The following is a 141,298-nucleotide window of genomic DNA, read 5'->3' on the forward strand; positions in this document are numbered from 1 at the left end:
GGGCCATGGCCATGTAATAAATGTTTGCCTTCTATGGTGACTTCAATCCATTAATACAAAATGTAGTGGGCAGTTGCATCAACACAATTATGCTTTGACTTTCTACTTCCAATTAAGTTAGAGCTAACATCTTTTTCAGCATAAAACAACTTCTTTTTTGGGCTTTAAAATTTTCACTTTTGTACTTGTGATTTAAATCTATATCTCATTTAGTGTTAATCACAAATAATTATATTTTTTAGTAAGTTTTTTTTTCTTTCAAAGATAGAGTACGACTCTTAGTTAGTTACGGAGTTAGAGAAATCGAATCCATGACCTATTGATACATTTAGAAACGCCTTAACCATTTAAATTAGGCCCACACTGACTATTTTTTAGTAAATAGTAGTAATTCTTTCCTGCTAAATTAATAGACATTATTTTAATTTTTTATTCTAAACTATAGGCATATAATTATTAAATATGTACTTAATTATAGGAAAGTGTTTTGGAAATAAAATAAAAAATAAAATATGGTTACCACTCATTAAATAAAAATAAATGTAGTATCTTTTTATAAGTTAAGTCTTGACAAAAAAAACTAGTTTTATCAATCTTCTAATATATGTGTACTTGTCCTAAACTATCTATTTATTTGGAATGAAAAAAGTATGAAATACTAGTACTATAGCCAGCTATAATATTTTGATTACTTTTCTACTTATGTTACTAGTGTTTTGAATCACAGGACTAGTAACTAGATGACAATAACTAAATTTAGAATTAATTGAATATTAATTTATTAATTTTTAAATTATACTTCATCAGTCTTAAATAATTGTTCACTTTTTTTTTTCAAATGTTTGTCCATTTTTTATAAATCATTATTTTTTAAATTCCCACATTATATTTTTAATTAAAATCTATTATTATCACGATTGTTTCTAGAAAGTGAATATATTATAAAATATGGAAGATTTCACGTATTAATTGTGCATTTAAAAACTATGTAAAAATGTCAGGGTGTGGATAATTATTTTTCAGATGGAGGGAGTAATTTTATTTTTAAAAAACTAAAAATTAAAGTCATTGTTAAGTATAATTAGAAATTAAGAAAAAAAAAATAGCTTAAAATTTCAAAGTACATTCTTACAAAATCAAAATAGAAATATATTCAACATCCCATATTAGCTATACGTACCAAAATCGAACACATAATACCAATTATACTATCGCATTCATATTTCACGGTTCGTTGAGCTGGTAGGCCATATCTCATTTACTCACCTTCTTCTAAATCCATATAAAACCAACCAACTAGCCAACTCTTATCATATAATGCATGTCATAAAGTTTCCGATCACCTCTCTTCAATAATGGAGATTCTAGATCTATTCATCTTCTCTCTATCCTTCATCTTCCTCGCCGTGTGGTGGCGCCGCTGTTTCTCCTCTTCCAAATCCACCACCCTCCCACCCGGACCGCCAGGATGGCCGCTTGTCGGAAATTTATTCCAGGTCCTCCTCCAGCGCCGTCACTTCATCTTTATAGTACGTGAATTACGTAAAAAATACGGTCCAATCTTCACCATGCAGATGGGTCAACGTACACTTGTTATAGTCACTAGCCCTGAGCTTATCCATGAAGCCCTAGTTCAAAAAGGTCCAGTTTTTGCCAGCCGGCCACCAGACTCACCGATCCGGTTGGTGTTCAGCGTTGGAAAGTGTGCAGTCAACTCAGCTGAATACGGTCCTCTCTGGCGAACGCTTCGCCGGAATTTCGTCACCGAGTTGATGAACCCGGTTAGGATCAGGCAATGCAGTTGGATAAGAGAGTGGGCGATGGAGAATCACATGAAGAGACTACAAAATGAAGCGTTAGAACAAGGGTGCGTTGATGTGATGGAGATCTGTAGATTCACTGTCTGTAGCATTCTTGTTTGCATTTGCTTCGGAGCTAAAATATCGGAGGATTGGATCAGAGAGATCGACAGTGTTACAAAAGATGTCATGCTTATAACCACACCGCAGTTACCGGATTTCTTGCCGATTCTGACGCCGTTGTTTCGCCGGCAAATGAAGATAGCTAAAGAGCTAAGGAAGAAGCAAGTAGACTGTATAATTCCTCTTATTAGGAACAGACGAGCTTATATAGAGAAGGGTGAAAATCCTGACTCGTTGATGGTGAGTCCAGTTGGTGCAGCTTATGTTGACTCGCTATTCGGGCTTGAGGCGCCGGGTCGTGGTCAGTTAGGAGACCAAGAGCTTGTAACACTCTGCACGGAGCTTTTTGTTGCCGGAATTGACACTAGTACGAGTGTTCTTCAATGGATTTTTCTTGAGTTGGTTTTAAATCAAGATATTCAAGAAAAAGTGTACATGGAAATTATTGATAGCGTAGGCAAAAATGGGCTGATCACTGAGGAAACTGTCGAGAAATGGCCTTATCTTAATGCGGTGGTTAAAGAATCTCTCCGGCTGCATTCTCCGGCGCATTTTACATTATCACATGCTGCCACGGAGGAGACTGAGCTCGGAGGGTACAAGATTCCGACGGATGTTAATGTTGAGTTTTACATTGAGTGGATGACTGAGGATCCGAATATGTGGAAAGACCCGGAAGTGTTCCGACCCGAGAGATTCTTGGAAGGTGATGGAGTTGATGTTGACCTGACCGGAACTAAGGGGACGGTGAAGATGCTGCCGTTTGGGGCTGGGAGGAGGACTTGCCCCGGGTTAGCTCTTGGTTTGTTGCATGTGAACTTGATGCTAGCTAAGATGGTTCAAGCTTTTAAGTGGGTACCAACTCCAAATGGTACACCCGACCCGAGTGAGACATTTGCATTTACGGTTGTAATGAAGAATCCACTTAAAGCAGTCATATTGCCTAGGTGAAAGAAATAAATGCACCGAACAGGTGGATGGATTATATTTGTAATTTAATTTGTGTGGTGAAGATTTTGAATTAATTAATATTTGCAATAAAAAGTATAGTTGCTTAATTAGTTGCATGACACGAAAGATGTTGATTATCAAATAGATTTTTGTTTAATTTAATGTTTGCAATTTGTAATGATATTTATATACTCTTTGAACTTTGTACAGTCGACCCTCTGATAATTAATATACATGGTGGATCAAAAATTTATTAATTATTAGAATTATTAATTTATTGAATTTATATAAAAACAATTATAAAAAATATTTTAAAGCATCTACATTAATAGATCTAATATTAATATTATATTATAAAAAAACTAACTAAATACACTTTACAATCACTCAATTTAAAATAAATAATTTTATATTCAATTTAAGAATATCAATTGATATCAAATTAAAAAATAATTATTAGGAAGTTGTATTCATAAAGTAAAATAATTTTTAATATTTTTTATAGTAGAGATAATTTACTTACTTTAATTTGTTTATCTAATAACTTCTTTTAAAATTTCTCAAAAGAATAAGAAAGTCATAATTTGATGGTATTTTAACTTCCACTTTATGAATTAAGGTTAGTATTGCCTCAAATAAATCATCAATTGTTATATATTTCTTTAAAAAAATATCTCTAATAATTAATATTCATATCAAATATATTTTAAATTTTATTAATTATTAAATAATAGAATTATTAATTATCCGACGTGAAACGAAGTTGGTTCTCTCAATTTCTATTAATTATTAGAATTATTAATTTATAGAATATTAACTATTAGAGGGTCGACTGTATTCCTTTTTTTATTAAAAGGAACTTTGCGTTCTTTATAGTTCAATTTTATTTGTCACTTTTTTTAATCTTTTGATGTTTAAAAAGGAAAATCATGCACTTTGGTTATGGATATATAGTTTTTCCTTTTATTCTTATTATAAATGGCTGACATATTGATTAAAATGTAGAATTTATAATTGTGGTAACTGGATTATATATTTAGTGTAAGATTTTAAATATTTTATCATGTATAAATATTGAAGTCTTTATATTTTAATAACCAAGAAATATAATAAGAGATATAAAAAATATATTATAATAATTAATGTACTTTTAATGTGAAAATAAAAAAAATGACAAAAAAATGGGATGAAGTGAGTATTTAATATTTTTTTGTGAATAAAATTTTACGTAGTATATATTCATCACTAGTGAACAAACACACTTAGACAATAGGCAATTTTTCAATTGAAGGTTTTTTTTATAAATTTTAAATTAATGAAATTTGAAAGTCGCGGATTGTACAAAATCCATAAATTTTGTTTCAAAATCTATCAATATAAATGATATCGATGCTTAGTATAAATTTTATAATATATTGATTGATAATATATTTTAATACTGATGGATAATGTGATGAAAAGAATTTAAATAGGCAATCAGTATTAAATTATGTATTGTTATTTTTTGAATTGAGAAAGTGAATATATATAAACATATACTGAATCAGGCATTAATTTTACGGCATAGGTCTTTAATTTAGGCACAACAATGAACTACCCTATTCTTTGTCGGCACCTGTACCAGACCTGGTTATTCTTATTTTATTTATTATGAACTTGTCTATTTAATTATGTGATATATGAAAAAATTAAAATTCAAGATTGTATTTCTCGACTCATGCCATTTATATATAGTTTCGTAGGCATTATATATGGTCTCCCTTGGACAATTTATCATTGAAATTTAAAGACATATTATCAATCACTTTCTAAAATTTTAAAATTCGCTAGTTATTTGTGTTCTCGTCTATTAAAAATCATTTACGATAGTCTTAAATATATTATAGATCTCTTTTTTAATATGTCAAAAGTTCAATGAGCCATAAGATATACTATTCATTTTTCACTTGACAAACTAAAGTGATCTATTAATTTTTTTAGTATAAATATATAATAATTTCCAAATTTTATCTGATCCATTGTCTATTTAGCTTTTGTTATAGATATATTAACGATCGGTTTAAAGCTGACATAGCATAATATTATATAACTGTACGAATAAACTTTGTGTTTTTTAATATATATATATATATATATATAACATCACGTTACGTCAGCTCGGAAATATTAAGAGCTGATATTTAGTTATAGCATGCCCTAAACCATCAAGGGTTGCTCTTTTGAAGTAATCACCGATTTGGTTGTTGGAAGACTTAAATGAAAACCAACCATAATATTTATTTCTGTTTATGTGCTTCCAAACTGATTTATGTTTCGGCTATTAAAAGTGGAGACATTTGGGAAGTTGCAGACAGAAAGCAGATGCCTAGAGAGATCACAACTGGCATCAACATTCAACATATTGCAAGATAAACTTTATTAATTTTTTTTGTCAAAGCTTAGTATGTTAGTACATTAAGAAAGTATAGATAAGAGTAAATTAAATTGCAAAAAAAAAAGAACATACTAAAAGATAAATCAAACAAATAATACAAAGATTATATGAGTATATTTTGACGGCTCAAAATAAATCGAGAAGATTCCAAACATTATGTACATTTATAGATAAGTCTTTAACTTGTTTTATTTGTGAATATACTTCAATTAAACTTCAAAGCATTATATTTAAAATTCGAACAATATCAGTGAAAAGTTTTTAACATTCAAGAATTTATACAAACAAACTCAAAAAAATTTAAAACACAAAAAATCCATGTAAAATTTCAAGATCATATATAGTATTTTATTCAAAAATAATAATAGAATACGAATAAATATAAATAGACTGGTGAGGAAATTATAAATCTCGGTCTAAAATTGCAAATCACATTTTATCAAAAAAATCAAAAGTAACAAATTGAACCTAACATTTAAACTACTAAAAGCTAAATAACACAAATAATATAGAGAATATATTGACGGCTCAAAATAAATCGAGCAGATTCTTAACACCATGTACATTCATAGATAAATCCTTAGCTTACTTTATCTGCGAATATATTTTAATTGAACTTTAAAGCCTTAAATTTAAAGTTCGAACCATCGTTAAAAATTCTTTAACAATTCATACAAACAAACTCAAAAATTTATAAAAACATAAAAATTCATACAAAACTTCAGGATCATAGTATTTTATTCAAAAATAAAAATAAAATATATATATAAACAAATCAGCAAATGTTTGGCCTAAAACTCGAATTGCAGATTTTTTTAGTGAAAAACTAAAAATTAAATTAAATTTTTAAACAGATAAAAAAGTTTAGAGAGAAGAAGAAGAAGAAATATGTTTTCCATAATATTTAATAATTAATTCACATCAAGATAATCTATATGGATATTTTTGGTAATTTGGGTCATTTAGGGTTGTCAGGCCCAATTCAGTATCCGTTATGAAGTCCACAAAAGAGTCCACCTAAGAAGAGAAAATCTCCATTCGAAAAGCCCAACCAACTTACTGGTCAGTGGTCAGTCAGTTCGAAAGCTGTGAGGATGAGGTGTTCGAGTTTAGCTTCGGTCTCCAATGGCGGTTGGCAAAGTTTTGGCGCGCCAGTTACCGTTGGTGCTGCCACCTTCTGCCACCCTTTAGCATCAACCATTACTTACTCTAATTCCATCAACAGCCACCGCACCAGAAGGGCTTTAATTGAAGTAGCTCGCACAACAGCTCCCGCTTCTCCTGTCAATGGGTACTTCTAATTTTCAATTATTTTTATTAATTTCGTGTTTAAGCGTTAATGTACTAGTTATGTTTATGAAATTAGTTTCTTCCAGTTGATGATGGTGTTTAATGCTTGGTCAATAGTGTTTCTAAATGAAATTAGTGGTTAGGTGATCTAACAATATATTTTTCCAAAAAAGATGATATATAACTTAAAAAGTGTATGCATTAAGTTAATGAAGATAATTAGTGTAGCCTTTGAATTGCTTTAAAAATTATGAACTTTAGCGTGTTCTGTAATTTTAACATGACTTTTCAATTTTGACTATTTAATATATGAACTATCATTATTTTACAATTTCAAATACCGAACAATTTTCTGTCAAAATATGCTGATGTGGACATTGGAAAGATCACCGTTCCGGCATCCATATTACCATTTGTTGGACGATAAATTGCTCGGTGTTTAAAATTATAAAAATTCGAAATTTGGTGTTGGACATTGTCAAAATTAAGAGTTTGTGTTGAAATTGCAAAACACGCTAAAGTTGGTGATTCTTTTAAGCCATTAAGCCTTGAACAAATGGAGTTATTTAACTTATTTATGTTTCAGATTTTCGGACTATGATCGCTTGCTTCCATGTCCTTCACAAACTAGACCACCAAGAGTTGAGCACTTGATTGTTTTAGAGGAAGGGTCTGTACTAGACTACATATGCAAAGCTCTGGATCTTCCTCCTTTGTAAGTGTTCTTTTTTAGTTGGCCTTTTCAAAATGTTGAGAGACGTTGATGAGTATGACACAATATAGTAATATGAATGGATATGATTGTTAATCAGGATTAGTAATGTATAGATAACTTCATCCTTTGAAGGTTTGTTGCAGACCTTATTCATTTTGGAGCTGTGCATTATGCCCTTGTAAGTCCACGTCCACCCCGCACCGCAACTCAAGAGCAGATAAGGTTATTTAAAGAGTTCACAGCTCCATCAATTCTGAGGAAGAGAGCTTCCATCAAAGGGAAAACACTACAAGAAGCACAAAAAACATTTCGTGTTACTCAAGTTGACCAGATTCTTGAAATTGGAACATATTTGCGGGTTTATGTACATCCAAAACGCTTCCCAAGGTAATCCACAGAGGTAGTAGGACGTTTAGTCGTTTACTATAAATTTCCATTTGCAGGTTACTTATTGATAGTTGGACGTTGTTCAGATGCTATGAAATCGATTGGAGATCAAGAATTATAGCCATGACTGAATCTTATGTTGTTCTGGACAAACCTGCTGGTACAACTGTATGTGATTGGTCTATCTATTTCTTAGTTTTGTAGATTTTTGTTGAGCAAACGTGTATTGCTGGTTTTCTTTCAACATCAAATGTCTGGCTCATGGTGTTATTTAGCTAGTTACTAACAGAATCCACAAAATTTGAATGTCTCCCAGGTAGGAGGAACTACAAATAATTTAGAAGAAACTTGTGTTACCTTTGCCACTCGGGCTTTGGGGCTGACGATCCCATTGAAGACTACCCATCAGATTGACAATTGCACAGAAGGCTGGTATATATGGAGTCTCATTAAATTTGTTATTTTTGTTTCAGTTATCCTTTCTAATTGGGATTTAACTACACTCCTTTCTTCATTTGCAGTGTGGTGTTAGCTAGGACTAATGAATACGCTCGAGTTTTCCATGAAAAATTCAGAGTAGGTGGGCGATGGTTGGCCTTGTTCAATTGATTTAGTTACGTCCAAGTTGTAGTACATATCAGCTGGATAGGACCTTAGATTTGGTATCATTGGCCATTGGGCGTACACTTTCAAAAATGAAATAAGCTATTTAAATCATAATACTGCAATAATACAGCTTAACCTGAATTCATATAATGTGTAATGGCCCTCAATTCTGTTTTTTTTTTTTTTTTTTTTTTTTATAATCAGGAGAACAAGGTGAAAAAGCTTTATCTTGCTCTCGTCTCATCTCCTGTGCCTGTCGGAATAATTGCACATTACATGCGTCCTGGTAATTATGCTCCAAGACTTGTTTCAGAAGGTAATCTCTAACAATGTCTATATTACTGTAAAATTTCAGTCTAGAAGTAGTATTGTGGTTGTACCTGAAGGTTCAATACTTACCGACGCGACTATTTGTGTTGCATATACGTTTTGTTGTATAAACTCAAAAACTATTATTACTGTATGCAGAATCTATAGAAAAATGGCACTTGTGTCAACTTGAGGTTTTGGAATGTAGAAAAGTTCCTTGGCCAGACTCTGCAACTGAACAGAAGTATTCTGTCGAAGACTCTGGGTGGCCTTCTAAAGATTTTGCTTACGAGTGTAAGATCGATCTTCTTACTGGTCGAACACATCAGGTTAGTCAGCCATTCTTGAGGGTTCACTATTCTTGGTAAACTTAATAAATTGGCATTGGCACCAAGAGGAAAATCTTTAGCTAGAAAGTATGATACCATTACCAGCTGTATCGTATTTTGCAGATTCGAGCTCAACTCGCTGCCTGTGGTGCACCGATAGTGGGCGACTCCATATACATGCCAGCTGCAATTGCGGAAATGGCCAATCCGGGACTCGATCCATTTGGCAAACATAAAAAACAATACACCAATGAACACGATGAATCGAAGGCTGTTACTGAGTGGGTGGCACAACACGGAAAGGAACCAAATGTTGCTATTGGACTCCAAGCTTGCCAAATTTCGTGGGATGACGGCGAGCACATTTACACAGCTGGACCTCCCTGGTGGAGGACATAAAGAATTGCTTAGGATTCTGTCATAGAGCAGAAACTTCACTGCATCAACCGCAGATGTCCGGTGCATATCAGCTCTCATCAGGATTAAAAAGGCCATGAGAGATTCTCTAATAAGGGGAGGGTTGTTTCTTGCCTCAATGTATTCAATTTTCATCATCCGGTGATCATGGTGATCAGTATTTCAGTTCAAGAAAAATGTATATTAATTTCAACAAAATTTATTTAATAATTTATAAAAAAATAAAGAATATAGTAATAATAGTTTTAATTAAAAAATATTTAATTTAGTAATATATAAGCAGTAAAAAAGAATATATATAAAAATATAGCAATAATGTTTATTAAAAATATTAATTGAAATCGAGTTAGTAGTTTACAAATAATAAGAATTAACACAAAATTACAATAAAAAATTTGTTTATTTAAATTTATTTGATAAATAATAATATTTTCTTAAAAAACATTAAGTACATAAATAACGGGACTTCACTATATTTTGACCAATTTAATTTGATATGACAAATTAACTGAAAAGTACTTCTTCTGGTCTATAATATTTTTCGCATTTGGTCATTTCACATAAATTAAAAAACTAATAAATATGTCTTGATTTAAATGTATTTTTACTAAGTTATTCAAATAAATCATGACTGGTTTTATATTTGACCAGATCTTTTAACCTTACTAAATAATTTATTGCTAGGGATAAATTTGAAAAAATAGCAACTAATGCTTTCTTAAAACTCTAATGTGACAAATATTATGTATCAAAAGAAATTTTCAAATGTGACAAATATTATAAATCGGACTCCGACGGACCTAGACATGTAATTTTGAGGGGACCAATTTTTTAGTTAAACTATTATTTATATTTTTAATATATTTAATAAAATAATTTTTTTTAAAATTCAAAAGTAAACAAGTAATATTAATTTATAAAACAAAACAAATAAAAACTATATTTTTAGAAAAACTATGGTAAAAATCAATTATCTTTGATGATTTTTTTTTCTTTTGATGAAATTATTTTTTTACATTGTTGTTGTAGTTTCAATAAGAGATCATTTTTAAAAGCTAAATTTATATTGAATGATCATAAAAAGAAATTCAAAAAACTAGATGAATCTATGTATAAAAAATAATAATAATACTCACATTATTATTTTATATAGAATTAATTGTTAATATCTCCATAAATTAAAGTTTGGATAACTTTTTTTTTTAATTTTGAAAAATCACTATTCTCTCATAACTATAAAATTTTATAGAATTAAAATCTTCTTATAATAGATTTTAGTTAAAGAAAATTAAAATATAAAGAGAAAATAATGATATTTTAAAATTTATAAAAAATAGCGGTTGGAATCCTTAACTAATGGGGAATATAATAATTAATTTTTATATAAATAAAATAAAAATTAACATACAATTAGGATAGAAAATTAGTGATATGATACAAGTAAAAGAAGTGAATGTTTTAAGTGGAAATTGACCCATAATATGCGTGTAATGTTTTTGATTTTGTTTCTTGAGGGGGCCATGGCATCTCCTGGTCCCTTAAAGGGTCCGTCCCTGAATCGGAGGAAGTATTTCTGAAATATACCGCCACACTAACCGTCATGTTAGAAGCCACTTTAAAATTACGATAACACAACATATATTTCAGTAGGTTAATTAAATTTGGTTGAAAAAGATTTTCAAATGAAATAAAGATAAAATATAGTATTTAAAAGATATAAAATAAATTATAGGTACTACTTTAAATATATCATAAAATTTAGGTACTACCCAAAGATTTAAACCATAAGCAGTTAAGCACCAGAACTATATATTCAAAAAAAAAATCCTCAATCCTCACCTCAGCGCTGGCCGGAATGAGCAGTCTTTAAAAAATGAGCTCCTTCAGTTTAGCAGCTTCAATCTTCACCGGCGGCTACCGGAGTTTCGGTGCCTCAGTCACCCTCTTGCGCACTTTAGCATCAACCCATGTTAATGTTCTCAATAAGCGCCGCACTTGTAATAATTCTGTAGCTTGGTTTTCGAGTTCACATAGGAGACAGTGTGGCTGTCAGTCCTCAAAACTAGAAGTTTCTTACACTTCTTCTGCTAATAGGTAACTCAATTTTATTATCTTTATCAGTTGTTTTCATTTTATTTAGTAATTTGATTGTTTAAAGCTTTTTACAAAGTTTGAATTTTTAAAATTTATGACTGGTAATTATTTGAACCGATGATTTCTGCTGAACTTTGCATTTTTCTGTTAATGTTGCAATTAGGAAGAGTTTAATTTGTTAATAAGGTAGCCCGGACCCGGACCCGGACCCGGAATCGGGACACTTGGACAGGGACACGGCAAAACCGTGTTATTTAAAGGTTTCCTGTGTAAAAAGCGAAGTTTCATGTCTGAAACATCAAGTGTCCAACATGTTTCGAAATGGGAGACGTTAATTGAATGAAGAGTCCGTGCTAGTACTTTTGACTATTTACCTTAAGTTACAAAGTAAATGATTGAATTATGACCAGTACTTTTGTTTGCTTGTTGGGAGAGTTCGTATTGCTGATGTTTGTGATAGGATATATCTGTGATCTTGACATGATGTTTTTTGTTTTGTTTCAGTTGCTCAGACTATGATCGGTTGCTTCCATGCCCCCCATACAGCAGACCACTAAGAATCGAACACTTAGTTGTTTCAGAGGAAGCTCGTGTGCTAGATTATATCTGCAAGTCTCTGGATCTTCCTCCTCTGTAAGCTTTTTCTTTGCTTATCCTTTAACTTTGTTTATTGGTGATATGGAACACACTATTATATGAGTTTTGTTATGAATCAGAATTGAGTGATGCGCGGAAAATTTCATTCTTTGAAGGTTTGTTGCAGACCTCATCCATTTTGGAGCTGTACATTATGCCCTTGTATGCCCGAAGCCACCTCCAACAGCAACTCCGGAGCAGGTTGCGTTATTTGAAAAGTTTACAGCCCCTTTGCTTCTCAAGAAGAGAGCTTCCATCAAAGGGAAAACTGTGCGAGAAGCACAAAAGACATTTCGGATTACTCATGGCGACCAGTTGCTTGAAGCTGGAACATATTTGCGAGTTCATGTACATCCAAAACGCTTCCCTAGGTAAAATACAATGTCAATAGATGTCTGGAATCATTAAATTGTTGGAACATGAATTCCACATCGGATAATTAATAAGAAGTTAAATGACTTATGAGTGGAGGTCCTAGCACAACCCAATTAGTTTTGTGTAAGATGTGTTCCCACCCTATCCAAGATTGGATTTATAATCCACAATAATGGGCATGGTATTTATAAATGTTAACTTTGTTCAGGTGCTATGAAGTTGATTGGAAATCAAGAATTATAGCTGTGACCGATTCTTATGTTATTCTGGACAAACCTTCTGGTACAACAGTATGTGCTTTTCTCATTACTTTTAATTAGAGATTATCAAATAGAGAGCTGCAGAGCTGTTTCTGGTTCACCTTTACTTTAATTTGTGTATTCAAATATTACCACGGAGCTACATATTTTAATTAATACTCACAGAATCCATAAATTTCAACTTCATTCAGGTAGGAGGAACTACAGATAACATTGAAGAAACTTGTGCAACCTTTGCCACTCGTGCCTTGGGATTTAAATTCCCCTTGAAAACAACACATCAGATCGACAATTGCACAGAGGGCTGGTATGGATCCTTAGTAGAATTATGTTATTTTGGAGTTATTTTTTTTATTTTGGTTTAGACTGAACCGTGGCCTTTCTTTATTTACAGTGTTGTTTTAGCCAGGGCCATTGAATACTGCTCAGAATTCCATGGGAAAATCAGAGTAAGTTGAATATGCGTTGTCTACTTGTACATTTGATTCAGTTAGTCCGGGTTGTAGAGGCGAGATTTGTTGTTACTGATGGTACTCTTTCATACAATAAATGGCTTTCTAAATCATAATTTTTTTATTAGCTTTTCCACAATTCATCTATTGTGTGATTGTAGTTCATCTCAACACCCTATGGCCTAGGCTCTGATTTATAATTTCTTTTGTGAATTCCTTTCTGTCATCAGGAGAAAAAGGTCAAGAAGCTTTATCTTGCTCTTGCTGCATCTCCTGTACCAGCGGGAATAATTACACATTACATGCGTCCTATTAATATTGCTCCAAGACTTGTCTCAGAAGGTAATTAAATTAATCTATTTAGCATTTCATGGATCATATCGGTTCTTATTTTTGATGATTTGTGGTAGCTGATAGAGTAGGGAGTTGCGTAGTTTTAGCGATCTTATTCCGGAATTGTCATCGATTTGATATTACTTTGTAGTTATTATCATGCTTACTACTTCATTAAAGATTTAGCATCTGCATTTTTTTGTTTAAAACCAAAGAAATTTTAAACAAACAAAAAAAAAGCTACCAGCAGCTCTTAATATCCGCAGCAGCAAACATTAAACAAACAAAACAAAACTATCCACTCCGTAGATGCCTATTAATTTGCAGCTAGTATTGAATAAGCAATTAAGTATATCTTTTGCCGTCTAAGTGAAATTTGTTGATGTAAGCAGAATCCAAAGAAAGGTGGCACTTGTGTCAACTTGAGGTCTTGGATTGCAGAAAGGTTCCTTGGCCAGATGCTGTAACTGAAGAAAAATATTCTGTTGAAAACTGCGGGTGGCCCTCAAAAGATTTTGCGTATGAGTGTAAGATTAATCTTTTGACTGGCCGAACACATCAGGTATTCAACTATGCTTCACTTTTTTCCTTTTTATTGTCATCAGTAGTAAAAACTGTTTTTTCAAGGGTAGACAATTTCAAGTATTGCTGCAAGGGACTTTTGTCATTGCTAATTATTTTGGCATTGCTGAGTTCATTATAATTTGACATCAACAAGAGACAGTAACTTAATTATATCATATGGTGCAGATTCGAGCTCAACTGGCTGCTATTGGGGCCCCATTAGTGGGCGACTCGATGTACATGCCAGCTGCAATTGCAAAAATGGCTAATCCTGAACTTGACCCATATGGGAAGTATAGAAAACAATACACTGACGAGAGTGATGAAGCAGTGGACGTTGCTGATTGGATTGCACGACATGGGAAGGAACCGACTATTGCTATAGGTCTTCAGGCCTGTGAAATTTCGTGGGATGACGGTAAGCAAAATTACAAAGCTGGATCTCCCTGGTGGAGATGTAGACTTGCTTAGAATAAGTATTGCATCAAAATTGATTTCATTTGTGAAATGCTTTATTTATGGCATGAGTAAATGGATACAGAACTGCGAGTTTTAGAGTAGCAACTCCTGTTTACATGTCATATTTTGGAGTTGTATATCCGATAGTTAGCGATGAATTTTCTGTACCAAGTTGCCGATAGTTTTGGAGTTCTCTTCAGTGTGGTGTAGTTAATATGGTGAAGTCCGAATCTGAGTCTGTACCCTTGAGTCCACTCAAAATCATCAAGCAACGACCATACAATATACCCTCTTACGTCTGCTCCTTTCCTAATCACATAGAAAAAGTATGTAAAATTCTCAGAAAAAACCAGACAGTGCAATTACATTGTGTAAACTTACTTCATGGCAGTCGATAATGCATCTAAATAACCAGACATGTATTCTATCCTTTCTGCGTCCTGAAGAACTTCTTCAATGCCGAGCTTTGGATTGTTCGGTTCTCCATAACCTACATGATCCATTAAACTTGCATGACAAGTCATTAACAATTTGTCATTATAAAGACTACAGTTTCTGTTCTTACCATTTTCCGTGACGATCATTGGTATATTATGGTATCTTTCTTTGAGATAGGTAACTATCTTTTCCATTCCTTGGGGATATACACATTGCCATTCGAAATCAGGCTGTATTTATCGGATCAGAATGATTCAACAGAAAGCATCATTAAAAATTGTCAAGGCTAATTCAGGTTAAAATTTTTGGGGTTACTGAACTAGACTTTTTACACTTCGGTTGCCATCGTTTCATTTTTTATATTTTAGTAACCAAACTTTCATTTTCTATAAATGGGAAGTTACTATAGCAATTCCGGCCATTAATGCTTATGTGGCAATGAAAAATTTGGGTGCCACATAATTTTCTGTCGGCCACATAATGAATTCACTATGTAACATGTCGTTGGAAAAATGAAAGTTGGGTTATCAAAATATAAAAAAAAAGAAACAACGGTGATCAAAGTATAAAAGGCCTAAAATTCAGTTACTGAAAAAAAAATTAACCCGTAAAATTCTTACACATTCACCAATGGAAACTCCATTTTTCTGTTGAGTCTGTTGATAAAAGCCTTCAGTTTTGGAGCCTCCTCTCCCAATTTCACAGACAGAAGAGATACAGTCTTGGATATAGTAACTGGTGTAATGGTTAATTCCAATGAAATCCAGTCCCTTACTCAGTTTTTCCTTGTCACTACTTGAAAATTCTGGTAAAGTAGACCCCAGAATTTGTGTCATCTCTTCAGGATATTTTCCAAATATTATTGGGTCCAAGAACCTGCAAGATTTATAAGCTTATGACTTATAAACATCTATATCTGTTACAGTAGTTTCAAATTAATTAAGAGAATAAAAAGGAAAGCAAGTAACCAGTTCATGAAAAAAGATTGAGCTCTTTCAGCAGCTAACTGGTCCGCGGTGGAATTGGTAATAGGTTCAAACCACGCACAATGCATGACTATTCCGATGCTGCCTCCTTGCTCTTTCTGGATTTAAACGAAATAAATTTCTGTTGTTTTTAAGTCAAAGACGATTATTTACGATGTGCTCATTGTAAGTACCTGGTATTTGGTTCTGTAAGTTTCAACTGCAGTTGCGTGTGACAAGATAATATTATGCGCTACCATAAAAGGTTCCTTTTCGGAGTCCCCTGCTGTACAATTCCCGAAAGGGCTTGAACAGCGAAATGGTGGGTACTCACCAGATCGGTAGCCTAAGATGGCTTGAAAATTTGGCTCATTGAAAGTTGCCCAGAACTTGACTCTGTCTCCAAAGTACTTGAAGCAAATGTCTGCATAATGTCCAAAATCCTTCCTGATAGAGAAAACAGACGAAATTTTGATTTATCCATTCAAATATACATATCCTGCACATTAAATTGTATAATCTTGCATTTGCTTACTGGGATTCTGGACTTAGAAAACTCCCATATCTCTCTTCGAGTTCTTGAGGCCAATCAAAATGAGTCAACGTCACAAACGGCTGAATCGCTGAAAAGATTGTCAGATGAAAAGATTAGGAACTAATCAACTGCTTCATAGTGATTTTTTCTCTTTGAATTCATCCAAGATTTTTGAACTTTACAGGAGATAGAGTCCATTAATATCAGAACTAACTAACCTTTAAGCAGAAGAGCATCAATGAGCTTGTTGTAGTAGCTAATACCAGCCAGATTGACATCTCCAAATCTCCCTTCTGTTTTCACGTAATAAGACATCTTATTTAAGCTTTATGTAGTATTACAAGAACTCTATAAGAAAATGCTTTTGAAGCTACCGTAAAACTTACTTGGAAGGATTCGCGCCCACGAAATAGAAAATCGATAGCTATTGATTCCTAAGGATTCCATTAGATCAATGTCATCCTGTTTGTATAAAGTAGACACATAGGCATTCAGTTAGGATCATGTATTTACATATTACTTGAATTCGTGATCATATTTCAAATGTTAAGATGTGATATGCACCATCCTCTGATGATGGAGTGAAAAATAAAATGGTGAAGAGCGAAATGTAGTGGCACTACCAGATACCGATGGTACTGGTCCACCGCAACGTCTCCATTGCTTCCATCAACTATTTTGCCTGCAACAGAATGGTAAAATGAATGTTTAATGCTTACTTATAGATGCTCAAAGCATATAATTTGCAACTATTTAGTTTATAATTTAGGTAGTTATTTGGATCGGGTCACCTATGACCATGGTTTTGCATTGAAAGGATGCAAACTATTGAACGGGAGTAGAAAAATACTCGAGACTTAAAAGATCAATTAAATTTGCGAAAGCTTCTTGAGATAAGTGTCTAGAATGATTCCAATTCATTTCCGTTTAAATAACAGTTTTCTTAATACTTATTCTGAGGTTTATTGCAAGTCCTTCACACCTGGTTTATGAGTACAAACATCCCAGTTGTTCAAACCTTTTCCATCACTCAAATAAGCACCTTCAACCTGAAAAATGAAATCCAAACGAAATAAAGCTTCGGTACTTACGTCTGAAATGACACTGACAAGGTTCAACTGCAATTAGTAATTACATATTGATCATAAACTGCAATTAGAAGAGACAAACCTGGTAAGAAGACGATGCAACTCCGAATATGAAGTCGGCAGGAAATGGAGACGGATCCAAGTTCTGTTGCAGAGAATTGAGGGCAGATGATACAGAAAACTGTAGCAATATTACCACTAAAAGAAGCACAACTCCCATGGTAGGTTATTAATGCTCTTATGGAATTGTTGTTTATTGGACAACTGCTATTGTGGTATCACTTATTGTATGAACATTATCTAGAAATACCAAGTTTTGTCAAGATTCTAAGACATTAAAAAGCATTACCGACATTTATGGTGATATGTAACACTCTGGGCCCTTTCAGCTTTTATAAATATCTCCAAAATAATTGCAAGTTGCAACAGACCTATATTGCTGGTCTACTTTTTTTTTTTTTTTTTTTGAAATTCTGGTCTACTTTTGATTATTTAAACTTAAAAATTACTATTTTCAGCATCCTAATGAGGTTAAAGTTAAAGAGAACAAAGCAGACTATAGCAAAGGAATACAGTTCCATGAGACAAAAGGCGATATCTAGAGATTGATATCACACAAAGACGAAGTATATTATTCAATTCATTAACAATGTTTCAGCAGTACATCCATTAGTAACGCAGTTATGAGCTAAGGCAAATGTTTGTGTTACTTTAGAACAAAAATTTCACAGATTCCTTGCAATTAAGCACAACTATGAAAAGCCTATTTAAATGGAGGACCGGTGCAGGAAACATAGCTGCTTTAGGGAATATATGCTATCAGATACAGCTTCTATGAGCCCTATGGTTGGAAATATAGTCCCTGTACCAAGTTGCTGATAGCTTCTGAGTTCTCTTTAGCGTGGAAAACTCAACATGGTAGAGCCCGAACCTTACTGTATATCCATCCATCCACTCAAAGTTGTCAAGCAATGACCACGCAAAATATCCTCGTACATCTGCTCCTTTCCTGATCATATGTTCGAACACGTTACAACATAGTTAGCTTTTATGAAGGAATTCCAATATCAAGGACTAACAGTACGGAGGCGTAGGTGACGAGCACTGATACTACCTTACAGCTATTGTCAAAGACTCCAAATAGCTGTTCATGTACTCTACTCTCTTGGCATCATTGAGTAAAACTTCCATAGTGGTATTGTGACTTTCCTTCTCGCCATATCCTACGAGAACAAAAAAGTTATGTAACTTCTGATGTCCAAAGAAAGAAAAACAAATACTTCACGGAAATACGATGACAGAATTAACATCACTTGCCATTTTCTGTAATGAACATTGGTGTGTTGTTGTATCTTTCTTTAATGTACATTACTATTTGTTCCATTCCTTTTGGATAAACATATAGCCAGTCAAGTGAGGTCTACATGAGCACAAATCCCAAGTTAATCATCAAGAAGGTAAATTGTCGATTGGAGACGAGCATTGGTCACGTACGGGCTCGCCAATGAAATGTCCATCTCTTACTGCAGTCCGGAAAGCAAATCCTTCAGTCTTTGAAGCTCCTGGACCTTGTTTGCAGGAAGAAAACATGCAGTCTTTAATGTAAAAACTGTTATAGTGATTTATGCCAATGAAGTCTAGTCCGCTTTTCAGCTTCTGCAGTTCATTGCTTGAAAATGAAGGCAAGTCATCTCCGAGAATTTCACGCATTTCTGATGGATATTTTCCAAATATTATTGGATCTAGGAACCTGAAGTAGATGTTTTCGATAGTAATGTGATCTAAAAACCATTCTTTCAAAGAAATTAGAAGGACACAGATGCTTACCAATTCGGGTTATTAGCCAAAATGGTACCCAACCTTTGCACCTTGTATCAAAATGGTACCTAACCTTTAATTTGTATCAAAATGGTACCCAACCTTCTAACGTTTGTATCAAAATGGTTTTTTAAACAATTTCCGGCCACTTTTGATAATGTGGCAACCGGAAAACTAATTTTTTTATATTTTTTTCACATCCCATGACAAATAAGATTTTATATAATTTAAAAAATTAAAACGAACTCTTATTTTACATTAATAAAAAAATTATTTTTCCGGTTGCCACGACATCAAAAGTGGCTGAAAAATGTTAAAAAAACCATTTTGAAACAAATGTTACAAGGTTGGGTACCATTTTGATACAAATTAAAGGTTGGGTACCATTTTGATACAAGGTGCGAAGGTTGGGTACCATTTTGGCTAATGACCCTACCAATTCATATAGAAAGCTCGAGCTCTTTCAACTGCTAGTTTGTCTTCCATGGAATTGCTGATAGGTTCATACCATAGAGTATTTATAACGATTCCTATCCTTCCACCTTGTTCTTTCTGAATACTTATTAAGAATGTCAGATGCCAAATGATTGATAGAAAAACTTAGTTCTATAAATTATTTGCTTTCAGATTGCACTAATGAGTTTCAGGTGTGCAGAAAAATTATTCAGTCATTCTGAACATCGATAAGCACCTGGTATTTAGTTCTGTAAACGTCGACAGCAGCTGCATGAGATAGGATCATGTTATGTGCTGCAATAAAAGGCTCCCTCTCTGAATCTCCATTGCTACAGTTCCCAAATGAGCTGGAGCAATGAGCTGGTGGAAAAATTCCTGTTCTATAACTACGAATTGCAGCGACATTGGGCTCATTGAAGGTGGTCCAGTGTTTAACTCTGTTGCCAAAGGATCTGAAACAGATATCTGCAAAATATTTGAAGTCTACCCTGAAAAGTAAAACTCACATCAATTAAACCCAAGTAAGAGGCAGACTGCATAAAAATACTGCCGAGTAAGAGATCGGAATCAGATACTTACTGCACTTCAGGACTTAGCCAAGACCCGTATTTATCTTCAAGTTCCTGAGGAATGTCAAAGTGAGTCAACGACACAAAGGGTTGGATCCCTGAAACCAGGACAAAAGCAATGTTGAAAGGAAAATATGACAAAAAAACTAATTTCTGTGCTTATTTTTACTTTGTTCTACACATAATATGAACCTTTATGAAGAAGACCGTCAATGAACATGTTATAATGGTTGATTCCGGCCTGGTTTACGTTTCCGAATCTTCCATCTTGTTTCAAGCAAGACAATGATAGTTAGAGATATAATTGGTGGAACTTAAACCTCAGAAATCCATTTTCTAATGAAGAAATTATAAGCTCACTAGGTAGGATTCTTGACCATGAGATGGAGAACCGATAACTATTGACTCCAATATCTACCATTAGATCCATGTCTTCCTGTTTTTTCAAGTTCATAACACATCAACTTAGTTAGTCAGCTTTTTTTCATGTCGTTAAAATACTTCATATCAAAAATTGAGAACAGCTTTCTATTGTAAAGGAACTCGTATCGAAAATTGACAAAAAGCTGCAATTTGCAAGATGAGAACCAGATATCTGTGATAATGATCCGTAGCAACGTCTCCATTACTTCCATCTAAGATATTACCTACCAAAGAACCACCATAGCTGTTGTTATAACCATAACAAAAAAGACAAAAATTCGTTACTTGTAGAAGTTTAAAGCATCTAACCCGGCTTATGAGTAAAATTGTCCCAATTGTTAAGTCCTTTACCATCACTCATGTAAGCTCCTTCATACTGCAGAACATGAAGAAACTTATAAACCCCAACAAAAACAAACAGGGGCAAATTTTGATCTGACCTATTAATCCAATCCGAAATGATAAGACTCAAACATTGATACCTCTACAGAGAACTTTAATATTAATGTTCTAGTAAATGAAGGCAACAAAACAAAAACCTGGTAAGAAGAGGATGCAGTTCCAAAGAGAAAGCTACTTGAAAACGGAGAAGAATCCGAATTCTCTTCTAGAGAAACCGAAGTACAAGATACCGTAAGAACCGAGACGAAAACTGTTAACAACAAGAAAGCATTACACATCATCAACCAGAACTCCATAACAAACTATGCAGCTCAAAAGCATAAAGAACAGAAATATATTATCAGAATGTGTAATAATAATGTTGAGTCATCATTGTTGAGAATTGTGCCTTTGAAGCTGCTGACTGTGTCAAAAGTGTCCAGCTGTGAAGACCAAGTCTTTAGAAGATATTGCTATTATTTTGCTCTTATCGTAGGAGAGTTGTTAGTCCAGATATTTTGCTGATTTATGTTTATCTTTTCCTATTTTTTCTCAAGTTTCAGTTATGAACTTCTGTATTTAAGCAAGCTAAGTTTGATGAAATAAAGTACAACTCTCAGTTAATTCTTCTTTCAATTATTATTTCAATTCTTCTTCTTTATTTCCAACAAATTGGTATCAAAGCTCTCTTCTTGAGGGACCTATAACTGAGAGGATCTATTCTGCTGCTATGGATTCAGAATCTCCTTTTACAGCACTTGCACCACCTATCTTTAGTGGTGAAGGCTATCACATCTGGGCTGCTAGAATGGAGGCACATCTTGAGGCAAATGATCTCTGGGAAGCGGTTGAGGAGGACTACGAAGTTCCTCCCTTGCCTGCAAATCCAACCATGGCACAACTTAAGAATCACAAGGAGAAGAAAACAAGAAAATCAAAGGCTAAAGCTGTGTTGTTCACTGCTGTTTCACCCGAAATTTTTGTCAGAATTATGACAATAAAATCGGCTTTTAAGGTCTGGGATTTTCTGAAAAAAGAATATGAAGGAGATGAAAGGATTAAAGGAAGGTTCTCAATTTGATTAGAGAATTTGAGCTTCAAAAGATGAAGGATTCAGACACCATCAAAGAGTATTCTGATAGATTACTCTCCATTGCCAACAAAGTAAGGTTACTTGGATCTGAATTTTCTGATTCTAGATTGGTTCAAAAAATTCTTGTAACTGTTCCTGAAATGTTTGAAGCAACCATTTCCTCTTTGGAAAATGCTAAGGATCTGTCAAAGATTACTTTGGCAGAATTATTGAATGCTTTGCAGGCACAAGAGCAGAGGAGAATCATGAGATCTGAAGGATCTATTGAAGGTGCTTTATTTGCAAAAGCACAAACAAACCAAGGAGGTAAATGGAAAAATGACAAGAAGGAAAATTCAGGTTTTGATTCTCTAAGAACTAACGCGGGAATCAGATCTGATTTTCCTCCTTGTAAGCATTGTGGAAAGAAGGGTCATCCCCCTTTCAAGTGCTGGAGAAGGCCAGATCAGCAGTGTGAGAAATGTCAAAAAATGGGACATCATCAAAGGATCTGCAGAACCAACACTCAGCCTCAAATTGAAGCTCAAGTTGCAAACCAACAAGATGAGGAGGAGGAGGAGCAGTTATTCGTAGCCACATGCTTTGCTAGCAGCAGTCCAAGTGAGAATTGGCTCATTGACAGTGGTTGTACAAATCACATGACTTATGATGAAAATCTTTTCAAAGACCTTGACAAGTCTAAAATGTCAAGTGTCAGAATTGGCAATGGTGATCATATAGCAGTCAAAGGAAGGGGAACGGTGGCAATTGAAACTTGCACAGGTACAAAATTAATTTCAGATGTTTATTTTGTACCTAAAATTGATCAAAATTTGTTAAGTGTTGGGCAGCTACTTGAGAAGGGTTTCAAAGTAATTTTTGAAAATAAGCAATGTTTAATTAAAGATGCAAGTGACCAGGAGATTTTTAAAATCAAGATGAGTGGCAAAAGTTTTTCTCTTGATCCGATGAAGAATGAGCAGACAGCTTATTCCACAATTGCTGGCATTACTGAAACCTGGCACAAAAGATTGGGTCATTTCCACCATGCTGCAGTTTTGAACTTGCAAAGAAAAGAACTTGCCCAAGGACTGCCTCAACTGGAATCAGAATTACAAGGTTGCAAAGCCTGTCAATATGGAAAGAAAGCAAGACTTCCATTTCAGAAATCTTCATGGAGAGCAACTGAAAAGCTGCAACTCATCCACACAGATCTCGCAGGACCTCAGAGAACTCCTTCACTTCAAGGGAGTAAATATTACATAATCTTTGTTGATGACTTCACTCGCATGTGTTGGATTTATTTTCTCAGGTTTAAATCTGAAGTTGCAGGCATCTTTTGGAGATTTAAGCAATGGATTGAAAATCAAAGTGGTTGTACCATTCAAATATTGAGATCTGACAATGGCAAAGAGTATACTTCAAATCAATTCAATCAATTTTGTGAGGAAGCAGGCATTGAGCATCAACTGACAGCCCCATACACTCCACAACAAAATGGAGTGAGCGAAAGGAAGAACAGAACCATCTTTGAAATGGCAAGATGTATGATGCATGAAAAGGAGTTGCCTAAGGAATATTAGGCAGAAGCAACAAACACAGCCGTGTTCTTATTAAACAGACTTCCTACAAAGGCTGTAAATGGGAAGACTCCTTTTGAGGCATGGTATGGGTTCAAACCTAATCTGAGAAATTTAAAAATATTTGGTTGTCTGTGTTTTACTCATGTGCCAAAGATCAAGAGAGACAAACTTGATAAAAAGGCTGAACCTGGCATTTTTATAGGCTATAGCAATTCCTCTAAAGCTTATAGAATTTTTCATGTGCAATCTAATAAAATTCTAATGAGCAGAGATGTAGTGTTCATGGAGGATGATAAGTGGGACTGGAATTTAGAAAATGAAGGAGGAAAAGCTTCAATCAATTTTCTGCCCAACGAAGATGATATTGATGACCCACCTGTCAAAGGAACCAGATCACTTGCAGACATATATGCAAGATGCAATGTAGCAGTATTAGAACCAGCTGGAGTTCAAGAAGCAATGCAAGACAAAAAATGGCTTTTAGCCATGAAAGAGGAGCTGAGCATGATTGAGAAGAATCACACATGGCAACTTGTTCAAAGACCTTCAAATAGAAAGGTCATTGGAGTCAAATGGGTTTTCAGAACAAAACTCAATGCTGATGGGTCGATAAACAAGCACAAGGCTAGGCTTGTTGTGAAGGGCTATGCACAAATCTATGGCGTAGATTTTTCAGAAACTTTTGCACCTGTGGCCAGACTTGATACTATCAGATTGCTTCTTGCGGTGGCAGCTCAAAAGGGCTGGAAAGTATTTCAGTTAGATGTAAAATCTGCCTTTTTAAATGGTTTCTTGAATGAAGAGATATTTGTAGAGCAACCTGATGGTTTTGTTGTGCAGAGCCAAGAAGACAAAGTTTATCTACTAAAGAAAGCTTTATATGGCCTTAAACAGGCTCCAAGAGCATGGTACAGCCGGATTGATGAGCACTTGGTCAATTTAGGCTTCATCAAAAGCTTAAGCGAGGCAACCTTGTATGTAAGGAGTGAAGGCACTAATATTATCATTGTTTCTGTTTATGTTGATGATTTGTTAATTACAGGAAATAATGAAGAACTCATTGTCGAATTTAAGTCTGAAATGCTCAAAGAATTTGAGATGACAGATTTGGGATTGATGACCTATTTTCTGGGTCTTGAAGTAAGGCAGTGATAGGAGTAGAATACTCCTAGTATTTAGATAGTTTTCGCATCGCTTTATTGCGTTTTGACATGTGTTTTTAGGTGTTTCGATACCTTATTATGTGTGTTGGCGTTTCAGGTGATTTGGAGTGTTTGCGGAACTATTTGGGCTAAAAAGAGTGAAGAATTAAAGAAATATCAAAGTCGGAAGCTAAAGCAAAGAGTGAAAGAGAAATCAAGTTTTTTAAAGCATGTCTTGGAAGAGAAGTTCATGAGCGAAAGAGAAGCTGAGAAGCAAAAGAAACATGTGTAATTTAACACATGTCTCGACCAAGACATGGTGCTTCTCGACCAAGACATGAAGGACCATTTTGCACGAAGGGTCATCAAAGGAGCTTCTCGATCGAGAAGCTCAACTTAAATGAGCTTCTCGACCAAGACATGAGGAAAGAGAAGCTGAGAAGCAAAAGAAACATGTGTAATTTAACACATGTCTCGACCAAGACATGGTGCTTCTCGACCAAGACATGAAGGACCATTTTGCACGAAGGGTCATCAAAGGAGCTTCTCGATCGAGAAGCTCAACTTAAATGAGCTTCTCGACCAAGACATGAGGAAAAAAGCTGAAGACGAAATTTGTTTGAAGAAAGAGCTTTAAGTGGCCCACTTCCCTTTTTAGTCCAACATCTCTTGTACTAGGGTGTTTTTATTTCCCTTTTTATCCAGACTATATAAGACACTTTATATTTTAGGTTAAGATTCATTCACTTTTGTAGACAACAATTGGAATCAATCAATTCTTTCCCTTTTTGCTCTCTATTTTGGATAGAATCTTCATAGTTCTTGGTGTTCTTCATTTAATTTCCAGATTTTGCTATATTGGGAAACTTATTAAATACAAGTATTGATCTTTTAATTCAAGCTTCATTATCTTGTTCATGTGTTTTAAGTTCAATTATTACTCCAAGGTATTTATTCTTTACTCTATGCCCAATCTTTACTATTGCTTAATTAGTTATGTCATGATGATGATTAGTAGCTAAACCCCTTGTTTGGGGGTTGTTATGATTGCCATGATTGATTAGATAGGTGATTAGGGTGAGGGTTTATGGGTGATGTTGGTTGTTGTGCTTCTTGAGCTTAATGCTTAGAATAGGTTGGCCTCTTATTCTTTGCTATGTGGTTTAATTAGGAGAACGAGAGTTAACTAATTAGACTATACCTAGGGGAGTACATGCTTTAGACCTAGATGCATTAGCATGATCTAGGGCTATTTTGGTTGTGGAGTTTGCTTGATTAGTTGGCTTTATTAACTCTCTTGAAATTTATGAGCACGAGAGTGGATTAGATTTCGGGATTGTTAATCAAGTTTCGACTCTTTCAATTCCGGCTCGAGAGAGCGGAATTGATTCCGTAGAATAGCTTGACCCGACCTTAGTTCCCATCACCTTAACCCAAACTACTTAGATATGACTTTGGCATGACTAGCAACCTCTAAACGCCTTTTTCCTATTGTTTTATCCCGTTTGTTAATTAAGTGCTTTAGTTTTTAATTGCTTAAAGTGTTAATTTCACTAGTTTAAAATTCCGTAGCCATTACTATAATTCTAATTGATCGTTGCTTTCCGAATTGAATTTCCAATTACGTGTTCGCTCACTTTAAACCTCTTGTCTTCGTGGGATCGATTCCGTATTTCCGGATTACTACAAGTTAGTATTTTTGCTAACAAGTGTGCGAAGCGTTTTTAAAATAGCTTCTCGATCGAGAAGCACTTTTAAGTGATGCTTCTCGATCGAGAAGCACACTGCTGGGGCAAAAAGGAACCTTTCAAAAACTGAATTATTTGTCACACTTTGGCACTTTTTCATAAGAATTAAGTTTTTGGGCATGACACCACTTTTATTTGAGCATGTTTTGAGCCTAATTGTCTTTTGTGAGTGTCCGTTGCATGCCTAATTCCTAGAACTTGCTCGGTGTCCGTTCGAGACTATATGGTTGAGTGTCGATAACTAGATGAGTATGGCATTAGGATTACCCCATTTTCTTAAAACCACTTAAAAGCCTACCCTTTACCATTAGATTACACCCTTTGAGCCTTAGCCAAATTGTTTATTGGTTTCACCACACTTTCACACATTGTATCCCTTCAACATTTTACCTCTAAAAACACCCCAATTTGACTTGATTAACTTAAAATTGAAAAAAAAAAAAAAAAAAAAATTGATTCTAGCTTGTTGAAAAAGAAAGAAAATGTGAACAAGTGCTTAAAAGAAAGAAAATGTGAACAAGTGCTTAAAAGAAAGAAAATGTGAACAAGTGCTTAAAAGAAAGAAAATGTGAAAACAAACTTAGATGCCAAGAAAAGAAAAGAAAAGAGAATAAGAAAAGCATGAAAAAGAAAACAAAGAAAATAAACAAAGGCATTCAAAGATTGAAAAGTTCACAAGTGCGGAAAATTTCGAGCTAGATCGAAAGTTAGTAGTGTTTTATAAGTAAGTTTTCAAGTCAAGTTGTAGCCATATTTATCCATTTTTTTTACCTACCCCTAACCCTTAGCCAAGTTACAACCCTTAACAAGTCCATATGATAGTTGTTGATTACCGAACTAAGTAGTGGAGTCCGGGACTAAGAGCAAGCCTATGGTGAATTTGCATATGTATTGAGCTTTACTTTCGCACCCGAAACACTTGAGTGTTAGAGTGATCCCTTGTGAGGAATGATGCCCTTACTTGATGCTTATGAACATAGTGCCATGATTTGCTAATTTTGATTAACCAATGTGTTGCATTTCCCGTAGATGATGGTAAGCTCGAGATTGTTTGACATAATGCCATATCATTAGTAGTCTCATTGTCATCGGGATATGTCATTATAATTGCATTCGTCATTTGTTTGCATCGCTTTTGGTTGATGATATTAGACGATTGCATTTGTAACTTCATTGATTGGGAATTCGTTGTTGACATTTGTTCATAATTGCCAAGGTTGTTGATTGTGTTAGTAGTAAGATTCATTTCTTGCTTGAGGACAAGCAAGGGTTTAGTGTGAGGAGGTTTGATAGGAGTAGAATACTCCTAGTATTTAGATAGTTTTCGCATCGCTTTATTGCGTTTTGACATGTGTTTTTAGGTGTTTCGATACCTTATTATGTGTGTTGGCGTTTCAGGTGATTTGGAGTGTTTGCGGAACTATTTGGGCTAAAAAGAGTGAAGAATTAAAGAAATATCAAAGTCGGAAGCTAAAGCAAAGAGTGAAAGAGAAATCAAGTTTTTTAAAGCATGTCTTGGAAGAGAAGTTCATGAGCGAAAGAGAAGCTGAGAAGCAAAAGAAACATGTGTAATTTAACACATGTCTCGACCAAGACATGGTGCTTCTCGACCAAGACATGAAGGACCATTTTGCACGAAGGGTCATCAAAGGAGCTTCTCGATCGAGAAGCTCAACTTAAATGAGCTTCTCGACCAAGACATGAGGAAAAAAGCTGAAGACGAAATTTGTTTGAAGAAAGAGCTTTAAGTGGCCCACTTCCCTTTTTAGCCCAACATCTCTTGTACTAGGGTGTTTTTATTTCCCTTTTTATCCAGACTATATAAGACACTTTATATTTTAGGTTAAGATTCATTCACTTTTGTAGACAACAATTGGAATCAATCAATTCTTTCCCTTTTTGCTCTCTATTTTGGATAGAATCTTCATAGTTCTTGGTGTTCTTCATTTAATTTCCAGATTTTGCTATATTGGGAAACTTATTAAATACAAGTATTGATCTTTTAATTCAAGCTTCATTATCTTGTTCATGTGTTTTAAGTTCAATTATTACTCCAAGGTATTTATTCTTTACTCTATGCCCAATCTTTACTATTGCTTAATTAGTTATGTCATGATGATGATTAGTAGCTAAACCCCTTGTTTGGGGGTTGTTATGATTGCCATGATTGATTAGATAGGTGATTAGGGTGAGGGTTTATGGGTGATGTTGGTTGTTGTGCTTCTTGAGCTTAATGCTTAGAATAGGTTGGCCTCTTATTCTTTGCTATGTGGTTTAATTAGGAGAACGAGAGTTAACTAATTAGACTATACCTAGGGGAGTACATGCTTTAGACCTAGATGCATTAGCATGATCTAGGGCTATTTTGGTTGTGGAGTTTGCTTGATTAGTTGGCTTTATTAACTCTCTTGAAATTTATGAGCACGAGAGTGGATTAGATTTCGGGATTGTTAATCAAATTTCGACTCTTTCAATTCCGGCTCGAGAGAGCGGAATTGATTCCGTAGAATAGCTTGACCCGACCTTAGTTCCCATCACCTTAACCCAAACTACTTAGATATGACTTTGGCATGACTAGCAACCTCTAAACGCCTTTTTCCTATTGTTTTATCCCGTTTGTTAATTAAGTGCTTTAGTTTTTAATTGCTTAAAGTGTTAATTTCACTAGTTTAAAATTCCGTAGCCATTACTATAATTCTAATTGATCGTTGCTTTCCGAATTGAATTTCCAATTACGTGTTCGCTCACTTTAAACCTCTTGTCTTCGTGGGATCGATTCCGTATTTCCGGATTACTACAAGTTAGTATTTTTGCTAACAGGCAGCAGAGGAATGAGATTTTTATCAGTCAGAGGAAATATGCCAAGGAAATCTTGAAGAAATTTCATATGGAAAATTGTAAGGCTACAGAAACTCCTATGCAAGCAAGAGTGAAGTTTTGCAAAGATGACGGGTCTGCTAAAGTGGATGAGAATCTTTACAGAAGCCTGATTGGTTGTCTCATGTACCTCGCAGCTTCGAGGCCTGACATAGTGCAAGCTGTAAGTCTTCTCTCTAGATTCATGCATTGTGCAAGTGAAGAACACATGCAGGCTGCTAAAAGAATTCTCAGATATGTGAAAGGGACTATTGATTATGGTATCAAGTATGCCAAAAGCGATCAATTTCAGCTAATTGGCTTTTCGGATAGTGATTGGGCAGGATCCATGGATGATATGAAGAGCACAACTGGTTTCTGTTTTAGTCTTGGTTCAGGTGTAATTAATTGGTGCTCAAAGAAACAAGAAATTGTTGCTCAAAGTACTGCAGAGGCTGAATTCATTGCTGCAACAGTTGCAGCAAATCAGGCCATTTGGTTGAGGAAAATACTTCATGATTTGAGTTTGAAACAACAAGAGCCTACACAAGTCTTTGTCGATAATCAGGCTGCAATCTCAATTTCTTCTAATCCAGTATTCCATGGCAAGACAAAGCATTTTAAGATCAAATTTTACTTTCTCAGAGAGATTCAAAAGGAAGGAGAAGTGTCATTGATTTATTGCAGATCAGAAGATCAAATTGCTGATGTGTTCACCAAAGCTTTACCTACAAGTAAGTTTGAAGAATTGAAGTTGAAGATGGGAGTATGCAGCTTCAATGGCAAGGAGGAGTGTTGAGAATTGTGCCTTTGAAGCTGCTGACTGTGTCAAAAGTGTCCAGCTGTGAAGACCAAGTCTTTAGAAGATATTGCTATTATTTTGCTCTTATCGTAGGAGAGTTGTTAGTCCAGATATTTTGCTGATTTATGTTTATGTTTTCCTATTTTTTCTCAAGTTTCAGTTATGAACTTCTGTATTTAAGCAAGCTAAGTTTGATGAAATAAAGTACAACTCTCAGTTAATTCTTCTTTCAATTCTTCTTCTTTATTTCCAACAATCATCACCACATATCTAATTGGACACTAATAATATAAAGTATGAACAAAAGAGGAAAAGGCAGTGATGTGACATTAATTATAAAGAAAAATATAAACAAAACAGAATATAAATGAGATGATCTAAGGTGGGGTTTCTATCTTCAAAAATTGACTAATAATTACATAGAAATCACATTCCTTAGATTTTGCATATCCTTTAGACTGTTTAATACAGCATTAAATTTCCCTCAAAAAAAAAACACAGCATTAAATTAAGGACAACTTTTGTAACAGAAATTGAATTAGAAAATTACCCAAGAAGGCCAAATTTGTAAGCTTTTACAGCAACCCATTAGCTGAAATAGAAAAAAGATGTCACCTTTGCTTTAAATTGTGTTTGGTTTCATTGGATCTTGATGATTGCGGCAGGAAAAGTTTCAATTTTTTTTTAGTAAAAGGTCAATATGGTTCCGGAACTTGTCACTTAGGGTCAATAATTCACTTCAACTATTTTGATCAATCAAGGGCAATACTTTTGATTTCTTGGGTCACTTAAGGATAATACTTTCTATTTTTAGGTTAATTAATGAATCCCTGAACTTGTTCTATTGTATAACTTTGTCTTTAATTGATCCAGAAATAGAGAGTATTGTCCAGAATGGTTGAAAATGAGTTATTTGATCTTGAGTCACAAGTTCGAGGATCGAATTGACTCTTTGCTCGTTCTTTTTTAACTGAGAACTAAATATAGTTTGAAAGATTTTATAAGGTTTAAAGGAAATTGCTGCTTATGTTTCAGGACCTTGTATAATCATAATTATAGTTTCATCATGATTAAGCAAATAGATGTATGCAAAAACTGAAATCATACACCAAGGAAAATTCAAAAAATCTGAAATCTTTTTTTATTGTAATTATGCATTAACATGATCTCCAATTTCTCTTTATTGACAGGCAAAATATAAACTTAATTAGCCCTCAGTAATTGTAGGATGATATATTAAGCATCACTTTTTCTCTTTATGACAAAAGAAACTCAGATGCAACTCTGTGTGACTGTCCAAATGCCATCATCAATAACCATTCCGGACAAACTGGTTCGTTCATTTCCGAACTCTTCTATCTTCTAATGTTTACAGTCAAAAATCTTCGGAGATATCCGACTCTTTCACTGCTTCGCCTGTTCAAATGTACATCAATATTTAATGTCAGACATGTTCAAACTCACTGGCCCTTGTTCTCTTTAATTTACACCGTCTCTAAGAAAATTGAAAGGCTATTTGTCTCTACACAGACAAGTTGGCAAGTTGTCCAAGCATGTTCAAAAGGCAATTTGGTCCCCCTCAAAGATAAAAATAAACCTCACGTTTCTAACAGTTTAATTTTACTTGCGAAAAGGATCATTCCGACTCTGGAATTTATGAGGCAGGCTCGTATAAATCAAACTTAGCATATTTTGATAATTTAATCCGTGAGTCTCCAAAATAAGTCATGTATTTTCAGAACAGGTGAAAAGAATTTCAACATGCTTATGCATAATTGAGCTTATTCTAGAGAATTACCAAGTTTGACTTATATGAACGCGGTCCACAAGTTCAAAGACCGGGATGACTCTATACTCAATTTAACTTGAGTAATGGGGATAATATATATACCTGTGAATACAAGAAAGTGCCAAGAATTGCAATGGCAGCTCCAAGGGCATTGACAGGTTGGACAGGGGTGTGGAAGATGATAATAGACGAGACTATAACCGATATCCGCTTCATCGTGTTTCCAATGCTAAATGTCAATGGAGAAATCTGATCAAGGGACATATACGAAACTTGATTGTATAAGTGATAGAATATGCTCTGAGCCGCCACCCACCTGCGTCAATTCCAAGCCACAAACATTTTTTGTTAATAAAATATCGAAATCTATCACATCGCTATCGATCTCCACTTTAATTCTGAGCAGAAAGGATCTAAAGAATCATCCCTTTTGTGAGACATGTGACTGGATGATAATGAGATCTTATAGATTTTGAATGACTGGTTCATATCACTTAAAGATCATAGGTGATATAGTTGTAGACACAACATTATGTCATCATATAGTTGTAGACACAACATTATGTCATCATCAGAGACTCGGAAACCAAGCTAAAAACAGCATAAAACAAAGCATTCCAGCTACCAAAAGGGAATAGCATGTATCCGAAACGGAAACGCTGAAATGGAAACCGCCGAAAGGCCCGAAACGGAAAATGTCGAAATGTAAGACTCAATAAGTTTCCGTTTAGCACGTAGGTTCTAGAAGAATGCTTATCATCGTGACATCCATAATCCGTGTTATGAAGTCATCACTAACAGCTTGATTATTGCTTCAATATCTCACAAGCAGGATGATTTAAAGCAACTTAGTTCATAATTTCTCTAATTAATTGTTAATTACCGACTTTGCAATGAAAGATTACAAACAAAAAAGTATGAGATAGTACTAATTACCAAACAAAATTAGGTCCAATTTGAGCAACAGCAGTTTGCCATCCAGCAGCCCACATCTGAGGACCCTCCATAGCAATTGCAAAAGGAGTAAGAATCAACAGAGACAACATAGACAGACAAGCATAGTAATTCATCCCACTAACAGACTTCCCATTCATCCCCTTCTTCGAGAAAATGTTGCGAAAAACAAACGCCAAGTTCGATATCATAGCCCCCATAAACCCTGAGAACACCAAAAAACAAACATAAATCAGACTTCGAACACTATAACTCACTTCAAAAACAACAAAGATTTCACAATGTTACAAAATAAACAGAGTATTCATACCAGTCATGTTGAAATTGAGCTCAGTGAAAGCTGATAAAGCACAACCTCCAATAATTGGAAGAAGTGACAAATAAACCGGTAAAGCAAACGTCTCGCCCAACAGAAACCTCGAAACCAAGACGCTAAAAGCCGGTTCGCCACTCTTGATAATATGTGTGAATGAAACCGCAACTTTAGACATACTTACAGTAGCAGCCACATGACCAATCGTATGAGCCACAGCAACCTAACAAAAAAACATAGATTCAATCAGAAGCAGCGGCGGACTCAAATTTTTTTTATAAGGTGGACAAGATTATATTGAAAGTTTATCAGACGGACGAAATTGACAAAACATATTTTTTAACACGATCGGTGCTATAAATTTTAAGACGGAAAAACTATACGTACAGGAAGCAGAGTTTTCCAGAATTCAGAGTCAGTTTCGGGAGCATCGGCAAGCCTTGTAGCCCAAGAAATGAGCATCATAAGAGACCCGCAAGCCAGGGAGAGAGTAGAAGTGAGCCATGGATAAGGAAAAGCATTCAAAACCTTCTTATTATAAATATTAAACACAACGTTCAAAGCCCACCAAGTCGCGAAGTAAACTCCCATTTTAATCTTCTGTTTCGCCTCTTCGTCGGGCAGCTCAATGTTAATGTCGAGCGGTCTTGACCTGTCAGCCTCGTAAGCATTGCAAACTGTTAACAAGTTTTTCTTTTCTCGGGTCGTTTTCTTGGAAAATGAGAAGTTTTCGAGTGAGGAAATGTGAAGTGGCTTTGGGGAGACAGTACTAGAAAACAACATTTTAGCGACGGATTTTAGTGACGGACCGTAGAATTGAGGTTTATGAAGTGGAGTTGTTTTGGGAAGGAAAAATGATGATGAAGTGAAGGAAGTGTGGGAGTGATCTAGTGAAGAGATCATGTTGTTCATGTTCAAGTTGTGAGAATTAAATAATGTGTGGACCGTTGTGTTGTTTTGATTGAAGAAAAATAAATGAAAGAATGAGAGATGTAATGGACGATTGATTCTTTGGAGAAGAAAGGTTATAGCAGAAGGGGTTTATATAGGGAGAGAAATTTGTAAGTTGAAAGGGTGGGATTGATTCCATACAAACAAAACGAATCAAATCTAAATTTTAGTATTTTTTTAATATTAAATCAAGTTTACAAAATATTTTAAACTAAATTTAATCAAACCAATCGGTTTGATTGGTTCTTAACTTGATTCGGTTTGAACTATAAACGAGCTGGTACTTTTATTTTTTAAAACATATTTGAGCCAAAACATCGAATTATTTTATAATGTCAAACTAAACTGAATTTATCAATTTGGTTCAGCTATTTAATTTCTATTCAGATTTGAGAAGGGATGAGTATGGTTTGGTCTTATTCGATTCGATTTGATAAAGTAAGTTATTTTAACTAAATCAAAATGAATTTTGGTTTGGACTTTTTTGGATAATTATTTAATTTAGTTTTTTTTTTTATTAATTACGGATTGTTCTTAAAAAAAAATTGGAACCACATTCTTTTGAGATTTGTGAGAGATTGTAGCAAAATCAATAATTTCAAATCTTGCTCATGAAACTCAATTTTCACATTTGAAATATGAGCAAAGGGTCAATCCGGTCTCTTAATTTGTAACTCAAGTTCATATAACTTATCTCAACCATTTTGATCAATTTATTGTTGAGTTAATTGAAGATTAAATTATTAAAATTAAGTTTAGGATTGAGATGACCTGATTTTGTCATTAACTAATCCAAATAAACTAACACTGTCTTTAACTGACCTAAAAACTTGAAAGAAAAAAAATATCTTTAATCGACCAAAATGGATAAAAAAAAATAGTTATTTAACTCTAAGTTGCAAATTCAGGGACCGAAATGACATTTTTCTCTCTCAAATGGTGTTGTATCAACTTGATAGAACGTGTCAAACTCGTTTAAATTTCAAAATAAAATACAAACAAATAATGAGAAATTAATCAACTGTTTCTTCCCACCAACTATTACAAATTGATTGATGGAATCTTTTTCCTAAAAATTGCTCTTTTTCCCCACAATTGATATTTTTTTCCACTTTAATTTCCCACAAACACAAGCTAACCGTCAATTGTTCTGAGCGCAAAATGCCATTTACAAAATTAGAATTGTATTATGGCATATGGGTCCAATAGCCATCTTCAATAATTCTAATAAATACAAATTTTAATCATCAATTTCCAAAAATATGTAAAATAAATTTCATGATATAAATGATTCACAGCCACCCTGGCTTACCAAATATATAAAATGTGTTCATTTCTAGAGTATATTGTATATTCTGCACCGTTAATTTAATTTCTCCAGCTAGCAATTTCTAAATCCAAGAAACTGAACAAGACAATAATTTGAATATCAAAGGTTCATCTTAATTTGGCACAAAATGTGAAATAAAAATAAACTCATGACTTCAAATTAAAATATCATAAATTTGGGAGTTTGTAGCCGGTTTTAGCGTTTTCCCTTGATTGATTAAAAAATACACTCATATTGGTCCGTTTAGCTCATTTTACCTCCTTTTACTGAGGTGGCAAAAGATTATTAGAGCTCAGAACTGAGGCGACAGTAAAACGAGCCATAATTTTAATGGCGGTTTTGTTTAAAACGTCTATTTTGAAGGTAATCTTGTTCAAAATCACGAATTAGAGCGGTAAACTAAACTTTTGTTGAATTGAGTTCATTGATTGATAATGGGGTAGCAGAAGATCAGAATGAAAATGACATGCACTTCTGAATTTTAATTTTGTGTAATATTATGTCCAATTTGGTGTTCTTTGAATTGCCTTATTTATGTGATTCATATTGTTTCCAATCTACTTCAATTTTGGACCGGTGAATTATCAAGAAAAATACAAAAGTGACCATGCTTTTTATTTGTACATTCGTACATTGATTGATTCTTTGGCTGAGTTGGTGTGTAAGTCGTGAAATTGAGTTGAAACTAGTTGTATTTTTATTTTCATTTATAATGGAGTGGGATAGATAAATATCTATACTAAAAAACTAAATGAATACTATACCAGTTAGACCACAATTTTAACTAATTAAATAAAAAATATACATATTTTATATCATATAATATATATACAAATTATCTAGAAGAAATCCACAAATATAAAATTTAAACATATACATATGATTAAATAATTTATAAAATTAATAAACAGATCATAACTCCACCGCCGGCCCTATTTCCGATGGAATTAGTAATAATAAAATGTAAGATGATATTTACGGTTTAACTAATTGAATGATTTTTTTATTTGTATAATGTTTTTAGAAATTGAACCACATTTTTATTGAACAAATAAATCAAACCGCATTTTCTCCTTCTTTTTAATTAAGGGTCCAATTTGATTTTTTTTTAGGGAAAAGTGGTATTAATTAGGAAAAGAGCTGATGATCAGCCATTACAAGTTATAGGTAAGATTGTAAGGCCAAATTTGTGAAATATGACCTTTGAAGCATGTGTAATGGTAGGGGCATGTATCTCCATACCTCTGCCCTCACATGTCCTTTTATGAAAAAACAATAAGAATAATTGCGAGCAATTTAACGAACATAATTTCATATAAACCAAGCACAACAAATCAATTGCATAAACAGTTCATCTTCAACACCGTGATATGAAAAAGTACCAAGGAACGGAAAGTAAAATACTCGTTGAGGTGGAAAGCCAAACAGGCTGAGCCAAGCCCAAGTGTGTTACATAAACTCGAGCTCTAATCGAATTGGATTACCAAATTTAAAGTCGAGCTCGATTTGAATTTTCCGAGTCGGTCTCAACTAATTAGCGAGTAGCTCAACTCGTTTAGTTGCTCGAGGGAAGTTTTTTTTTTCTTTTGAGCTTCAGAATAAGGAGAAAATGAAGCGAATAGCACCACATATCAGAAACAGAAACTAAACTACACAATATTAATTGCATTCTCTTAACAAGAAGAGAGGTTTTAGCAAAAAGAAGCCTACCATGTTAGTGATAGAATTTACAAACAAATCCGGGCGTTTCAGCCTCAAAATGGTTCTGTTTCTGAAATGAGAGTTTATTCTAAAAAGCAATTAACAAGTTACAGCTTTCTGACCCTTTTGGAAATCCCCTTAACTGTTCGGTCACCTTCCTTAGCAGGCGCCATGAATTCACAATGCAAATGATCGACATATTTTCCAATACTAATGCATTCTTCAACAAAAACTCCACCGCCTGCAATTCTTTCTTCTTTCCAGAAAAGTTGTTAACCTTAATGTTCTTCACCTCATTCAATAAACAGCGCGGCATTGGGTTCATTAGATCGTCATTTTCCGAGAAATCCGAGAGAAGACTTATTCCCTAGACAGCCACATAGTATATGCAATGTATCAGAAATAGAGAAAACAACATGTGGAAAAACAACGAAATGTTTGGACGCAATGCCTACAACATTACCTCATCAAAAACAAGGGTTTTGAGATAACGAGAGCAGTGCAGCCACATTAATAAAGGTTTACAATCTAAATTCACAGATGGAGTTTTGAACTGCAAATGAGCTAAACGCTGGAACGAAGGGAAATTGGGGAGGAGTTCTTCTGCATCAGAGAGAACCTATAGGAAAGATGTCAAGCACAAAAAAGAATTTATTGAACAAAAATTAGAAGTGAAAAATAAAGAATGCACGCTTGACTAAAAAGAATATAAACTGAAATCATGAAGGGAACAGTGAGCAAACACACCTCAAAGATATCACCTTTAAGAATTAGTTTCTCAGCATTAGCAAGTCTGTTCATGAGCTTATACGCTCTACGGGCAGCTTTTTTTCGATTTCCATCACTGTAAGAAACATACATGTGTGCAATTGCTGTCGAGTGTGAGTTATATATGCAGTACTCGTTTCCTACATCACCACAATGATTGAAGGACTTAAAGTTACAAGTTCCAAATTTTACAACCTGAGAACCATCTGAACTGCTTGAATTTGATCTAAACCATATTTCCTCAATAATTTCCAAGTGCTGGAGCATAGTGGCAGAAATACTGAAAGAAGTGAGCTTTAACCAACAGCATTCGCTAAAAATCAGCTCTTCAAGGACCGGACAACCCGACAGTAGATTGTGTAAAGAATTATCAGCTAAAAATAAAACACTATCAAGTTCCAAGAGCTTGAGAGCAGGCAAACAAATTGAAGTAGGAAGGCTCGAAGTGTCGCTTAAGTTCAAACACAACGATGTCAGTGTTGCACAAGTGAGCAAACAAGGAGGCAAGACAAGAACACCATCAAGTTTAATGCTGACCACCTGAACTCTCCTCTTTACCGCAGCACATATCCATGTCTTAATGTCGGAATCATCACGCCCGACTTTACAAGAGAGACGGAATTCATTTATGCTAGAGGATTCACCAATCGCAAAAGCTCTATCGACAATCGACCTGAAACTTCTCCGGTTGTTACATCCTTCCTCAAACGTAAAATCATATTTAGATGCCCAAAGACACTCCCATCTTTTCGACAGAACACTGGTTCGGATGGCTTCTTTCGTTTCGAGCCGGGATATAATGTGTACAAGAACAGCATCAGGTAAATTGCTTAAATTCATGATATTTTTCGATCCCTATAAAATACATAACATTAGTTCAGTTCCTAAGCCAAATTACTAAACCCTAAAACAGAAATACAAGTTCAATATGTAATCGTCTGAACCTAAACTACCAATAATCACACATTTTACATCAAAACCCTAACAATAATAAAAGAAGAGATAGCAAAAACAAATTCCTTATTATAAACTACTTATAAATAAAAAATAAGATGAACAAACAATGAATTACCTGGATAATCAGCTATACAAGCAAAGAGATATCCGAAACCTTATTCTGTTCTTCTTTGTCTAGTAAATTTTTTCTGTTAATAATGAAATCAATTGAAATTTAATCTCCATTAAAATAATGAAATCAAATGAAATTTGTGTTTTGTTACGTTTTTCAATAAAGAAATGAAGTGACATGCATAGGTCTACTGCATGCGTAGGACAAGATGTCTAGCAGTTGAGCTGTTTATATAATTTATTGTGTTTGAAAATTTGGCGGTGAAGCAGGATAAAATGGATTGACCAGAATTAAATAATTAAATAATTTAAAATAATTAATTTAATATGTTTTTGAATAGATAAATATATGATTTATCCATTTAAACATTTATATATCAATATAATAAGTGTGTGTGTATATGTACAATTGATATATATTAATTCAATTATAATATATAATAATTATCTAAATTTATATCAATCAAACCGAATTGAAATCAATGATAATTAAAGCTTGGTTAATTGAACCAAATTTTTTTATAAATATTTAGTGCGGTTTGTTTTTATTTTAGAGGAAATTTTCTACGATACACTATTTTATATTTTATTTACGATTTTATAGTTTTCAAAAATATTTACAAGGTGTACCTTTTTTATTTACTAAAAATACCTTCATTTAAAAAATACTCCTTTTCACCTTTTTACTGATTTATGCCTGCGTTATTTTTATCGTTTTTTGTTAGTGTAAAAACGGAGTTTCATTAGTGTATCTTTTGTGTTTTTGTAATGTATACCATAAAAACATTGCAAATACACCAAAAAAATATACATACGCTATAAAATCACCAGAAAAACATGATTAAACTAGAATAACACCAGAAATACACTATTAATACACCAGAAATACACTATAATATAAATACAGTATAAAAACACTGTAAATACACTATAAATAATTCGTTGTTTACAAAATCAATAGCATAAATATAAAAGAAGGAATCTATGAACAAAAACAAGACAAAATAATTACATGAATAATAGAAAAATTTTATAAACAAAAAAAATAACAAAAAAAAATAGACTTACTTACAAAATATTTAAATCATCATAAAAAATTTAAAAAATTATAAAAAAAACTGAAAAGGGTGTCGAAAAATCCATTGTGCGAATGGAAGAGACAAACAGAAAAGCGCGAACAGAAGAGAACGAAAAGAGACGAACGGAAAAGCAAACAGAATAAACGAACGGAAAAGCGACCAAATGATACGAACGGAAAAGAAAAAAAAAAGGAAAAAAGGATTTTGAGAGAAAGAGAGAGAAGAGAAAATGTGACTATATATAAAAGTTTAAGAGCAAATTATTCTAAGACCCCTCACGTTTGTCATAATTCACAATTTGGTACCCCTTATTTGAAAATCAAACGATTGGGTATCTCAGTTTTAATTTTGTAAACTATAGGGCCCTTCTCTCTGACACTTTCTAAGGATGAAGACGAGGAGCATCAACTCCTCGCTTTTCGACGGACGGTGGCTCCTTCGGTAGACGGAATGTAATTTTTTTTTTAAAATATCTCGTTTTTTATTCCGATAAACTCGCAGGAGTTACGGAGTGTAAATATTTTAAAAACGTTCTTTAATTTTTATTGGAAAAATAAAAATAATTTAAATTAGTGTTTAATTTAAGGGCTAATTTGGGCTTTGGGATAAATATTAGGGGCATAAACAACATGTGCTTAGGGGTACTAGCCATGTCATCATCCACTTAGGAAATAGATGACGAAAAATTTGAATTATTTAACCCGTTAAAAATAAGGGAAGAAATAGGCCAATTTTAAAACATCACGGGTGTATTTCAGCCAAAATCAAACATAAGGACAAATTCGGGTCTTGGGGTAAATTTAGGAGCATATAACAAACCTTTTTCCATTACTTGTATTACTCAAATCGACTGAAAAAAATTTTGAATTTAGGCACACCTATTGGATTCGAGAATTACAACAGAAAAAATTATCTCTAAAGCTTTTTTTAGCAACCTTGTGTGCTATTCAATTATAATTTTTTTTGACAAAACTAAATGAACACGGCGCTAAATCACGATAGAGCATTTGACAATTTTATCATAATTTCACAATTGCTATCTACCATTGAGCCTATCCTCATCACATATGATTCCTTTAGCATCTTCTTCAAAAATTGGATTTGATCATAACTTTAATCGATTAGCTAGCAGAATTGCTTCACAAAATGACAATGCTTCAACCATCGCTGGAGAGTTGATATTGAGAAAACGACGAACGATTGAACTTGGAACCTTGCATCGATGGTCTCTCACTACATACACAAGTCCCTACTCTCGCAGACCCACAGACTCTGTCGCACTGAAAGCCCCATCAAAATTTATTTTGTAGGAGTTTGCCAGATGTGTAATCCATTATAAGAATCTCCTCGATTTCAGATTTGTTGATTATTAGAGTTTTTTTGTCAATTTAAAGTATTAAATCGTTAACGAAATTAAAAATAAGTTACCAAATTATTTTATCATGTTTGGAAATTTGGATAGAAGATGCATTGCAATTGAGCTATTGGTATAATTAATCATGTTTGAATATTTGGCGGTGAAGTAGGAGAGAGTAGGGGGAACCAAAAATCAAACCAAATTATTGACAACTAATTTAAAAATTATTTTAATTTAATTAAAATTATTAAAATAGATTGATTTGGTTAAAAATTATAAAAAACTATGGTGTTTAGTGTTGGTTTGGTTGTTATTATCAATTAACCAAACTGACCACATATCAAATTTTAAAACAAAATCATTTTTATTAATAGATGTATGTGTAAAGATTTCTCTACATAAATATTTATATATAAATATAATAAGTTTGTGTATATATATATAAAATTAATATATGCATTAACTAATACTCCCTCTATTCTAAATTGATAGGCACTATTTTTAAGTTTTTTTGTCCCAAATTATAGACACTAGATATTTATTTTAACAAGTAATTGTCAAATATACCCTCATTAATTATAGGGAGTATCTTGGAAACACAACAAAAATCACAAAAGGACAAAAATTATCACTATATTAAATGAGGGCAAATATGTTATTTTTTCATATATTAACTCATTTTAACTAGAATTTATAAATTTCTTAATACCCGTATTTGTCCTAAACTGCCTATCAATTTGAGACGGAGGGAGTATACATATATACATATTAGTTCAGTTATTATATATAATTATTATCTAAATCTATATTAATCTTACCAAACCGAAACCACCTCTAAAGTCTGGTTAATTGAACCAAAATGTTATACAAATATTTGGTATAGTTTGATTTTATTTTTTTACTTAGAATATAATTTGGTTTTAAATTTTACTAAATCAAACCGGACCATACTCACTCCTAGCAAAGAAAGTGATGTGGAAAGATGGAGTGGATTGAACAACCAAACCAAAATTATAAGAATGACATGGTAATTGATAAAATTTAATTTAATTTTTTAGTGGAAACCCCCCTCTCCCCCCAACCACCCTGCCGCCGCAAACCGAAGCTCGAAATTACGATCAAATTTTGGAATATGTATTGTCCGCAAGCCCACATCTCTGGAAAATTCGAGCTATAACATTCCAGTTCTAGTTTCTCTATAATTGTTTTTTTTAAATAGTCGGATTGAAGCCGCGATCGTAACGTCTAGATTGTTGCATTTAATTCGATTTTTGTTATTATAAGTGTTTGACTTTTTATTCGATTTAAATAATTTAAAATAATTAAATAATAAATTTTATATAAATATATATACATGATGTTTTTCACAAAAGTAGAATTTAATTATATTAGTCTGGTTAGCTAGGTAGCACGGAAACGGAAACGGGAAACGGAAACGATACGAAACGGACACGGGGAAACTAATTTTTTTCAAAATGAAGGACACGAAACGTGGGAAAAACGTGTAAATAACAAAAATTTAGGGATATATTTATAAAAATATTATCTAAATATTTATGATAATTAACAAAATAATTCATTTTAATATACTAAATACTTAAAATTTTATAAATATATAAAAAATATAATATAATTCAACACAAATAAGTATATTTGATGCATTGTGGGCAATGCGAATGTAAAATTTATGGGCAACTAGTTAGATTTTTTTTATTTGTGTATAATTTTAATTTTTTTACAAATTTCTAATTTTTTTTATATACGGAAACGGCCCAAAACGTTTCGTACAGGTGTCCAAGAGTTTCCAGTTTCCGAAACGTTTCAGAAACGGGAAACGCAACTTTGTCGAAGTTTCCATACTTCTTAGCTGGTTAGTAATACTTTTCAAATTTTAAATCGGTCTTAAACTACTGGCTGCTCTGATTTTAAATTTATTCAAAACTTTTAAAAATTAAACAAAAATTATTTCAAAATTCCCTATATTCCGGTGGTTTAAAAATGAAGTTTAAAATTAAAAAAATGACAAATAAAGCATTGAGCCGAAAAATTAACAGCATTAAATTGGCTCAACTTTTTTTGAATGAAATTGCAATTATTATTTTTCCCAGAAATGAAAGAAATTGCAATTGATAATAACTTTAAATGCTTAAATTGATTTTAAAATGAAAATATTTTTTAAGAACATTCATACAAAGTATTTTTTAAAAATACTTTTTATGTCCCGTAAAACATAAAAAAATGACCATGTTTAATTAAAAAGTACTGAGGAACGGAAATTTGGTTGCTCATTGAGGAGCAAATGGGCTAAGCCGAAGCCGAATGTGTTATAAAAACTTGAATTCAAATTCGAATTGGTTTAAATTTTTAAGCTCGAGCTCGACTTAAAATTCGAATCGATCTCAACTAATTCGCGAGTAACCCAATTCGCTAAGTACCATGATATTAGAAACAGTCTCTAAACTACACAATACTAATTGCCTTCACTTAACAAAAAGACAGGTTTTAGCAAAAGAACTCTACCATGTTATTGATAGAAATTACAAGCAAACCCAGGCATTTCAGCCTCAAAATGGTTCTGTTTCTGAAATGAGAGATTATTCTACCATTCTTAAAGATCTAACGGATTTAATAAACGTCTGAATAAACGATTACCTTACAACTTTCTGACCCTTTTGGAAATCTCTTTGACAGTTTGGTCACCTTCCTATGCAGACGCCCTGAATTCGCAATGCAAGTGATGGTCATATTCTCCAACACTAATGCATTCTTCAACAAAAGCTCCACTGCCTGCAATGCTTTCTCATTTCCAGAGAATTTTTCAATCGTAATGCTCTTCACCTCATTCAATAGACAATGCGGCACTGGGTTCATTAGATCGTCATTTTTCGAGAAATCTGACAGAAGACTTATTCCCTACATAGCCACATAATATATGTAATGTTTCAGCAATAGAGAAAACAACATGTGGAAAGACAATAAAATGTTGGACGCAATGCCCATAACCTTACCTCATTAAAATCAAGGGTCTTGAGATAATGAGAGCATCGCAGCAACTTCAATAGAGGTTTACAATCTAAATTCACTGATCGAATTTCCAACTGCAAATGAGCTAAACGCTGGAACATAGGGATATAGGGAAGGAGTTCTTCTGCATCAGAGAGAATCTACAGGAAAAAGGTCAAGAACAAATAAAAATTTATAGACCGCAAATAAAAAATTATTGAACACAAATAAGAAGTGCAAAATAAAGAAAGCATGCTTGACTAAAGAGATTACAAATTGAATAGAAAACACACCTTCATGATTTCATCTATAAGAATTAGTTTCTCAGCATTAGCCAGTCCATTCATGAGCTTATATGCTTTATGGGCAAAAAAATTTCCTCTTCCACCATTGTAAGCAACATCTAGGTGAACATTTTCTATTGCGGGTGAGTTATAAATACAATACTCATTTTCTAGAGCACCACAATAAGTAAAGGACTTTAAGTTATTAGTTCCAAAAATTGCAACTTGACAACCATCTATATTGCTTGGATTTGATCCAAATCCAAAGAATGTATACTCGATAATTTCTAAGCTCTGGAGCATGGGGGCAGAGATGCTCAAAGAAGAGAGCTTTGTCCAATTGCATTCGCAAAATTCCAGCTTCTCCAGAACCGGACAACCGGACAATAGCTTCTGTATGGAATTATCAACTGAAAATTTAACACAGGCAAGATCCAAGAACTTGAGAGCAGACAAACAAACTGAAGTAGGAACACTCAAAGTGCTGCGTAAGTTTAAACATAATGATGTCAACGTCGCACAAGTGAGCAAGCAAGAAGGCAAGACAAGACCACTATTAAGTGTAATGTGGACCAAATGAACATTCCTCTTCACTGCAGCACATACCCATGTCTTAATGTGGGAACCATCACGCCTGACTTTACAAGAGAGACGGAATTCATTTATGCTAGAAGAATTATGAGACGCGAGAGCTCCGTCCACAATAGACTTGAAATATCTCTTGTCATTACATCCTTCCTTGAACTCAAAATCAGATTTGGATGTCCAAAGATATTCCCATCTTTTGGACAGAACACTAGTTCTGATGGCTTCTTTCATTTTGAGTCGGGATATAATGTCTACAAGAACATGATCAGGTAAATTGTTCAAGTTCTTCATGTTCGCATCTCCTTCATTTCCAGTTTCATCACTCTCCCTCGGCCTTTTAAATCTACTTGCCTCACTCATGATTTTTTCCCTAAAAATGCACAAGATTCAGTTCACAGGCCAAATATATTTTACATCAAAACCCTGACATTAAGAATAATTAGCAGAAATAACAAAAACAAATCCTGCAAAACCCCTAATTCATCAGTTCCTAAGAAAAATTACTAAACCCAAAAGCACCAAAACAAGACCAGATTACTAAACCCTAAAACCCTAACAATAAAAAGTAAAACACTAACAGAGTGCCAAATGAATTGAGGAGAAATAAAATGAGACAAAAACAATTAATTACCTGAATAATCAGCTATATAAGCAAAGAGAAGTCAGAAACCTAGTTTATAATCACAGATAAGCAAAAAGCGCAGGACAAGATGCGTTGCCGTTGAGCTGTAGATATAAATTACTAATTGATTGTGTTTGAAAATTTGGCGGTGAAGTAGCACAGGGGGTGTGAAAAAATAAAAATTATATAATCATTGTGCTGTGTCATTTTATAATGTGAAATTTTAATTATAAAAAATTTTAATTTTTTTATTGAGAATGTTTATTGGTTTGTTATAAAAATAACATGATACAATAATTATATCCCTTGTGAAAAAGTGGAGCCGATTAAACAAAAGACCAAATTAAAATTATAAAAATGATACTAATATTTTTAATATAAAATTAATATTATAATCAGTTTATTCTTTGCTTGTGTTAGGTATAATAAATTTTTTTATTTAATACAAACATTAATTGATATTTCAGTTATGGAAGTCAAATGGAAAATTTTAAATTACTTATTTATGATATATAATGAATTATGCTTTTTCAAAATTATAATTAAACAACATTTATAGTTATATCTATTTAAATTTAGTTAATTATTAAAATCTTAAATTTAGTTTTTTTCTTAATTATAACTAATGAATAAATTAAGAAATAATATTTAACAGAATGGTAACTGTGAGCAACATGTAATGAACGTAATTTCATGTAAACCAAGCACAATAAATCAATTGCATAAACAGTTCATCTTGTACATTGTGATATGAAAAAGTACCGAGGAACGGAAATTTGATTGCTCCTTGAGGTGCAAACAGGCTGAGCCAAACCCAAGAGTGTTACATAAACTCGAGCTCAAATCGAATTGGATTAAATTTTTAAGCTCTAGCTTGAATTTTTCGAATAATTCGCGAGTAGCTCAATTCGTATAGTTGCTCGAGGGAAGTTTCCTTTTCTTTTTCTCTTTTCCCTTTTCTTTTTCTTTTTCTTTTGAGCTTTGGAATAAGGAGAAAATGAAGAGAATGGCGCCATGATATCATAAACAGAAACTAAACTATACAATATTGATTGGCTTCTCTTAACAAGAAGAGAGGTCTTAGCAAAAGAAGGCTACCATGTTAGTGATAAAATCTACAAGCAAAGCCAGGCATATCAGCCTCAAAATGGTTCTGTTTCTGAAATGAGAGTTTATTCTACCATTCCTACATACCTATCAGATAGGATAAAGTGCTACCGTTAGAGGACTGACGAATGAACAATTACCTTACAACTTTCAGACCCTTTTGGAAATCTCTTTGACAGTTTGGTCACCTTCCCATGCAGGCGCCCTGAATTCGCAATGCAAATAATGGTCATATTTTTCAACACTAATGCATTCTTCAACAGAAACTCCACTGCCTGCAATGCTTTCTTATTTCCAGAAAACTTTTCAATCTTAATGCTCTTCACCTCATTCAATAAACAACATGGTGCTGGGTTCATTAGATTGTCATTTTCCGAGAAATCTGAGAGAAGACTTATTCCCTAGATAGCCACATAATAAATGTAATATATCAGCAATAGAGAAAATAGCATGTGGGAAAACAACAAAATGCATGATGCAACGCCTACAACATTACCTCGCAGAAATCAAGGGTTTTGAGATGATGAGAGCATCGCAGCAACTTCAATAGAGGTTTACAATCTAAATTCACTGATGGAATTTTCAACCGCAAATAAACTAAACGCTGGAACATAGGTAAATGGGGAAGGAGTTCTTCTGCATCAGAGAGAACCTGCAGAGAAGAGGCCAGTTACAAATAAGAATTTATTGAACACAAATAAGAAGAGTAGAATAAAGAAAGCATGCTTCACTAAAAAGAATACAAATTGAAATCATGAAGGGAACAACAAACACACCATCATGATTTCATCTTTAAGAAATAGTTTCTCAGCATTAGCAAGTCCATTCATGAGTTTATATGCTTTATGGGCAAAAAGATTTCCTCTTCCGCCATTGTAAGCAACATCTAGGTGTGCATTTTCTATAGCGGGTGAGTTATAAATACATTAGTCATTTTCTAGATCACCATAATAAGTAAAGGACTTCAAGTTATTAGTTCCAAAAATTGCAACTTGACAACCATCTGCATTGCTTGGATTTGATCCAACAAATCCAAAGAATGTATTCTCGATAATTACCAAGCTCTGGAGCATGGGGGCAGAGATGCTCAAAGAAGAGAGCTTTGTCCAACTGCATTCGCAAAAACACAGCTTTTTAAGGACCGGACAATAGCTTTTGTATGGAATTATTAACTGAAAATTTAATAGAAACAAGTTCCAAGGACTTCAGAGCTGACAAACAAATCAGCGTAGGAACACACAAACCGCGGGGCAAGCTTAAACTTAATGATGTCAATATTGCACAAGTGAGCAAGCAAGAAGGCAAGACAAAAACACCATCAAGTTTAATATCGGCGAAATGAACATTCCTCTTTACTGCAGCACATATCCATGTCTTAATGTGGGAATCATCATGCCCGACTTCACAAGAGAGACAGAATTCATTTATGCTAGAAGAATTACGAGACGCAAAAGCTCTATCCACAATACACATGAAATTTCTCCTGTCATTACATCCTTCCTCAAAGTCAAAATCAGATTTGGATGGCCAAAGATATTCCCATCTTTTGGACAGAACACTAGTTCTGATGGCTTCTTTTATATCGAGACGGGATATAATGTCTACAAGAACATCATCAAGTAAATTGTTCAAATTCTTCATGCTTGCATCTCCTTCATTTTGAGGTTCATTACTCTGCCTCTGCCTTTTATATATACTTAAGTCACTCATAATATTATATTTTCCCTACAAATACATAAGATTAATTCAGTTCATAGGCCAAATTACTAAACCCTAAAGCAGGAAAACAAGTTCAATATATAATCCTACATTTTTACATCAAAACCCTGACATCAAGAATAATTAGCAGAAATAACAAAAACAAATCCCTAATTTTAAACTATTTCTATATCAAAAATCATACTAAGAGAGTACCCAATGATTTGAGGAGAGCAAATGATCGCTATCCTCAAATGATTAGGGTTTTAGTAGTTTGGCTTAGGAACTGAATTAATCAATACATTCATTATATTTTCCCTTATAAATACAAAAGATTAATTCAGTTCCTAAACCAAATTACCAAACCCTAAAGCACCAAAACAAGTCCAAATTACTAAACCCTACGCACATTTAATCGACTATCAAAACCCTAGAGCATATTTAATCGACTATCAAAACCCTAAAGTATATTTAATCAACTATCAAAACCCTAATAATAATAATAAGTAACACACTAATAGAGTGCCAAATGAATTGAGGAGAGAAATAAAATGAGACAAAAAAAAAATTAATCACCAAACTCGGTTCTTCCTCAAGTGAACTCTTTCAGAATTCTGTTTGAAAATTTGACGGTGAAGTAGGAGAGGAAATTTAAATTATGGAAGTCAAATGGAAATTTTTAAATTTTTTATTTACGAAATATAATGAATAATTCTCTTTCAGAATTCCAATTAAACAATATTTACGATTTTATCTATTTATATTTAGTTGATATTTAAAATCTTAAATATAGGTTCTATTTCTTGATTATAACTAATAAATAAATTAGGAAATAATATTTAAGAGAAAAATATACTAATTATTTTATATTAAATATTTTTAGATAATGATTTTTAATGCTCAAGATATTTAAAAAAAAAATTAAAATCATACTTTTTACCGGGTTGATTATAAAGTTTGTTTTAATTTAATTTTTGTTTTAAACTATACTTATGTTTTGTTTAAAAATTTAAAATATTTCAATTTGGTCAGTTTAACCAATCAAAACAAACCAAATCGATGCAACTAAGCAACGGGTATACAACTTTTTTGCCGCTTAGGCTTTCAATATTTTTAAATATTGTAAAAATTATTTCAATTTTTGAAAAGAGCAATGAAATCTTTTCAATTTATTTTTTGAACATTTAGCCCTTCAAATTTTTAGTTATTTTTGTTGTATTTTTCAAGTGTGTGAGTTTATTTGTACAATTTAAAAACGTTAAGAACTTAAATAGCTCAAAAGAAAATTAATGTATTCTTTGGTTTTTTGTACAATGTGTTTTTGTACATCTTGCATTTTGTTTCTAATCAATTTATTCTTTAATTTTTTAAAAATAGCATTTTTATATTGAATACAAATATTAATTGATAATTTAATTATAGAAGTCAAATTAATCGATGAAATATAAAAGAATTGCTTTCTTCTAAAATTTGAATTAAACAACATTAATAACTTTATCTAATTTTTAATTAATCAATATTCACAATCATATACTACTATTTCAGTTTTCTATTTCTAATTATAGCAAATAAATAAATTAGTAAATAATATTTAGTAGAAAAGTATGTTGTAATTTTAATCTATTTTAAAATTAAAATGTTGTTTAAAATACAAAACCCTCTTATCAAATCAATTAAATAAAAAAATCAATTAAATAATTCAGACTGATTCGATTTCAATTTAAACTATACTTGTGTTCGCTTTGAAAATTTAAAATATTTCAATTGGTCGGTTTTGATCGATTTTAAACCAAACCGAATCGACCAATTCACTAACAATATCTTTTGTACACTTATAGCAAACCACTATGAAATTCCAGTTGGAACTAAAATATAAATGGATTTATCATACTCTTTCGGAAATTACATATTAAATAAAATGTAGTGTTAGTTCAAAAAAATGTTATATGCAGTGTTTTAAAACTGAGCCGCTTGCCAAATCTATCTATAATTCAACCGGTTCAATTACCGATTCAACCGTCCACTCACTTACTACCGACCGGTTCAATTCTGCTTTTCGTATGAGCTTCAGAATAAGAAGAATTTTAAGACAAACAGAAACTAAACTATACAATACTAATAGCCTTCTCTCAACAAGATAGGCAATGTTACAAAGGCCTTCTTTTAACAAACAGAGAAGTTTTAGCTAAAAAAAATCCCACCATTTCTACACATCTATCAGATAGGATAATAACATGTTAATGTTAGTGGTAGAATTTACAAGCAAAAGTAGGCAATTCAAGCCTCAAAATGGTTCTGCTTCTGGATAAAGTGTCACTGTTAGTGATATGATGAATAAACAATTACCTCACAGCTTTCAGACCCTTTAGGTAATTTCGTTAACTGTTCGATCGCCCTTCGGTGCTGGCCCCCTAATTTCTCAGAGCAAATAATGATGGTCATATTGTCCAGCACCAACGCATTCTTCAGCAAAAGCTTCACGGCATGCAATGATATGTTATTTCCAACAAAATTTCTGATCTTAATGCTCTTTACCTCATTCAATAAACAAGGTGGCACTGGATTCAATAGATCATCATCTTGCTTGAAAGGCGAGGAAAGACTTATTCCCTACATAGCCACATTATATATCAAATGGTTCAGCAATGGAGAAAACAGCACGTTAAAGAACTACAGAATGCTGGACACAACAACACCTACAACATTACCTCGTAGAATTCGATGGTTTTGAGATAATGAGAGCATCGCAGCAACTTCAATAGAGGTTTACAATCTAAATTCACAAATGGAATTTCCAACCGTAAATGAGCTAAACGCCGGAATATAGGGAACTGGGGAAGGAGTTCTTCTGCAGCAGAGAGAGCCTACAGGAAAGAGGTCAAGCTCAAATAAGAATTTATTAAACACAAATAAGAAGTGCAAAATAAAGAAAGCATGCTTGACTAAAGAGAATACAAACTGAAATCATGAAGGGAACAGAAAACACACCTTCATGATTTCATTTATAAGAATTAGTTTCTCAGCATTAGCAAGTCCGTTCATGAGTTTATGTGCTTTATAGGCAACCTTTTTTCCTCTTCCACCACTGTAATTAATGTCTATGTGTGCATTTTCTATCGAGGGTGAGTTATAAATGCAATACTCATTTTCCAGAGAACCACAATAAGTAAAGGACTTAAAGTTATTAGTTCCCAAAATTGCAACGTGACAACCATCTGAATTGCTTGGATGATCTAAACCATAAATTCTCGATAATTTCCAAGCTCTGGAGCATGGGGGCAGAGATGCTCAAAGAAGAGAGCTTTGTCCAATTGCATTCGCAAAATTCCAGCTTCTCCAGGACCGGACAACCGGACAATAGCTTCTGTATGGAATTATCAGCTGAAAATTTAACAGAATCCAGTACCAAAAACTTCAGAGCTGACAAACTAATCGGCGTAGGAACCCTCAAATCATAGGGCAAGCATAAACATAATGATGTCAATGTTGCACAAGTGAGCAGGCAAGAAGGCAAAACAAAAACACCATCAAGTATAATGTTGACCGCATGAACATTTCTCTTTACCGCAGCACATATCCATGTCTTAATGTGGGAATCATCATGCCCGACTTCACAAGAGAGACGGAATTCATTTATGCTAGAAGAATTACGAGACGCAAAAGCTCTATCCACAATACACATGAAATATCTCATGTCATTACATCCTTCCTCAAAGTCAAAATCAGATTTGGATGCCCAAAGATATTCCCATCTTTTGGACAGAACATTAGTTCTGATGGCCTCTTTTATATCGAGACGGGATATAATGTCTACAAGAACATCATCAAGTAAATTGTTCAAATTCTTCATGCTTGTATCTCCTTCATTTTGAGGTTCATTACTCTGCCTCTGCCTTTTATATATACTTAAGTCACTCATAATATTTATATCTTCCCTATAAATACATAACATTAATTCACTTCCTAAGCCAAATTACTAAACCCTAAAGCACCAAAACAAGTTCAATATGTAAGCCATCAACAATCCACATTTTACATCAAAACCCTAACATAAATAGAAGTAACAGAGTACCAAATGATTGCAGTAAACAAATAAAATGAGACAAAAACGATTAATTACCTGGATAATCAGCTATATAAGCAAAGAAAATTTACTCCGTTCTTTGTAGATTCTTGTTTATAGTCCAGGATAAATAAAGCTCAGTGTAAGGCAACAAATTTAATTAGTTTTAGAGGGAACTTTTTTCCATTAAAAAATAAATTAATCGTAATTTACAAAACAGGGTTAAGTACTTTTCAGGTTACGGAATTATCAATTGATTTCAAAAAGATTACTGAACTTTCATTTATTTTAAAAAGGTTATCAAATTTTCAATTTATTATAAAAAGGTTACCAAAGTTTGATTTATTTCAAAAAAGTTATCAAACTATCCATTTATTATAAAAAAATACCAACCATTATTTTGTTTTTAAAAGATTACCAAAAGTTAATATTTTCAATCATCCGAATCATATGAGGCAATTCTATAGTAATTACGCCATATAAACTACATGTGTATAAATCTTCAATTTAATTAAAAAACCTATCATTTATCAAAAAATATATTTGATAACCTTTTAAAAATAAATAAAAATTCGGTATCTTTTTTAAAATAAATTGATAATTTAATAGTCTTTTTGAAATAAATTAAAGTTTGATATCTTTTTTTAAGATAGATTGATAGTTCGGTAAGCTGACAAGTTTTTAACCCTTAGTTGAGACTGAGTTTTATATCTTAAATGTAGATTATGAGCAAATTACTCAAAAACTTCACACTTTTAATTCCTTCAATTTGAAAATCAAACGATATAATTCCTCATTTTTGTTTTCGTTAAAAGATTAATCTTTTATTGTGTTAATTAACTGAGTTAAAGAAATTAAGGGTAAATTAATTTTCTAACATAAGTGATAAAATCGTTAACAGAAATAAAGGTGGGAGACCACATCATCTTTTTGAATTTTTTTAATTTAGTGCATTGAGAGGTTGTGGTTGTAAATTCGAACCACGCCTCTGTAACTAACAACTAACAATTGAGATTCTAAAAAGTCGATTACCACCCTTAACAAAAAAAATGACGGAAACAAAAGTGAAAAACCATATTACAGTCGACCCTCTAATAGTTAATAATTCTAATAATTAATAGAAAATTGAGAGAACCAACTTCGTTCCACATCGGATAATTAGTAATTCTATTATTTAATAATTAATAAAATTTAAAATATATTCTACATGAATATTAATTATTAGAGATATTTTTAATAAAATATATAACAATTGATGATTTATTTAAGGCCATACTAACCTTAATTCATAAAGTGAAAGTTAAAATATCATCAAATTATGACTTTCTTATTCTTTTGAGAAATTTTAAAAGAAGTTATTAGATAAACAAATTAAAGTAAGTAAAATATCTCTAGTATAAAAAATATTAAAAATTATTTTATTTTATGAATACAACTTCTTAACAATTTATTGTTGGTTTGATATCAATTGATATTTTTTAAATTGAATATAAATTTTTTTCTTTTAAATTGAGTGATTGTAAAGTATATTTAATTAGTTTTTTTAGAATATAATATTAATATTAGGTCTATTAATGTAGATGCTTTAAAATATCTTTTATAATTTTTTTATACAAATTCAATAAATTAATAATTCTAATAATTAATAAAATTTTGATCCACCATGTGTATTAAGTATCAGAGGGTCGACAGTATGTGAATTATGACATATGTTATGTTTGATTCTCACCAAATAGAAAAACATGTTATTAATTATATATGAAAAACTGACAATAATTTTTAAGGCTTAAATAGATTTTAAAATAAAATAATTATTCATAAAATATAATCTTTTAACCGAATTGATTAACTTATTCGGATTAATTCAGCTTCAATTTTAAATATACTTGTATTTCCAATTGGTCGATTTTAAACCAAACTGAAATGGTCGTTTTAAACCAAATTGAACTGATAGATTAGCTAGCAATATCTTGTATACACTTGTGGGAAACCATTATTAATTCCATTTAGAACTAATATATTAATGTATTTAACTATTTCTCATACTCAGCTTCGGAAATTATATATCAAATAAAATGTAGTATGTTGTTATTTCATATCAATGTTAAAGGCAGTGTTTCAAAGCTGACCCGGTTGCCATATCTATACAATTTAACCGGTTCGGCCATCCACTCAACTACTGTCAGCATATTCAATTCTGCTTTTCGTATGAGCTTCAGAATAAGAAGAATTTTACGAGCAACTTATCGGTATGATATCACACACAGAGACTAAACTATACAATACTAATAGCCTTCTCTTAACGAGACAATCACATTCAGACTAGTCCTCACTCAAGCCGGGTAGATTGCTGGAGAGAAAACTCTGGTCCCAAATTATAAACGACTGCATATATGAATACGGTTTGCACCTACAATCTCACTTAAGCAAAAGAGCGTTTTACTTTTACCAACTCACCTATATTTTGAAGTTACAAAAGCCTTCTTTAACAAACAGAGAAGTTTTAGCAAAAAAAGTCCACCGTTCCTGCCCATCTATCACATAGGATAACATGTTAAAAATGGGTTATTTATCCTAATTTTCTCATTAATATTCACAATCATATTTTAGTTTAGTTGATTATTTCTTATTAAAGCAAATCAATAAATAATATTTAATAGACAAATATGTTATTAATTAGATAAAAAATATATAATAATTTTTAATACTTAAATTTATTTTATAGTAAAATATTACTTAGAAACAAAACCTTTTTATAGAATCGATTAAATAATTTAAATTGATTCAATCGAAATCTAAACTATACTTGTGTCGGGTTTGAAAATTTAAAATATTTCAATTTGGTCAGTTTGGTCGATTTTAAACTAAACATCGATTTCTTTTGTACACTTATAGCAAACCATGATTAATTCCAGCTAGAACTAAAATATCAATGTATTTATCGTACTCTGCATTCAGAAATTATATATAAACTATATTGTAGTATGTTAGTTCATAACAATTTGATATCCAAATCTATCTTTTTGATAGTTTCCATTAAAGCCTCTGCATCTAATGCTCTACAGTCCGCCTTTTGTGTCAAATACCGAGCATAATTGACACCGTTTTATTTCTGCTATCATTAGGGGTTTATATGAACCGTTTTGAAAACGTTAATTAGATCTTTTAACTAAAAACATCATGAGGGGCTGATATGTTCTTCAGCCTAAACATTAATGGTATATTTCAACCTTTTCCCCAAAATAAGTCTACCATTTGTACATTTTCTATCTGATGTAATAACATGTCAGTGATAAAATTTACAAGCAAAGATAGGCAATTCAAGCCTCAAAATGGTTCTGCTTCTGGAACGACGGTTTATGCTACCATTCCTACAGATCTATCAGATAGGATAAAGTGTTACGCTTAGTGTTCTGCTGAATAAACAATTACCTCACAAATTTCTGACCCGTTTGAAAATTGATTTAACAGTTCAGTCACCTTCTTTTGCAGCTTCTCTGAATTCTTATAGCAAATGATCGTCATCTTGTCCAACACTAATGCAGTCTTCAACAAATACATCACTGCATACAACGCTTTCATATGTACAGAAAATTCTTTAATCTTAATGCTCTTGACCTCATTCAATAGACAATGAGGCACTGGGTTCATTAGATCGTCATTTTCCGAGAAATCTGAGAGAAGACTTATCCCCTACATAGCCACATAATATATGTAATGTGTCAGCAATAGAGAAAACGGCATGTGGAAAAACAACAAAATGCTGGACGCAACGCCTACAACATTACCTCGTAGAAATCAAGGGTTTTGAGATGATGAGCGCATCGCAGCATGTAATATCCCGTAAAATTTTAAATTTATTTTGTTAATTTCCGACGTGGTTCCGGATGTGTTTTGAGGGGTATTTGAAGTTTCGTAGATTTTCGTGGTTCGATTCGTTTTGGTTCGGTTTTAAAAAAAATGATTTCTTCTTGGTTTGTGGTTCAACCGAAGTGGTTGAACCACTTCTGGTTAACTCAGGTCTCAAATCGAGACCTGAGTATTTATTTTTGGTTCTCGTTCGAGAATCCAAGGATTCTCGAACGAGAACCCATTTGCAGGCCTGGTCTCGTTCGAGACCAGGCCCTTTCTCGAACGGGAGCAGGCCAAAAAATGGCCATTCCCGTTCGGGAACAGGTCTTCCTTTTGGACCCCTTCGCCCAGCCCACTTCCGACCTATTTTCGACCTACTTCCTCTCGTTATATCAGTTCGACTTCTAAACAGAAAATCTTCACCACTCATCACTGAAACCCTAGCCGTTTTCCGCTTGTCATTTCGCTGAGTATCGAAGCTGTTATCATCTTCCAAAGATCGCTGTTCGGTAAGTTTTCTGATTCTTATGATTTCCAGATTTTGCTTATGAACGACATTACGTAATTTGGTTCGTTCTCTTTCGTTTCTAGATCGAAACTGATTCCGTTTGATCTCAGACGTTCTAGACTCATATACCTTCGTCTCCCCACCTCATTTTCGTTGAACGGTACGTGATCGACCTCGTTTCCATTCGCCGTACGGTTTCCGTTTTAAAGCTTTATATTTTCTGTTTTAGTTTTCTAGTTTTCTGCCGATTGGGTTTCTTTTCTTTGGCTTGATTCTTCATGATTGATTACGTAACATATTTGTTCAATGGGTTAACGGCTTTGTTGAGTGAGTTATTTCGATGTGTTGCTCATTGTACGGCTCGTCGTTGTTCTTCCCGTTCCTTGCTTTGGTGCCACTGTGATTGAGTTTTTAGTATATGATTAGGATTTTGGTTAATTCATGAATGATGTTCTTCTAGCTTAATTAAGATTTGTTAAAGAAGATTGGTGTTGTGTTTGTTGGTTTTGGAAATTATGTTTCTGTAATTGGAAATTTAAGAGAATGATGATTAAGGCATAGGCGGGTATCACCTGGGTTTAAACTTGAAGGAGATGGCTAAAATGCCATTGTGGCCATTAAATTATTTTGACTAAATCAAATAAATCCTTGAAGTTTAACTTTACCTAGTAAAATTGGATTTCGTTTTGAATTAAAACTCTTATGTTGTAAGCGATAGTTATTTATTAATTAAGTTTATATAATTACTCGGGTAATTATATTTGCCTACAAATGTCGTTTTGTCAAAATTTGGTTAAATTACAATTTAGCCCCTGAACTTATTTTATAACTTAATTAAGTGGATTTTTGGTTGATAACCTTATAGTTGGTTTTAATTATAAACAAAAGCAATTAAATTGATTTCGGATATCAAATTGACTAAAGTACAATTTAGTCCCTATTTGGCAAAAGTACAGTTTAGCCCCTAATTGGTTAAAGTACGATTTAGTCCCTAAACTTTTATTAACTTAAAATGTAAGTTTTTGATTTGTAACTTGGGTTACTTGGAATTGAAGTTATTGAGTTCCGCTTTTAAAATAGATTAATATTTTGTTAATTTGTTTTATAAATATAAACTCGGGTTTATATTTGATAAACGTTTTGAGTCGGATTAGACTTGGGTCATCCGACAAGTGAGGTTAGCTTGGTAGTTATTGGTAACTCGGCAAACCCACTATTTGTAATTTATTTATTATTTAAAGTTATTAAATAATATTTATAAATTGGATTTTAAGCGGGAACTCAATAGACTTATATTAATTGGGCTTTATTACCTTTTGGATGTATTTGTGTTACTTTGGATTGTTTATTACTACGTGTTAATTGTGCTAGTCTTATGTGGTGTCTAGTACTCTCTAGAGTTAGGGTCTGATTTTAATAATTATTTTATTGTCTAGACTCGTCTACTGTTCGTGCTTCAGAGGCGAACCAGAGTTAGTTGCTTGCCGGTATTTCACGTGGATTAGCAAGCAGTGAGTTTATATTTACTATTTACCGCTTTATTAAGTAAATTGTTATTTTAATATTAAATATATATACTGTACGTATATTTCGAACTGTTTTTATATTATGGCTTCTAGTTGGAACATGCTACCTAATGGGCATCATTAGGACTGCGTGCGCACCGGTATTGATCTGGGTAAGGTATATATGGGAATGTGGTAACTCGGTGTGAGCATAGCTCTCGGGACCAGGTAGAGTAACTCGGTGTAGCTCAGCTCTCGGGACTCTGGTATAAGTGTGGTCAGTGGTAACTCGGTGTAGCTCAGCTCTCGGGACCAGACCTATTGGATTATGATTATTATTTAGAATTGTGGATTAGGGTTCCAACTATTATCTGTAATATCGTTATTAAATGTTTTAAACGTTTTAAAGGTTTTCCACTTAATAAATGTAAATAGTGGTATGAACTCATCTCAGTATATCTGACCCCGTTGTTTTCCCAATTTTCCCAGGGTTATGATCTGAGAGAGTCAGGTGATCTCCGCATTTACTTTTCCTCGGAGGTTCCATTTATTTTGATAAACTGTCAAACTATTTTATTTTTAGACCGCAGTAGTTAACTAGACGTCTTTATTATTATTATTACAGTTGTTTGTCGGATTGGTTCGACTGGTTATGTTGCTTTGGCATGTTATATTATTTACATTGGTTTATGATAAATCTATTTTAGTTTCGGAATTGGATAAGCATGTTATATTAACCGTTGAATATTATAACTGCTAGATTTAGGTTGAAGTCTCGGTTGCCCCCGAGCATTGGTTTTCTGCAGGTTATGTGTTTATATTGTTAATTGAAAGGCTAGCTACGGGTTTTGGTACTACATTACCCATACCCTAGCGCCGGTCGCGATTCATGAAAATGGGTCGTGACACAGCAGCTTCAATAGAGGTTTACAGTCTAAATTCACTGATGGAATTTTCAACTGCAAATGAGCTAGACGCTGGAACATAGGGAAATGGGGAAGGAGTTGTTCTGCTTCTGCAGCAGAGAGAGCCTAAAGGAAAGAGGTCAAACACAAATAAGAATTTATTGATCACGAGTAAGAAGTGCAATATAAAGAAAGCATGCTTGACAAAAGAGAATACAAATTGAAATCATGAAGGGAACAGCAAACACACCTTAACGACATCATTTACAAAAACTAGTTTCTCAACATTAGCAAGTCCGTTCAGGAGTTTATATGCTTTATCGGCAACTTCTCTTCGTCTTCCATCATTGTAATTAACATGTATGCACGCATCTACTATTGAGGGTGAGTTAAAAATGATGCACTCATTTTCGAGACCCTCATAATAAATGAAGGACTCAAAGTGACTAGTTGCAAAAATTGCAAATTGACAACCATCACAATCTGAAAAGCTTGGAATTAATTTCGAATCAAAAATTTCCAAGCTCTTGAGCACGGGGACAGAGATGCTCAATGAAGAGAGATTTGTCCAAATGCATCCCCCAAAACATAGCTTCTCCAGGACCGGACAACTGGACAATAGCTTCTGTATGGAATTATCAGCTGAAAATTCAACAGAATTAAATATCAAACACTTCAGAGCTGGCAAACCAATTGGCGTAGGAATGCTGAAATCCGAGAGCAAACTTAAAGATAATGATGTCAATGTTGCACAGGTGAGCAAGCAAGAAGGCAACACAAAAACACCATCAAGTGTAAAGTTGGCCACACAAACATTCTTCTTTACGGCATCACATATCCATGTTTTAATACGGGAATCATCATGACACTCGACTTCACAAGAGAGACAGAATTCATTTATGCTGGAGGAATCACGAAGCATAAGTGCTCTATCCACAATACTCCTGAAATATCTCACATGCTTGCAATCCTCATCATTAAACGCAAGATCATATTTGGATGCCCAAAGATATTCCCATCTTTTCGACACAACACTAGTTCTTATGGCTTCTTTCATTTCGAGCCGGGATATAATATCAACAAGAACAACATCAGGTAAATTGTTCAAAATCTTCATGCTTGCATCTTCTTCATCTCGAGCTTCATTATTCTCCCTCTGCCTTTTATATCTACTTAACTCACTCATGATATTATATTTTCCCTAAAAATACATAAGCTTAATTCAGTTCACATGCCAAATTACTAAACCCTAAAGCAGGAAAACAAGTTCCCTAACATTAAGAATAATTAGCAGAAACTATTTCTATATTCAAAATTCACTCTAAGATTTGAGGAGAGCAAGCCCCTAATTCATCAGTTCCTAAGCAAAATTACTAAACCCTAAAGCACGAAAACACGTTCAAATTACTAAACCCTAAAGCATATTTAATCAAAACCCTAATAATAAGAAGTAACAGAATGCCAAATGAATTGAGGAGAGAAACAAAAACAATTAATTACCTAATTCGGTTCTTCGTCAACTGAACTCTTTTGTCTGAAATCTTGTTTATAATCACAAATAGGTTTTAAGACATAAGCAAAGAGCGTTTATAAATTGATTTTGTTTGAAAATTTGGCGGTGAAGTAGTAGAGGGGGTGTGAAAAAATGGAACCGAGCCGATTAAACCAAAAAAACCAAATCAAAATTATAAAAATGATACGTATATTATTATTAGTATAAAATTTAATGTATGATTAATGTTTTTTAAATATTTTGTTAGTAATCAGTTATTCTTTTATTATCTTACATATAATAATTTTTGTTGATTTTTTAAATCACTAATCTATAGTCGTTCACTTTTAAAATTTAAGACAATATTTTAGAATACTATAGTAACTTAACTATAATTAGCTAAATAATTTTTTAATAAACAGTAAGTTTTATTACAACACATCTTAACCATAGCACTAATTTAAGTAAACAACAATTTAATCAAAATAAATTTTAAAAAAATTAATCACCTTAAGCTTTTGGATAAATTACAATTCCAGTGTCTGAATTTTTCCAATTTTTTTATTTTAGTGTATGAACTTTATCTTTATACTGATGTTTAAATTTTTAAAAGTATACTACTAAGGTAAAAAAAATTGCTTATATGATTGACATTTTGATTCTACGTATATAAGTGTATCATCGCTTATAATAATTATCATTAATTTTACTAACATGATGTGCAAATTTAATGAACGGGAAATTATTTTTGTTTTGTCTTTTGACATTACCGATGACCGAAAAATGGATAGAAATACATTTTATAAAAAAAAACACTTATAGTATTAAACAACACCAAAATAAAAGATATTGAAAAGTGCACTGATGTATTTTTTATTAAATTTTTCACAACTGAAGTTTTAGAAAGACAATTGCTCTTGATGGAGTCTGCCTTCTGAACCGGTGAGTAAGACCTGCAAAACAGGGTAGAAGCTAACCGGACGGTGGTTGTCCGATTAACTCTCCGATGCCAAAGTCAGTTTAGAGCTTTGAGCAGCGTTTTGAGTATATGAATGTAATTGTGATTCTAGGCATACCTCGTGCTCCTTTTATAGTAGTCGAATATACCTAGTAGAGTTGTATTAGGCAGGTGAATCCTACTTTATAGGGATTCGGTAATATTGTAGAGATTCTCCTGATTTGTCGGGATCTACCTTAATCTGATAAGAGTCCTATTTAGGAACGTCTTCCTAAACAGTCTTATCTTCCTAAAGTAGAGCTTATCTTTCCATATGTAGTGTTTGTGTCCGAATAGGACAATATTTTCATACTTAGTTGATTACCCGAATTCCGGACCTGACGCGCTTTGGGCGGATCATATGGGATTCGGTCTTTATTGGCATATCACCGAATCTTGAGGGATTCGGCGTATCTTCCATATCTTCGGATCTTCAGGGAGAGTCCGGTATCATCTGAGAGTGGATCTCCTGTGGCTCGGCTCCATTATATTTACTGTAGGATTCGGTATCCATCATTAGCCCCCCCGCAAGTGAGCTGGAGTAATTGGTATTCATGCCTTAGTGGATTTTAGCTCTTTTGGAGCTGAGTCCTATTATATGGGCGAGTCACTTTATATTCCGGGCGAGTCGTTTCATATGTTTGTGGGTGACGTTTCTTCTTTAGTAAGATTCTGCGTTGCCACGTGTCGACACTTGGTGATTTAGCGATTAATGACTTATTCAAACACTTTTCGTATTTAATCTCTTTGCATTTCTTCTTTTCCCTCTTACTTGCTTTTCGAATTTGTTCTTATTTCTTGCAGCTATTTCTTTTTCATTCTTTGTCTGATTAATTGGTTCTTCGTGACTTTGTTTTATCCAGATTTTCAGGTATGTTCTCTTTTGTTACTTGGATGTTAATATGGTTTTCTTCCTTGTATATGTTCTTCATGATCATCGTTCTGGAAGTACCTTTTCTGTACTTGGTGTTCTTCGATGTGTTCTTCAACGTGTTCTTCAATATATTTCTTGTTTGATCTTTATGTTGTATTTATATCTGTGATTTCCTGTTCTAGGATGCCTCTTAGTCGAGTGGAAGATGCATGCGCTGCTATGGCTTTTACCAGATCAAAGCTTCGTAGGGATGAACTCTTAGATATTTATTTTAAGTATAGCTTTCCTTTCGATTATAGGGTAATATTACCCGGTGCCGATATGGCTGCTTCCGATTCTCCAGGATCTTCTTGTAGGGCGGTTCTCTTCGAAGAGCAATTTTCTGCTGGTCTTAGGTTTCCTTTAGATTCATTTTTAGTAGAAGTGTGTAGGGATTTAAAGGTTGCTCTGGGACAACTTTATCCCGGTACGATTAAAGTAGTGCTCGCCTTTTCGGAGGCGTGTAGACTTCGGGGTTGTGCCCCTTCTCTCAATGTGTTGTATCATTTTGTAGACTTTAGGAAGTGCGATGGTTGCTTCGTTTTCGCCCTTGGCAGAGAAGGGCGATCTCGTATTTATCTTCCTTGCCTAACCAGTCGCTGGCGAAGGCGTTTCTTTATTGTTTACCATAAATTTGCTTTTCTTCATTTTTCGGATGGTTTTTCTTCTCACCAAGTTTGGAGTTGTCCGTCTCCTTTAAGTTTATCCGAGTCAAAACTTGCTTTCGACATATCTTCCTGTGGTGCTATATCGCGTCCCGTTCTAGATGTCTTGGTCAATAGTCATCTTCGGCGTCGATGGTTTCCTTTGGAGGATCCTCCTCGAGACTTGGCGGATCTTTGCTACTCTTTTGTTCAAGGTATATTAATTTGCTTAAGTTCTTTTTGATGTTTCTTTTGTAGGATGTCTTCTTCTTCTGACGATTTCCTTTCCGGGTTTCAAGTAGATTTGGACGTTCCGATGGGTGGTCCTGACGTTCCTATCGCCAACATTATTCCTGGCGACGTTGACGTGGATGTGGCTCCTGCTGATATTCCCATAGCTCCCGTCGAGATAGCGTTGCCTGCGGGTGGTGAGGTTATTGTTGTAGATGATGATGATGACTTGGCTGATCCAGTAGGTGACGAGGCGGTTGCGTCGCTACTTCCCCCTCTAGCATCATTTATCGTCTCGGGGGGAGTTGGGGGTGTGCATTCAGAGGGGCTGGTTGTTGCTGATTCGGGAGAGATTTCTCTGGGTCGAGACCTGGATTCTCCGTCTAGGAAAAGACGTCGAGTTGGCGATGGTTCTCCATCGAGGGAGAGTTTTCCTGGAAACTCTTCTTCTGCTCCAGATTTGGTGCAGTGGGTCGAAGGTCAGGATCCCGCTAGTTTGCTGAATCCTAGAGTGCTAGCTGAATATATCCGAACTTTGGCGATTCCTAATGATGTCACGTGGTTTTGTGGTAGGCCGGGTCAGGAGCTTTCCGATCTGGCTTGTTTTCATGGTTTCTCTGTAAGTGCTTTCTTTCTTGAATATAATATATTTTTTGTATTCAGTTGTTTCCTTATTTGTTTGTTTCTGGTGTTTGTAGGCTCTTCAATCTGTTCTGGTATTGAACGACTGCCGACAGTGTGCCGAGGAGGAGGTTGAGCGTCTATCTTCTCTTTTGGCGACTTCCGAGTCTGAAAGGGCAAAATTGAAGGCCTCTTTGGAAGAGCATGATTCTCTTCTGGCGCAGCTTAAGGCGCATGATGCGATTAACGATTGTCAAGTTAAAGTGATCGAGAAGAAGACCGATGACTTGACTCAAGAGATTGAGGAGCTTATTAGAATCAATTCCCTTGTTGGTGGGGAGAGGGATAGGCTAAGATCGGAGGTTGAAGGTCTTCACATCCGTTTGCTAGATACGAAAGCTTTTTACTCTGCTTTGATAAGCGAGTATCGCCTTGCGATTGGGAGGAAACTTCTAGAGCAGAATCATAATATTGATCTTTCTGGAGTTAACGGGTTGGATCCCCAGGCCATCGCTCGTGACCTTCTTGTCAAGATGTCTAAAGACCGTGTCTAGTAGTTTTTCTTTTGATTGTATTTGCTAATGTACGAATTTTGCTTTTTGTAATTCGCAATTTATGAATATATTTTCTTCGTGTTTCTTCGAAAATGCGCTTTCGCCTTATATCAATTTTTATGTACTTGTCTTGCCTCGAGGGTTATTCTAAACCCTGTTCTTGGCGTTGCTTTTTTATAGAGTTAATCTAAACTCTTTTATTTTTGTTTTTATTTCGAGTTAATCTAAACTCTTTTTTGGCGATTTGCCGTTTCTGAGTTAATTTAAACTCATTTTCTTGGCTGTTAGCCTTTTGTGGCGATTTGCCTAGTTTGGCGATTTTGCCTTGAGTTAATTCAAACTCGTTTTCTTGGCTGTTAACCTTTTGTGGCGATTTGCCTAGTTTGGCGATTTGCCTTGAGTTAATTTAAACTCGTTTTCTTGGCTGTTAGCCTTTTGTGGCGATTTGCCTAATTTGGCGATTTGCCTTGAGTTAATTTAAACTCATTTTCTTGGCTTTTAGCCTTTTCGTGTTGATTCGCCCTGTTTGGTGATTTTGCCTTTCTTGAGTTTGATTTTTAATTTATTTTTTCTTCTTTCATCTTTGATTCAATCATTCGTGGTTGTTCTTGATTTTTATTTCTTTATTGGTTCGTCTGGCTAATCAGATAGTAGGAAATTGAACTTTTATTGATAAAAAGACGGCATACAAAATATTAAAGATAGATTTGACGCCATCTGGTAAGACATAAAGTCGTTACCGATGATGGGTCGTTTTCTGATCCTATTCTTCCTTCTTTTCGGTCTTGTTTTCTTGGAGATCCACCACTGACTCGTCATAGCACTTCTTGGCTATTCCTTGGTCTCCTCTCAGCGTCACTACTCCCTTTTCGGTTGGTACTTTCATTGCCAACGCTCTTATGCTGGTTACTGCTGCCGAATCATGGAGGAAAGGTCTTCCTAAGATGGCATTGTATGTCAATTCCATGTCCACTATGTTAAATAGTGACATGATTTTCTTGTTTATTCCTCTTTCTGGGCCGATTATTACTTCCAAGGTGACTGCTCCCAGTGGAGTGATGGAGGGGCCACCGAGTCCTGATAGTGGAATTGGGACTCGGCGTAGCCTTGACGCCGTTCCTCCAAGCATTTTGTATGCTGCGTTTGTCATGAGGTTTACCGCGCTTCCTTCGTCGATTAGGATTCGCTCCATGTTCCAATTTTCAATGATAGTAGTCACTACCAAAGCATCGTTGTGGGGTGCTTTGACGTGTTCATAGTCTTCTACATCGAAGATCACCGGTGGCATGTGAGTTTCTTGTATGTTCATTACTTCCTTCCTCTGCTTTCTCCTGATCGTGGAGCTGCTATGTCCTCCACCGTTAATCATGTGTATGGTTCCCAAAATTTTGGATGGGCGCTCGTCTTCTTTCTCTTTCGGCTTGTCTTCTCTGTTTCTTTTTTCTCCCTTGTCATTGCTCTTCTCTTTTCGGGCTACAAATTTCCTCAGCTCGCCTGTGTCGATCATTCTTTCGATCTCGACCTTTAAGTCTCTGCAGCTATCCGTTTCATGTCCGTAATCGTCGTGAAATTTGCAGTATTTTCTGGTGTCTCTTACCTCTGCTTTCATCTTTGGTGGCCATACCACGTTTTTGACGTTTTCTTTGATCCACATGAGGACATTAGTTCGGCTGGTGTTTAGCGGAGTGAAGTTATTCTCGTCATCTCTGGGATCATATCTCGATTCATATCTTGTCTGGGGGGCGAATCGTCTGTTCTCTTCGGGTCTTCCTCTCCTGTCATCAGGTTTGGACTTGGTTTTTTCTCTGGATCTTTCATTTGACTCTTTTCCTTTTGCTTCCTTTCCACGGATCGCCCTTCGCCCTTCGTCTAACTCGAAGTATTTCTGGGCTATGCCCATTAAGTTCGAGAAAGTTGTGGGCTTATTGACTAGTAGCTTGTCCACCAGTTTTCCGAATCGCGTCCCTTCTCGCAATGCCTCCGTCGCCATGTCGACGTTCAGGTTGTCTATCTTCATAGCTTGCTTGTTGAATCGTTCGATGTAGCTTCGCAGGGTTTCTCCTTCTTCTTGGATGCAGGCTCTCAGGATGCTGGTAGTGGTTTTAGCCGGGATGTTTGTGAGATATCTATTAAGGAACTCTGTTGAAAGCGAAGCGAAGCTTTTGATCGAGCCTGGTTTTAATTTGTTATACCATCTCTGGGCTGTGCCCGTGAGTGTGGTAGGGAAAACCCTGCAGAGAATGGCGTCTGATACGCTGAGTAGCCCCATGGTCGCTGTGAACCTAGAAGTATGGTCTCGGGGGTCTCCTTCCCCATTGAAAGTTGGCAGGATCGGTAGCTTCATGCTGTGTGGGATGGTTTCCTCCATGATCTCGGGCGAGAGGGGTGATCCTTTCAACCTGAGATCGTCTATATCCAATTCTTCAGATTTTAGTTTTTTGATTGCTTTGGCGATCTTCTCTTCCAAATCTTCTTCCACCACATATGTGGCCTTGCTTTTTTGGGGTGTCTCTGACGATTCGCCCTCTCCTTCTTGGTGTTTTTTCTTAGTTTGCTCTTTCCCTGCATCTCTTTCTTGTCGCTTGCTCCTTGGCGGGGCGTCTTCTTTTTCCTTCTCCCTCCGTTCGTCTCTCTTTGAATTCAAACCGCTCCGGGCGTCCTCCTGGTTGTGCTCATTTCTGGGTGTCTCTGGTGATTCCTCGTTAGATTTGTCTCTGTTCGGACTTTCCTCGTCGCTGGTTCTATTTTCTCGCTGGTTTCTTGCTTTGTTTCTTTCTCTGTTTCCTCTGGTTCGGGGTTCCTTGCTTTTATTGTTTTCTGTCCTTGTCTCTCGTCGGCCTGGGTTTGCGTTTTCTGTTCTTTCTCTTCTTCTGGGAGCTGTAGGGCTGAAATTTTCCCTTAGGATTTTCATAGTTTCTTCGTGCCTGTCGTTTGTTCTTTTGGCTTCGCTAGCCAATCTGTCAAGATTTGCTTGTACTGATTCTAATATCTTTTCAGTATTTCGTTGTGTGGATCTTGTGCTGCTACGTTTGGTGCTTGTTCTTCATTGTCCAGATTGAAAGCAATTGGGTTGCTTCCCCTCATCGGATTAGTTTGGTATTAGGGTGTTGAAAAAGAGGGCCCTCTGGTATTGCTTTTTTCCCCGGAGTTGTGAAGCCCGTCTTCCGTCACGTTGATTATCTCCGGAGTGCTTTTTGGGTCCATTGGTTGTTTGTCTTTCAGGTTTACTCTTTCAGAAGTCATCTTCTTCAATGAGATTTGTTTTTAAGTTCAGAAAAGCTCCTTCTTTTGAAGTTTAGTTAAGCTTTTCCCACAGACGGCGCCAATTGATGGAGTCTGCCTTCTGAACCGGTGAGTAAGACCTGCAAAACAAGGTAGAAGCTAACCGGACGGTGGTTGTCCGATTAACTCTCCGATGCCAAAGTCAGTTTTGAGTTTTGAGCAGCGTTTTGAGTATATGAATGTAATTGTGATTCTAGGCATACCTCGTGCTCCTTTTATAGTAGTCGAATATACCTAGTAGAGTTGTATTAGGCAGGTGAATCCTACTTTATAGGGATTCGGTAATATTGTAGAGATTCTCCTGATTTGTCGAGATCTACCTTAATCTGATAAGAGTCCTATTTAGGAACGTCTTCCTAAACAGTCTTATCTTCCTAAAGTAGAGCTTATCTTTCCATATGCAGTGTTTGTGTCCGAATAGGACAATATTTCCATACTTAGTTGATTACCCGAATCCCGGACCTGACGCGCTTTGGGCGGATCATATGGGATTCGGTCTTTATTGGCATATCACCGAATCTTGAGGGATTCGGCGTATCTTCCATATCTTCGGATCTTCAGGGAGAGTCCGGTATCATCTGAGAGTGGATCTCCTGTGGCTCGGCTCCATTATATTTACTGTAGGATTCGGTATCCATCAGCTCTATTCATGCCATCATTGCTATTACTTGCTTTTACACATTTGCAATTGGTTACATTAATTACTAGATGCATTCCCTCACAAATTCATTATTCTGTTGATTTTTTTTTAAAAAAAATCAGCCATCTTTTCCATTTTTCTTTGTTTGGGATTATTGAGAGGTAGGAAAAAAAACTCTTTATGTTGTAAATATAATCCATAAATTAAATCCATTTATCTTTTGCCTTTTTTTAAAATTATTCATATCATTTACCTTTTTTCTAGTGTTTCATTTACTACATAAAATGATTTAGTTACTTAAAATATGATATGGTAAGAGATTTTATTAATTAACAACCAACGAACATACTCACAATTTTCATTCACAAAAAAAAATTGATTGAATAAACAATCATTGTATAGAAATAAATAGAACAATGTGACGATAATCAAATAAATAAAAATCAAAATAATCTTGTATAATTTTTTTAAGACTCGTGTTTACTGCATATTAATTTGAAACGGACTGTTAAGTGAGTTTTAGCGAGTGTGAAGTGTTTTGATTTAGGAATTTTTTTTAATATAGAACCAATCTATGTTTTAGTCGAGAACTCTGATCAATTAATTGCTATTAAATCAATATTTAGTAAAAAAAGTACAATTATCTAATTATTAATGGATTGAATCTTTGAATAAAACATAGACTATAATTCTCTTGATTTAGTGAGTCATTATAATTTATAGTTCATATTAAAATTACAAATAGTGTTTCAAAAACCAAATGGCCGGCTGAATCAATTTACAATTCAACCAATTCATTCAGTTAAACAAAAAAAGTATTTAAATAAACCTATATATTTAAAATTTAAATAAATATATACAATTTGTTAATTCAAATGACTATTATGATTTAATCGTTATAATTATATCTGATTTTTGCAAAAAAAATAATAATTCAAAGAGATTAAATTATGTTTTTTTTTAATTTTCAGAAATCAATCAAAGTAGACTCACATATGATCCCAATTGAACCGGTTGAACTAACCGATCTGATTTGGTTTTTAGAACACTCTTTACCTCCTTAAAATTCATGACCTAATCTTTTGAGCTTCAAAATAAAGAGATGTCACAAATAATAGTATCTCGCAACTCTCTGACCCTTTTGGATATTCCTTTAGCAGTTTGGTCACCTTTGTCTGCAAGTCCCCTGTATCCTCAGCGCAAAAGATTGTCATATTGTCCAACACTAATACATTAGGGAAAAGGGGCATTTATGCCCCTAACGTTTATGGTAAAGCTCAAGTAGACCCTTTAACTATTTCAGGGACCAAATGAACCCCTACCGTTTTTAAAGTAGACCATTCATGCCCTTCAGTTAAACAGCGTTAGCTGAGCGCTCCGTCCCGTTAGTTTTTGCTTACCTGTTAATTCCACGTAATTATTTTTTCAGATAATTAATTCCACGTGGACTCATTAAATAACCCACCCACCAAACCTCTAAAACTAAAATCCCTCTTTCCCAATCACCCGAACCCTAATTTCTCTCCTCTCTCATTTTCTCTTCCAATCCTCTCTACCAAATGACCGATGCCACTGATTTAGGAAAAAATTGACCCCGATTTTAACGTCTACAACGAACGACAAGTAAGTAACTTTAATTTTGGGCAACTAATATCTTTTGTTTGTGTTGTTGTCTGTTTTAGGGTTTGACGTGAACTGTATTGTTTGTCTCTTTGCTATGTTTGATGTGTGGTATGCTATTTTATACTGGGTAAAGGGGTAGAGCATGTGGGTGATTGTGGTCCAAAAGTATGTGGGGACTGATTATTTATGGTTCTTTAATGTTCATGTGGGGTCTGATAGTATATGGGTGTTATAAATGCATGTGGGGACTGTTTGCTGAGAGTGGTAGCAAAATATGCATTTTAGGGGTGTTTAATATGCTTGTGGGGACTGATTGCTGTCCTTTTTTGTTAAAAAAATAGTATGGCCCTTTTGTGAATTTAATATTCTGCTATTCTCCTAAAAAATTTGTCACTTACTTGAATTTTTATTTCTACTGCAGTATGGATTCTTGTCTTATTGATGTCTACTTTCATTATGGGGGTACATGGGTTTTCAATCCTGATTTTGACTATGTGGGTGATGAAATAGAGATATGTTCAGGTTTTGATCCAGACTATTTAAATTATAGGAAATTAGCTGTGTTTTATGAGAAAGAGTTGGACCTTGGAAATGTAGGATCTATTTTCTTACTTGAACCTGGTAGAACATTGGGTGATGGATTATTTCTGTTAGAGAATAAGGAGAGTGTTGTAAGAGTATTAAACCATATAAGGAGAAATTCTTGGATAGGACAACTTCATGTTTATGCCAACCATGATGTTAACATTCCTGTTTATGCAACTAATAAAACCCCTTTGCCCATTGATTACCCTGTACCTGCAATCCATGAGGTAGTTGACATTAATGAAGGCAGTACAAATGTTGGGGAGACTAGTGAGAGGAGGACATTAATTGATGACATAATAGAAGATATTGACTGGCAATGTAGTGACATAAGGGACAATGTAGTTAATGATGATGGAGCAAATGATGCTGATGGTTCTAGTGATAGTGAGAGTGAGAGTGGATGTGAAAATGGTAGTGAGGGAGGGCATGAGAATGATATAGAGGAGGATAATGAGAGAGGGGAAGACAGTCATGACAGTGGTAGTGAGTACAATGCAAGTGCTGAAAGTGACACTAGTGATGGGGAGGATGAAGCTGAGGATAGTGATAGTGATGTGGGGGCTGATGTGCCAACTGAAAGGGTGAGGTATGATGAGGATGGTGTGCCTCATTTTAGGTTAGGAATGACATACAGAAATGCTACTGAGGCAAGGGAAGCAATTGCCAAATATGCAGTTTCTAAAGGTAGGAAACTGAAAATCAAACCTAATGAACCACATAGAATTAGGGCCAAATGTGTGACTGAGGCAGGATGTGGTTTTTTAGTTTTTATCTCCAAAGAAGGAAACAATCCAGGGCTGGTAGTTAAGACCTTTTCTCCAGAACATACATGTTATAGGACCTTTAAAAATCCACTAGCATCAGCAAAATTTTTATCCCAGTATTTTAGGAAGTTGATTATTAGAAATCCAGAAACCAAAGTGAAGGACATGAAGACTATGGCTGAGGTTCAGTTGAAGGTGAGGGTCTCAATTTACATTTGCAAGAGGGCAAAGAGGATGGTGAAGCAGGAACTAGAGGGCAGTTACACAAGGGAATTTGAATACTTAGAGGCTTATGTTGCAGCTCTAATAAGGTCAAATCCTGGAACAAGTGCTGAGATTCAACTTTGCCATGTGGCTAGAAGAGAAGGCAAGAGAGTTTTTAAAAGACTATATATCTGCTTTGCAGCATGCAAAGAAGGGTGGAAGGCAGGGTGTAGGCCCATCATTGGCCTTGATGGGTGCTTCTTGAAAAGTGCATGCAAAGGTCAATTGCTTGCAGCCATTGGCAAAGATGGCAATGAACAAATGTATCCCATTGCATGGGCAGTGGTTGATAAGGAGAACAAGAGAAATTGGGAATGGTTTATGAAGCATTTGGCCAGAGATTTGCTTTTAGACGAAGGGTCAGCAGTAACTCTAATTTCAGATATGCAGAAGGTAATAAATCTCTATGCAGTTGTGTTGGTTTTCATTGTGTTTTTTGTACTTAGTGTCTTATGTTTTATTTGCAGGGTCTAATTAAAGCTGCCAAGCTAGTGTTGCCTGGTGCTGAGCACAGGTGGTGTGCAAGGCACATATGGGCCAACTGGTCTAAGAAATGGAGTGGAGGGGAGTTTCAAAAAAATTTCTGGGTATGTGCTTGGAGCACATTTGAAGAGGAGTTCATTGACAATTTGAAGAAGCTGGGGGAGCTAAGTAAAACAGCAGCTGAGGACTTGGTTTATTATCCACCCAACAACTGGTGTAGAGCCTATTTTAGCAACAGATCCAAGTCAGACATGGTTGACAACAACATCACAGAGTCTTTCAATTCCTGGATTAAAAATGCCCGTTACAAGCCTATCATCAGCATGCTAGAGGAGATCAGATTACTGGTTATGAACAGACTGGCTGAAAAGAAAGCATCATTGACTAGTTGGGTAAATGAATGGAGTCCAGCATCAATGGCAATTTTTCAAGATAACAAAGAGTTTGCTATGGGGTGCAAGGTTGAGTTCAATGGAGACAATGGATTTGAAATAGGTGAGGGTGATGACAAGCACACAGTGTTTATTAACATGAAGGCCTGCACCTGTAGATCATGGGATCTGACAGGCATACCGTGTAACCATGCAGTGTGTGCAATCAATCATTTGAGAAAAGAACCAATTGCAGAAATGTCCAAGTACTACCACAAGGACCACTTTGCAGCTACATATAACCATCTAATGCAACCAGTTCCAGGGAAGAGATTCATGAGATGTGAAGAGTATCTACCAATTGAGCCACCAGAAGTCACCAGACAACCTGGGAGGCCAAGAAAGAAGCGAATCAGATCAGCCAATGAACCAAATCCAACCTCAGGCAAACTTTCCAGACAGGGACAGAAACAGAAGTGCAAGAAATGCAACCAGGAGGGCCACAATAGAGCAACTTGCAAGAATTTAGTAAGTGTTGTTTTATTTTTGTTGTTTGATTTTTGTTTGGTTGTTGTTTGATTGTTTTTTATTATTGTTTTGCAGCCCCAAAGCTCTCAGGCTAGTAGCAGCAACCCTGGTGCAGCTCAACATCAATTTATCTCCTCACAAGCATCAGCTGTTGGGTCTGGCCCTACATCAGGTGTTGAGTCTGGCCCTGCATTAGGTCCTGTGTCTGCACAGGCTTCTCAGACTTCTCAAAGGCCCATGCAAATACCACCAAGGCGTTCACAGGGCTACAAAAGAAAATTAGCTCAAAGAATGAGTCGTACTCAAAGTGCTAGCAGACTTTCTACAAGCACAGGTGTTGGGACACGTATAAACGAAGAAACTGGGGACACTGTATGGAATGTAAGTCACTGTCATTTCTTGTTTGATTATGTGTTTTACATTTCAATTATAGACATATTTGATTTTTTTTCTTTCTTGGCAGCCTGGAATGGCAGGACAAGCACCCGTAGATTTCTCTGTAGGAAGTCTGGATTCTGCTGCAAATGTGAGACTTGTTTGCTTTCAGTGGTAGAGTTGTTTGATTGTTGTTTAAAGTCTTAATTTGATCCTGTTTTTCATTATTGGCAGCCTGGAATGGTAGGTGAAACACCAATGGATGTAGGAGGTGGGAACTCTGATGTAAATGTGAGATTTGCTATACCAAATGAAAGACAGATTCAAAAGGAGAAAGTTGGACCTTCTACTGTCTCTGCTGAAAACAAAAGGGTTGTCAGATTTCTTGGGACTGCACCAGATGTTAGGTATGCAACAGACTTGCCATTTAAACCTAGAGGGGGTTTGAAATGGAAAGGTGCACCTGCAATCAGAACTCAAGATCTTGAAAGGGAGGCAGCAACAGGAAGTCAACAGAGAGCAAGGAGATCTAGTGAAACAGATTTAGGGACTGCATAGCATGTATAGTTGCATGAAATTTTTGTTAGGAAGTATGCTTCCATAGTGGTCAAACTATTTTGTAATGGCATATTTGCTTACATTACTTATGACTTTTTTGGTTTGTTGGATCAGAAGTTCCTTAGGAACTACTACTCTTTTGGTTAGCTTGTAGTTCATCAGGAACTTTTTAGGCAAGCACTTTTTTGTAATGGCAACTAATAGCCAAAAATTGATGAAGTTAAATGGAGTATATTCAGGTTATATATCAATGTTTGCAGCTCTATTTTCTCCAATGTTTGCAGCTTCTTATATGCTTTATAATTGTGAGTTAGAGAAAATATGCAAGTCATTAACAGAACAAGCAATACAAAAGCTAATCAACTAACACACTCAAAATGCAAAATTAAGTCATTTAATTTAACTCCAAAATGTCATACAATGGAACCAGTACACACTACATCTGTGTTTTGTGCTACAATACAAACATACACAGAATAACAAAGCATGAAAATGCAGAAAACATGTATGCCCATTTCAGCTTTCTTTTAGCAACCATCAATTCATAATCTCCATATTGCTCTTTCTTCTTCAATATCTTCACTTCATGCCATAACATTTCTAATTCAGCTTCAATATTCTCTGGTCCAACCTTCATGATTTGCTCCCTTTTTTCAATTAGAGCATTCATCACATCTTTTTCCCTCTCACTCATCGGCCCATCATGCCATTCAAAAAAATTACAGCCACCTTCATCCTAATAAACACAAACACAACAGATTGCTCTAAATTATAAACATTTACAGAAATTATTTACATTTCTAAAAACGTGATACATACCTTGTAATCCACACAGCCATAAAACCTCCTGCAAGGGTTATTCGGTGTCCAAGAGATGAACCTTGGTGCTGGTCGATTTCTAATACCTCCAATTATACAGTTGCAGTATTTTCTTCCTTCATAGGTGTATTCGGCTCTTCTTCTTCTAAGTTTACAAGATGAAGAAGATGAGGAAGCCATAATCTGACGAGGACTACCAAGAATTGGAAGAGAAAATGAGAGAGGAGAGAAATTAGGGTTCGGGTAATTGGGAAAGAGGGATTTTAGTTTTAGATGTTTGGTGGGTGGGTTATTTAATGAGTCCACGTGGAATTAATTATCTGAAAAAATAATTACGTGGAATTAACAGGTAAGCAAAAACTAACGGGACGGAGCGCTCAGCTAACGCTGTTTAACTGAAGGGCATGAATGGTCTACTTTAAAAACGGTAGGGGTTCATTTGGTCCCTGAAATAGTTAAAGGGTCTACTTGAGCTTTACCATAAACGTTAGGGGCATAAATGCCCCTTTTCCCAATACATTATTCAACAAAAGCTTTACGGCATCAAATTCTTATTTATTTCCCCAAAACTCTCCAATTGAAATTCTCTTGACTTTAATACCCCGTAAGTTGTTAAGATATTTTTAAAAATAATTGAATATAATTGAATATATATTAAATATCAATCGTAGAATTTTACACGTCTTTGTTTATATAATAATAAAAGTTAGAAGTCTACTTAGGTATGAAAATATATTAACAAAGCTTAATCACACCATCTTTTCACCTTTTAGCCCCTTTCAGTTTCACTCCAACGGTGTAATTTTGTCCAATTTATCTAAATTTGCACATTTTAGTTTCAATTCTATCCTCAAATATTAAATTGATCTCTTATTTATTCGAAAAAAAAGTTCAAATAAATCATTCATTTTTAACTTTTTAAGCGGAAAAGATTTCAAATAAGTACTTTACAAGGATTTTTATGAATTTTTCCAAGTGAAAAAGAGTCCAATTTAGTTTTGAGAGTGAAATTGGAGATCAAAGATGTGAATTTAGATGTATTGGGCAAAATTATAACGTCAGAATGCAACTGAAAAAGCACTGAAAATAGAGGATGTTTTTTATAATTAAACCTTAAAATAATTATATTAACTAGTTCGATATACGTATATGAGTTCTATAAAATTGAAATTTGCATATAAGAGTATTGTTCTGAGGAGATTTTTCTTCACTAAGCTATAAAAAAATTTGGATATTTTGGAGGGGCAAGTGCCATGGCATGCCCCTCCCTATCTTCGTCCTTGACTAGGACGTGCCACTTGTCCGAAATTAAGAAAGTTAGGATATGAAAGACGGGAATAATAATCAAGATAAGAAGTGTTATCGGAGTAAGTATATCGATTGGACCATAAAATAATAAATTTAAGCGAAAAATATTATTCATAGCGATTATTAGCGGAACTAAGGGGAAGATAAAGTAATTAAAATAAAATAAAGTATAAGTTTCGGGCTAAAACAATTCACGCCAAGGTTCGTGATATATTTTTAAGAAATTATTGGAAAATTTTTCATAATTTTTGGATATCGTTTAGATAAGCACGACGGTTAATTGAGAAGTTGAGTTAAAGTGCAAATTAGCCACTTTAAGGACTAAATTGGACTTTTAACCACAAACTTCCGAAGGAAGTTGTGTTTTAATCTATTTTCTTAAGATAAGAAAAATAATATCGATAAAATGATTACCGGTAATCATTCAAATGAAATATTGGACGAAAAAGTGCAAGTTAGCTCAAAATGGAAATTTGAGCATTTTTGCCAAAAATTGCCAAACTAAATTATTGGAGAGTGAAATTATAAGATATGAGATTAATATTATTTATTTGAAAATAAATAATATGGAGTTAGTAAGACCTAAAAGATCTAGTGTTCGACAGACTAAATTGGACGAAAGAAAAGTTATGGATTTAAAAGTAAGAAGGTGGCAACTTCAAGGATTAAAATGGACTTAATCCAAAACTTACTAAAGAAGATGTTGAATTCCTGATTTCTCATATCTCATATTCCTTCATTATTCATTTTCATTAGAGAAAGGGAGAGAAAGCTTGAGAAATGAGAGAAAAGAGGAGAATGGACGTTTTTGGTAAAATCGAGTTACAGAGCTCGTTTCTCGACCAAATTCGATGATTTTGGTGGCTATGGATTCGGGACTCAATCCTATACTCATGGTAAGCATCAATTCAAAATTTTGTTGACTGAATTTTGGACGAAATTGATGAATATAGGGCTGTTTTGTCCCAGTAAATTTGATGAACTCGTGATTGATGAATTAAGTGTTTTGATGAATGAATTGTGAATAAGTAAGGCTAAGATATTGAGGAAAGGTCATGGATGAAATTTTCGAACTTGAATGATTAAAAATGAATTTAGAAATGGTTAGCAATTTTGAGATATTAAAGTGAATTAATGGTGTGTATATATTTGGTGATTCTTGATGATTTTGAATTATTGATTAGGTGTTATAATGGCTGATTATGGTGTCTGGGTTATGATAAGATAAAATAAAAATGATAGATAGAGTTTATGGTAGTAGGGTTGTTTGAAATGAGTTGACGATTGATGTGTTTCCGAAGTAAAATAGCAAATCGTGTGCGATGATTTGTGTGTGCGTTTTGCTTCCTAGGTTCGGAAGGCCTTCGACCAGCCACACCCTAACCCTAGTAGGCAGAGGTATGAAGGTCATAGGGGCTGTGTGGTAAGTCCTTACGCGACGAGAGCGGAAGCATTCATCATTAGTTTAAACTCGACGAGCAACGGGTCGAGGTAAGCTTAAGGAATATAGTTCGACGTCTCGAGTTAAGTATTGATTGAAGTTTGAAATGGTTAATGTTCAAGGCATTTGGCCCCTAGGCTAAGATAATGGTGTATGATTAATTTCTATGGTGTTAGGTTCCGATAAGTTATAAGTTACGAGATAAGTTTACACAAACTAGTAGGACGTTTTGCAGAAAACTGTTCTGCAAAACAGTCTTGTTGTGAAGGCCGTATCTTAAGCTATATAACTCCAAATTATGTTCCATTTGTTGGTACGGAAACTTAAGGATGTTATCTAAATATGTCTAAGTATAAGTTTCTGCAAATTCGGAACTTAAGATGTTCATTTTGGACTGAATATTTTATTATGCAGTCTGCCCTGCACTCATAATCAGCTTTATGGAAATAACTTCAGGACTAATTTCCGAGACCTTCGGGTGCTAATCTCAGTCCGAGACTTAAACAAATGTTTTAGGAGACATTTTAAACTTTAAGAATGTTAAGTTTTTTTAGAGGTCGGACTGTTTTAAATGAGCGATTTTGATAGCTGAATTTGGCTAGAAATTATGTTTTGGATATTTAGCATATAGTTAGAATGTTAATAATTTAGGTTATTATCGAATTTTTGTGGACTCGCCGATGCGAATACTAACGGAACACGGAACGTGACAAACGATATTACTTTATTAGTTCTAGAAGATTTTGGATAGCAAGTGGTGAGTTTACAGTCTACTTTTGTGTGTTATTAATAAAAGTTATTCATTTTGTTTATTATTATTATAAATGCATAGCATGAAATGTTATTATTATAATGATTATTATTTTATTAAATGTTTATTCTTTATGAAATAAAACTAGTATAGTGATCCGAGGAAACGAGCTATCTATTGGGCGTCAATAGGCTGTGTGATCACCAGTGTTCGAGTCAGTCATAGAATTAGTGTCGATAGATGTTAATGTTTAAAAATGTTTGATATGAGCTCGTTACATGATGATCATGTTTGTGATTATGAAATGGAAGGAGGATTATGTTTTGTAGATACTAGATAACTCGGTGGATCTGGGATCTCGGGACCTGTATCTAGTGAGTAACTCGGTTGAACTATCTCGGGACTCAGACCTTGGGATTAAATAGTGGCATGAGTAACTCGGTTGAACTATCTCGGGACTATGCCACGTGGTAGCAGTAACTCGGTCGAACTATCTCAGAATCGTACCACTCGGATTAAAATGATTTGATATAATAATAAAGGATACAATATGAGTAAGATATAGATAGAAAATAGTATGAATTTAAGATTAAGTTTTCAATCGGATCTAATACTTGATATATACTACGTTCATCTATATATATTTTCTTTTAGATTGATATGCATATTTTATATAGGATTTTTTCAAGTATTTGATACAGTATTATTGCATATTTTGAGGATATTATGCTTGGAAAGGTGTTTATTTTATAGGTTTATGCGTATGGAGTGAAGCGAATCAATTTGGAGCAAATTGGAGAAAAGCTGGAAAAAGTGCCTAGTTCCTCAAAGTGCCTCCAGACACTATTGAGGAACTGGCCCGGATTACAATCTGCGAATTCTTTGTGGCCAATTCCTCAAAAGTGCCTCCAGACACTATTGAGGAACTGGCCCGGATGTACCTGCGAACTTAAAACGTGAAAATCCTTTTTCAACGCGGATTTGGATCCGATTTCAACTACAACTCTTGCAACACATCAAGGACTCCTCCATATATAAAGACATCTGAAGATCATGTATTCTATCTAGTTTTTCATTATTTTCTTTTCTACAAACAATTTGTCTTAGGTTAATTTCATTTTAGTCCTTAGTTTTATTTCAAGACTTAAATCTTCGAAGTTTTGATTCGAAGACTTGTGTTCCGAATTATTCCAGGTTTTTATTCAAGTATTTTTATTTTCAATCTATTGTTTTAATTATGTTCATTATTATTAATTGCTTAGTTAATTCAATTATGTCTAGCTAAATTTCTTGACTTGGAATATTGTGAGTAGTATGGATGCTAGATTTAAATTCTGAAAACTAAATTCTATATCTTTCTTTGTTAATGCAATCCTTCATTATTGAGAGTAATGCTTGTGATTAATTGGCCAATAATTGCATGAACTTAGATTAAATTGTGAGGAGGGGACTTAAGCAATTTAATTGGAAAAGGGTAACCAAGGCATAATTACAAAACATGAGTCCGACCACCATATTTGCGTTATGTGGTCTATGTGGATAACTAATCGATAATGCGTTGTTTATAAATTGCCGTTTATCTTCTATCGTTCTGTAAGCCGTGACAGTAAGGGTGATTCGGGATAACGGGTTATAACCAATAGGCTAGCAATAATATAGGAATATTGAGCTAGTATCTTCGATCTATCCTCCATTGCATGTAACAATTAAAATTGATTGATATAAGTTAGATTTGTAAGGCATCGATAATCCATACGAAAGCAATATTCTGAGTTATTTGTCGTTATTGTTTAATCTTAGGTTATTATTTTCTGTTTTATTAGTTTTAATTAAAATCTCACAAACCTTATCTTTGTTAGTTCAAATAATTCTTAATTAACTATTTTGGTACTAAATTCAATTCCTCGTGGGTTCGACTTTTACTTATCATTATATTACTTGATTTATCGACATCGTACACTTGCGATTTTGTGTATCAAGTTTTTGGCGCCGTTGCCGGGGAATTGTTATTTATATCAATACAACTTAATTAATTATTGCTTTGAACACTTTTTATTTTCTGGTTTTTATTTATTTATGTTGTTTATAAGTTTTCATCATGAATTTTGGTGAATCAACTTATCCATATGAGAGCTTTAATGCACAATACTCTAATATGATGGATTATAATATGCAATATTATCAATTTCAAGTTTGTGAATGGTGTCAAGGAAATCATGATTGGGCATATTGTCCATATTATTCACCAACACTACCTTCACCCGATTATTCTTATTGTGTTAATGATTCCTTTAACCCGTTTTCTAGTTTTGGTGATACTAAAATTCAGGCTGTGGTTGATGATCAAAAGGATAAATCAATATATGGGCAAGCTTTAGAGTGGGCTCGTAACAACAACCTTGAACATCTTAGTCATCCATGCTTAGAAGAAGACGATTCGGCTACTTGGAATTCAAGAATCAATGAGCACATAACTTTAATCAAAAAACATGTGTTTGCACAACTTTCAAAAGATGATGATTGCTTATCGATCGAGGATGAGATCGAGTCTAACCCATCATCTCTTTCTTGTGATTATAACTCATGTTTTGTAGGTGAAATTGAAATTGAAGGGAAAACACAACCACTCCATAGTAAAAATATTGAACAATTTGAAGAATATATGGAGGAATCGTGTTATTTGGAAGTTTACCCTATATCTTCAAGTGAGAGTAGGAAAGATTTAGAGGATGAACAACCAACTATAAATGTTGCATATGAGGATGATTCATCTTATAAAGATAATGTGAAAGAGAGCATATTGTCTGAGAACCCACAAGAAGAACCTTATATTCTTAAATTTATTATTGATCCAAAGATGATTCAAGTGGAATATGCTCTCTACTACCAAGTTAAAAGGGGGCCGACAAGAGAAAAGAGGGAAAAGATGTTGCCAAGAACACTCCCTCACGTTCGAATGTATTCTTAATGAATATTTGCGAAGAGTCTAGCTATGGACTCTAACTAAAGCGCTACTTGGGAGGCACCCCAAGACATATCCTTTTTATTTAGTATTTTTTTCTATTTTTTTTATTTTACATATTCCCTTCACATTATTATCATGGAGTTTTTGATGTCTATTTTATAGGTCACTAAAGTTGGAATGCAATGATGACTATTGTAACAATGAAGATCAAAGTCATCAAATTTAGAAGTTACATCAACTAGGGTGCACACTAGGTAAGTAATCTTGTTTTCTCTTATTTGATTTCTTATATTTATACATTGAGGACAATGTGATATTTAAGTGTGGGGGTATTATTTATTGTACATTAGGATTTTTTTTCTTTTTTTTTTCTTTTTTAGTAGAATATTGAATTTTGAGAAAACTTTAATTTTTGAACTTAGTTTTTGATTGTCCAAAAGTAGGATAGTTCATTAAATTGATCAAATGAAACTTGAGAAGCATGTTTAGATATCCCCGTGTCAAGTTGAAATTATGATATCCTTAAGTTTGTTGAAAGTATTTGATTGAAATCATGAGCTTGGTTTTGTTTTAATGATTTTTATTAACTTTTGAGCATAACATTTAAGCACAAAATTCTCTATTACTTGTGATTTAAAGATAGTCAAAATTTCAACTCTTATCAAAGTTAATTTTGCTTAGGTTTTAATTAAGTTTCTTGAGAATTTTTGAAGTACTAACCACATGATGCTTTTTACAAACTACACTTAAAAATGTGAGATTTTTGAGCCTAAAGTATCAATATTTTTTCTTGAGTGTGCTACTTGGTATTTATTTGCTAGAACTTGCAATTCTAAATCAATTTGAGGCCATATGAAATAGGTGATGACATGAGTGTGATTTGGGCATTTAGAAAATTCTTTCTTTTCCCACTTAAAAAGACTACCAATTTCTCATTAGGATTAACCAAATTTGAGCCTAGCCTTTTCTTGTTATTATACACATGTTTACACCTTTTATCCTTCTTTTATTTCCGTCTTTTGATAACCCAATGAGTTAAAATTTTGAGCAAAAGAATTGAAAGAAAAAGACATATGTTTCACTAAGTATAGTTGACAAGAAATTTAAAGATGAGCGAAAAGAGAAAAGAACCAAAGAGAAATTGAAAAAAAAAAAAAGAAGCTTCTAAAAAGAAAAAAAACAAATATAGAGCAAAGAAAAAGAAAAAAAAATTGTTTGAAAAAAATTAGCAATTGAATTCTTGTTTTGAGCTTCATGAGAAAAATTAGTGATTGTTATTGTCTTGAGATTGATAAAGAAATATTGTTTGAATTTTTAACTCATTTAACCTCATTTAAGCCTTAAATCCTACCTTGAACCTTAGCCCCATTACAACCAAAATTAAAGACCCATTGTTTCATGTTGTCATTTATTTTCAAGTGGTAGAATTTTGTTTGAATTACAAGCCTATGGTTCAATTTATATCATGATAGCAAGGAGTGAATTCATACCCCAAATACATGAGCGTATTGAGAGAAATCTTGTGAGGAAAAAGGTTTGTTTTAAAGTTTGAGTGTGGTTGGAAATTTAAAGTTCTTATGATGCTTTTTAACTCTTAGGTACTAATTGGTAATGATAGAGTTGAGTTTTGTGTTTGATATTAAGTTATGCGAAATATTGATTTTTGTGAATAAATGTTTAGCTTGAGTTAATACACTTCATCAATCAAAGTCAAGGTCATTCGATTTCATGATATATTTCAACTTGTTATTAATCGCTTAATGTCAATCTTGTTCGGGGAAGTTTATTATGCTAGGATTTTGAAGTTTGATTTAATTAAGGTGCTAATTTACTTGAGGACAAGTAAAGAACTAAGTGTGGGGGAGTTTGATACGCATATTTTATATAGGATTTTTCCAAGTATTTGATATAGTATTATTGCATATTTTGAGGATATTATGCTTGGAAAGGTGTTTATTTTATAGGTTTATGCGTATGGAGTGAAGCGGATCAATTTGGAGCAAATTGGAGAAAAGCTGGAAAAAGTGCCTAGTTCCTCAAAAGTGCCTCCAGACACTATTGAGGAACTGGCCCGGATTACAATCTGCGAATCCTTTGTGGCCAATTCCTTAAAAGTGCCTCCAGACACTATTGAGGAACTGGCCCGGATGTACCTGCGAACTTAAAACGTGAAAATCCTTTTTCAACGCGGATTTGGATCCGATTTCAACTACAACTCTTGTAACACATCAAGGACTCCTCCACTATATAAAGACATCTCAAGATCATGTATTCTATCTAGTTTTTCATTATTTTCTTTTCTACAAACAATTTGTCTTAGGTTAATTTCGTTTTAGTCCTTAGTTTTATTTCAAGACTTAAATCTTCGAAGTTTTGATTCGAAGACTTGTATTCCGAATTATTCCAGGTTTTTATTCAAGTATTTTTATTTTCAATCTATTGTTTTAATTATGTTCATTATTATTAATTGCTTAGTTAATTCAATTATGTCTAGCTAAATTTCTTGACTTGGAATATTGTGAGTAGTATGGATGCTAGATTTAAATTCTGAAAACTAAATTCTATATCTTTCTTTGTTAATGCAATCCTTCATTATTGAGAGTAATGCTTGTGATTAATTGGCCAATAATTGCATGAACTTAGATTAAATTATGAGGAGGGGACTTAAGCAATTTAATTGGAAAAGGGTAACCAAGACATAATTACAAAACATGAGTCAGACCACCATGTTTGCGTTATGTGGTCTATGTGGATAACTAATCGATAATGCGTTGTTTATAAATTGCCGCTTATCTTCTATCGTTCTGTAAGCCGTGACAGTAAGGGTGATTCGGGATAACGGGTTATAACCAATAGGTTAGCAATAATATAGGAATATTGAGCTAGTATCTTCGATCTATCCTCCATTGCATGTAACAATTAAAATTGATTGATATAAGTTAGATTTGTAAGGCATCGATAATCCATACGAAAGCAATATTCTGAGTTATTTGTCGTTATTGTTTAATCTTAGGTTATTATTTTCTGTTTTATTAGTTTTAATTAAAATCACACAAACCTTATCTTTGTTAGTTCAAATAATTCTTAATTAACTATTTTGGTACTAAATTCAATTCCTCGTGGGTTCGACTTTTACTTATCATCATATTACTTGATTTATCGACATCGTACACTTTCGATTTTATGTATCATAGATGCGATGCTATTTTACATAACACCATTAGTACACGTAAACTCACTCAGTACTTAAAAAAATCCGCAATTATTATTTTTAGCACTTAATTTTCCGCACATTATTTTCACTTTTATCAAACACCACCTTAGTAGTTAATTAGGATTAGTAAAAAAATTTAATAATTTAATAGTGAAATTCCATAAGTTATGTAGAGGGTATTTTTATCCATAAATGGAAGTGTTCCCTCTAATACACATTTATATATGTTACAGATAGATTGAAGGCTAAACTCATCTAAAGACTCTTATACTATATAATTTTTCTTCAGAAAGTCCTTATACTATTTTTTGTTCTTTCGGTCTCTCTACTTACTTAATTTCCGTTTTTCAGGTCCTTTTTTAATTTTTTAGTCCCTTCACTTAAATTTTTTTTGTTCCTCCATCCCTCAAAGGGATATGAAAATCGTAATTTGCCAAATATAGAGATCCGAACGTGAACAATTTTGGAATAAGGGCCTCTCGGACAAAATTAATAAAGTATAGAAGGGTTTTCGTATGAATTTTCCCTAGACTGAACTCAATAGAACATTACTTAATGATCAACTAAACCCCTTTTGCCCCAAAACCGCCCCAAAGACCCACTCCAATCACCCTTTTTCTCAAAAATGACCAAAATACCTTTACAGTCAATAACAAAACCAAATCAACTAAATCTGATCGAAACTTAAAGTCATTCATCTAATCAATTCAAACATAATCCATCCATTCAACCAAATCTAACATAAATCACCAATCCATCCAACGAAATTAAACTTCTCAACCGGAAAATGCCATCCACCGCCTTCCTCCATCCATCGCCGAAAAAAATCCGTTGAAAATTAAATAAATAATTAATTTTTTTTACAACTAAATAATTAAATAAATTATTGTTTATATAAATTTTGGTTGTAGGATTTTTTTTAATAATTATTTATTAGTATCGTATTCTCATATTATAATAATTTTTTTATAGGTTCAACATCTCAAGCATTCAGAGATACATAAGGATATTGAAAAATGGACGAATGGCAAAACTTCACAAGTGAACATTCCTGGTTCAACTGCTATATTTCAGTAGTTGATGTTTATTATCATTTTAAATTATAGATAGAAATAGCTTCTAATAATTTATTATCTTTATATATTACGTTATATCTCTAATATATCTCTGATATAATATGTAAAAAGTGAATCTATTTTATATTTTTATAATGGCTGAATACATAGTTTGACTCTTGAATTTATTTTTTTTACCCATCTAACTCGTAAATTTAATATCTCACCTATCAAATCTCTAAATTTGTTAGTAAATAATATGATTTGACCTATGAACTTGATAAATACGTAAACATTAAACCCCTCCGTACACGATTTTTTCAAGAATGTTTCAAGTGTAAGGTGGATACAGAGGGATTCAATGTTTACATATTTATCAAATTCAGGGGTCAATCACATTATTTGACAAATTTAGAGTTTTAATAGGTTAGACATTAAGTTTAGAGATTAGATTGGTCAAAGATTATAAGTTCAAGGGTCAAACTGCATATTATTTATAATATTTTTAGATATTAAATGTAATTTTTTTTTCTTTTTTTGAATTTTATTGTAATTTTTATTTTCACGTACACAGCGGCAATTAAAAATTGTAAAAGCGTTATACCAATATCCACGTGGATATTTAGTCAAATTCTCAAAGAATCTAAACATTATCACGCATCTCGATAATAACAGTCTCCAATCTCACGAGAAAAGTACCTAAACAGTTTTTTTTCTTCAATTTTTATTTATAAAATCCCAATTTTCAGTAATATTGTCTCTCTAAATTCAATTCAAAACCCTAATCGAAAAATTGAAAAGAATTTATCCCCCTCTCATGGTTCTTCTCCAAAACCCTAATCCTCACTCATTACTATTATTTCTCTTACTATTTTTGAATGGAATCAGAGAAATTTTTGAGGTTTAATACTAATAATAATAATACTAAGCCTATCATGCCAACCAATGACCTGTCTCAGAAGCAACCGCCGTCTTTGCTCGACAGATTTAGGGTTTTGTTGAAGCAAAAAGAAGCGGAAGCTAGGGTTTCTGCTGATGACGATGATGACGTGGCTGGTGGTCCTAGCGACGGCGAAATCGTGCATCTATATGAGCTCGTGCTTGATGAATTGATATTTAATTCGAAACCTATCATTACCGATTTGACTATTATTGCCGGCGAGCTTAGGGAGCACGGTGCCGGCATTGCTGACTCTATTTGTGCCCGTATTGTTGAGGTCCGATGGGGGCAATTTAGACATTTTTGTAGTTTATTTTATGTTTTTTGGGTTTACAATTTGGTTTTTTGTAGATACAAATTTAAACAATTAGCAATTCAGATATAATACAATCATTTTGCTGCTTCTTATTTTTAGTGTTATTTTTTTTAATGTTTAGTTGTGCATATGTAGCTAAATGGCTATGTTTTACTTTGTTAACTTTACGACAGGTCCCGGTGGATCAAAAACTACCCTCACTTTATCTATTGGATAGCATTGTAAAGAACATTGGCCGTGATTATGTCAGACATTTCTCTTCCCGTTTACCCGAGGTGAGAGAATATAACCGCGCTTGCATAATTGCATTTCAAATTGTGTTGTATGAATGGACTTAATTGCAATGTTATCATCGCTTTTGCTAGGTTTTCTGTGAGGCTTATAGTCAAGTTCATCCTAGCCAGCATCCTTCGTTGCGCCACCTTTTTAGAACATGGTCCACTGTGTTCCCGCCGTCTGTGCTTGGCAAGATTGAGAATCAGTTGCAGTTTTCTTCGCAAGTTGGTAGTAATCAATCCTCTGGCTTGTCTTCATTGAAGGCATCTGACTCCCCAAGGACAACCAATGTTATTCATGTTAATCCTAAATATGTGCGTATGGAACCTTCACCTTCAGAAAATGTAAGTTTTTAATGATATATCTCTCTTGTATGTGAGTGTATTTGATTAAAATTTAGGATCTTCATATGAGACCTTTATACTGCAATTTACATGTTGCATGCTGTACTTGCTATTTTGTTCGACTATTACTAGCATTCGAATTAATGAAACCTTGCTTTACTAGAGGCTATGAGTATCTACATGCCATTTTTTTTAATATTTAATATTTTGACATATCTGAGTGCCTGTCAAATAAACGTTTAAATAGGCTCTCAGATAGGCTAAAATATCCTAAATAAATGTTTGAAAATCCATATATACGATTGTGTATCGAAAGTAACATTTTTATGAAGCCTTTTAGGATGGTAGGGAGTTTCCCCCAATTCATAAGTGTAGTTCTTATAGTTGTGGCCCTCTAAAGAAAACGTTATGCAGTTGACTCTGTTTCTATGAAATAAGCATGTTTGTACGTGAGTATGCATACAAGGAAGGCATAAAATGCATGTCCTGTTTTCTAAGGGAAGACATAAAATGTATGTCCTGTTCTCTGTCCTTTGCAGAATTCTCAGCATGTAAGAGGAGCTTCTACAATTTTAAAATCATTTAGTCAAAAACCTTCCATTGGATATGATGAGAATGACTCCGACCATGTGGAGGTTGCACCCTCGCAGCTTGGTGCCCAAAGATTAAATACAATGGGGAATTTTGGCCCTTCGTCCTTTGGAATTGGGACTCATAAGCTGCATCCTTCTTCGAGTTCCAGGCTTACAAAACGCTTGTCGCCGTCAAGAATTGGAGCTGAGCGGCCTTTGCCTTCTCAACATGATGACTTTACAACAGGAAATTCTGCTCGAACATTTGTTGATGGGGCTTCTCCATCTCATTCTGTTATTGATTATGGACCTCTTAGACCCATTGGTAGAGATGAAGAGACAACTGAATGGAGAAGAAAGCACTTTTCTGAAGAGAACTCTAATAGGTTTGAAGCTTCTACTGTATATAGTCTTTCTAATGGACATGAACATAAAGGTCCCCGAGCTTTAATAGATGCTTATGGAGAAGACAAAAGGAATAGAATTACAAGTAGTAAACCCTTGCAAATTGAACGTTTAGATGTAGATGGCAAATCCAATAAAGTAGGTCCAAGGTCATGGCAGAACACTGAAGAGGAGGAATTTGATTGGGAAGACATGAGCCCTACATTGATTGACCGCAGCAGGAGCAATGATTTATTACTATCTGTTCCACCTTTTAGAGGGGCTGGGGCCAGGCCTGGCTTTGGAAAAAGAACTGCTTCACAATTGGATTCTGCTATTAGGAGCAACTGGCCTAGTCAAGCTCAGGTGCCTTTGGCAGATGATTCCTCTAATGTTGCTGATGATTCAATTTCCATTATTGGTGTAAGTTTCCTCAACTGTTTGCGGTCTTTCTTTGCATAAGCATAACATTTAATTGATATATACCATGACATGGTTTTCATAGGTCTTAAGCTCTCAGCTATAATGGGTATGGGTAAAAGAAGTCCAAGAAGACTTTCGATTTGAGTAATAATAATACCTATCCTGCCTGATTAATTTGCTGCCAATACCATTTGGATTCATCTGTTGGATTGCTCTCTAGTGTCTATGATGGCAGAGAATGCGTTATTTGTATTTTCATTTCTTCTTGAGTGTTCTTTTTTTCTCAGTAAATTCCTTTTAGTGCCATCTCCACTTGGATTATTTATGGGGTTGTCTTTCTTCGTTATTGCTGTGCTTCATTTGTTTGTTAGAAAATAAATCATATCTATTTTTCTTTTTTGAAAATTTGCTTTTGAACATGTAATTTTGAATACAAAGGCCAACTTCAACCTTTTGTCTTACACAAACATGTGTTTGTTTACTGCAGCCTGGCCGTGGAGGGACAATGCCTGCATTCCAAACCGATAGAAATCAAATTATGGGTTCTCACTATCCTCGAGAGGTTTTGAAGTTGCCACATCACTTCCCTCAGTCGACAGATCTCATGAATGCCAAGGGAAGAGGTAGAGATTTTCAGATGCCCTTTTCTGGAAGTGGTATATCCTCTTTGGGAAGTGAGATTTTGGGTCCTCCTGTGGATAAACTTCCCGATAATGATGCCCATATTGGCAATCATCCAACTCTTCCATCAAGAATGGGTTCTACTGCTGCACCATCATTAACAGGAGTATGGCCGCTTCCCAATATGCATAAATCTCATCCACTTCCTCTGCACCCTATTTTCTCATCTCAGACGCAGAGTAGAAGTCAGCTTGATCCTAGAAATGCAAGTAATAACCAGCTAAGTCAGGGTTTACAAAAATCTTCTTTTTTGTCTGAGCAACAATTCAATGGTCTTGAAAGCAAAGAACACAGTTTCATAAAGCAGCCACTATTACCAGGCCAACACGCTGCCCTCAATCAGCTACACCAGGCACAACTTAATCATTTTCGGCCACAGTTTCTTCTATCAAATGAAGTACGAGAAAATTTTCCACCATCTTTGGCTCCAGTGCCACCTCATCCTATGGCGCGACCTTTTGATCATAGATATGTTCCCCAAGGGGCTGCGATAAGTATGGGTGCTTCAAATCTCGGGCCTCCGATGCAACTGCATTTACCTGCCAACATCACAAACACTATGCATTTACAGGTAGGGGTCCGGCCACCTCTACCCCCTGGCCGTCCTCCTACTTCTCATATGATACCCATCCCTCAAAGTGCGGGTGCAGGTGTATCTAACCAACCAGCAGGCGGTGCTTTTTCAGGGCTGATTAATTCACTTATGGCTCAAGGTTTGATATCAATGAATCAAGCACCTGTACAGGTATTAATTTGAATATCATATTTCTCCCCCTCTACTCCCCCAACTGTGAACAAATGCATATTAAGTTTGCATCTCAACCATGTGCACAATCTGTAGGATTCTGTGGGACTTGAATTTGATGCTGACCTTCTGAAGGTGCGACATGAGACTTCAATAAGTGCTTTATATGCTGATCTTCCTCGACAGTGCACAACATGTGGCCTTAGATTTAAGTGTCAAGAAGAACATAGTAGTCACATGGACTGGCATGTTACTAAAAACCGAATGTCAAAGAACCGTAAGCAGAAAGCTTCCCGCAAGTGGTTTGTTTGTGCAAGTATGTGGCTTAGTGGGGCAGAGGCACTGGGAATTGATGCAGTTCCTGGATTCTTACCTACTGAAGCTGTTCTCGAGAAAAAGGATGATGAAGAAATGGCTGTTCCTGCTGATGAAGAGCAGAATGCATGCGCATTGTGTGGAGAGCCTTTTGATGATTTCTACAGTGATGAAACTGAGGAATGGATGTATAAAGGAGCTGTTTACTTAAATGCAATCGATGGTTCAGCTGTGGGTATGGATAGGTCCCAGTTAGGCCCTATAGTACATGCTAAATGCAGGTCTGAGTCAAGTACGGTTCCACCAGACGATAGTAGATCTGATGAAGTGGTATGCATATATCCATTGAATTCCTTTATGCTTGTGTAGTTTAGGCATTCTGTTGTTGTTATTGTTATTTTCATCGTACTGTTTATTTTAGTTAGCCGTGTCAGTTTGAAATATTTGATATGAAAGCATCTGATGGTATTGGTCTATGAAGCAGCAGAATATGAATTTAGATACACACCACCATGCTGCTGACATGCATACCTTGTGGTTGCAGATTTTTTCTTGTCTATACATATTGAAATTGCTAATGACTACATATGTTACTTTAAAGCATGTTTTATAGGATCTGATTATTGGGTCTTTTATTTGGTTACTTTAAAGCATGTATTTGTTTGGTTGTGTAGCATTCAGTTCAATTAAGAATGTTTACATATCTCGATATGTGCTTCTTTTTATAAGCGTTCTCCCATGTTGGCCTATGCCAATTACTAATTTAATATTCTGGTTGAAGTATCTACATTTACTCTTGATTGCCTTTCGTTTGTGATATTTATGGATGAGTAGAGATGTATTTTGCCTATTTCTAATTTCTTTTATTGCCTGCAGGCCAACGACGAAGAAGCTAGTCACAGAAAACGAATGCGGAGTTGAGTAATTATGGTTTCTGAGTTTTCTCTAACTTAGTATGAGTTTTTAGTCATGTTAGTATGCTCTGCCTTATTTATAGTAGTGCTCAAGCTTCCAATACGTGGCTTGGTGCCCGAAACATGTACATTTATAGTTTGCTCCTGTACCATGCATATCCTCTTGCAGCAAAAGGTTACAAAATTCTCTCTTTTTCTCGTACTTTTGCAATCTTTTTATGTCAAAACATCTCGAAGGATTTCAGGAATTTTTTTGTTTTTAAAGAAAGGGGAGTATATTTTAGTTAAAAGATCTTAGGTTCTTCAATTTGGTTAAAGAGAAAAAAAGAGAGTGAGATGGTGAATGCTAGCTTTATATTTGTGAAGACATTTGATGTAATTTTACTCCATAAAGGAGTTTCTGTTATGTGTATTGCTCCTTGTTTTGACATTCTGCAGGGAAGTTTAAGAGTTTCTATGAGCAGCAGATCCCGTTTGAGGATTTACAGACCGATTTTTATCTAGGCCGATGGATCCGCAAAGCAGCATCGAGAACATTTTCCCCTTTTAATCAATTTTTTAGATTCTTGTTTTGGTGATGTAAACCCAGTATGTTCTTTAAGTTCCTATATTTGCCGTCAATAAACATTACAAAGAATGTCTTTTATTTAATTCTAAGCTGCATTTCATGATTGAGAATTTTTAATGTAGAGTTATTTATTTCCATGATTGAGTGAATTTTCTTTTGACCTCATATGGTATTTAAGTGCACTGGCTGGAAGACATAGCTTTTCTTTTTTTCATTCTAGATAAAAAAATATTGGGGAAAATTCCATTTAGCCAGAAACTCATTGGATACAACCAATGAATTTGCATTAATTATTAAAAGATGATGTCAATTTTGCATGCTGAAATTTGTTAATTGTTTCTTCGAGCCTTTTATCTTCTCAACGTCCTATAGCTTTAAAAAATGATGGGCAAAATAGTATTATTTAAACCATCATCAAATTAGATTTAAATTTCACTTTAAACTTAATATTTATAATATTTCTATTTGGACCCTAATGTTACAAATAAAATCAAATTAGACCTTTTTTTAATAAGTTTTATTTTACTGTTACTCGTGATTATGTGGACAATGTATCATTTACATAATACTTTATTCAATTTAGACATGAATAATTATTTAAAATCTAATATTACAATAAAAATACAAACCAGACTTAATAAACGATATTCTTTTAAAAAATTAACAAATAATTATTAACTATTAACCGTTATTTTGTTTTTAAGATGAGATACAAATTTTACTAGACGTTATTTATGATATTTTAGTATTTATTAAAATTAGTCATATTCAATATTGATAAAGCAATTTGTTATATAAAATTATATAGGTTAATCCATCTTTAAAATCTAAATATTTATGTCTTTTATTAAATATTGTGGTATTTTTATTTACAATTATATCCAAATTTAAAGGTCTATTGCAATTGTATTTAAAATTTTGCATCTTACTTTTTAAATTCAAACTTTTGCATCCTTTATCAATTTCGACCAAATCATAAATATTTAATTAAAAATCATTTGAAATTTTTTTAAGGATTTTTTTATCTAATTTTATCCATAAAATAATAATATTTTATTACCCAATCCACTTATCAATTAGATAATTTAATACTCTTTGTTAGTTGATAAAACAATTCTCAAAATTTTAAGATGTCACATATGTGATTTATTAATTACCTATTTAATTTCAAAACCGTACATTTATAACTTTTTTCACGAGCAGCGAGTAATGTGATAAGGATTTGTACTGTCAAATATATCTATAAATATTTTTGATATGCACGTATATATAGTTTGTATTTTATTCTTAAATTGAAATTTTAGATTAGTTTATGCGCCCTTCAAAATTTAATATTTAATTTTGACAAGATTTATTATTGTTATGAAATGTTTCACAATTCTTTTTAGTTTTTCATAATTATTTATAATTTATAAATTAATAAAATAAGGTTACACATTTTGTATAAAATAAAATAAAATAAGTTTTCGGGCCAAACAGCACGAATAATAATTAATTTGATTTTCAGGTCTAAACCCTAGTCCTATTAGTAATTGGAAAAAGGTCGGTGGACTGGGGTATAACTATAAAAAGGAGTCATTCCTTTTTCGAAATTCTGCCCAGTGTAACACCTTCTTTCTGGTAGAAACCTCTCTAGCTTTAGCCCTAACCACCGTCACTAGCGATCCTCCCCATCCCAGTAACTTACTCCAACAAGAAAAATGTACAACTCTCATCCCATCTCCATGCAACCTCTTTCTTTGCCACCATCACTACCAATGAAACGCGGTCGAACCCTGTTCGAATGCACAAACCCTAACCCTAACCCTAACCCTAATCCTGTTTTCTCGACCAAAGTTCAAAAGAACGCTTTCTCCTACTTTTCACACCAACAACATAAACCTTGCGCCTCAAGTCAACCTATTTCGTTTAATTACTCCGAACACCATGTCAATGTTGATACATATCAACCAATTAAAGATCAATTTCAATATTTTCCACCGCCTATGAATCAAGGCTTCTCTAGACAACAAGATCAAATAGTGCGCGATTTTTTACCCGTCAAGAACGTTTCATCCTGTATTGTTGGTGCACAGCAATCTTCTTTTCCGATACAGATTGCAGCCAATGTTTCGAGTTCTTATCGAACAGTTGTGACACAAATAGAGCCTACTGCTCTTGGTTTGCTTTCTTCTCTAGTAAATTCAGGGTTGATCACACTGCCAAAAGAAAGTACAAGTACTCCTCCTATACAAGATCCCATCGGAACAGAGTTCGATCCAGCCAAGCTTAAGATTCGTCACGAGTCTGTCATAAATGCATTATACAGCGATCTCCCAATACAATGTAGAACCTGCGGACAAAGATTCAAGACTCGAGAAGAGTACAGTCGCCATATAGATATGCATGCGGAAAAGAGCCGAATCACGAAGCAACAGAATCTGAAGAAGACATGGCATCCCAATTCCCGGAATTGGTTTCCGAGTTCAGAGTCGAAAAACAAAGGTCCGGCGTCCTGGAACATGAAGGCAACGACGGAGATGAACGAAGATTATACAGAGCCGGATGTTCATGCTGATGAAAATCAGAAAGTTTGTTTGTTATGTCATGAGGCATTTGAGGAATATTATTGTCATAAAGCTGATGATTGGTTGTACAAAGAAGCTGCGTACTTGAATAAGCCCAAGAATGAATCACTAGAAGGTGTTGACAAGTTTTCTCAATTAGGTCCAATAGTTCATGCCAAATGTAGACCTGAGAAAAACAAGTAGTTAGTTTTCTTTCCTGTAAGACTCTTAGATAACTTAAAGTATTTCTCAAAATGTTCTTTTAATGTAATGATACACATAAAGTTCCATATTAATGTAATGGCTTTGAGTTTTAATATATTCTGATTGTATCTAAAATTTCTGATGATCTTGCATTCCGATATTTTAAGGTTATTTAAAGTAATTATGATGGTCAGGGGGGAACCATATGCACGTTCGGGTAGGCTCTAGTCGGAATTGTTATCGGAGAAGGCGGTTAAATTCTAACAGGTGGACTAGACGATCACCTGTCATTTAGCCCGAATTAGAACCCACCTTTGGTGGTTTCTGATTGTTGTGATTTTTTTGATATATAAAATTCATGAGTTTTTCTGAAAGTATCTCAACTATGAGACGATATTTTTAAGTCTTTCATATTCGGACTAATTTCTATTCGAGCCGTGCCCTTACGGGAGGCAAACTCTGCCTCTAAATTTTTAACGGCTGCATATATGAGTACCGCAACCTCATTTAAGTCAGAAGAGCGTCTTACTAATTCATCTGCGCCTGGGATTAATGATTGTTGTGATTTTAACTTGCTTTTTAATAGTTTCCATTATGTTGGGATATGCGTAATTCTCTAAATTCTTTCTTGTAATACTAATTTAGCCAGCTAAATTTTGATATTTTCTTTCGGTGATACTATTTGCCGCACCCGAAATACAATGTAATCCAATCGGATTTCTGAAAGCATCAATATCTAAATATGGGAAATTCATATTACTACATTTGTAAAAAAATACAATTTTAATGAAACAACCAAATATAATTTTTTTAAGGTATAGAAAAATACGTCTATATATAGTTACCCTTTTAAATCTCTCAAGCTAGAAGATGTCAAAGAGTCATCCAAAGCTAATTACTATGTTCCATGTCATGAATTAACAAACTCCATTGATTTTTGGGTAGATGCTAATTAATGCACCATTTCAATTCTGATATTCTTTTTTTTTTTTTTCCCAATAATTCTGATATTCTTTTAATAATATACAAAATTTTCAAAATTGGTGTAAATGTACATGTGAGTTTTTTTGTTTTCTTGGTAAGCTCATCCGGTTTTTAAGGCTTCGCCTTGACTAACGTGTCGCGCACCTGGCATGGTGGGTGAGTCTTTCAGTGGAAATTTTCTGCATTCACAAGGCATGTGAGTTTGAGTGAGGTGGGTGTGTGACGTGCACAAGGTGACATGGAGGATTTATTAATAAAGAAATGATGTGGGCAAGTTGATGTGGCCAGTATGCTTATAATATCTTAATTACCGGTTCCACATCAGCATATTTTGCTCAAGAATTCATCAAATAACCAATTTGTGACAAAAAATGACGTTAAAGAAATAAATCAATCTTTAGTTTAAAATAAAGTCAAAATTCAGTAACCCACTAACCCCTAATATTTTTTAACGGACAAATATGCAAATCTTTATAAATTCCAGATATTTATTATACATCAATCCCTAACTAGACTATATTTTATTAGTATTATATATCTTGCAATCACCAACTACACTTTAATTAGTAACCAATTATTTAATTACATATATTAGTATGTTAATATCATGTAAGCTATTTTAGCTATAATCTAATACTCGTCATCCATTTAATTCTCACTAGTAATTTAAGACTGTGGCGGCATCTTTATCTCCACGACCACTGCAGCTGACAACAACCTTGGTGCCATCTGGTAAATTAGGGCAAAGTTTCTCCAGAAATGCCAATGCATGAGATGCCTCTAATGCTGGAAATATACCTTCTAATCTGCATAGCCTTTTGTATGCTGCATGAAACACAAATTGGCCAATTTAGATTTTACTGTGTAATTTTGATTTTCTTTGAATTAATTGATTTTATACTAATGTCAATCAATTAAGGCATTATCATTCAAAAATATTCAACTTTCCGATTTTTTTTATTTAACCTTTTAAAAATGTATTTTTTTATATAATTTTGATATATATATTTTAATTGTAGCCAACTAAACTATTAATAAAAAGAATTTTTTTTTAGTTTTTCTATTTAATTTCAAATCTAACATTATTCAATCGAAAAGTAGTTATTAAAAAAATGAAACAAAATGATAAGGTTTGGTCGTTAAAAAAACAAAAATGTGTTTGTTTTTCTTGTGAAAAATTTAATAATCATCTATAACTAAAATATATATTTTGAAAATTAGGCAAAAATCAATTTTTTTAATAGATTGGATCATAAATAAAAATAATAATAGAAAAGATTGGTTGTTTTTTTTAGTAATTAGACTAATAATTAATGTGTAAAATCGTACCATCTACGGCTTCTTTATCTGTGGCAGAATAAAATTCTGCACGTCCTGTTTCTTTAAGAAAACTCAGTTCCGGGCTTACTCCTGGATATTCTAGTCTGCAAAAAATTGATAAATAAATTAACGACTACATATGATGTTTGTGCTAATAAATCAATATTTTCACATGATTGATGGGGCTTTATTATGATTTTTTTTATAGTTATTTGTATAACGTGATAATTGAAATATTACTTTCATCTCCAAATTGTACGTTAGTATGTATTTTCCTGACTTCATTTAAATATCACGGCCTGAAATGTAAATTATATTTACCATTTTTATGTATTAGTTGAATTATTGGTATTAAATATTACTAATACTATAGCTTAAACGAGTGAAATTTGTCAAAATTTAAATGAATATATTAACACGTTTATGATACAATAGTACAATAATGAGCCCTAACTATATAAGTTGGTACCACGCTAGCTAATAACACTAATTTTTAGCACATGTCCCTGTGAATGTGATAGGCAAGCAAAATTTGCCTAAAAGTTGGTCCATAAATTCTGTTACGCTGTCCAATTATGTTACGTAGCTATCATAAATTTTGGTTCACATATTAATATATGAATACAAGATAGCCATGGCTCATGATAAACATCCTATGTTTTGCAAGCAAACACGGTTTTCGTACTATGCATTTTGTATTTGTTTGATCTTTCAAAATCAATCATTATCACACTATGTATTTTTTTTGTTCAATTACTAATATCTTATCTTAAGAAAAAAAATAAGAAATTACAGCCATATGACAGTTAACGTTCATAATTTATATATCGCAGCAAAAGAATAATTTACATCTCAACAAAGATCAAGTTAACGTATAATTCCTCAATTAAATCATACTTGAAATTGATTTTTGATGTTGTAATTTTTCTACAGCTAATTATGTTAAGATAAGAACTTGTTAGTTAAAAAAATAATTAAGGACCGAAACTTGAGAAATTCTAATGGATTACTTTTAAAGATTACAAAATATAAGCATAATAAATATGTATATCAATAATTTTAACTCTTTTAATAGATATATTTTAAAAAAAATGAACAGTCTGATCCGTTAATTTAACAAGATGAAATAATTATATGCAAATTCAATCAATCTTATAAAGTTTCTTTTTTAACTGAACCAACTCAGTGAATCTGTATAATAAATAGTTTACGTCAAATCAAACACGTTCTGAATTTTATTCCACAAAATTTATGAACCATATCATGTGTATTTTTCTTTATCGAAATACCTCTGTCAAATCCGCAAATAATAAATATATAAATTTATCTTATTGAAAATATAGTATATTATATTATTATAAGAACTTTAAGATGAGTTGGGGACACTTACCCGACACCAATAGAGTGGGGACATACAATTTGGCCTTGATCATCTTGCAATAAATACGTGATAGCTCCATGATATGCGCCCACTTCACCCATGGCTAGAGTCGCCGAGTGTTTTCCGCTATCTAAGCCGAATCCGGCGGCCTCAACTCCGATCAACCTCACATCATTATCATTAATAAATTCACTGAACAACCCTAATGCATTTGACCCACTTCCGACACATGCCACTAGAACATCTGGCTTGCCACCCCATTTCTCCATTGCTTGTCTTCTCGTTTCCTTTCCGATGACCGATTGAAACTCCCGGACCATGCTTGGGCATGGGTGAGGTCCGACGACTGTTCCGGTCAAGTAGTAGCTTGTCTCTAATTTACCCACCCATTGTCTTATAGCTTCCGAGCTCGCATCTTTGAAATTTCCTTCCACTGGTTTAACCTAAGAAAAGAGATTAAACAATCTAAAATTTATAAGGATATAATTTTTTCAAACCAAATATAATTAGTCAATTCATTTAATCTAATTATGTGGTTTATACTAGAATTTAAGTGAAATTATTCTATGTTCAAAATTCAATTAATTTGATTTTTATTAAATTTTTTTGACAAACTAAACATAATTTTTATTGTTAAACTAGCAAATAAATTTATCTATACAAAATTATAATTCATCTACCAAATATCTCTAAATTTTATCGATTTCATCCATTATTCATTTGATTTTTATTAAATATATTTTACAACTCATTTTATGCTGATGTGCGATTATGTTATATGTCCTTATAAATAATACAGTATTTATTTTGACATATAATATTGAACCAAATATTTACCTGCCAAATGTAGATATAAATTTATTTGGCTTAGATTAAAAAATTAATAAACTGAATTAAAAATTTATAAATTATAGTAGTATATTTATCAAATAACTTATAGTTATTGATAGCTATATTCATTCTAAAAAGTGTAAAAAGATAAAGTGTCTTTGGATGTTGACGTAAGCATTTAATGCAAGAATTCACAGCCGTAGGTGAACGAACTCAATAGACCCACGCAGTTTGATAAGATCCAAAATTGTGCTTTGTGCTAAAAGGACAATTAAAAATAGCGTTTTTTTTTCTAAATATATTTGTCCATAATTATTTGTACATACTTTTAAAATTTTAAAATAATGGCACTATTTTATTTGTTATTTTTTTACACATTTAAATAGTAATATTATAATAGTGTCACTATTTTAATAATGTGTCATTATATGATAAGTTTAGTATACGGATGGCGTGGTCGACTAAATTTACATAAAAATTTCTCATATAAAGCAATAAAGTTTATGTGGACTGTTTGAGAATTGTTTTTTTGAAAAGTTTAAATTTATAGTTTTAACATTTATTTATTCACAAAAGATAAATTGTGGTTTCTACCCTCACCTCCTTAAACAACCTAAAGGCTTGGACCCGTCCCGAACGCTGGCGGAATTGCTTAACACATGAAAATCGGACATGAAGTTCCCTAAATTTATAAATTTTTAATTTGTTACTCTTTTAATATGGTGTCAGTTTGATGGTTAAGGGTATGAATTGGTCCAAAATTGACACATTAACTTTTTCTTCAAAACCCTAATTTCTTTATCTTTCATTTTAAAACGGTCAAAAAGAACCTTTATTCATGATGTAAATTCTGCAAGTAAAATGTGTACCTCAGCTCCTAAGAGATTCATTAACCGTACGTTGGAGGATTGTTTTTGCATGTCTGAAGTACCCATGAAAACAGTACACTTCAGAGAAAGCTTAGCACACGCAGCAGCCGTCGCAACACCATGGTGGCCAGCTCCGGTGGCCGCCACTACATTTTTAAAGCCCAAGCGTTTGGCAATCATGGCCTGAGCAATTGAGTTATTCATCTTGTGAGCTCCACAATGGTTCAGATCTTCTCTTTTCAAGTAAATTTCAGGCCCTTCTCCGACTTCATTCTTGTAATGGTTCGTCAGCCGCTCCGCAAAATATAATGGAGTCTCTCTCCCTACATAGTCTCTTAGAGCCACCGCAAGCTCCTCCTGTATAGGAGAAATTCTTGTGTGAACCTAGTTCGCCACGTAGGATTATGAACTATCCATTAAATGCATGACACGTGGCGTAATTAAATATTATAGGCCTAATCACTCAAAAAACCCTCACCTTTAAACTTTTTTTCAATTCCACCCCGACGTTGAAAATTTGTCAATTTTACCCACTTTTGAATTTTCCATTTTCAATTGTACCCCAATATTTTAATATTTGTTAATTTTTTTACTTAAATGATAAAATCATTCAATTAATTAAGTCTAAACATGAAATTAAATTCTTTTTTATTCAAAAAAGTACAAATAAGTCCTTTATTTTTTAAAAATAACTAAAAATCATAATCAAATTAACACTAATTTAAATTCTTAATTAATTTAACTAAATTTAAATAAATTTTAAAAATATACAATCAATATATGTGAGACATGGAGAATGTTTTAAACAAATTTCCAAACGCAAAAGACGTTAATTAAATTTTTCAGGGTACAATTGAAACACAAAAAAGCAAAATAGGGTAAAATTGACAAATTTTCAACGTCAGGGTATGATTGAAAAGGGGCTAAAAGGTCGGGGTTTTTTAAGACATTATGCCAATATTATAACCAATCAATAAATAGAACATTAATTAGTGATCTTTTAATTAGAATTAAATGCTATTTATTGATTAGTTATGACATTTAATTACGTCACTTGTCATGCATTTAATGGATAGTTCATAATCCTATGTGGCGAACTAGGTTCACATAAGAATTTCTCCCTGTATAGATGTTTCCAAAAAGATTGGAACTTAATTAGTATTCATTTTATAAAATTATTATAGTTTAATATATAATCGTAAAAAAATTTAACTGACAATTAAGTGATAATAGTTATGTTGTATCAAAATATTATCCAGTTTTATACTTTAGAAACGCTTTGAAATCTTTTAAACTCTACATTTATACTTTATTTTAATAAAAATACATCGATTTTGCCCGAGTTAAATATTTTTTTTGGCTACCGCTATCTGTAAAAGTTTATAAAATGGTTACTGAAGTACTGTTTTTTTACAAAACGATTACTAGATTATAGATGCGGACAAAACAAAGTGTTAATACCACACAACAAACTGACAACCATTTGGTAAAAAAATCATTCGTTGACCGTTTTGTAAACGAAATATAGTTTAATTGTTGAGTGTTTTATAAAACATTAATATTAACCGTTTTATAACTATTTTTATAATTCGATAACCATTTTATAAAAAGACTTTCGGTAACTGCAAAAAGTATGTAACCCGGTTTTACCCCTTCTTCTTTTTCAGTGCTTTTACTTCCTTGCTACACAAGTTACAACATCTAGGGAACAGATATGAAAAAATATGTATTAACAAACCTGAAACTCACGGTCATGTAAAACCGTGTTAAATACAGCTTCAAGCTCATTCAAGCATGCAATAAGAGTCTCAGGGACATATTTGCCACCAAATCTCCCAAATTTTCCCGGAACGAGTTGCGGCATGTGAGTCGTAACTCGGTTCTTCATCACGGCCGGTATTACTACCTCAATTTTGCCGGAGTTAGGATTATCCCTCGTCAAAGTTTTAGCACAAACAATTTCAGTTCTTCTATAAGCGGTCGTATGGCTAATTGCTGGCCGTAGATTTTGAATTTTCCCGTTGAAGATGTTGCAACTCATATCTGTATATGAATAACTGTGACAAATATAAATTTAAGGTTTGAAATTGTTTTTAGAAGAAAGGGTTAGTTTCTGATGATTTTCCTCAGATATTGGATGATGTATATATAGAGAGGATAGAACTAAAAGTGGCAATCGTTTATCACGTTTATTATTAAGGAAAGCAAGTGTTAAAGTAATGAATATATTTGGATGGCAAAATGATGGATGGGTGTGCGCACCGCAGTTTTTATCAAGGATAATCTACATATATAAAAAAAAACGCATCTTTCATTTTTATAGCGATTTAAATATAAATTTTAATATATATAAAAATAATATAATCTTTTAATTCTTAATATTTATGGCCCAAAAATATCATTTAGTGTCGTTACGTTACATTCATTAAAAATTGTCAAAAATAATATTATTTGGTGAAAGAAAAATATTTTATGATAAAATGTCAAGAAATAAAATATTAAATATTATTTGGTCATTTTAAAAAGACGTGTAGTGAATAATGTCTTTTCGACAATTACTCTTATTACTAATACATAAAACTAATATAGCTCATAGACGATTCAATTTTGTTGTTGAAAGATCTTCAATTTATCTTCGCTTCTTGGTATTTGAATTACGCTTCGTTTATAGATTTTAATTCATCAAGAAAACATGAAAAAAAATCGTTATTTATTATTTTCAATGAAATTAAAATAATATAAATAAAGGGATGACTACCGTTAACAAAAAAATCACATCATTTACGACAGCTGGAGAAAAAATAAAATAAAAAACTTTTGGTGGCTACGGTTTGTTTAGAAAGAAAAAAAACTTTTTTTAAGAGAGCATAATAATATTAAATATATCTAAATTAGCACTATTCTTTTACTATTTGGATATATTGTTCATTGAAAACAAAATATTTCATCAAACCATTAACATTAAAGAGATTATAACTGTATCCAACAATTCTAATTCTAACAAAGTATAATTGGCTCGAAACATGTTGGTCTTTGATTTCAGGCTAACTTTAAGAAAAATTATTAAAAAAATAAAAAAATACTCCATTTTTAATTTTATTTACAATTTCTTTTTGATAATTAGGGAAAGGGAGTGTTTGTGCTCGAATATGAACCCACGGCCTAACATTTTACTTTATAGCGTTTATACTATTTGAGCTATAACTCATTGGAGTTTTTGAATTTTTTTATTCTTCTTTTTATATTTTTGTTTGTACTCTTTAAATTTTTAAAGTATTATTTTCACCATTATCGGATCTTTTATAACTACCGTTATCACATTGTTAGATAATTCTTTTTACCGTTGTCGTCGCTGCCGTTTCGAGGCCACCCGCCGTCTTTACCATCTTTTTTTTTCAAATCTGAAATTATTATCGTGTTTGCGATAATTGTTATTTTTTTCTTGCTTTTTAAGATATAAATGCCTCTTATCAGTATCGTCTTTGTTCGTCATCGCTGTCACCGTTTGTCGACGTCGTTCATTTTCTTCCTTTTTTTTATATATTTTTGTAGCAATGTTTTTCACATGCAAGTGTATAAAAAATCATTTTTAATATATTATACTGTTTTTCATTTTACATTAATAAATTTTGTGAATTTTTGGAGTTATTTTGAGTTGCTTTTGCATTTTTATCGTGTTTTGTGTTTATTAATTTTGAAACGCGGTTTGCTGATAATGGTGAATTGTTGAATAATTACAATGTCAATTTATATTGAGATATAATACATATACATTACTCTTTGGTTGATTTTATTAGAATTGACTAATAAGACGGCAATGTATTAAAAAAATGATAATATTGGTGAAGAAAATTAAAAATAGAATATTGGTACATAATAAATGTAGAAAAATTATGAACAATAAATAAATAAAAATACTCAAAAAATATTGAAAAATAAAAGTTAGTATAAAATATATAAATAAAACTTAAATTATTCAGTTTATTATATTTTTTATTTATCTTTAGCCGATCTTAATAACAAAAAAATGACATTGCACTTGAGAAAATAAAAAAAGATAAAAAAAAATCTAAAAATTTAAACAATCAAAATAAATAAATATTTGATATATAATATATAAGTAAGAAAAATATGAAGAAAAAAAGAATAATTAGAAAAAAAATTGTAAAAAAAAAACCGTTAGTATAAAAAATTAAAAAATTTGGCCTACAAAATAATAATAATTATGAAATGTAAATATTTTTAAAAGATAATAAAAAACGGCTTTTTATATGAAATATTATTTTTTCTCCAACATTTATTTTTTTACTATCCCTTCTATATATTTTTATTTCATATCAACTTTATCTTCTTTTATACTACTTTTTGAAAAAACTTTACTTTTTATATTAACTTCAACATTTCCTTTCATCATTTTTGATTATTGATGTTTTTCGTCAGTTTTAATATCAATATGAAATCAACACAAAATCAACATATGTAATAAACTAACTAATTCAAATTTTTTTCAATCTTTTTACACTAATTTTTATTTATTCAACATTTTTTCAATTTAATTTCAATTCTTTTATTTTATTTTATATATAATGTTTTCTTTTTCATTAATGTTAAAATTAACTAAATATCAACACAATATCAACATAAGATCAACATTACAATAATTTAGTATCATTATTTTCTTCTTCACCAATGTTAAAATCAACAAAATATCAACTGAAAATCAACAAAATTTCAACACTGTAATATTACAATAATTCAACTTCATTATTTGTCTTCTTCCCCGATACTACTATATCATTATCTACTCTCAATTTAATTTAATTTAAATTTTTTAGTTTATTTCACATACAATATTATCTTATTTGCCAATGTTAAAATATAAAAAAATCAGTTGATATCAACAAAATGTCAACATAAAATCAGCAACGCTGTGACACTATAATAATTCAGCAATCAATTATCATCAAGACATCAACAAATCGTTCTGCAGAATTAAAAAAACGCAGAAACACAAAAAAAATACAGAATTAACAGAATTTTATTCCAACTAAAGCAAGCAATAAGAAATCAAAAGAAATCATGTGGAAATTAACTAACGTTGCTCAATGTCTCAAATCTAATAATTGAATTCATTCACTTGCTAGAAATTGTTCTCTTCTTTCTCTCTGGAAATAAGTCTTTCTTTTTTACATCTTCTTAAAGAAGAGAGAATATGATTTTTTCTGTTAAACGGAAAATCATCTTTTCTCCACCTATAATACTATTTATTATAAATCTATTATTTTTGTTTCTATAAGTTTCTAAAGATGTTTTTTTTCTTTTGATCTAGATTTTATTAAGTCTTATTATATTTGTTGGTTTCTTTTATTTTGATGGTCGAAGGTATGTTGAAGATGAAAGTTTATCTTTTCAGAATCTCTTTAAAGACAAAGATCGGAAAACGTGAAATTTCAACGGATCTAACGATTTAAAAATAACTTTTGAAAATATATTGAAGATGAGATTTGAAAAGTATGAAACTTCAAAAATCAAGCAGTTTTCAATATTGTAGTCTCAATATTTGAACCATCTATGTATTTGGGTAACCTTTTGATGGTTGAAAAAGCCCTATTCAGTGGCTATATTAAAACAGCTCTCATCATTATTTTAGAATAGCTTCTTTCAAGTTGATGAAGAACTATTCGTTTATATAATTTTTATTATAATTAATGGAAATTATTCGTTTATATAATTTTCATTATAATTAATGGAAATTTTAGCCTTTGAAAAAAAAATTCAATCCTAACATATGTGTATATTATATACACAATTAGTAGAGGAAATTAGATTTTTTTTATAATATGAATAAATTTATAAAATAATAATTATTCTATTTTACTTCACCAATATGAATGATGAAAAAATTGTGTTGTGTTATGAAAAATATTATTAAAATTTTAAAAAATAAAAGGGATAAGGTACAAAAATGACCCTAATGTTTACTCTATGTTCATCTGATGTAATAACCCAGAAATTTAAGGAATAAAATATTGGCAAGTGTCTAATATTTTATTAGACGGGAGTAGGTAAATTAAATTTAAAGATAAATTTAATTTACAAGTGTCTCTAAATTTATATTGTGGCTATATGATTCCAAATTTAAATGTTTAGAATTTAAATTTGATTAACTATATAGTTAACGGGGATAATATAAACTTATGAATTGGGTGCAAAATAATTCATAAGTCCCTAGCGAATATTTTTGGTGCCAATATTCGCGAAATATTTAAAAAGGTTATCGTGAAAATTTGAAAAGATTGGGAAGTAGAAATTTTATCAAGCGCAGTCAATGCGGACTTAATAAATCGAAAATGATTTATTAAAAATAAAATATAAGTCGGATGAAAATAAAAGTTATATTTTTATTCTTTTTATATTTTATTTGATTTTTGGATAAATTTTTACGAAATTCGAAAGTCGTTTATGTTTGGGCTACGGACGACTACTTTAAAAGTTGGTTTAAAGTAGACATGTTCATGGGCTTGGGTGTCCGGCCCGGCCCGCCCAGGCCCGTCCTCTTAGGGCCGAGTTTGGACACCAATTTTTGGTCCCAAGCCCGGCTCGAGCCCGAAAAAAGTCCGATTTTTTATGGGCGGGATTGGGCTTCTAATATTATAAAAAACAACGTAAGCCCGACCAAGCCCAGCCCGAGCCCGTAAAAATAGTGAATTAGGGCCGGGTTTGGGTAGTATATTTAAAGTCCGAACCGGTCTTGGGCGGGCTTTGGGCTTGCTTTTAAAAAAGTCAAGCCCGCCTAATCCCGGCCCATGAACATGTCTAGTTTAAAGTGCATGATTGATCTAGTACTAAAGAGTACTTTAACCATTACCTATTTAAATGAATTGAATCTGTTGGACCCTTGTCCTCTCAAACTCCTTTGTTTTGACTTTGACAATCAACTATGAGTGTTCTAATCTTCTGTATTAGTGTATAGAACCTCATAGGAACATCGAAAGTCGGTTTGGAGCCTTCTAACAAAAATCGAGTTTTTCAATCTCAAGCTGTCCACTAGCATATCGCGGGCGCTACACCTTCTGCATCACGGGCGAGATTCATGTGTCGCCGGCGCGACATATCATATCACGGGCGCGACATTCATATCTTATGAAACCTTAGATGACCGTTGAAGGTATCACGGGTGCGACACATGTGACCGTTGGTTGCCCATCGGATAGATTTGAGTTGTCCCAGTCAGAAGCTGCCATGTGTCAAAAGCCGTTGAAGATCTGCTGATCTGGCAAGCATCGCGGGTGCGACATCCCTATCATATGCGCGACCGAGCTGATTTCTGCAAAAGTTATTTTGTTTGTTTTGGCTTTTGTTGGGGATTGCTTTGGATATAAATATGAACCCATTTGCAATGTTTCAAGGTTAATGATTTCCAAACTTTGAAACAACAAACACATAACTTTAAATCATATTTGTTTTGTTGTAGTTTTGGAGTAAGCTTATAAACTCTTAAATCATTGTGAGTTCGTAATTAGCCTTAGAAAATCAAGTGTGACTCAGAGTTTAGTTTTGAGAAAGCTCAACCCTTGTAAGTTAGAGATTAGCTTTGGAAAATCTTATAGTTGATGTTTAGCTATAAAGCACTAAAATTGAAGTTAGCTTAGAAAACTTTTTGTGAATCTCTTTTAGTGTATTCTAAATTTCAATCTTTGATTGAGTAAGTAGGATCGATTTGTGATCAGAACCACTATAAATCTCTTGTGTCAATCCTCTAACCTCTTTTAAATTCTTATTTCTGCTTTAAAGAATTTTAATCTTCCGATTTTACAACTCAAAATCCGGTTTTCCATACCCTATAGGGTCTTTCAAAATCAGATGAAATAAGCCCATAAGCTCATTTCATTAGTTTTCAAACCTAAAAAGAGCAGCTTGCTCTCTTTGACGAAGCCGAACCTAGGATTTCGATTGATTTCGTCAGTTTCTCATTTTTAGCTCAATTTCTTCAAAGATTACTCAAGTAATCGAGGTATTATACACGTACTTGATATATTTCAAATATATAATCGTTTATTAACAATAACCGTATCGAATCGAACGTATACGTATTGTTTTTACGTTCCGAATGTGAATTTGGATAGATTAGATTTTGTATACGTGTTAGGAGTGGAAAAATGGAGTTAGAGCACGTCGGAAAGCATGGAAAATCGAGTTTCCCGGGACTGTGCACTCGGGTGCACGAACGTGCACCATTTGGAGGTGCATGAACGTGCACCATCTGAGTGCACGAATGTGCACCAATAGTGCACGATCGTGCACTAGCCAGGGGTGCACGATCATGCACCCAAGGTGCATGATCGTGCACCATGCCGACTTACCGAAGGTTGGGGACTTTTCAGGGCTTTTTGCCCTAAGAACTTGACGTAGTTTCGTTTATTCGAAAACGTTTAAAAGTGATAATTTCTTTTAAAGTAAAGTGAAAAGAGTTTAAAAACCTAAACATAAAGACTTTTAAAAGGAGATTTTAAAAGTAAAGTTAAACGTTTATAACAGACTTTAAAAGAGTTAAAGTCGACGTTTAAACGGTTTTAAAGATTTAGCAATCGGTTTTGCTAAATACTTAGTAATGACTAAGAAGTGTTTTGACAATTAAGTCTATACTATAAATAGTTTTCTTTAGGTATCGTTATACCTAAAATAATTTCTTGAGAGAAGTTTGAACGTTTTCTCAAAATGAGAAGTTATAAGAGGTTTTTAAAAGAAAAAGAGACCATAAATTTTATGTGTTTACATGATTATATGTTCTACCTGGAACTAGGTTTTTGAACCTAGAAATTATACAGGAAACATTTATTGCTGTTTTTATCCTATTTGCTTTGTGTATTTAGTCCGACCAACTAGCCAGCAGTCAGACCATGACCACATGAAGTCTAATACACATACCTCAAGAAGAAGTATCAGACCTAGCGGTGTTGTGAGTTCATTTGTTTACTTTTGAATATTAGTATTCAATTGTTTTTAAATCCAGAAATTGCACTAAGTATGAAAAGTAGCCAAGGAAGATCCACTGAAACGTGCTATCTATTGGGCAACAATTGGACTGTGTGATCACCGGTGATAATGAACTAGAGTGAGAGGTAAACAACATTATCATATACATATCGAGGTTTGGTTATGAAGCCAGATGCTGGCAAAACGGCTTAAACCTAACGGGTAGTCCTAAGGCGGTAGTGACTTAAGTTCTAGCCCAACAATCCAATACAGAGTTAAGATGGCTGTGATACATAAGTATACAGCTCATCCTGTGTTAAACAAGAGTTGAGCATATGCATTATTAATGATAGCATTATAAATTAATAGGACTAGGGTTTCATTTGGATCGAGGGCTGGTAATATTTTTATATACCGATATTTTATCTATATGCGATTTTGGTATTTAATTTTAAACTTGTTTACTCACTCGAATATTTATATTTCTGACTCCGTTGTGATTTATCATTTTCAGGTACTTATCTTCGGGTCTGGTTGAACTTCCACCCTTCTCTATCAGGGAAGCTTTCTCTTTGTAATATGTACATAATACTTTGAACTCTTAGTTGCTGCAGTAGTGTGTATAGGAGTGCTATGCCAGTAGCCATGTCAGTGTTCCTTTGTTGACATACTATGACAGGAACCTGATTGTGTTTATATCTACTAGGTGGCTACTTACTTGACATATGATATTTAGTTTCTGTCCCTCTACGGGTAGGTCAGGCTTTGTGTCTTTGATTTGCAAAGGCACTGTGTATAGTCCTGCCAGCCTTATATTTGTATACCTGCTGTGTGAGTTTTTAGTATGTTTAATATAACGCTTTTGAAATATAAAGTGTTTGAGATATTTTACTAAACATATTATTCGGTCGCGTGGTTTGAGATAAGGCTGTCTATGAGGTAAGGCATATGATCTAAGTCCCTTGGTTTCAGTACAACCACACCGGCTGTTAGAAATAGATGTGGGTTAAAATAACTAGAGTTATTCAACCAGCATTTCTGAAAGCGCAATTCGCTTGTATGAATTTTTTCAGAATCGTCTTTACGTTAAATGAGAAAATATTTGAACAGTGTTTTCTGAAAACGGGTCGTATGCGAGATACGATTTAGATTTATATTTGCGAAATATTTATTGAGGTTTTAAACTTACTACCGGTTTCGGAACAACCATTCCCATTCCCTAGCGTCAGTTTCGGTTCGAATTTCGGGGTGGAATCGGGTCGTGACACATGACCCCCAAATATTTTTCGTGTTTAAAAAATGACCACAACCACTACTAGAAAACAACATTTTAGTAGCCGATTTTTTCGTTGATAAAAGGCTGAAATCCGTCGGTAAATTTTTACTGTCGGTAAACGGCTGAAATCCGTCTCTAAATCAGAATTTTCTGTCGGTAATTCGTTGTTTTCACCAAAGTGGAACAAATATAGGCTCTGCTGTTGGATGGAAGGTATATTTGTTCTATTTTGATAATGTTAAGGTCATTTTTAAAACTCAAAAACATTAGGGCAACGGCTAATTGTATGTCACATCAGCCTCAAACACGCTACCGTTAAATGGAGGATGTATTCCACTTTGATAACGTTAGTCATTTTTAAGACTCGAAAAATATTAGAGAGTCAGATGAACCACAAATTAAATATTAAAGTCATTTTTATACGTTAATCCAAAATAAAATTGATAATTATTCATCATATATATCTTATAGAGATCCCGTGTTTTTTTTTATCAGAGATAGACCTATTCTAAGGTTAGTTGTTAGCGGGGGTTAGCAGGAATTAATATGCATTTTTTAAAAGTTAAAACAGGCAAATCACGGCCTGAGCGAAAGTCGGGGTTCGAACCCCCGACCTCGCAGTGCACTTATAAGGACCTGGCCATTAGGCCAGGTCCTTATGTGCGAGATCCCGTTCATATATACAATATAATCAATAAAATTAACATTTATCTTCAAGTGAAAATTAATTTTCTGAATTTTAAATTAGCATTCTATTTTAAAAATAAAAAAAACCTAATTAAATGATCATCTAATGAAATTTTATTAATTTTATATGACAAACTCCATATTTCGGTATATGTCATTGGAAAGCAACCTAGTCGGATATAAATAGTAATCGTGGCGGTTCCCATCTTTGCCTACTTTCCATCCAATTGTGTACCTGGTTATTAATTGATAGCAAGTTTGGTTTCACAATTGACCTTGATGCATATTGATATCATAATGTAGGAATAATCTATTTTTATACCCTAATTCAAAATAAAATTGATAATTATTCATCATATATATCTTATAGAGTTTTTTTTTTTAAAAAGTCAAACCATCCCCGCTAGATTAGTCCCACAATTTCAAACCATTTTAATGCCCCGCTCGGTTACAAGCTCATGCTACTGAGCCCGGCATCTTATAGAGATCCGTTCATATATACAATATAATTAATACAAATGATATAGAAATAAATAAAAAAAACTAGTGGGCCTTTATCTTCAAGTGAAAATTAATTTTCTAAATTTTAAATTAGCATTCTATTTTAAGAATAAAAAAACCTAACAAAATGACCATCTAATGAAATTTTATTAATTTATATGACAAGCTTCATATTTCGGTATATGTCATTGAAAAGCAACCTAGTCGGATATAAGTAATAATTGTGGCGGTTCCCATCTTTGCCTACTTTCCATCCAATTTGTGTACGATTTACCTGGTTATTAATTTATAGCAAGTTTGGTTTCATAATTGACCTTGATGTATATAATGTACACTACTTTTATAACATTATATCCGATAGATAGGTACGTAGCAAATGAAACCGCTACGTAATTACTCATAACCTAAAAAGCACGGAAATTTCGACAAAGTTGCGTTTTCCGAATCATCCAGAATCATCCAGAATCATTCTATCAGTTTCTTTCTCTTTCTTCGTTTCAAACGGCGATCGATTACGGTTCGTCGCGCGGTTTCCGTTTCTCGTCCGTTTCTGACGTTCTATAACTCAAAACGATCGTATTTCGACGGATAATCACGGTAAACTTGATGTTTTATCGTTTAAACGAATATATTTTGAGTTATATCGATTCAAAGTTTTAAGCCATGAAACGATTTTATCGTTTTATCGATTATAGGATTGATATATAGCGTTTTGAGCTTAGAATACGCGTTTTGGTTGAGTTTGGAGCGTTTTTACGTATGTAGCAGGTCGGAAACCCCGAAAATCGATTCCGGGGGATCGTGCACGTACGGTGCACGAACGTGCATCATCAATGGTGCACGAACGTGCACCACCAAGGTGCACTATCGTGCACCCCCCTGCACGAACGTGCACCCCCGATCCTCGCACCCCAATCTTCGTACCTCGATTGAATTAGTTGTATACGCGTGTCGAGGTTGGAAATCGATTGAAAACGATTAGGTATCGATTAACATGAATAGTTAACCTAATGAGGTTAAACGAGAATTGAATTAGAAAAGATATACAATCCGTAAACGAGTTAGATATCGTTTAACGGGATATGCGTGAGAAGCACGACGGTTAATGAAAATATAAAGTATCGTGTCTTGAGTCTAGAGTCAATCTTAGAATAGGATTCTGATATGAATCAAATGTTTTAAAATTGTTTTAGATACGGCAAGGCAAGAAGCAGCTGGACCAGTAGTTCGGGAAGCTTGACGTTCCTAAGCCCCGACGTATTTTTGGATAAGCGTTTTCTGTGAGTTTATACGATTTGCTTTTAAAGTATTTATTCAAACAATTATTTTATATTGCTTTATGTTTGAATTAGATGTTTTATATGCGAAGTTTTTATATGAATTGCGCATACGCTTGATTTGAAACCAGTATTGATCCGATGGAACGTGCTACCTATTGAGCGGCAATAGGACTGTGTGATCACCAGTTTTGATTTGATACAGCTATGAGCTGATTATGATTATGAAATTTGAGATTTGAGGTATAGTTCGATACGAGCGAGCACTCGGTTACGGTGTAACCTGGAGTCCCCGTATCTAGTGGGTTAGACCCACCAGTGAGTTGGACTCACAATTTGATATTAATGATTGGGTTGCTTGATTGATAATTAGTATGTTTGAGGATTAAGGTTTCAATCGGATCTCGTACTTGGCTGCATACGATTGAATATCGTTTTATGATTTATTTGAATACTTATTAGTAAATGTATGAACTCACTCAGTATATTCCCATATATTGACCCCTCACAGATTTTCTTTCAGGTTAAAGACGCTATTGACGTAACGAACTTCTATCCTACTTCCAAAAGTCTGTATTTTTGAAAGTATGTAAAGAAACAGTACTTTACTCTTAGAGCTGCAGTAGATAAGTGTTTTACAAATCAGCTTGTATTATATGGTTTTCTGTAAATATAACTTTAACGTTTTAAAGTTAATGATGTTTTACGCTAGCTGCGTTTTGATATTTGAGACTGCCAAAGGATATGTATGCCTGGCATGTGTGCTTCTGCATGACGTTTATGATATTTGCGAAAAATTATTTTACTTTTTTTTAGGCTTGCTACGGGTTTCGGAGCAACCACTCCCATTCCCTAGCGCCGGTCTCGGCCCATGAGATTGGGTCGTGACAATGTTGGTATCAGAACATGGTCCAGTTACCATTATTTATGTTAGAAGAGTGTTATGTGATTAAGTTCTTAGGATTCTACTGCAGCACATAGGACTTGAGTCTTGTCTTTGTTACGTATTTATTTGATTTTTAAACTTCTAGCTTCCCTTCTAGGATGTGAGTCTGTCATACGTGTGTGTTCACATGTGATGAGATGCGCGTTTAATACGATATACGATTGCGATAATGTGCGATTTTGTGGTTAAGTAACGTTGTTTGTCTTGGTCAGGATGTCTGACCAACGACAAGAAGAAGAGCGAGCTGCCGCTGCAGCACGAAACGTTATAGAAAGGGCGCATGACGTCCATCCAAAAGCTCAAGATGAGTCTTCTGTTCACGGCGGAGGTGGTGGCCAAGAGGCCCAGGCGCATGCACCTGGAGTGCAAGCACAAGCCCATCAACCTAATGTTGTGGGTTTTGACCTGAACCAGTTCCTTACGGGAATTGCGGCTATGCAAGCTAATCAGGCGGAGGTGCAGAATATGCATCGTGAACAACTACAGCAGCAACAGTTGCATAACGTTGCTTTCACTGACCGAGATATCGTCTTAGCTTACATGCGCCATAAGCCAACTAAGTTTGACGGCTCAGGTGATGCTCTTGATTTCCTAGAAGAAGTAGAACGTAACGCTCGACGTCTGCAAGCTAACGAGAGACAGACCATCATTATGGTGGAAATGTCAATGAAAGGACCCGCGAAGGATTGGTTTCAGCAGCACATTCAGCTAACCATGAATACTATGACCTGGGCTGAATTTGCAAACCACTTTAGAGAATACTTCTTACCATATGCGGTGACGGAGAGTTATCGTAATCAGTGGCTGACCTTGAGTAGAGGCAATCGGTCTGTGCAAGAGTTTGTGACGGAGTTTACCAGTGTAAGTAGGTTTGCACCAGACCTGACTGCAGACCCAACTAGAGTGAACTCGAGGTTTGTAGAGGGTCTAGGAGCTGAATTTGTGAGTCTGACGTCTGATATCGGAAGAACTCTAGTGCAACTGATTGACAGCGCTAGGCAAATGGAAGCTTCTTTGATCCGTTTTGGGAAGATTCCCGATCCTTCTAATATTGCGCCTATGAGAGGTGATGTATTTCGCGGCGTACAGCGTGAACCTACCCAGTCATACGTTAGAAGTTATTCTCGACCCCCATCACGTCAGCAGAGAAATAAGAAAGTTCGGTATGGAACTAGAGTCAGTACTTCAGGCACTGGATTTAGTGCCAGATCTATGAGTGATATGGGAGGCGGAGTTCCCATATGTCTAAACTGTAATAGGAGACACTACGGCGCGTGTTACCTTGCTAGTGGAGCATGTTTTAACTATGGTCAATGGGGCCATTTTGCTAGAGATTGTCCGAGGCAGATGCCTCAGGGCTCGATGACTACTGTAGTACAGCCTTCTTATCAGCAGCAGAGAACTGCACAGCAGACAGCATCAGGGTATGATCAGACAGGAAGTACCTTCACTGGCCAGAGAGGCCATGGTTACGAAAATCGAGGAGGAAGGAATGGCGGAGGTCGTGGTACTGGTCAAACTTCGCAGGCTGGCGGGAGTCAGGCTAGGGTCTTTGCACTGAATCCTCAGGAGGCTCAGGCTTCCAATGCTCAGGCTTCGCAGGCTGGCGCATTCGTTTGTTTCGCCTAGTTTTGCGAGAAAGTTAGGAGTGCAACCATCGTATCTTAGGAATCCTTTGTCCGTAGCTACTCCAGTCGGAGAGAGTGTGGAAGTTGGTATTGTTTATCCGTCTTGTCCTGTGAAAGTTCAAGGACGAGATTTGTTAGTTGACTTGATTGTACTCGAGGTATTAGCTTTTGACGTCATATTAGGAATGGATTGGCTAGCGCAGCACTATGCCAATGTGGATTTCCGGAAGAAGACGGTGACGTTCAACACTCCTGGAATTGAAGCTGTTTCAATCCAAGGTGACAAGATGGAATCTTCTACGAGTATTATCTCAGCTATTAAAGCTTGTCGCATGTTAAGGAAGGGATGTCAGGGATTCTTAGCGCTAGTACGAGACGTGGAGAAGAAAAGTGTAAGCTTAAGCGACGTACCAGTAGTATCTGAATATCCAGATGTCTTTCCAGAGGAATTACCTTGATTACCCCCAGATCGCGAGATTGAATTTTGTATCGAATTGGCTCCCGGCACGAAGCCGATATCGATACCTCCTTATCGAATGGCGCTAGCAGAGCTCAAGGAATTGAAAGATCAACTAGAAGAGTTGTTTGATCGTGGTTTCATCAGACCGAGTGTGTCCCCATGGGGTGCACCAGTGTTATTCATGAAAAAGAAAGATGGATCGCTTTGACTCTGCATCGATTATCGACAGCTAAATAAGGTAACGATCAAGAATAAGTATCCGTTACCTAGAATCGACGATTCGTTCGACCAATTACAAGGAGCGAAGTATTTTTCCAAGATCGACCTGAGGTCAGGCTATCATCAACTAAAGATTCGCGACAAGGATATTCAGAAGACTGCTTTTCGAACTCGATACGGACATTACGAGTTCCTCGTTATGTCATTCGGATTGACGAATGTGCCTGCAGCCTTCATGGACTTGATGAATAGGATATTCAAAATGTATTTGGATCAGTTCGTGATTGTGTTTATCGACGACAATCTGATTTATTCACGTTCAGAAGAAGAACATGTACAACATTTGCGGATAGTACTACAAACGTTAAGAGAGCACCAGCTTTACGCCAAATTCTCTAAATGTGAATTTTGGCTAACGGAAGTGGCTTTCTTAGGTCACGTGGTATCACAAAGTGGTATTAAGGTTGACCCAAAGAAGATCGAAGCTGTAATAGAATAGAAGAGGCCTGAATCAGTTACGGAAGTTCGAAGTTTGCTCGGCTTGGCAGGGTACTACAGACGATTTATACAGGATTTTTCGAAGATCGCTGTACCTTTGACAAAGCTAACTCAGAAGAATGCAAAGTTCAACTGGACGGACCAGTGCGAGCTCAGTTTTCTAAAACTGAAAGAGTGTTTGACGACAACACCAGTCTTAGCGTTACCAGAAGGAACTGACGGATTCACAGTTTACTGCGATGCATCAAAAGTTGGGCTAGGATGCGTCCTTATGCAACACGGTCGAGTAATCCCGTATGCTTCGCGACAGCTTAAGAAGCACGAAACAAACTACCCGACGTATGATCTAGAACTTGCAGCAGTGATCTTCGCGCTGAAGATTTGGAGACATTATTTATACGGCGCCACGTGCGAGATCTTTACAGATCATAAAAGCTTAAAGTATATTTTTGATCAACGAGAGTTAAACCTCAGACAACGAAGATGGATGGAACTGCTAAAAGATTACGACTGCACGATACAATACCATCCAGGCAAGGCCAATGTCGTGGCAGATGCCTTAAGCAGGAAGTCGGCAGGAAGTCTCGCGCATATTATAACGACATGGCGGAGACCATTAATTAACGAAATTTACACGATGTTCAGCCAAGGAGTGAAGTTCGAGATTTCATCTCTCGGAAATTTAATGGCCCAGCTAACAATACGATCAACATTGTTAGACCGAATTAAAGAGTTACAAGCGGATGACCCTCAATTAAAGCATCTAATTGAGGAAGTTCAACAAGGAAAGAGTCAAGATTTTAATATTGTTAACGGAATACTGAAATATGGCAATCGAATGTGCGTTCCAGACGTGGAAGACTTGAAACAGAAGATCATGGAAGAGACTCATGGAACGATGTATAGTGTTCATCCTGGTTCTACAAAAATGTATCATGACATCAAGACAACATATTGGTAGAGTGGAATGAAGAAAGATATCACGGAGTTTGTGGCTAAATGCCCAACATGTCAGCAAGTAAAATTGGAACATCAGCGGCCTTACGGATTTCTTCAGCCGTTACCCATCCCGGAGTGGAAATGGGAGCAAATCACGATGGATTTCGTAGTCGGATTGCCCAAGACGCAGAAAGGTTTTGATTCCATTTGGGTAATCGTGGATCGTTTGACGAAGTCAGCGCACTTCATACCGATCAAGATGACATTTTCTGCAGCAAAGTTGGCAGAGATATACATCTATAAGATCGTGAGCCTACACGGAGTCCCCGTGTCAATCGTGTCTGATAGAGGTTCCGTATTTACCTCTTATTTCTGGAAGAGCCTACAAGATGCGTTAGGAACGCGATTGAATTTCAGCACCGCGTTTCATCCTCAGACGGACGACCAGTCTGAGCGAACGATTCAAACATTAGAAGATATGCTTCGACTATGCGTATTAGACTTCAGAGGTAGTTAGGATACGTATCTACCTTTAGTCGAAGCATTATACGGGCGTAAATGTCGATCCCCTATTTGTTAGGATGAAATCGGTGAACGAAAGCTCACTGGAGCAAAAATCATTCAGATTACGTCAGAGAAAGTACTGTTGATAAAGCAGCGTTTGACTACTACTTCCAGTCGACAGAAGAGTTATGCAGACCCCAAGAGGAAAGATATCGAATTTCAGATCGGAGATTATGTCTTCCTCAAGGTATCACCGATGAAGGGAGTTATTCGTTTCGGAAAGAAGGGCAAGTTGGCTACGAGATATGTCGGACCATATCAGATCGTGGAACACATAGGCTCAGTTGCCTACAAACTGGCTTGCCATCGGAAATGTCGCAAGTTCATCCTGTCTTCCATATTTCCATGCTTCGGAAATATGTACCAGATCACTCTCGAATAATTCAACCGCAAGTGGTGGATGTGAGCGAGGAACTAACCTACGAGGAACGGCTAGTACAGATTGTCGACACGCAGATACGACAACTGCGGCAAAGAGAATTTCGATGGTGAAAGTTCTTTGGAGAAGTCAGTCCATAGAAGAGTGCACTTGGGAGACAGGGGAAGATATGAGACAGAAGTACCCATACCTTTTCATTCAAGGTACGTGGCTAATTTTAAATTTGAGGATGAATTTATTTTAAGGGGGGGTGAATGTAATACCCCAAAATATTTTAAGATAATTAAGTCGTGCCACGTGTCGAGATTTTCGATAAATTAAATTAAGAAGAAGGTAATTTAATTATATCGGAAATTTATAATAAATTTTAATAAGTTAATTAGCGGGATTTAAGGATTTAACTTCAGAAACTAATATAAAATAAATTATCAATCTCGTGACGGAAATTATTTCGCCGAAGTCCGTGAAATAATTTATAGTATTTATGGTAAAAGTTTCGAGTCAATCGGAGATCGTTTAAAATCTGGACGCGGATAGATTTTTGGACTAAATTGAAACTTTTGAAAAGTTTCAAGGACCAACGTGTATTTTAGACGATATATATATATATATATATATATAAATGAAGGATGAAGAATCATCCAGAATCATTCTATCAGTTTCTTTCTCATTTCTTCGTTTCAAACGGCGATCGATTACGGTTCGTCGCGCGGTTTTCGTTTCTCGTCCGTTTCTGACGTTCTATAACTCAAAACGATCGTATTTCGACGGGTAATCACGGTAAGTTTGACGTTTTATCGTTTAAACGAATATATTTTAAGTTATATCGATTCAAAGTGTTAAGCCACGAAACAATTTTATCGTTTTATCGATTATAGGATTGATATATAACGTTGAGCTTAGAATACGCGTTTTGGTTGAGTTTGGAGCGTTTTTACATATGTAGCAGGTCGGAAACCCCGGAATCGAACGTACGGTGCACGAACGTGCACCATCAATGGTGCACGAACGTGCACCACCAAGGTGCACGATCGTGCACCCCCCTGCACGAACGTGCACCCCCCCTGCACGAACGTGCACCCCCGATCCTCGCACCCCGATCTTCGTACCTCGATTGAATTAGTTGTATACGCGTGTCGAGGTTGGAAATCGATTGAAAACGATTAGGTATCAATTAACGTGAATAGTTAACCTAATGAGGTTAAACGAGAATTGAATTAGAAACGATATACAATCCGTAAACGAGTTAGATATCGTTTAACAGGATATGCGTGAGAAGCACGACGGTTAATGAAAATATAAAGTATCGTGTCTTGAGTCTAGAGTCAATCTTAGAATAGGATTCTGATATGAATCAAATGTTTTAATAATGTCTTAGATCCGGCAAGGCAAGAAGCAGCTGGACCAGTAGTTCGGGAAGCTTGACGTTCCTAAGCCCCGACGTACTTTTGGATAAGCGTTTTCTGTGAGTTTATACGATTTGCTTTTAAAGTATTTATTCAAACAATTATTTTATATTGCTTTATGTTTTATATGCGAAGTTTTTATATGAATTGCGCATACGCTTGATTTGAAACCAATATTGATCTGATGGAACGTGCTACCTATTGAGCGGCAATACGACTGTGTGATCACCAGTTTTGATTATGATTATGAAATTTGAGATTTGAAGTATAGTTCGATACGAGCGAGCACTCGGTTACGGTGTAACCTGGAGTCCCCGTATCTAGTGGGTTGGACCCACCAGTGAGTTGGACTCACAATTTGATATTAATGATTGGGTTGCTTGATTGATAATTAGTATGTTTGAGGATTAAGGTTTCAATCAGATCTCGTACTTGGCTGCATACGATTGAATATCGTTTTATGATTTATTTGAATACTTATTAGTAAATGTATGAACTCACTCAGTATATTCCCATATATTGACCCCTCACAGATTTCCTTTCAGGTTAAAGACGCTTTTGACGTAACGGACTTCTATCCTACTTCCAGAAGTCTGTATTTTTGAAAGTATGTAAAGAAACAGTACTTTACTCTTAGAGCTGCAGTAGATAAGTGTTTTACAAATCAGCTTGTATTATATGGTTTTCTGTAAATATAACTTTAACGTTTTAAAGTTAATGATGTTTTACGCTAGCTGCGTTTTGATAATTGAGACTGCCAGAGGATATGTATGTCTGGCATGTGTGCTTCTGCATGACGTTTATGATATTTGCGAATTTTTTTTAGGCTTGCTACGGGTTTCGGAGCAACCACTCCCATTCCCTAGCGCCGGTCTCGGCCCATGAGATTGGGTCGTGACACAAAATCAACATCAAACAAAAAAGGAATTATCTATTAAAGTAAGAAAAGTACAAAATACAAAACGTGCAACGGAGATACAATTAAAGAGAATAAAAACAAAGAATTATTTTCCTAAAGCACGATCCTTCGACATCTTCTCTAGCAACGTCTGGGCTATGACTTGAGGATCAAATCCGTTCACACCAGAAAGATTAATATCTGGGTTCTGCTCCAATAGCTTATTCCAAATGGCGAGATGATACTCGCCAATCATAGCAGAATAGAAGGCCTTCGTATCAAGAAGACAAATATGAAGCTTTTCGACTTCAGCCTTTAATTTATTCCTCTCCTCCCCGATATATGTGTTAATTGTTATCAGGTCTTCAATTTCATGAGTCATATCAACGGTCTTCTTTTCAAAAACTTTGACCTGGCTATCGTTAATGGCATCCTAAGCCTTCAACCTTAAAAGAAGCGAATCGTGCTCCTCTAAAGAAGCTTTTAAGTTTGCTCTTTCAGACTTAGACGTCGCCAAGAGAGTAGAGAAGCGTTCAGCTTCATCCTCGGCGCATTACCGGCGATCATTCAACACCAATATAACATGAAAAGCCTGCCACACGAAAAACCAAGACAAATAAATCGCCAAAGAAAATTGAATAAATAAACGAAGTTAGAAAAACTCACAGAAAAACCATGAAAGCATGCAATGTCTACCAGCTTATGTCCAGGCTTGGAGGCGAACCAAGTAATGTCTTCAGAAATCGCCAAACTCCTTATGTACTCAGCCAAAACTCGAGGGTTTAACAAGCTCGCTAGATCGTGACCCTCAACCCACTCTGCCAACTTTGGTGCAGATGCTGAACTACCACAGGGGGCTTCTCCCGAAGAGGATCCCTCATCAACACGACGTCTCTACCGTAACTGAGAATCTTTAATAACAGGATTCGAACTTGGATAAAAGGGGAATAGGGATAGCAGCCTCGCCATCAGCAGGTTCGCCGTCACCAGCTGCATCATCAGCAGCTTCATCAACCACGACGACTACCCCGTCGCCCGCTAACAAAATTGCCTTAGCAGGAACTAAAGCAACTTCAGCTTCAGCCTCGGGGCCTGGAACATCAACACCTATTGGGGCTCCGCCCATCGGAACATCCAGATCTATTTTGAAACCGGAAAGCAGATCGTCAGAGGAAGAAGACATCTTACAAAAGAAAGAGGAAAGGAAAACAGAGTTAGGAATAAACACCTTCAAGATATCCATAGTGAAGATCTGCCAAACCCATTGAGGGATTCTCCAAAGGAGACCACCGACATGACTATTTACCAAAACCGCTAAAATAGGGCGTTAGAAAATACTATGGAAAGATAAATTAAAGGAAAGAATAGACTCAAACAAGCTTAAAGGTGATGGATAATTTTGAATGCGATAAATGGAAAACCATCCGGAAAATGGAGGAAGGAGGAATCATGAATGACTATGAAATAGCGCTTCCTCCAACCATAATCTAAACACGGCAAATATATGGAAGAACGACCCTTCCTGCTGATAGCAAAAACAAAGCAGCTATCACACTTCCTCAACTCTACGAAATAATAAAAGATGTTAAGAGAAGGAGACTGAGCCGGAGCCTACATGCTTCTACAAAAGCGAGAATAACCTGAATAGTCCTAGGATAGAGTTCTCCTACGGCGATTCTCAAATCCCTACATAACTCTACCAAAACAAGATCTAAAGGAAACCGAAGACTAGCGGCGAATTGTTCTTCAAAAACAATGGCCCCGCAAGGCGAACCGGGGGACCCAAATGCAGGTTTTTGATAACCAGGTAACTTAACTCTATACTGAGATGGAAATTATACTTAAAATAAATTTCTCGAACTTCATCTTTGCTAAGGCAAGAGTCGGTGATAGCCATAGAGGCGAACTCTGTCTTTGCCCTCCTAGTGTCCATCTAAAGGCGATACGACACAAACGAATATCACAAAAGACCAAAGAAAGAAAAGATCAAAGAGGGTAAAATACCTAGGAAATGAAGAACACCAAGAACAAGTTACCTAGAATCTTGGAAATAATGAAAGCACTAAACGCAGAAGAAAAGGGGGTACGACGATTACCCAAAAGCAATGAAAACAAGACAAAAATCCTCAAAAATATTCTAAAAGTTACATGAGAAATACGACATAAAGATTGAAGACAAAAATAAGGTAAAGTGATGTTCAGAAAATGAAAGGTGAAAGTAAAATGCAGACAGAAGTTTAAATATGAGTTGAAAAGAATATCAGAAGACATCAACAGACACTTGTCTCAAAGTTAACCACAACAAAGAATGAATGGACGACACATGGCAGAGAGATAAAAAATGAAAATCTTGCTGGAAAAGCAAAACGACACGCCAGAATATGAATCGACTCGCCTTAAATGGAGCTAAAATTTACCAAGGCATTAATACCATAACTTCAGCAAACTTGCCGGGGGGGGGGGGGGGGGGCTAATAATGGATATCGAATCCTATCATAAGTACTATGTAGCCGAGTCGCAGGAGATCCATCCTTGGACGATATCGGATTCCCGCCTAAAGGGCTTAACCAGATAAAACCAGCGGTCGAGTCTATGAGATCGCCTCGAACTGGAATATAACCTCAATCCGCAAGGATAATACAGAATCCCCCGATGACTCAGACAAAGCGCGTCGACTTGGAGATTTGGCCAGATAACCAGATTTGCAAAGATTCTTGAGGATCCTTCTTATTCGGATACAAACTACAACTTAGAAAGATAAGTTTAGGAAGCCGAGATTATTTAGGAGATATTTCTAAATAAGACTCTTGCCTGGATAAGGAATCATACTCCTAATCTGGGTCAAACCCTACAAAATAGGAATCATTTTCCTATTTCAAGTATACAAGTTATACATTCAAATACTATATAAAGAGTTTGAGGTATGCCTAGACACACTATTACATTCATCTACTCAAAACACTGTTCAAAACTCAATATTGACTTTAGAATCAGAGAGTTAATCGGACAACAACCGTCTGTTAGCTTCTACCGTATTTTGCATGTTAATCCATCGGATCAGAAGACAGACTCCATGACTAACTTTAACATAAAAAGATAGCATGCACGAATTGCTATAAAACTAGCTAAATATAGCATTTTCTTGCCTTTTAAGATTAGATTTAGCATGAAATATAGCACGGTATTTGAGATGCTCATAGAATTCAAATTCATATTAACTTATAATAAAATATTTGTGCATCTATTTTTAAAGCCTCATGAGATAGTATTAAACTAATTAAATCAGATTTTACCCTAATTTTTGATCAATTTCTATTTAAAAACTTATTAGCTTTGACCAAATTCATTAACATCTTTTGTCAAAAAATAAGCTCATTTTAATCTATAATTTAAAAAAATTAAAAAAATTAAAGAAGTAATTTTTAAATTATCAATTATATAATTTTTTAAATAAACCATTGTATGATTTTTATTATAAATCTAGTAATTGGAATATCTTATTTGATTTTAAAAGGTTCAAGTTGGAAACTTCCATTGAAAGTAAAATAATATTTCTATAGATTGCAGGTATTTCATTTATATTTGCTATATATACCTGAGAAAAATTGTTTATTTACTATCCTTTCAGTGGCAGGTATTTATTAATGGAAAACTGCTATTTAAATTTTAAACCACTATTTTGTATCACTTAATGTGTCTTTTTACATGACAATATTTCATTCGTCTTATTATCCTTTAAAAATATATATTTTGAAAAAAAACTTTTAAAAAATTCACTTTTTTTATTGCCACGTCAAGTGGACGAAAGATGAGTTAAAAAGAAGTGTTATATATATAATTGCTCTTGTTAATGTTTATTGTATATAATTATATAAAAAAATGCTCATTTACAATATTACAAATTTAACTGAATTTTGTAAGGAATTACAAAAAACGTTTCAAAAATTAACCTAACAAACTTTATTTATTTCAGGAAGGCAAAACTCATTCTAAAGCCCCTCTATTTTACCATTTTTATTCGAGAAGCCCCTACCTCAAAGTTGCTCACGGCCGAATCTTTTTACTTTCAAAAATCGCATTTTTAAGCCCTTACGTGGATGGAAAATGGCAAGTGAAGGCACTCTCCATTAATTAACAGAAAAAGGTGACGTGGCGCTTTTTCCGATTTATTGATGCCCACGTGGTATATCAATTTAAGGACTTATTTTATATAAAATTATAATTTAATAAAAAATGGTAAAACACAATAATTTTGATGACAAAACTATCACACTCCATCTTCATAAACTCACTCCATCGCTGATCCTAAACACAATAACTTGCTGAAACCCTAATCCATCTCCACCACCACCGTATCCGTCGCCCCGTCTTCACCACCATCTGCCTCCGCCAACTACTACACCATCTCTTTAATTACAGTTCTTCATCTTTTTACCATCTGTATCTCCCTATAAATACCAAGGAACACCGAACAGAGCAACTCATCAATGGCTGCCAACAAATTTGCCACCATCTTACACAAAAACACCAATAAACTCACTCTTATTCTAGTCTACGCACTTCTTGAATGACTTCTCACATCAAGTTTGCTAATTACTTTGGTCTTAAAAGATCCTGTCTTTGGTGTTCTAGACTTGATCATTTCTTTGAGCCAATAAATCTTCAAAATCCTTACAGATCTCTTGTTTGTGAAGCTCGTGCTATATAGATTTCTCAACTGGGTTACTGTTTTAATCATAGGAAATTAGCTCAATGTCATATGGTAGAATAAAAACATATTCCTCTGATATGTGGTGTTTTGGTTAAGAAGATGAAGTGGGGAAGATGAATGAAACTCACCGTTTTGTGTGAATTAGAATAAAAGTAAAATATTATTTAAAGGTCCTTTAATTTTATATGTAATTCGTCCAATTTGCATATGGACTAATAGTTAAATAATCACTTAAAATTTTGTTTCTACACTCTCACATAACGGAAAGTGGGCTTCACTTGCCATTTTCCATCCACACAAGGGCTTAAAAATGCGATTTTTAAAAATAAAAGGACTCGGCCGTAAGAAATTTTAAGATAGGGGCTTCTCGAATAAAAATGGTAAAGTAGAGAAGTTTTAGGTTGGTTTTGCCTTGCAGGAATTCATTGAAAATGTCAACCACTATATCCATCTTTCTTTTATTTCATCCTCCTATTCCAAACAAGTCAAAAAGGAAAAGGGCAAATTAATTATGGGGATGTTTTTATCTTTTTATATATATTTTGGTGATAAAAACTTTTATTTTACATCAAATGTGACCATCAAATTTTATTAGTTTTTTTTTAAAAAAAATTATCACATATGCATTATTTTGTTTTGGAAGGTGAAATTTTAGATCATTATGTATATATGATAATCTTTTAGTAAAAAAATAAAATCAGGTTGCCATGTTTGTATTATTAGCCGGAAAAACTCTTGTTAAAATAAAATTAAGGGTTAATTGCATATAAAATCACTACCTTTACTTGAAATTTTAAAAATAACACGACCTTTAAAACATGTCAATTCAGGGCATCATCTTTCTTTTTTTTCAAAACAAAATGAACACATTTTTAGATAAAATTTTGCTGACTTGGACACTCGATTGGAGTACCACGTGTCATGCCACGTCAGTAAAAACGCCACTAAAAATATGCCCATGTTGTTTATGAAAACAAATAAAAGGTTGTGCCCTGAATTGCCACGTTTTAAAGGTCGTGTTATTTTGCAATTTCGTATAAAGATGACGATTTAATATGTAATTAATCTTAAAATTAAAGTTTAACAACCAAATTAAAAGAAAAATTCGGTAATGAAATTAAAACGAATAAAAAATTGTCTACGAATTGCATACCCTCACGATCAACTACCTCTCAAAAAGTACACAATATTAAAGAGAAATAAATATAATTAAGCAATATTAAGGGTTAATCATCTAAAAGTATTTCATTTTTTCATTTATGACCAAATTTTTGAAACAGTCAATTTTCAGTTTTAACAGTGATCATTTGTTCAAATTATAGTAAAAAAAGATTAAATATGCCCTTTCAAATTGTTCCGATTTGCCTTTTTACCATTAAAAATTCCAAGCGCATACTTGAACCTTCTCTACTTCAATTTAAATAAACGACTACAATTAAAACTGAAAATTGAATATAGATTAAAATAGACGATTGATAAATACAATTAATTTTACAAATGGTGTACTTTTTAATGTTTAAACATAGGCTAATAGACTCAAACACTGCCCATCTTTATTTATTTTTTTCAATAGCACCACAACGTTGTAATTTCGTCAATTTCACCCCATTTTGTATTTTTATGTTTCAATACCACCCTAAATTAAAAAAAAAATAGATGATTTTATTATTACTAGTCTCGCTTTACGTGTTTCACACGTGGCTCGTAGTGTGATTTTTCAATTTTTCAAATAAAATTTGATAAAATAGTTAATTTGTAATAGTTTATCTAATTAAATACTTTAGATGACTGTTTTAATTGTTTAAAAAAATTTAATTGGTACTTAAATTTTATAATTATAGAAAATTTTAATAGAAATATAAAGTAAAAATTAAAATAGTAGTTCATTGAAATAGTTTGTCTTATTTAAAATTCTATACGATTATAAAATAATTAAAATAGTAATCATTAAATAGTCAAAGTAGTATATTTTAATTAGTACTTTAAACAATTATTTCAACATATTAGTTTATTTTAGTTAGCACTCTAACTTAACTAAGCATAGTAGTTTATTTTAATTAGTATTCTAATTTTAATAATTATCTTAATAGTTTTTAATTAATAATTAAATTTTATAAGTAAAAAGACAATAACGTAAAAGTGTCTCCCCCTCCTATCCGTGCTTTTATATATAGTATAGATAGGGATTAAATGTTATAAAACAACCAAATTTAAGGGTCTTTTCTACTTGGCTAATTTCTAACAAGCCATTTAACTTAAAATACATTCAAACAAGCCCTCTTCTCTACCAGTTTAAAAAAAATAGAAAAAAATAAAAATCTACCTTTCCCGAAATCGTTTTCGGCAACTTCCCTGACCCGCTGCCGCTTCCGAACCGCCACTACCCGCCGTCGCTTCCGTAGACCAGTATCTGGTCTTCCATGGCAAAAGACCAGCAGATCTGCTGGTCTTCCATAGCCAGAAGACCCGAAAAACGAGCAACTCGTCCCCGCAAACGGTGGTGACGAAGAGCGGCGGGTCTGAAGTGAGGCGGTGATGAAAATATTTTATTTTATTTATTAATTTGTATTTTTTTTATTTTATGAAAAAGAAAGTTTGTTTGTGTAATTTAAAACATCATATTGATATTTAGGACTTTAAAAAATATGAAGAATTTGTCTTGAATTTTATATAAATAAAAAAAGTTTAATTTAATACTTCAGTGTGCTATTAAAACGTAAAAATACAAAATAAGATGCAATTGACGAAATTGCAACGTCGTGGTGCTATTGAGAAAATAGTAAAGGTGGGTAGTTTTTAATGCCTATTAGCATTAAACCTATAAATGCAAGATCAATTTTTTTAGTCAAAAATGGTAATTGACTCTTTAAAATTTTAATTATTAATTATTAGTTATAAAGGCGTGATTTGAACCAACAACTTCTTATCTATCCAAACTAGACTCACCTTGACCATGCAAGATCAATTCAACTTCATAAATTTTGCTTGATGTATACATTTGCTTATAGAGTTTAATGTATAAAACAGGCATAGTACTCTTCAAATACTTACGTATATCTATATAATTAATGAACTATCAATCTTGTGTGCTCCACCAAAAATAAATGAATACTGAAATATGCACCTTCCAAATTTGTATTGACTATTAATTACTACATATATCATATTGATATTTAATTTCCTCTAGGCGATGATCCCTGTGTTTCTGATGATCTTCGTTTTCTTTGCAGGCAATGGTCTATTTTATTGATCTGCTCTGCGTTTTTATAATCGTACAATTAATTTATGATATATCTTCAATTATGTTGGCATGGTCATAGACAAACTTAATTTTATTTATAAAGTATATAATCATATAAAATAATATGGGTTTAACATTTAAAAATAATATCTCATCTTTTTGATTTTTTTTATTTATAGCGCATATTTTCAATAAATCATCAATTTTTAGCTTATTTTAATTTTTAATTTCAATTGCAGTCGTTAGTTAAAATATGAGCGAAAAAAGTTCAAAATATGTCTTTTATATTGTTTCAATTTCCCTTTTTACCATAAAAAAGTTTATATATAAAGGGTATATTCAAAAAAATTATCACTTCAATTTAAATAAATGACGACAATTAAAACTGAAAAAATTAAAAAATAAGATAAATTGACGATTTTAAAAGTTTGGAACATAAACAAAAAAAGTCAAAAGATAAAATATTTTTTTTATGATTAAGCCGGAAATATATATTTTGTTATGATTTTATAAAGTTTTGACGATGAAGTTAATATAGGTGTAAGAAACAAGAGAAAAAAATAGTATAAAAGTATATAAAAGAAAGTCTTAAGAAAAAAATTAAAATTTTACATTATAAAATGGGAAAACAGTCACTTATGCACTTAAAATTTAACTCTACGATCAAGCACGCCCTCAACGTCCGGAAAAGTTCAAATATTTCCCCCAACGTCTTGAAAAATGAACAACCAGGCACCTCAATTTCGACAACTAGGCCCCACCGTCTTATTTATAAGTCAAACTGAGGGGTCTAATTGTTCACTTTTTAAAACATTGGGGGTATATTTGAACCTTTTTAAATGTTGAGCGCTTGTTTAATTCTAAAATCAAACCTTAAGGGCATAAATGACCCTTTCCCATTTTATAATGTAAAATTTTAGTAATTTTTTTCTTAATATTAGAGGTGAACTACATGATCATATAAAATGTACTCCATACAAAAAATAAGGTTTAATGTCTTAAAAAATCCCGACCTTTCATTCCCTTTTCAATTCTATCTCGATCTTGAAAATTTGTCAATTTTACCCAATTTTGTATTTTTTTTCATTTCAATTGTACCCTAAAGCATAAAATCGACTTTTATTTATTTGAAAAAAGTTCAAAAGAATTCTTGAAAAATAGTCAATTTAATTTAAAAAGTTAATCTAATGCAAAAACGATCAATTTAGAGAACTTTTTTCAAACAAAAAAAAGGTCAATTTTATACTTTAGGGTACAATTGAAATGAAAAAATACAAAATAGGATAAATTGACTGATTTGTAATGTCAGGATATAATTGAAAAGAAAATGAAACGTCAGAATTTTTTAAGACATTAGCCCTAAAAAAGAATCTAATTCCTCGACTAGTTTCCCATGTACGGCATTATCAATATTGATTAATTGGGGTTTTAAATAGGCCGAAGGTACAAAAAAACCCCTCAACTTATTCAGAAAGTACAAAACAGCCCTTAAACTTTTTTTGGGTCCAAAACGACCCTTTAATTTTTTTTTCCGAACAAAAAAATCCTTCCATCCAAAATCTCCGTTAAATGGTGACGTGGCGCATAGGGAAAAAATTTAAAACCATCCTTAATGTTTGAAATACTTACCATTTTTATGTTTTTAAATTTTTTTAATCATTTTCACCATCTTCTTTTTTTAAAAACCTATAATTAATTAAGATTATAAATTAAAACTCAATTAAACCTATCAAAAATTAAATAAACACGTCAAAACCCAATTAAATTAATCAAAATCTAATTAACCACAGATTTTCGGCCGCCACCACTTACCGACCGTCAGAATTTTCTTTCCGGCATTCAATATTTTTTGCCGACGGTGGTGTCATCCCTTTTAAGGGATGAACTGAGATGTTCATCCCTTTTAAGGGATGAAAGTTCATCCTATTTATGGGATGAACTGAGATGTTCATCCCTAAAAGGGATGAACAGCTCATGTTCATCACTTTTTAGGGATGAACATCCACTGTTCATCCCTAAAAAGGGATGAACAGTGGCTGTTCATCCCTTTTAGGGATGAACACACAGCTGCTGTCTTCCCTTTTTGGGATGAACAGTGACGGTTCATCCCTAAAAGGATGGAGCGAGGCGGCAGTGGGAGTGTGGGCGAGGCGGCGGCGGCGGTCCGGAATTCAGTGGGTGAATGGGTGGTTAGAATAAGTCATTATTAATTGTGTTTAGTTTAATTTGATTTGGTTTTAATTATTGATGTTTAAAAGAAGAAGATGGTGAAAATGATTAAAAAAAATTAAAAACACAAAAATGGTAAGTATTTTAAACATTAAGGATGGTTTTGAATTTTTTCCCTATGTGCCACGTCACCATTTAACGGAGATTTTGGATGGAAGGGTTTTTTTGTTCGAAAAAAAAAATTAAAGGGTCGTTTTGGACCCAAAAAAAGTTTAAGGGCTGTCTTGTACTTTCTGAATAAGTTGAGGGGTTTTTTTGTACCTTCGGCCTTTTAAATACCATAAGTTATTTGCAGAAATCTTGAGCTTATAGTATATCTTATGCCATTTACTACACAAATTAATGACGCGGTAGGCAGCCATGAACTGTGGAATTAACGATTGTCCTTAAAATCTGCAAATCTGGAATTTCCCTGCAACTCATTAAGTAATGTTTAATTCACTGTGATTTTACGTACCTTCCTTATTAACCATAATTGACAAGCTGAGTACAAATTAATTACTAACAGATTTTCCTTTTATAGTAAAGTTATAGATGTGTTAGGTAGGATCTTAAAATGGTGGAATAAATTTCTTAGCTGCTTCAATCAAGATGTGTAATGAATAAATCTCAGTATTAGTAATTGTATAACATTTCCTTTTTTCAGAAATCCTTTTTGTATTTTTTTTCAGGATGTAACTCTTTAACCTTCTTTCTTAGTTGTAGCCTCTAGTGTGCCATCTAGTATGTGCCACTTCTTGTGCGAAAACTTTGAGTAGTTTTACCTCCGTTTGGGGCTTTTTAATATATTTTGATTCATAAAAAAAAAACATTTCCTTTTTTGTGTTTTAATAACAACAAGAAATAATTTGAGTTGAAGAAGAGCCACATGAAATTGGAGTACAGATAATCATCTCGAAATTTTTTTTGATGAATTATCATCTCAAAATTTATGTTGCATGAAAATAAAAACATAAAACAAAAGTGAAAAAATATACTTTCAGCATTCTAAAATAATAGTCCACTTTTCTCTTCATTTTTTTGTCCTAAATAGTTGTATAACTATCTATATCTATCTATAACTATACTATAAGTGTGAAGGGGGGGGGGGGACAGGCAAAATTACAATGCTAACCTTTAATAATTAAAGAAATTACGAAGTTAAGTACAAGTTTAATTCTAATAAGAAAAATATATAAGTTAAATAATAATATAGAAATTAAATGAAGTTTTACCGAAGTAAAAAACCATTGTATATTACTTAGGTTTGTAGTTAAATGAAGTTTTACCGAAGGAAAAAGCCATTGTATATTACTTAGGTTTGTGCTTAGATAAGAGTTCTAATTTCAGTAGAAGTTCAATTAAAGTAGAAATTAGTTAAGACTTGAACAGATAAGAAGAGAACTTCAATTTTATGCTACAGCTAAAACTTAAATTCCTATAAAAAAATGCATACAAGAAAATAATAGATAATACTAAAATGTGCAAGAATTTGATTCCAACACAAATTTAATCGGAGTAGAAGTTTATTTCATGGTGTGTGAAAACTCATATTACTTTTTATTTTGAAATTTCAAGTATCATCACTTTTTATTAAAAAAAATTATGAAATTAAATACAAATTTAATTCTAATAAAAATTATACTAAATAGAATTTTAATAAAAATAATTTAAATAGGATAATGCAAATTAAATAAGAATTTAACATAAAAAAGGAACAAAAATTTAACTATAGTAGGAGTCATTGTTATATTTAAATTGACACGTATCTGGAATGCTAATATTTTAACAACGAGTTATCTATTAGTTTAGCGTTAATTTGTTCTCTAATGCCTAATTAAGCTGCATATATTCTGAGTATATTATGATGATTTGGATAATTCTATTTTTCATAGAATGTTGTTGGTGTAAGAGCTGATGATAACGATGTTGATGTCGCTCCCGCTAAAACAATTGTTGACTCGATTAAAAAGGTATGTGTTTAGTCTAAATCTCTTGCATTCTTAATTTTGGATTCAAAATTGAGAAAAGTAGAATTTTAAGATAGTCATAATTTTAATTTTTATGTGTATTATTTAATTTATTGTATTGCAGTTATTAAATTCGATCACATCGTGATTTGTGAGCATTATAATATAAATTAGCGAGCTTAATTGTAATTATTTTAGCTATTAATTGATGGTACTATTGTCGTTGTTATTTTAGAATTATTTTGTTTTTGTACCTGTTTTTAAGAAAAAAATTAAAACAAGCAAACGTAATTTGCAATGTCAATGTGTAGTATTAAAGAGCAGACAAGAACAGTATCAAAGTATTAGTATTGATCCTTTTTACGACAGCTTTAACATGTTAGTAATTTATGGGTCTCTTGGGATAGATTGTGTAATGTTAACTCTATAAAACTAATTTAACAAGAAAAAAAATTATGAAAAATAAATAAAAGTAATACTTTAATTATTATTAAATATATAACGGGTCAAATAAATACCGCTCACGTGCGTAGCACGTGGCGAAAAACTAGTACTATATATAAAAGCACGGATGGGGGGGGGGACATGCAAATTTACTGAATAATTCTTTTCAGTTTACTACTAAATAAAGGTTTTATAGTCATTAACTAATTAGTTATTTAATTAATCACTATTATAATTAAAGTCCTAATTAGAATAGGTAGCTAAATTATCTCCAATTTACTTTTTAGATGTAAAAAATAATTAAATTGTCTCCAAATTAGTAGGAATGCCTCTCTTTTAGTTTGATTGAACTACAAAATTCGAATACTGTATTTGATTAATATAATATTATTTAAATTTCTATCTTATTATTTTTAAAGATATTATTAATAAAATTAAATTAATTATTTAATTATGGTTATTATAAAACCAAAAGAAGAATAAATTCCGTATGGAAAAAAATTTAATAACCGAATAATATTTATTTTTACAAAAATTCTTAACTAATTTAATATTAATTATAAATATAAAATTAATATAATTATAATAAATTTACTATTATGTTCATTGACGAGTTACGTTAAGAGCCACGTGCATAGCACGTAATGCGAAACTAGTGATGCTGATTTTTTCATATTCCCCTTATTTAAAGTTTACCATTTAGTGCTATTAGTTTAAAAAGTAAATTAGTCATAATTTTTTTTTTTTATAATTTGAGGAGGAGGAGCGCTTGTGGGAGAAATCGAGCTCACAATCTAGCAGTTTGCTGCTTAGCGCTTATATCATTTGAGTTATAACTCATTGGTTAGTCATAACATTTAATAAGAGTATGATAAGAAACGTATAAATAAGGGTTAGTTATTTTTTTAGGTCACCGACCTATAGTGATTTTATAAAACGGTTACTGAGTTATAAAAAATTACAAAATGGTTACTGATCTATAACTTTCTTACAAAACGGTTACCGAACTATAAAAAGTTACAAAATGTTTATCAAACTATTGTTGTTTTACAAAAAAGTGATCGAACTGTTTTTTATTTTACAAAAAAATTATCTTATTATACATGTTTTTCTTGTACACATCATCTAGATGATAACCCGTTTGTTAACAAATAATAGTTGAACAACCATTTTATAACTTCTTATAGTTCGGTAACCGTTTTGCAAAAAATGTTATAGACCGGTAACTATTTTGTAACTTTTTATAATTTGGTAACCATTTAGGCAAAACACTACAGTTCGGCGACCTAAAAAATATTTAACCCGTATAAACAATACAAATATAGGAATATATTTATGAAAATTAAAATTTAAGAATTTTTTATAAAAAATATATTTTCATGTAAAGAAATTATTAAAAATTTCTTACAATTTATAAAATAAATCATTTTAATTTTATTAAAAATTTAATTTTACAATAAATAATAATAAACATTGTTAAATATTATTTGAAATATAGAGATTGTGATTTTAGAAAGAAGTGCTTTTGTTTATAGAGGTAGTGGGTTTACCAAATATTCATATCTAATATATTCCTACTTCCTCTATTATCTTTTAGATGTCCATTTTCGATTTATCAAAATAATTGATTATTTTAAATTTTAATGATTATAAAAAAAATTATTTCCCTTTAATTTAATTAGGAAGTAGATAGAGTACTTATTAGCATATTGAATTTTAAATGAATCGATAGTTATTTTCTTAATATATATATTAAAAAAATAATTTCTATAAATTAAATTCTTACATTTTTAATTTTATAAATATTAAAGTCCATCTGTCACAAAATTTATTAATGGTATCAAGTTAGAGTAAAAAATATGATTGAAGGACTTACTTTTAAAGAAATAAAAGTGCACAAATTAAAAAAAAATGTGAATTTAAAAAAAACAAATAAATTTTTTATTTCAGTCTCACTAATGGCGTGTAGTGCATGTATTTTATGTTCGTGACAGAGTTATCTAATGTTACGTCATTAAAAATATATAGGCTCAATGCTGACAAATACAAGTGGAGGAATCCAGTTTAAAAAAGGGTTGGAGTACAGGAATCTAAATGTATATTTTGCCAACAGATCAATATGTCATACAAATACAATGATACACATAAGGTACAGTATGTGGATAGAAGCAGAAAAGGAGTAAGCTAGCTGGTTTAGTAATTAAGAAGTCTACGTACTAATTGCATTTCTTTTAAAATGTGTTACAGAAGATAGATTAAAGCAGCTAAATATTAGATAATTAGGCAGCTTCTAGAGCCCTAATTAAAAACCCTAATCCTAAACTAATTCACTAATTAATTAATTAATACAAGAAGGGAAATATTAATAAAGCTTCGGATTTCAAGTCTTCTTTAAGTATAGCCAAAGTCAATGCCCGAACCTATAACCATTGTAAGGTGCGTTCTTGACTTCTTTCTATAATTAAAGTTTTTCTTTCTTTAGCATGATTTTTCCCTTCCTTTTCATTTCCTCCTGCAATTCCAAAGAAAAGCAATAAGATTAGGGTTTGATCAGGTTAATCCCTAATATTTAATTTTAATCTTGAATTTATTTCAAAATCAGTCCAAATAATAATAGAATTAAGAGAAAATTAATTTATATGTATAACTTTAATTATTTCACAAATGTATCTTACGAAAATTTAACGAGTTAAGACAATCAATTATATACAAACTCCAATTCAATCAAAAATATGAATTCTCTCTAGTTTAATTGGACTAATAAAATAAATTCTCATAAACAGTCTATATCGGATCAAACACGTTTTGAATATAGTTTTCTCAATTCGCAAAATTAAAGTTACAAGCTGCCAATTCTTTTATTAATATATTTGTCAAAACAGTTAAAATTATAAAGATAGATAGGGGTAATTGATTCTAGGGGTCACTGTACTTTTCAAGAATTGCAAAATGGTGACCGAACTTCAAAACGTAACAAATTGGTTACTAAACTTTCAAATATGTGATTTTGGAAGGTTTTTTAGTGTTTTACGGTCAAATTATACATACATAGTAATCAAATTTTGATTATTTATAACAAATAATATCTTATATTTCATATATACACACAATCAACAAAAAATCGACTTGAAATAATTTTCTTCGGTAACCAAAAATCCTTCTATCTTAACATAACCAAATAGTATAGTAACTAAAATGTTACGTTTTGAAGTTCGGTCACCATTTTGTAACTTTTTAAAAGTACAGTGACCTCCAAAATCAATTACCCCCGGGTTATGCCAAATTCGAGCTTGAATGTGTTATATGAGCTCGAATTTGGCTTGAAATTCAACTTGAGTTGTTCGAGCTAATTCGAAATTTTATTTTAATCATATCAAGTAACTCGCAAATAATCCAAATCATATAAATTTACTAACCTTAACTAAGGCTTTTCAATCATGCGATCTCTCGCATGTAACTGCAGCTTTAATCCTTTCAACTGTGCACTTAATCAAATTGTTCACAGTTGCAACAGATCCAAGAGAGAGTTTCGCAGTCGGAACAGAATCAACCAGGATCTGAAATGCAACAGTGAGTAGAGCACCGCCGGAGCCAACTTCAAGAATGAGTCCAGGTGGGCTAAATCCAGGCGGTCCGTCGGGAAGAATAGCGAAACCTGACGGAAGCAGAGCAACATAATCCGGGTCTCCACCACTTAGTACTACATTCATGGCAGCAATGTCAACTGGTGCATAGATTACATATGAGCCTGTTGAGTCTGTGCAGCTTTCTTGTAGTATCAGCATGTTGCTTTGGCTTGAATTTGCACTCTACAATGCAATTTTAGTATTAGTGGGAGTAATTGAGTTTGAGATAAACATATAGTTCTGCAAATTATACGTACATTGACTCGGAGTAAAGAAACGCAGTTCCCTGGATCTCGTCCGTTAGCAATGTGAGCCATTTCTTGAACTTGACCTCCATTTGAAAGGATATCCCACTGCAAATTGTGAAAATAGTTAAGATAATAAAAATTGTGTATGATACCAAACTTTGACCCTTACTTTCAATTCTGTTATAGAAATTTAATCGTTATGAACTTAGTACCGTAAAATTAATTTACATAATAGACAGTGGTTCTTGAATAAATTCAGACTAATACGCACTGATATGGCATATAGTAATTAGATAAATATCTTGATCTCTAATGCCACATCAACATACATTTGCATGAATTTTAAGAACCACCATTGAAAATATAAATTATATTTACATGTGATTTGAAAATACTCAAAGCATATGTCATTTGAGTTATAGCTCATTGCTTAAGATATTCAATGTTAGTATTGAATCAAGTGTTGTAATTGTTTATCATATACCTCACTTCGATGGTTCTCATCGCTGAGGAACTCGAACACTCGCTTAGGAGGTACCGGTAGCCAGAAAGAAGTTGCTGCGCTAAGCACAATCCCAGGAGGTCTGCCGGGATCATCCATACTCTTTCTAGTCATCACCCTAACATCATCAGAACCAGTTGCAGATAATGTAGTCCAGGCGTGTGCATTAGAAGCACCCACACCAGAGCAAAAGCTCATCCCCATTCTTTCAGCTAGCTTCAACATACTCTTCCTCCCTTCTGCACTTGTAATCACTGTCCAACAAAATCAAGAATCACCAGTTTTATTACAATAAGGCATGATTTTGTTCTATTTATGCCAAACAAGTTATACTGAAAGGCTAAAATACCACATAAATCTCCAGCAGGAATGTTGATTGCCATAGAGCTTGCTATACGCTCGCATTGCCGATCTAGTATAGCAACCCAACGCTTTGCTCCGAAAGCTAGACCGGAATAAACTAACGGTCTGTATATGTTGTGAACTGATCTATCATCCACTTCAATGTGCTCCACCCAGGTCACCTATATAATCATCAACATATAGTTAAATGTTTTCCGGTTACCGAACTATAGTATTTTTATAATATGGTTACCGACTTTAAAATTCTTACATTTTGGTAGCTCAACTTACACTTTACTAATATCATTAGTCACTATATGAATTTGCAAGAAAATTTAACCCTAATATAGCCAGATTGAAGATACCTTTGAGTAACCATTTGGCAATTCTTGAATTACACAACCTGATGGCCTTCTTCTACTCCTAGAGATCGGACTAGGGCGTAAATTGTCCAAAGAAACATCAACCACTGCCCAGCTTCCATCAACATGCTGCTTACAATACCTCACAAAGTAACTTTCACGGGTCGGAACCAGTGGAGATGGGACTTGAAACTCAGCTGTCATCTGTGGAAAAATTATAGAACAGCTAAGAAAATTAGGGTTTTTTATTTGATGAATTAGGTTTAAAAATTCTTCAGCTGTTTAATTAGATTAGTACCACTTGTAAGGCTCCATTATAGTTCCCAGCTACTCCAGTTGATAGGATTTCTAGTGTCATTGCTCTTGATACAATTCCACAAAACACAGTTGACCATTGATTCTGGAAACCAAAATTAAACCCAAATTTTACTGAAAATCTCGGTTTAAATAATTTTGAGGTTACTGAATTATGATTTTTTTAAAAATAGTTACCAAAACTATTATTTTTTCTACAAAATTATTTTTTTTATCCACATCGTCAAGATGATAATCTTTTTGTAAAAAATAATAGTTCGGTAGCTGTTTGTAAAACTATATTGTTCGGTGACCTCAAATTTATTTGATTATAAAAAATTCAATAAAGAACCAAATACCCACCACATCCATTAGAATCTCCACAAGACTAACATGATTCATAATAACAACAGCAGATTCTCTTGAAGCTTCTGATCTTAATCCCAATGGTCGCGGCCCGATCCCTCGAGGAAAAGCTCTGAAATATTCTTCCTCATTAAGGTCCTCACGAGTACCATTCTCTACGGAGAACCATAAGGGGTCTCCTGCCTGAGCCATTCTCATTAATTCTTCCATTGCTGCTACTGCTAGTTCAACTATCATTGGCTTTTCTGACTCAGTTGGTCCAGTGATTGATCTTAGAAGGTCGGAGGCACCGTACATTTCTCCCACATAGCCTGATTGAGCTCCGAAATTGCCAACTCCGAGATCGAGAGATCGAGGTAAATGAGATGAAAGATGAGATAGTGTAGATATTGGCTTGCCAACATATTTAGCAGCAATTCCTGATATCCTATCAATCTGTAATCAATCAAGTGCAAAGATTACACATAAATATCTCATTGTAGCGGATTAAATATTTTTACGGTTTCTAGACTATCTTTTCATTTGATATATTTTGATAGATGAAATTTCATTTTTATTTCAACGCGGTTACTATAGTAATTTAGGTCAAATTTTACTTATTTTATCTGAATTACTATATATAATAATTTTTTTGTCGATATTAAAAAAATTAAATTATCAAAATGTAACAAATAAAACGATGATAATAAAAAAAAATTAATTCAGAATAAGCTGATAAAAAACGATAAAACGACATTTTTTTGGTTTTTACGTACCTCCTCTCTTAATCGAGCATTTTCTATCCTCAGATGTTGCTCATCGAAGGACATTTCACCGAGAGCTGCTGGTCCACCGCAGTTAGGGCATGAGGCGTTACTTAAAGCTTCCTTATACCTATTATTTTCAACTCGAAGTTTTTCATTTTCAGCCTTTAGAATGGAATTATCTTGTCTTTCATGTTGAGCCTGCAGGCAAAAGAATGTATGACAACTTAAATTACCATATAATCAAAAGAATAGTTATAAAAAATAAATTATGCTGGTTGCAATAATAATCTTACCAAATATAAAAAGCTTATATTTAGGTAACTACATGTTATTACCATAATATTATACATTTTTATACCTAATTGGAAAGACTTTTTCTTGTCGTATCGTTGCAATATTTAAGTAAAGAACAAAAAAAAAACGTATACTGGGGCTAAAATCACTACCTTCATTTGTGTGCGCTTGTTCTGGAACCAAAATTTGATTTGCAATGGCTCTAAACTCAACTCACGACTCAGCTCTTTTCTTTGCTTATCATCAGGGTGAGGGCATTCCTTAAAGAAACTGATTAAAAGATGCTAAAAATCAGCAAGCCAAAAAGAATAAAGCGAAGAACACATAATTTGTGAAAAAGGA

At 33.7% G+C, this 141,298-nt stretch overlaps 15 protein-coding genes across 25 annotated transcripts in view; 4 read left to right on the plus strand and 11 right to left on the minus strand.

Moving 5' to 3' along the window:
* The first annotated feature begins 1,300 nt into the window (after positions 1-1,300).
* On the plus strand, positions 1,301-2,980 carry LOC126659285 (cytochrome P450 77A1-like). Its single transcript, XM_050352724.2, has one exon. The coding sequence runs from the start codon at positions 1,356-1,358 to the stop codon at positions 2,871-2,873; it is 1,518 nt and encodes a 505-aa protein (XP_050208681.1). The 5' UTR covers positions 1,301-1,355; the 3' UTR covers positions 2,874-2,980.
* Positions 2,981-6,359: 3,379 nt separating this feature from the next.
* Positions 6,360-9,568, plus strand: LOC126659317 (RNA pseudouridine synthase 6, chloroplastic-like). Its single transcript, XM_050352726.2, has 9 exons — positions 6,360-6,598; positions 7,184-7,312; positions 7,445-7,699; positions 7,786-7,867; positions 8,016-8,131; positions 8,221-8,275; positions 8,510-8,621; positions 8,774-8,943; positions 9,067-9,568. Exons 1-9 carry the CDS (start codon positions 6,402-6,404, stop codon positions 9,340-9,342), a joined length of 1,392 nt encoding a protein of 463 aa, XP_050208683.1. The 5' UTR covers positions 6,360-6,401; the 3' UTR covers positions 9,343-9,568.
* A 1,614-nt stretch (positions 9,569-11,182) lies between these two features.
* Positions 11,183-14,732, plus strand: LOC126659301 (RNA pseudouridine synthase 6, chloroplastic). The gene is made up of 9 exons (XM_050352725.2): positions 11,183-11,454; positions 11,959-12,087; positions 12,207-12,461; positions 12,674-12,755; positions 12,917-13,032; positions 13,120-13,174; positions 13,408-13,519; positions 13,903-14,072; positions 14,261-14,732. The coding sequence occupies exons 1-9, from the start codon at positions 11,234-11,236 to the stop codon at positions 14,543-14,545; spliced, it is 1,425 nt and encodes a 474-aa protein (XP_050208682.1). The 5' UTR covers positions 11,183-11,233; the 3' UTR covers positions 14,546-14,732.
* LOC126659259 (beta-glucosidase 46-like) lies at positions 14,554-17,888 on the minus strand. Of its 2 annotated transcripts, none has more exons than XM_050352722.2 (12): positions 17,642-17,888; positions 17,454-17,520; positions 17,095-17,153; positions 16,858-16,933; positions 16,690-16,764; positions 16,472-16,559; positions 16,131-16,383; positions 15,940-16,055; positions 15,577-15,847; positions 15,099-15,201; positions 14,915-15,023; positions 14,554-14,842 (listed from the first exon to the last, which is right to left on the minus strand). In XM_050352722.2, exons 1-12 carry the CDS (start codon positions 17,777-17,779, stop codon positions 14,653-14,655), a joined length of 1,545 nt encoding a protein of 514 aa, XP_050208679.1. In that variant the 5' UTR covers positions 17,780-17,888; the 3' UTR covers positions 14,554-14,652. The 2 variants fall into 2 exon arrangements, with proteins under 2 accessions (XP_050208679.1, XP_050208680.1); XM_050352723.2 differs by having other exon boundaries at positions 15,592-15,847; positions 17,642-17,886.
* Positions 17,889-18,139: 251 nt separating this feature from the next.
* On the minus strand, positions 18,140-31,070 carry LOC126659333 (beta-glucosidase 47). 4 transcript variants are annotated; one of them, XM_050352729.2, is made up of 13 exons: positions 30,960-31,070; positions 21,365-21,477; positions 21,135-21,201; positions 20,991-21,049; positions 20,763-20,838; positions 20,595-20,669; positions 20,413-20,500; positions 20,069-20,321; positions 19,814-19,929; positions 19,054-19,309; positions 18,877-18,979; positions 18,674-18,782; positions 18,140-18,568 (listed from the first exon to the last, which is right to left on the minus strand). In XM_050352729.2, exons 3-13 carry the CDS (start codon positions 21,184-21,186, stop codon positions 18,379-18,381), a joined length of 1,377 nt encoding a protein of 458 aa, XP_050208686.1. In that variant the 5' UTR covers positions 21,187-21,201; positions 21,365-21,477; positions 30,960-31,070; the 3' UTR covers positions 18,140-18,378. The 4 variants fall into 4 exon arrangements, with proteins under 4 accessions (XP_050208686.1, XP_050208684.1, XP_055961233.1 ...); XM_050352727.2 differs by lacking the exon at positions 30,960-31,070 and having other exon boundaries at positions 21,365-21,599; XM_056105258.1 differs by lacking the exons at positions 18,674-18,782; positions 30,960-31,070 and having other exon boundaries at positions 21,365-21,600.
* A 457-nt stretch (positions 31,071-31,527) lies between these two features.
* LOC126666216 (glucose-6-phosphate/phosphate translocator 2, chloroplastic) lies at positions 31,528-34,487 on the minus strand. The gene is made up of 5 exons (XM_050359221.2): positions 33,853-34,487; positions 33,463-33,688; positions 33,135-33,357; positions 32,301-32,514; positions 31,528-31,825 (listed from the first exon to the last, which is right to left on the minus strand). Exons 1-5 carry the CDS (start codon positions 34,375-34,377, stop codon positions 31,814-31,816), a joined length of 1,200 nt encoding a protein of 399 aa, XP_050215178.1. The 5' UTR covers positions 34,378-34,487; the 3' UTR covers positions 31,528-31,813.
* Positions 34,488-37,435: 2,948 nt separating this feature from the next.
* Positions 37,436-39,445, minus strand: LOC126658927 (F-box/LRR-repeat protein At1g06630-like). The gene is made up of 4 exons (XM_050352700.2): positions 39,288-39,445; positions 38,195-39,070; positions 37,911-38,066; positions 37,436-37,814 (listed from the first exon to the last, which is right to left on the minus strand). The coding sequence occupies exons 2-4, from the start codon at positions 39,053-39,055 to the stop codon at positions 37,536-37,538; spliced, it is 1,296 nt and encodes a 431-aa protein (XP_050208657.1). The 5' UTR covers positions 39,056-39,070; positions 39,288-39,445; the 3' UTR covers positions 37,436-37,535.
* Positions 39,446-44,161: 4,716 nt separating this feature from the next.
* LOC126658881 (F-box protein At4g09920-like) lies at positions 44,162-47,528 on the minus strand. Of its 2 annotated transcripts, none has more exons than XM_050352697.2 (4): positions 47,464-47,528; positions 45,016-45,964; positions 44,728-44,883; positions 44,162-44,632 (listed from the first exon to the last, which is right to left on the minus strand). In XM_050352697.2, exons 2-4 carry the CDS (start codon positions 45,952-45,954, stop codon positions 44,345-44,347), a joined length of 1,383 nt encoding a protein of 460 aa, XP_050208654.1. In that variant the 5' UTR covers positions 45,955-45,964; positions 47,464-47,528; the 3' UTR covers positions 44,162-44,344. The 2 variants fall into 2 exon arrangements, with proteins under 2 accessions (XP_050208654.1, XP_050208653.1); XM_050352696.2 differs by lacking the exon at positions 47,464-47,528 and adding an exon at positions 46,226-46,385.
* Positions 46,005-49,718, minus strand: LOC130015348 (F-box protein At4g09920-like). Of its 4 annotated transcripts, none has more exons than XM_056105261.1 (3): positions 49,598-49,718; positions 48,501-49,048; positions 46,005-46,207 (listed from the first exon to the last, which is right to left on the minus strand). In XM_056105261.1, exons 2-3 carry the CDS (start codon positions 49,031-49,033, stop codon positions 46,168-46,170), a joined length of 573 nt encoding a protein of 190 aa, XP_055961236.1. In that variant the 5' UTR covers positions 49,034-49,048; positions 49,598-49,718; the 3' UTR covers positions 46,005-46,167. The 4 variants fall into 4 exon arrangements, 3 of the variants coding, with proteins under 3 accessions (XP_055961236.1, XP_055961240.1, XP_055961239.1); XM_056105265.1 differs by lacking the exons at positions 46,005-46,207; positions 48,501-49,048 and adding exons at positions 47,215-47,724; positions 47,820-47,975 and having other exon boundaries at positions 49,598-49,714; XM_056105264.1 differs by lacking the exons at positions 46,005-46,207; positions 48,501-49,048; positions 49,598-49,718 and adding exons at positions 47,215-47,724; positions 47,820-47,975; positions 48,100-48,425.
* Positions 49,719-51,225: 1,507 nt separating this feature from the next.
* On the minus strand, positions 51,226-52,962 carry LOC130015030 (F-box/FBD/LRR-repeat protein At1g16930-like). The gene is made up of 3 exons (XM_056104419.1): positions 52,010-52,962; positions 51,730-51,885; positions 51,226-51,631 (listed from the first exon to the last, which is right to left on the minus strand). Exon 1 carries the CDS (start codon positions 52,938-52,940, stop codon positions 52,206-52,208), a length of 735 nt encoding a protein of 244 aa, XP_055960394.1. The 5' UTR covers positions 52,941-52,962; the 3' UTR covers positions 51,226-51,631; positions 51,730-51,885; positions 52,010-52,205.
* A 3,410-nt stretch (positions 52,963-56,372) lies between these two features.
* LOC130015019 (uncharacterized) lies at positions 56,373-56,917 on the minus strand. The gene is made up of 2 exons (XM_056104399.1): positions 56,873-56,917; positions 56,373-56,777 (listed from the first exon to the last, which is right to left on the minus strand). Exons 1-2 carry the CDS (start codon positions 56,915-56,917, stop codon positions 56,490-56,492), a joined length of 333 nt encoding a protein of 110 aa, XP_055960374.1. The 3' UTR covers positions 56,373-56,489.
* Positions 56,918-59,836: 2,919 nt separating this feature from the next.
* LOC130015020 (putative F-box protein At3g58860) lies at positions 59,837-61,450 on the minus strand. The gene is made up of 3 exons (XM_056104400.1): positions 61,355-61,450; positions 60,105-61,055; positions 59,837-59,980 (listed from the first exon to the last, which is right to left on the minus strand). Exons 2-3 carry the CDS (start codon positions 61,038-61,040, stop codon positions 59,837-59,839), a joined length of 1,080 nt encoding a protein of 359 aa, XP_055960375.1. The 5' UTR covers positions 61,041-61,055; positions 61,355-61,450.
* A 25,545-nt stretch (positions 61,451-86,995) lies between these two features.
* LOC126653596 (polyadenylation and cleavage factor homolog 4) lies at positions 86,996-92,948 on the plus strand. Its single transcript, XM_050347523.1, has 7 exons — positions 86,996-87,552; positions 87,765-87,866; positions 87,957-88,211; positions 88,751-89,590; positions 90,078-91,016; positions 91,113-91,661; positions 92,208-92,948. Exons 1-7 carry the CDS (start codon positions 87,214-87,216, stop codon positions 92,250-92,252), a joined length of 3,069 nt encoding a protein of 1,022 aa, XP_050203480.1. The 5' UTR covers positions 86,996-87,213; the 3' UTR covers positions 92,253-92,948.
* A 4,067-nt stretch (positions 92,949-97,015) lies between these two features.
* On the minus strand, positions 97,016-103,168 carry LOC126666202 (tryptophan synthase beta chain 1-like). 2 transcript variants are annotated; one of them, XM_050359202.2, is made up of 5 exons: positions 102,687-103,165; positions 100,949-101,305; positions 99,258-99,691; positions 97,877-97,971; positions 97,016-97,372 (listed from the first exon to the last, which is right to left on the minus strand). In XM_050359202.2, the coding sequence occupies exons 1-5, from the start codon at positions 102,987-102,989 to the stop codon at positions 97,206-97,208; spliced, it is 1,356 nt and encodes a 451-aa protein (XP_050215159.1). In that variant the 5' UTR covers positions 102,990-103,165; the 3' UTR covers positions 97,016-97,205. The 2 variants fall into 2 exon arrangements, with proteins under 2 accessions (XP_050215159.1, XP_050215160.1); XM_050359203.2 differs by lacking the exon at positions 97,877-97,971 and having other exon boundaries at positions 102,687-103,168.
* Positions 103,169-136,368: 33,200 nt separating this feature from the next.
* The window catches only part of LOC126665121 (homeobox-leucine zipper protein PROTODERMAL FACTOR 2-like), a 6,374-nt gene continuing 1,444 nt past the window's right edge, over positions 136,369-141,298 (minus strand). For both annotated transcript variants that reach the window (XM_050357822.2, XM_050357823.2), the window contains exons 3-12: positions 141,109-141,226; positions 140,672-140,860; positions 139,914-140,351; positions 139,555-139,656; positions 139,260-139,460; positions 138,902-139,076; positions 138,535-138,806; positions 138,060-138,155; positions 137,593-137,985; positions 136,369-136,688 (exon numbers count right to left, since the gene is read on the minus strand). In XM_050357822.2, the coding sequence (XP_050213779.1) occupies positions 137,608-137,985; positions 138,060-138,155; positions 138,535-138,806; positions 138,902-139,076; positions 139,260-139,460; positions 139,555-139,656; positions 139,914-140,351; positions 140,672-140,860; positions 141,109-141,226 (1,969 nt within the window). In that variant the 3' untranslated portion in view covers positions 136,369-136,688; positions 137,593-137,607. The remainder of the gene's footprint in view (positions 136,689-137,592; positions 137,986-138,059; positions 138,156-138,534; positions 138,807-138,901; positions 139,077-139,259; positions 139,461-139,554; positions 139,657-139,913; positions 140,352-140,671; positions 140,861-141,108; positions 141,227-141,298) is intronic.

This window comes from Mercurialis annua, linkage group LG1-X (assembly GCF_937616625.2).
Source record: "Mercurialis annua linkage group LG1-X, ddMerAnnu1.2, whole genome shotgun sequence".
NCBI classification, from domain to species: domain Eukaryota; kingdom Viridiplantae; phylum Streptophyta; class Magnoliopsida; order Malpighiales; family Euphorbiaceae; genus Mercurialis; species Mercurialis annua.

Excerpts from the sequence above, each read along its gene's own strand:
- LOC126659285 (XM_050352724.2), top strand. The coding sequence starts at position 1,356 with ATGGAGATTCTAGATCTATTCATCTTCTCTCTATCCTTCATCTTCCTC.
- LOC126659317 (XM_050352726.2), top strand. The coding sequence starts at position 6,402 with ATGAGGTGTTCGAGTTTAGCTTCGGTCTCCAATGGCGGTTGGCAAAGT. Across the intron at positions 6,599-7,183 it reads CCCGCTTCTCCTGTCAATGG|ATTTTCGGACTATGATCGCT; the intron begins GTACTTCTAATT and ends TTTATGTTTCAG. Across the intron at positions 8,132-8,220 it reads GACAATTGCACAGAAGGCTG|TGTGGTGTTAGCTAGGACTA; the intron begins GTATATATGGAG and ends CTTCATTTGCAG.
- LOC126659301 (XM_050352725.2), top strand. The coding sequence starts at position 11,234 with ATGAGCTCCTTCAGTTTAGCAGCTTCAATCTTCACCGGCGGCTACCGG. Across the intron at positions 12,088-12,206 it reads TCTCTGGATCTTCCTCCTCT|GTTTGTTGCAGACCTCATCC; the intron begins GTAAGCTTTTTC and ends CATTCTTTGAAG. Across the intron at positions 13,520-13,902 it reads TCCAAGACTTGTCTCAGAAG|AATCCAAAGAAAGGTGGCAC; the intron begins GTAATTAAATTA and ends TGATGTAAGCAG.
- LOC126659259 (XM_050352722.2), bottom strand. The coding sequence starts at position 17,779 with ATGGGAGTTGTGCTTCTTTTAGTGGTAATATTGCTACAGTTTTCTGTA. Across the intron at positions 15,024-15,098 it reads AATGATCGTCACGGAAAATG|GTTATGGAGAACCGAACAAT; the intron begins GTAAGAACAGAA and ends TGGATCATGTAG. Across the intron at positions 14,843-14,914 it reads GCATTATCGACTGCCATGAA|GAAAGGAGCAGACGTAAGAG; the intron begins GTAAGTTTACAC and ends CTATGTGATTAG.
- LOC126659333 (XM_050352727.2), bottom strand. The coding sequence starts at position 21,523 with ATGGAGTTCTGGTTGATGATGTGTAATGCTTTCTTGTTGTTAACAGTT. Across the intron at positions 20,839-20,990 it reads ATCATTATCACAGATATCTG|GAAGACATGGATCTAATGGT; the intron begins GTTCTCATCTTG and ends TTGAAAAAACAG. Across the intron at positions 20,322-20,412 it reads TGGCTAAGTCCTGAAGTGCA|GGTAGACTTCAAATATTTTG; the intron begins GTAAGTATCTGA and ends TTTACTTTTCAG.
- LOC126666216 (XM_050359221.2), bottom strand. The coding sequence starts at position 34,377 with ATGAACAACATGATCTCTTCACTAGATCACTCCCACACTTCCTTCACT. Across the intron at positions 33,358-33,462 it reads GCTCAATTTCAACATGACTG|GGTTTATGGGGGCTATGATA; the intron begins GTATGAATACTC and ends TGGTGTTCTCAG. Across the intron at positions 32,515-33,134 it reads ATTGGACCTAATTTTGTTTG|GTGGGTGGCGGCTCAGAGCA; the intron begins GTAATTAGTACT and ends GAATTGACGCAG.
- LOC126658927 (XM_050352700.2), bottom strand. The coding sequence starts at position 39,055 with ATGAATTTAAGCAATTTACCTGATGCTGTTCTTGTACACATTATATCC. Across the intron at positions 38,067-38,194 it reads TTAAAGGTGATATCTTTGAG|GTTCTCTCTGATGCAGAAGA; the intron begins GTGTGTTTGCTC and ends TCTTTCCTATAG. Across the intron at positions 37,815-37,910 it reads AAACCCTTGTTTTTGATGAG|GGAATAAGTCTTCTCTCGGA; the intron begins GTAATGTTGTAG and ends GTGGCTGTCTAG.
- LOC126658881 (XM_050352697.2), bottom strand. The coding sequence starts at position 45,954 with ATGAGTGAGGCAAGTAGATTTAAAAGGCCGAGGGAGAGTGATGAAACT. Across the intron at positions 44,884-45,015 it reads TTATAGATGAAATCATGAAG|ATTCTCTCTGATGCAGAAGA; the intron begins GTGTGTTTTCTA and ends TTTTTCCTGTAG. Across the intron at positions 44,633-44,727 it reads AGACCCTTGATTTTAATGAG|GGAATAAGTCTTCTGTCAGA; the intron begins GTAAGGTTATGG and ends GTGGCTATGTAG.
- LOC130015348 (XM_056105261.1), bottom strand. The coding sequence starts at position 49,033 with ATGAGTGACTTAAGTATATATAAAAGGCAGAGGCAGAGTAATGAACCT. Across the intron at positions 46,208-48,500 it reads GAACTTGTTTCTATTAAATT|CTCATTTTATTTCTCCTCAA; the intron begins TTCAGTTAATAA and ends AATTGTTTTTGT.
- LOC130015030 (XM_056104419.1), bottom strand. The coding sequence starts at position 52,940 with ATGAGTGACTTAAGTATATATAAAAGGCAGAGGCAGAGTAATGAACCT.
- LOC130015019 (XM_056104399.1), bottom strand. The coding sequence starts at position 56,917 with ATGCTGCGATGCGCTCATCATCTCAAAACCCTTGATTTCTACGAG. Across the intron at positions 56,778-56,872 it reads AAACCCTTGATTTCTACGAG|GGGATAAGTCTTCTCTCAGA; the intron begins GTAATGTTGTAG and ends GTGGCTATGTAG.
- LOC130015020 (XM_056104400.1), bottom strand. The coding sequence starts at position 61,040 with ATGAGTGAGTTAAGTAGATATAAAAGGCAGAGGGAGAATAATGAAGCT. Across the intron at positions 59,981-60,104 it reads TTGTAAATGATGTCGTTAAG|GCTCTCTCTGCTGCAGAAGC; the intron begins GTGTGTTTGCTG and ends TCTTTCCTTTAG.
- LOC126653596 (XM_050347523.1), top strand. The coding sequence starts at position 87,214 with ATGGAATCAGAGAAATTTTTGAGGTTTAATACTAATAATAATAATACT. Across the intron at positions 87,553-87,764 it reads TTTGTGCCCGTATTGTTGAG|GTCCCGGTGGATCAAAAACT; the intron begins GTCCGATGGGGG and ends ACTTTACGACAG. Across the intron at positions 88,212-88,750 it reads AACCTTCACCTTCAGAAAAT|AATTCTCAGCATGTAAGAGG; the intron begins GTAAGTTTTTAA and ends TGTCCTTTGCAG.
- LOC126666202 (XM_050359202.2), bottom strand. The coding sequence starts at position 102,989 with ATGAGTTGCAACATCTTCAACGGGAAAATTCAAAATCTACGGCCAGCA. Across the intron at positions 101,306-102,686 it reads TACATGACCGTGAGTTTCAG|GAGGAGCTTGCGGTGGCTCT; the intron begins GTTTGTTAATAC and ends TCTCCTATACAG. Across the intron at positions 97,972-99,257 it reads CCCCACTCTATTGGTGTCGG|ACTAGAATATCCAGGAGTAA; the intron begins GTAAGTGTCCCC and ends AATTTTTTGCAG.